This window comes from Hevea brasiliensis, chromosome 6 (genome assembly GCF_030052815.1).
Source record: "Hevea brasiliensis isolate MT/VB/25A 57/8 chromosome 6, ASM3005281v1, whole genome shotgun sequence".
NCBI classification, from domain to species: Eukaryota; Viridiplantae; Streptophyta; class Magnoliopsida; order Malpighiales; family Euphorbiaceae; genus Hevea; species Hevea brasiliensis.
Genome location: NC_079498.1, coordinates 105,130,028 through 105,270,634, shown reverse-complemented (window position 1 = coordinate 105,270,634; position 140,607 = coordinate 105,130,028). Strand labels below are relative to the sequence as shown.

The following is a 140,607-nucleotide window of genomic DNA, read 5'->3' as shown; positions in this document are numbered from 1 at the left end:
TGCGATACAAAGGCCAGACATGAGTCATGTACTAGGTGAATTACAGGAATGCATGGCTATAGCAATGGCTGTCGAAGAATCCCAAACAATGGAAGCCAGGGTTATAAGATCAAGCAATTCACTTCTAATAAGCCATTTGAATATTGATACTGATATGGCTCCTAGTCCAAGGTAATTACTAAAGTATAGATCTCATACGTGTTGGCTTGAAATTTCTAACATTTTCGTTTAGACAAAAATTGTTACATTAATGTATTAAGCTGCACCTATAATTTGTTTCTGAAGCTTTCTTGGAGATGTATAATTGTCATTACAAAATACTATAAAAATACTTTGTTTTCCAAGTACTAGCATGCGATAGGGACATAACTGTATTTGCTCTGCCACCAGGCTGCTCTGCCACCAGGCTGCAAAGTGGGAAGCACCCATTTGTCAAATAAATGTGTTTGTCCGATTATAAGACGCTTTGTTGCACCCCATGCAAAGATGAGCCTCCAACTGAGTCTGAGTTTCAAAACTAATGAATCAAGATGTATTCTCCTTAGCCTTACCCATTATCAAGCTCAGCTCCCCACACTTCCAAACCTCAGCTCCCTGTACCACCAATAAAAAAATCTTAGCCTCCTGTAATTTTGTTTTTCCTTTTAATATTACGAACGAGGTTGATATGCTCGAGTGGTTAAGGAGACAGACTTGAAATCTGTTGGGCCACGCCCGCGCAGGTTCGAACCCTGCTGTCACGTTACATTTTTAATCTTATTGGGTTTTCTTCGTCAAAATCTGTGTTCGGGATTGGGAGCAAAGACACAGCGAGAAAATCCATTTCCTTTCCTCTTCTTTTTTAGTAACCTTTTCCTGCAACTATCCGTCAACTGCCAGAAACCAGTCCACCAACGCCCCGAGAATCCATTGCAGCAACAATGAAATCTGACTCATAGTAGAGATGTTTAAGTAGCCAAGTAAAAGCAATCCATCGCAGGTTCGAACCCTGCTGTCGACGTTACATTTTTAATCTCATTGGGTTTTCTTCGTCAAAATCTGTGTTCGGGATTGGGAGCAAAGACACAGCGAGAAAATCCATTCCCTTTCCTCTTCTTTATTAGTAACCTTTTCCTGCAACTATCCGTCAACTGCCAGAAACCAGTCCACCAACGCCTACAGAATCCATTGCAGCAACAATGAAATCTGACTCATAGTAGAGATGTTTAACTAGCCAAGCAAAAGCATTTTAGACAATTAATTATATTAGTTACAACTTTCAAGTACCTAAGATTTAAATCAAGATTTTTGTTTTTTCCATTTTACAGTGGATGATATGAACATTAATAAGGCGGCCTGAAATTTATTTCTTCATAAAGTCATCTAATAATAAAGAAAGAAACAAGTCCATGTTGTTGAATGCTCATGGCCTAACCTGAGCAGACAAGACATCTAGGCAGTTGCCATCTTTACTGTAGTACAAATACTGTACCAGTACTTGGTATGCTATTTAATGCTAATTAAACATGGAAGACCAGAACCTGCACTGTGTGCATTTGGCCATTATGATTCAACTAAATTGCTTGAAAAATTGGCTTCGTCTATTGGGTTCGGTTCATTGTTTATGCAACAACCCTTTTCTTTTGCATTATTTCCTAATTAATATCATACCATTTTAAATTTTTCTATGCAAGATGGTAGAGCATAAAGGCTCCTGAGTAAAAGTTAAGGGTTGTAACTTGGCCCTGTAGTCGACTCCAGCAAGTTTAAGGAGAGCCAACCTGGCAATTGCCTAAGAGATAGAGAAGGTAAACCAAATTAGATCACCTTCATTTATTATGGTATTGGATGTAGCTAAGATTTTGGATTTTAGGCCATGGACCACTCTATTTATGGATGAGATTATAGACTTTCTAGCTAATGAACCATCGTTACATTCGTACACGCAATTCACAAATATATGAGTATCACCTATTTTACATATATATTATATTATATATAATGTATCTTAGATCCATTATAAATTAGACAAAAATTTCCCCTCACTAACTCTACATAACATATTTTACTATTTCATTTCATCCTTGACTCAAACATGTAAAAGGCTACAATTAATTTCAAATTTTGAGATATATAGGTAGAAATTCTATAAAAATAAACCCCCAAAACATGTCAATCCAACCTAACTTCATGTGTCATGCCTCAAATGAGATGTATAGGAAGAAATTCTACCAATTAATAATAATTTGATATAAATTTTATGTTGCATTATGGAGTATCATTAAATCTAATTGTAAGTGGGTTTACATTATCAATTGATTATTTATATTTGTAATTATATGTGATTTAGAAGTAACAACTAATCTTTCATGGATAGGAAGAATGATTAATTGGGAATTAGTGGTTAAGTTACCGTGGAAAAATATCAAATGATATGGTTTGGCTGTAGTTGACGCCATGACTGAGACAACCACAACCAAATACTAATTAATTCTCATCATTCTCTAACTCTAATATAAGGACTTATCAATTCTATCTTAATTTCCACGGACAATATAAAGATAATCAGGTTGCTTTCATCGACAGTCTTTCTTAACTAAAAATTTAGGCTCCCTTGGCTATTTTATTCATCTTTTCTGATCTACAAAACTAACAAAGAGAAAGGGAAAAGAAAAAACTCTGGGAAAGGAAAAATGTTGTAAACAAATTACATTTGTTTCTTGTTTTAACCTTGTTCATAGTTAATAAAAATTAGCAACCAAAATTTCATAAAAATCAAGTGTATTTAATTTACAATATATGATCTATATCCAATATATTATTCAACCTACAAGTGATCCTAGCTGGCTAATTCATGGAAAATCCATATTAACTATTGCACATGCGCCTCCCACATATAATGCATATTTTATATAGTTTTTTTATGTATATATTATTATTTTCGAACTTTTAATTAATTTTTATTAATATTTTTAGAGTAATTAGTTTTAAATTTATTTTATTTTATTATTTTTATTGTTTTATTGCAAGGATCGAGTTAAGATAGCTTTCTAATGATGAAAAATTAGAGGGAAAAAAAAAAGAAATTTTGAAGATTAGATTGAGTGTTTCAAACAGGGTATTTCACACTTGGCCATGAGAATTAAAGAAATCTCACAATTAGGATATAAAAAAGAAAAATTGTGAAGTAATTTTTGGACATAGCATCTCACAGCCAGGGCGTGAGATTTAGGGCTTTTGGACAGTGCATTTCACGGCCAAGCGCATGGCCTTTAATACCTCAACAAATGGATATGAAAAGCAAGAAAAGAAATAGTTAAGGGTTTTTACTAGAAGAGGATAGAGAATAAAAATTTTTGGGATTTTCAATACTCATTTTCTCTCAAAATTTGGTCAGAGAAGGAAGGCTCAAAAAGGGATATTTGTGAGAGTTTGAAGGAAGACTTTGACATCAACAATAAAGGCCTTTTTATCTTTCTTCTCTTTATTTCTTTTGTTATTAATTTCTTTTATTATCATTTTTAAGAGATAATGGTGAGTTTTAATTTGAGAAATTTTGTTTTTATTCTTGATATAATGAGTGGCTAAATCTTTTAGTTAGGAATTTTAATATAACTTGACTTGATGTTAATCTTTAGATTTTGATTTAATTTTCTCTACTTTGCTATTGGTTGCTATTTTGTGTTTAATGCTTTAGGATATCTTGGTGAAATACTTAATGATTTTTATATTTGTAATTTATGGTTGAAAAACAAGATTATGAACTTGATTTTATAGCAATTATCATAGGTTTTTAATCCTATATTTTATAGCAATTATCATAGATTTTTAATCCTATGATTTTTTTTTAAAAATAATTTTACATTTTAATGCTCTAATTGATAGAATAACTTTCTATGGGGATTATTAAATATTTTTTATTATTAACCCTTGCAATAGTAATTAAATTTGATTATTAAATAAAATTTATTGAGATTAATTATTAGATCAAGTGCAATAAATACCCTCGTCACTTTTCACTTTGTTTTAACCCAAAATTTTTATTACTTTTTTTAATTAATTTTCAATTGTTGTTAGTTTCATTTTTAGCTTAATTTTATCTTATTAACTTTAATTCATTTTGATCATCTAGATATTAATAAAATTAACATAAATTTTAGTAATTAAAATCAATAACTATGATAATAATATTCTACTCATTCTATATTACTTGTGCTATTTCCTATGCTTGCAGACGTATATTAATGCACAACATCTTTTATTATCTCCACCTACCTCACTTTTCTCCTTCATTACTAACCCTTACATGTCAACTGCACTGCACTACCCTTAAGATTGCCGATGAACAGTTTTGACGTTGGGAAACACTCATGAAAATTTTAGGAAAATGGGTGAGTTTAACCCGACATAATGGCATGCACTTGCGTTTAATGTTTGATTTAAGCAAAATTTTGCAAGAAAATGGAAGATCTATAAAGAGAAACAAGGAAGTATCTTAGCATATGTTGGAAGTTGTATGATGTATATGCTATGAATGCTAACAATGGCCACTTGAACAACTCACATTTATGAGCCATTCTCAACTTCCATCTTCCTACTTCAAAGATCCACTACTCCAGCTAGGTCACTTTCAAGTTCCTTTATAAATATTCAAGTCAGAACAAACCCTCTCACCCCCACACCACTGCAGGTACAAAAAAATGGATATCTACTCTAGAGGAGCAGTAGCCATGGTTTTGGCCTTAGCATTTGCATTATTGAATGGTGGGTTTGCACAAGATACTCTTGTTCCTGCTATCATTACATTTGGGGACTCAGCTGTAGATGTTGGGAACAATGACTATCTCCCTACAATTTTCAAGGCCAATTACCCTCCATATGGAAGGGACTTTTTCAATCAAAGGCCTACAGGGAGGTTCTGCAATGGCAAATTAGCCACCGACATAACAGGTAGCTACAGTTCAATAATCAAGGGCTAGAATATCACGCTTCTGCTTTTATAATTTAAACTATATATGCATCAATGCACTAATGATTTCTTTTCTGCAGCTGAAACTCTTGGATTTAAGACTTATCCTCCTGCATATCTTAGCCCAGATGCATCAGGGAAAAACCTTCTTATTGGAGCTAACTTTGCATCAGCTGCATCTGGTTACGATGAAAATGCTGCCACGTTAAATGTGAAGTATATTTATCTTATTTATGTACAAAATTAATTAAATCTTCAAATATAAGGCTTAATTTCTCTAACAATATTCATACATTGTGTTGCAGCATGCAATTCCATTGTCTCAACAGTTGCAGTTCTTCAATGAATACAAGAGTAAGCTAGCCCAGGTTGCAGGAAGTAACCAATCAGAATCAATCATTAAGGGTGCACTCTACTTATTGAGTGCAGGAAGTAGCGACTTCCTCCAGAACTACTATGTCAATCCTTTGATAAACAAAGTCTATACTCCTGATCAGTATGGCTCACTCCTTGTCAGTGCATTTACAAGCTTTGTTAAGGTATCTGCTAATTACCACCATCATTTCAAGATTTTCTGCTAGTTCTGTTCAGAACATGCAAAGTGAAATTTAGTAGCCAAAAAAAGGCTATGAATCTATTTGAGAAAGCTCTGTTTGCAAACAGGACTTGTATGGTTTTGGGGCTAGGAGACTTGGGGTAACTTCACTCCCACCATTGGGTTGCCTCCCTGCAGCTCGCACCTTATTTGGATTTCAAGAGAGTGGGTGTGTCTCCAGGATCAACACTGATGCCCAGCAATTCAACAAGAAGATAAACTCAGCTGTTGCGAGTCTCCAAAAACAACTTCCTGATCTAAGGATTGTCGTCTTCGACATCTTCAAGCCACTCTATGACCTTGTTAAAACCCCTTCAGCTAATGGTAACATATTTAGGAACATTAAGAGAATGCAATTTGAGTTTTGGTTTGGATTATAGTAAGAGTCTTTTCTATTATGTTTGACAGGTTTTGTGGAAGCAAGAAGAGGGTGCTGTGGGACAGGGACAGTAGAGTCAACATCGTTGTTGTGCAATCCAAAGTCTCCAGGAACTTGCCCCAATGCCACCCAGTATGTGTTTTGGGACAGTGTCCATCCATCTCAGGCAGCTAATCAGGTTCTTGCAGATGCGTTGATTGTTCAGGGATTTGCTCTCCTTTGACGCCCATATATAAAATTTTTATGTGTAACATATCCCACTGGAGTGATATTGCATTTCTACTAGTGTCCTAATCAAAAACTGGTATTGAATTTCATGTAGCTGAAGAAACTTATTTCCTATTATGAGGAGTTCAATTGCAAATTTCTCTCAATTTTATTCTTAGTAAGATATCAAAGATGATATCAAAACATCATTTAGCAGAAAGAGTTGGAAAAGATGTGGAAGTTTAGATCATTGATTTTGTCTAGCTATGGAAAAAAAAATTCTATAATATGCGCACTATATTTATTTGGATCCATTATAGATCCAGTTTAAATAAGAATTTTCAGATTAGATCAGTTTTTTTTTTTTTTCTTTTCTTACATGGCTAGGCGAGCTAAAATCAGTTTGGTGTTAAAAAAAATATTACAAATTCACTTTAGAAAATGAAAGAAAAATTCGAGAAATTGATTTTTTTTTATAATTTCGTTTGAGATTATAAATTTCTAGATTTTTGGATATATATCCTTCAAATTCGACATGTTTGATTTGATTTCAATTTTATTATAATAAAATCATCAACTTGTAAATACATCAAAATCGATAACTTCTTTTTTTATAATTTTGTTTTCAAATTAAAATTATATATATATATATATATATATATATATATATATAGTTTGAGAAGATTCCACTTCAATTTTATTATAATAAATCCATAATCTTGACCTTCAAAATTTTTTTGGATAAAAAAAAATGGAATAAAACTGTGTTAAAAGGTCGATAGAAACATAAAAGTCATGGGGGGAGGCATTGTCATAGAAACATAAAATCTCCATGTTCTAATGACAAAACTGATGCTGATCTGTCCTAGTAAAGATTTACAGAGCAACTACAGAACGTTTCTTCAACCAAAAAAATGGAATTATTGCACCAATTGGCAAATAAGCTCATTATAAACCAATATTGCAACAACTTTTAACAGGCACTGCGAAGTAGTTTTGAGAATGTTAGAAACTGGAAATGCCACCGTCACCTATTCTAGCCGATTCTAGTAGCTCAAGCAGCGAGCAGACTTGGGCAAAATTGCACCAATATCTGCACTATTCAAAGCATTGGCCTCCTTCAGCACTTGAGCTGCCCTGTCAACTTGTAATGCATTGGCCTCCAACAGCATTCCAGGCATATTCCCTGCACACTCAGGCTGCATACACGCACAGGGAGAGGATTAGAGGCAGTCGATTATGAAAGATACCACATCTTATGTTTCTAGAAAGAGAACTTCTAGGAGCCACAAACCTGAAGATTCTCAACAAAGGGGTGGAGACAATTCCCAACGTCTTTCTTGGAGTTTTCAGGAGATTTTGCTGCAGCAAAACACCTGGTAGCTTTTGATCCTCTGCAGGTACTTCCTGCACCTCCACCTTTCTTGTTCTGCCTTTTGCTATGGCCAAAATTTTGAATCCCAACATGCCCATAATTCAGATCTCGATCACGAAAATGTGAGATAGCACGTTTCTATAAAGCAAAATTTAACAGAAATCAAGGAAGAAATGAGCAAATAAAACTAGCAGCATAATGCAACACTAGGAAATGAATTGCAGATAAGATTTTGTTCTTTAAACCTCAATATGAAAAAAATAATCACAACTGTTGGCACTATGATGATTCTTCTTCTCAAAAACTAAAATAAAATAAAACAAGACACAGATATTAAAGGCACAGTAATGGAGACAATCTCCTTTTCTTTAAAAAAGCAAGCTAGGACGTACATGCTGTTGGCAGGACTCTACTGAGGGGTTCTGAGTGCTTTGGTGCATTTGTCCCAAAGAAATCTGATATTTTATAAGTACATAAGAATAACAACTGAAATAAACAGAGGTCTATTCATGAAAAGGCAGTTGCATAAAAGAGAATCCTTACATATGAGCAAAACTGTTGCTGGTAATTCTCAGCTCCCAAAGGATACTGGACTCCCATATTTGCACCAAAATTTTGGAATGAGATTGGATTCTGCAGGAAAGGGATTGGTGGATGGAAAGTAGACAAATTGTAATAAACTGGACCAATTGAAGGTGCAATGACATTGCAGTTAGAAGGATATAATGACAGAGATCGGCATGCAGCAAAATACTTCTCCAGTTCCGCGTGGCGATATTTTTTACAGTGAGCTATTGCCACATAGAGAGATTTCCCCTCAAGCATGATTCCTAAGACAATAGTAACATGAGATTAGGTAATCAGGAAACTGATTATGAACATTGAACTGACAAATAGAAGAAGCAGCATGAAAACAGAGGAAGAGTTAGCTTACCATTCATAGTGTTCAGAGCTTTCTTTGCTTCTTCAGGACTTGAAAAACACACAAATCCAAAGCTTCTACTTACCCCATTATCATGCCGCATCACTTTTGTTGAAATTATCTTTCCACAGGTACTGAATATTTCTCGTAATTTGTTATCATCAATGTGTACATCAAGATTCTTCACATACACATTTGATAATTTCAACTTTTCAATATGGTTGTTGAAAATATCCTTATATTCATGTTGTAATATCTTTATTCTCTCAGCTTTCTTTTGGGCTCTTCCCACAAACAAAGTCCTGGAACCTGTTTCACAAATCATTTCATTTGTTATTAACTTAAATAATATGCAATGAATGGGTAAGTGAAACAAAGAGCAACATGTTCAAAAATCTACCTAGTAGAGAACCATTCAAAGCATCGAGAGCTTTCTTAGCACCTTCTGGTGAATCAAAGTTGACAAATCCAAAACCTCTTGATATCCCATCATTATCCTTCATGATGACAACACTAAAAACCTTCCCAAATACAGAAAACATGTTTTGAAGGGTATCCTCTGTCACATCATCAGCCAGATTTTTTACATAGAGATTTGTAAATTTTGATTCTTCATGAAGTGTGGCTGCTATCCTCTCACTTTTCTTGACGAATTTGGATACATACCTAATAAGAACATGTAATATAAAGATAAATCAAAATAAAATAAAACCAGCCATTAAAAATCAACAATTATAACAAGATAGCCATTGAAAATAAACAAATGTGGAAAAGACAATCTGCCAATCCAAAAACGGTAGTAGAATTACCAATGGAAAAGAAAATACTAGCAAAGCACGTGTATAAGCGAGAAGTCTTGTTAGATCCATTTCTTAGAACAAAAACAATTAAGAAATAATTAATTATGGATTGTAAGTTAAATAAATTGATGTAATGGGTGTACGTGTATAAAAGTATCATAATCTCTTCATCCCTGTTGGGTGGCTTAAAATTGCAGGGAATAAACAAAATTGAACTCCTCAGTTGTATAATTTGTTTATGACAAAAACTCCAATTACCACACCAAAACACATGTTTTGCCATATTTGACCACTTTATGCAACTTTGATTTTCTAGAAACTGCAGCAACATAAAAGATCCAGTGCTTTTATATACTGGATTCCCATCAAGAAGGAAAAAAACCAAGCACCATGCAGTTCTGATTAACGAAGAAACATCATGCAATTCTAAACAATTTGCCTATATCTTCTTTTGCTTTTTCCAGTGAACCAGAGGCCCGTTAATGAAAACCCATCATTCAAAGAAGCATAAAACAGCACAGAAGTAACGCCAAAAATAAAATTGAAAAAAAAGAAGACATCTAGCAGTCAAAAGAAATGGTAATTAAGGTAATAAAAGAAATGGAGAGATCAAGTAAATGGGACTCACAGTGTTTTTCCTTCAAGCATGGTATCATGGAGAGCGGTTCGTGCAGCCAAGGCAGAATCCTCTAAATCAAACTGGACAAACCCAAAACCTTTACTTCTGCCATTTTCTTCAACCACCTTGCAAGAAAGTATAGTCCCAAACTTGCAGAACATACTCTCCAAGCGAGCACTATCAATTGAAGAGTCTAGATTTTTCACAAAAAGATTGCCAATGCCACTCTTTCTTGCAAAAGGGTCCCTCTGCGACCACATTAACCTCATGGGTTTTCCCTTCAAGTACGTATGATTTAGTTTATGGAGAGCTTCAGATGCTGATGAAAATGGAAAAAGAAGCAAACTCCCATTAGAACCAATTTTCAACCAGTACAATCCCCCCCTTCCCAAAAATAAATAAATAAATAAAATCCAAGGACTAAACATATAATTCTGAGGGTATATTAATAGAAAAACCAACCGTTCTACCAACAAAGACTAATGCAACTGATCATTTAGCCAGGCCTGAGTTTTTGTTTTTTGAAAATCACAGCAGCATAAGAGTAATTTTCAATTTTCCTAACTTTCACCAGCATTCAAACTTGGTTACTTAACCGCAGTGGAGTGAAAGAAATTTATATGGAAAAATGAATTAGAGTTCACCAAACGAAACAGAAAATACAGACATCATCACATTAATAAGGAAGAGAAGCAAAAGTGCACAACCCTTCATGAACAGGAAGACAACTTATAGTTTGCAATACCATATCAACATGAGCCAAAAATACCAATATAATCATGTCTAATATATGAACCAGGACATCAAAATGTAGACGTTAATACATGCAGAATGGTGAAGTTTCTGTATCTAATTGTGCTTAGAGGTTGACTTTGAGAGCTAAAAGCAATGTCATTGGAGAAAAAAAAGAAAAAAAAATGTAGGGGAAAAGTAAATCATATTCATATGCAGAGACCTACAGGGAGAGAAACATAGAGAGATAAAAGATAGTGCAAAAGATGATGGTACAGTACATAGAGAGAGAGAGAGAGAGAGTCGAGAAACAAATCTCAGAACCAAAATTAAGCATATAATATACGCAACATGCAGAGAGGGAAGAAAACATTACAATAGCCTACCCCATTAAAATTCACACTCACATAGAGAGGAATTTCAGAGTAAAGCAAAGACTGAAAAGAAGATGAAAAGTATCGAAACATCACAACGGGGAAAAAAGAAAAACCCATGAATCAAACAAAAAAGCATGCATTGAAAAATTCTGAGGAAACGATTCAGAAGATGAAACACAGTCTCACAAAAGCACACTTCCCTAATTCCAATCACGAAACCGAGGAAGTGAGAAGAAGCGCAGAAATAGAAATATCAGAGGAAAAGTTTTTAGATAAACAGAGCTATAATCTGTACCCAAAACTACATGAAAGAGAACAAATGCATATGTAGAAATAGAGAGAGATTGTTTCCACAGAAACTGATAGATAAATAGAACTTCAACAGTTCGAAAGTCCAGAAAGAACTAAAGATCACAACAATACATACGTACAATAGAGATATGAAAGAAAAGCTACAAGAAATGGTTTTTTGAAAAAGAAAGAGAGAAAACATAAAAACCACCCAGTAAAAAAAAACCCAAAACCCAAATCTCCATATTTGAAGAAAGAAAAACCAAGATCCCACAAAATTTTCATACATTCATCAACCTAAATGTATACACAAAGAGAGAGTATAAAAGTTCGTAGAAAGAGTAACAGAGAAACAACCAAGAATCCAAGAAATTCCTCTCGTACTGAGAATGTAGCGATAATGGATTATACCTTGGTTGTGAGAGTAGAAGTTGACATAGCCATAACAAAGAGACTTGCCGGTGAAAGCGCAACGGCAGAGCCGAAGGTTGAAAAAGGGACACACGGAGCAAAACGCAGTTTTCAGGTCCATTTCTGTGACTTCAGGGTCCAAATCACCCACGTACAGCGACCTTCTTTGTCTCAGGTTCCCCGGAGACTGCAGTGACGGTGCCGCCACCATTGATTTTCTTGCTTTCAAAGCAAAGAAAGAGAGAGAGAGAGAGAGAGAGAGAGGGAAGGATTTTAGAGAGAGAGAGAGAGAGAAAGAAGGGTGAGAGGGAAGGATTTTTGCTTTCTGAGGGAAGAGAGAGAGAGGAGGGAACTTTTGTTTGTTATAACGGTGCGCTACTGAGCTCTCAGCGTGTTCTTTTGTAGGTGTGAGTGAATATGTACTCGCTCCAAGTAGGAGAAACTCGGGGTACTCGCTATCAGAAAATGCAAAGTGTACCAAGGTGGCCCCACAAGGATTTTCTTTTAGGTGCCGAACGATGGGCTTTCTACCGTACCAGTGCAACGCGGGAAGAAAAAATACTGCAACAGGGTTTGACTTACACAAATTATCAAATCAGGGTGAAAGGTCAATGTTGGAACACCGGGACGCGAGGGAAATCAGCCTCTAGTGTTGGAACGCTAGCCTTGATGGCGTCCACACTCTGGATACTACCCTTAATAGCGTTTAGAACTCATTTACAAAGATTCTTTGTATTAAGTCAGGTCCGACAAAGAGCGAAGAACTGGAACGCCATTCAAAGTGGCGTTTGGAGAATGGCGTTCGGAGGCAGGACGTGAATTAAAGAAGCCTCCAGCGTTCTAACCTGACACGTCCTAGATATTAAATCAAATCAGATGAAATCAAACCAGATAATTATCTGGTTAGATTTATTAAATTTTTTTCCAAGAAATATAGCTAAATACATCAGGTGAACCTGACTGTTCATCTAGGAATTTATTGTGATTCTTATCTGATTTGAGAATTTGAATTTGTAATTTTAAATTGAATCAAATGAAATCGAACCAGATATCATTTCATTTTTTTTTCAATACATATAATTGAATACATGAGGTGATTCAGACCATTTATCCGAGTAATTGTAGCATTTTCTACCGGTCTAGAGAATTTTGAGTTATATTTGTAAATTGAACCAGATTAAATTGGAGTGAACGGAACTCAATTTTATGCATAATAATGGCAATAATTATACTTTTGCAATATAGTAAATATTATAGCCCATTTTTACTTTTGGGCTAGATTTCTCGCAAATCGTGAACCCCACGAGAAAATCGAGAGTACCAGAATGCTCCACTTGTTGAGAGCTTCGCGGCAATATAAATTTCAAAATTTTCCGACATCATTTTTCGGTGGGTGGAGCGCTCTGGTACTCAGGTTCACGGTTTGCGAGAAATCTAGCCCAAAAGTTGAAATGGGCTAAAATATTTACTATATTGCAAAAGTATAATTATTGCCATTATTATGCATAAAATTGAGTTTCGTTCACTCTAATTTAATCTGGTTCGATTTACAAATATAACTCGAAATTCTCTAGACTGGTAGGAAATGCTAAAATTACTCGGATAAATGGCCTGAATCACCTCATGTATTCAATTATATGTGTTGAAAAAAAAAATGAAATGATATCTGGTTCGATTTCATTTGATTCAATTTTAAATTACAAATCCAAATTTTCAAATCAGATAAGAATCACAATAAATTCCTAGATAAACAGTCAGGTTCACCTGATGTATTCAGCTATATTTCTTGGAAAAAAAATTTAATAAATCGAATCGGATAATTATCTGGTTCGATTTCATTCGGTTTGATTTAATATCTAGGACGTGTCAGACGCTTCTTTAATTCAAGTCCTGCCTCCGAACACCACTTTGAATGGCGTCCCGGTTCCTCGCTCTTTGCTGGACCTGACTTAATACAGAGAATCTTTGCAAATGAGTTCTAAACGCTATTAAGGATAGCGTCCAGAGTGTGGACGCCATCAAGGCTAGCGTTCCAACACTGGACGCTGATTTCCCTCGCATCCCGGTGTTCCAACATTGACCATTCACCCTGGTTTGGTAATTTGTGCAAGTCAGACCCTGTTACAGTATTTTTCCTTCCCGCGTTGCACTGGTACGGTAGAAAGCCCCCGAACGATGTCGTTATCCAAGATGGCATTCTCGAGGGAAATTGAAGGGGAAAAAGAATCCAAAAGTTGAAACTCAAGGCCTGTGACTTCAATTTCAGCTACTCTAGCAGCGTCGCTGTGCATGGTGACTACCAAGGAGGTCTCCGAGACATCAGCTTCATGTCGCCATCTTCAGTTGGCTGTTTCCACACCGACAAGTGAGATACGCACTAGTAACTCCTTGGCTCGAGAAAACACAGGCAACTCCTTTGTAATGCCTGTGTGGGTCAATTGACTATCTTCTTACTCCTCTGGTTATCACATGCTTTTCAGCAGCAACAGACTGTTTAGGCAGCTTCAAGTGTCTTCACTATTCGTGGGGTGAAATCCTCAACCAGTAAAACACCGTTGGATTTCGTCGAGTAATATAAAATGGATACATCATAAAGAACATTATGAAACCCTTCACAAGGGTCATTGCAAAGTTCACACTTAACGGTGTAAACTTAGACAGCAAGTAGGGAGAAAAAATGGGCCTTTTTAATACCTATGACCCTAAGCAACTTCAACATGTATTAAGTAGAAATCAGACAGTAGAACCAATTCATATGACAACTTTATGTATCAGTAGATACAATTTTGGTTACTGTTTTATAACTTTCCCATTTCATCTTTTCACAAATTTGGCTGTGTTTGACTTCATGCTTGATGAAAGGAAGAAGACTGTTATCTTTTGGACCCCCAATGGAATTTGTTTCAACTCAAATTTGTGTGCTTTAATGCATGAAGCACCCCTTCAAATGGTAATCCCCAAGAAGGCAAAATGCTCCAACTGACTTCTAGTTATAATCCAAATTGAACAATCAATGTGCAGAAAGTGACATTGAGAGAAAAAATATTGAATTATTATTCATTCAAAAATCTTAATCTCTAGTATAAGATGTGTTATGGCTGATTAAGCTTGTAACTAAAAACATTTTATCATTCATTTACAATGCTTCATTTTGTGCAATTCGTTCCTATGGCATGATGCATTTACACTGACCAGGAGTATACATAAACAGGCAATGAGGTGAGATTATTGTGAAGTTGTGCGTCGAAAAGCCTCAAATGAACCAAGTGATGTTGCTTTTCTATGAAAATTTCTTGTTCTAGAGTCCTTCAGAACTTCGGCCATCTTCAACAATTCAGATTTCTCAATGGAATATGGATCTTGGTCTAGTTGATTTTCTGGTGACAAATCACTAGCAGTTATCCTACCTGACAAAAATTTCCTATGCCCAGAAGAGGATCCAGAGTGACTATTTCTCCTACCAATTTCGATATCCTTTGTTTCATACATATTTGCACTCTTCAGTCTTCGGATATCTGCAGAAGGTCTAGATGAGTGCCAAGATAATTGTGAAGACAGACTTTGTACTCTATTAGATTGCTGATCACTTGCAGTATCAGTTGCTGTTGAAATACTTGAACTGCCAAGTGGAGAATCAGAATCTTCTGTTCGTCCAGTTTTGCATACTGATGAACCATGATTACAATGCTGATTGTCTTTTCCACGAATAAGTCTCCTTAGCTTGTTGAAAATTTTGATTTTGCTCGAGTTGTTGTTTTTCGGTGAAACTGAAGAATCATCAAAGTCCGATGGGTCTAGAGTAGAGGAAGTGTGAGAGGAAGACCACTGGTCAGACTGAAAATCCATGATGTCAATTCCCTTCTCCCCCATCCCTTCAGTATTTGCATATTCAAGTATTAGCTGTTTTGCTTTCACCTCAGACTCTGGACTGAGGGATTTGCTTAGGTCTCTTGCAACTGTTTTTCCATGTGGGGGATGAAAATTGCGCAACCCATATCTCAAGCAAGCATTCATCCATTGGAGATAGACTAATTCTTCAACATCAGTACATCGGCCTGCTTGAAGTTCCTCAACTTGCTTTGCCAAGTCTCCATTTTCCTGTCTTAGTCGGTTGCTATGTTCTCTTAGTTCTGCTGTCTGCAACAAAATAAACCTAGAAAATAAATCCAAGAACAATGGATATAAAGAAATAGAAAGCATTTATCAAGAATGAACAAATTACCCCAGGATCTTCAAGAACAGAATTTACAAGAATTTGAGTGGACTCCAACTGACGAGCCAATTCAGAATTTTCTATATGCAATCTAAAGTTAGACTCCCTTAACTCTTGTGCCTTGGCCTCCAGATCCTTCAGCTTTTGTAACTTTAATTGAATCTCCGAATCAGTTGCAGCAGCCTTGAGTTCCCGCTCTTGCAACCTAGTTACTCTTTTCTGAAGGGTTAAGATCCGTTCCTTGTTCTGCTCAGATTCAGACCTTAGCATCTTCCTCAATAATTTAATTTTTGCTTTTGCAGCATCTAGATCAGCAATGATTTTTGCATGATCAGCCACTTGTGCCTGTAGTCTTTGGTTATCTGCCTGTAAGGACTCAATCTTGAGATTGAAAAGCTTAGCTTCCATATTGTTTATTCTCAAACGGTTCTGCAGCTCTATCATGGCAGTTTCTTGCTCTTTGAGGCCACAAAACTCAAGCAATTGGACCTCAAGGTTCTTCTCCCTTTCTTGGAGCATTCTTACCGTGGCATTCAGATGTCTGATTTCTTGCACATAGTCATCATTTTCCACATTTTTAATTGCTCTTGAAGTTCCCACGTATGACCTAGGTGTTTCTAGGTCCTTCTTCGTAGATATCCCAGTGTTAATGGCAGTGCAGTCAAATTCCTTCACGAGATCATTAAATTCGGGCAAGAGATACCCATCTTTTTCCCCACCATGTCTACAGCCTGGAGAAAGAACCATAGGGTTATCAGCAGCAATCTTGACTATGCGTGTATCTTCCTGCAAGACAGAAAACCAGAAATAGTTTCCCTTTCATTGTAAGTAAAATGCAGAAACAGCAATTCATCCATTTGCTTAGATGGCAAACATTAATAAAAATTACCACCATATGCACAAATTCCTGTATAAATAAATAGCCATCGTCAACAGTATTGGCAAATGAGCAGAAAAGATAATTTAGTCTTTTGAATTCGCATTTTTGCACCAAAACAGGAGAGAATTTGTGGCACGGACAAAGAAAGAAGATATAATCCACAAAACTTGACCAGTCGTTTAGCAGATATGACAAAACAAAATTTAAAACTAAAAGTATTTTAATGTTAAAAAAAATTTCAAATATTAACAAAATTATGAAAAAACTTACATGGCTTTCTGCTGAACCTGGCTCGATGCTGCCTGAGCTGTGCGTTTTCTTCATTGCAGCTCTTCCTTCTCCATCAACTTCACTTAAATGAACTGAAGCATACATAATCATAATAATAATACAATAAAATGGGGACACAAATATGAAATCCCAGACAAAATTTAGACAAGAACAATCAACCAAAGGCATGCGCAAACCTGGAGGGCGTGGGGAGCGAGGAGGCTTGGAGCATGTATGTCTTCTGCATTTTATGCGAGAATACAGAAATCCAGTAAAAGAAAGAGCTAAAGCCACCCTCAATTTCACTAAAACAGGCCTAATATCGTTCTTTTCTTTCACCATCTTGAGAATGAGGACCTCCAATTGTAATGAAATTGTATACACATAGAAAAAAAAAATGTAAATCATAGGTCTTCTTCGTCATCCTCCATCTACAAGGCCAAGAAAAGAAATATTAGCATGCATAGACTAAATTCAGAAACAGACTATATTCAGAAACAGAAAAGAAATATTGAACCTTTGGCCTTTTTCCTAATTAAAATTAACCCTTGCAAACCCCTTTGAGCCTTTTTATTCCTAATTTTTCTTGAAACCCTTATTGCTACCTAGCAATGAACCAAACACTCCAACCCTTTTCATGAGGATAATTGAATATTAGGTACACTTTATACTCTGATATTAAAAAAAAAAAAAAAGAGAAAAAAATACAATAATAGGGAGAAGAAATGCTTGTCATCTTGTAGAAGTACTAGTATATGTGCTTTTCACTATTGTCATTCAAATTGAAAGAAATCCACCCAAAGTAATTAAAGGAAATGAGTTTGGGGGTGGCATTTTTAGGGACAATCATCAAGAGAAAATGCAATATACAAGTTTAAAGTATCAAAGTGTCCCTCCATTTTTATGTGTTCTGTAAAATATGCTAGCACTTGACAATTCTCATTGTGTATTTCTCTCCTCCATATATATATATATATATATATATATATATAAAATAAATAAATAAAAAGAGAGAAAGAAAAAGAAAAAAAATAATAAAATAAGAAGTGTACCTTATGTTTTCAAGATTGAAAATATTCTCATACTTTGAATCCTTTTTCCCCTTTTTCTTCTTAGCCTCATTTTGAACCCCATGGCCCCATTACATCCCTAAAAAGACCTTTGATCTCTTGATAGTACTTGCTACATTAGTGGAGATAGGAGTAGGGAATTTGCCTATGGGATTGAAAAATTATCCATTCATTCATTTAATTCCATCATTCTATATAGAGACACTTTGACTATTGATTGTCCTATAATTCCTTTTGAGCATGACTCTCTCTTTTGATTGGTTGGTTTGAAAATTTTGAATGATAATTGACTTGATGGCTAAGCGGTGAAAGCTTGGATAAGCATTAGATTCTTTGCATTTTGAAGGATGGGTATATGGATTGTTGGTATGGCTAAAGGTGTGTTAAGTTACTTTAATAGGTGATTTACATAGCTCTTTGGATAAGGCACCCCTAAAAATTGCATTATATTTTAAAGTTTGCTTGAGGACAAGCAAAAGTTTGAGTTTGGGGGTATTTGATACATACATTTTGCATAGTCAATTAGGTTTAATTTCATGGCCATTTTATTTGATTATTAGTCACTTTTAGCTAATTTCATTAGTTATTTAGATAGTTTTTCATAATTGCCAATTTTTAGATTAATTTGTAATTTTACTTTGTTTTGTAGGTAAAATGGTGTTTTTGAGGGACTAAAAAGAAATTTTGCCATTGAGGAGTGATTTCTGCAACCAAAGATGTCAAAAAATAGTTTTACACAATTGCCAATTTTTGGATTAATTTGTAATTTTACTTTGTTTTGTAGGTAAAATGGTGTTTTTGAGGGACTAAAAAGAAATTTTGCCATTGAGGAGTGATTTCTACAGCTAAAGATGTCAAAAATAAGTTTTAAAGTTGAAGTATGCATTGGCCAAATTGCGCATAACTTGCCGCATAAGTTATGCAGTTCTGCATAAGGAGAAGAAACTGTCCCAAGCACCTGCCAAAATCTGCATAAGTTGCTGCATAACTTATGCAGATTCGTGCCTCCCTTATGCAACCCCACATAATTGTGCATAACCTATGCAGTCTTGCACCTTGCTCATGCAGTTTCGCACAAGAGAGCCAGGAACCAGTGAAAACTGCATAAGGGACTACATAACTTATGCAGTCCCACAAAGACTTCATTGATGAGCTGGCAGAAGATTCCCTCAGAAAATCACACCTCAAACACACCATTTTAGGGCTCCTTGTAAAAAAAAGTTATAAATAGACCCTTATCCCATTTTAGAAAGGAGTAGAAAAGAGGGGAAGAAAAGGAAAGGAAAGGGGCAGCAGCTGAAGAGTAAAAAACGTCACTCCCACCATTTCCAAACAGATTTGGAGTTTTCTTTCCTTTATTGCACATTTCCTACCTTTCTTGTATCGGGTTTCTTTAGTTTAGTTTATTTTCATGATTTATTTCCTCTTTTACTTAGAATTTCTTGTGTTAAACATGGATTGTGAGTAGTTTTCTTTGATTCTGGAGTAAGGGATGTAATATTTTAGTTATTTTTATGGATTTGAACTGGGTTAGTCCCAATTTAATGAATTTATGAGGTTTAATCTATTTCTTGTGTGCTTATTCACATGCTTAATGAAGGGCCCCATTAAGTTATGTTCTTAATCCTTGGTTGAAGCACCGAAAGGAGAAAACCAAGTGATAGTTAATCAAGAAATTGGACTTAATTAACTTAGATCTAGAAATAGACTAAGGGTTAAGAGAGTTTTAATAGATTGATTAAAGAACCTAATGGGTCTTGGTTAATTTTAACTCCACGAAAGTAGGATTAAGTTAATTAAGGCACTCTTTGTCTCACTCGAAAGAGTTTTCAAAGGATTTTAGAATTAATCTCCTTTAAACCCATAAATTTCATGAATTGGGCTAGCTAGGGAAAATCCCAAAATGACTTAAATATGAACTCTTAACTCCAGAATCGTCTTTTATCAATTATTGCTTGGAATTTTACTTTTGAGAGTTTAGTTTAATCTCATTTTATTAATTTTCATTATTAATATTATCAATTTCTTTATTTTGCGAATTATTAAATTAGTCATTGTTTGAATTTAGTTTTGCATTTTCATACCTTATGCTTCAAATTCCTGAATTTCTTTTATTAATCTGATTAAAATATAATTTTAACATATTTTATTTTACATCAAAAATTCAATTGAAAACACAACTCTCCGTGGGAACGATATCTTTTTCTATACTACTTGAATGACCCGTGCACTTGCGGTTGGGACACATCAAGTTTTTGGCGCCGTTGCCGGGAAGTTGTTTGTTTAAGATTGAATTCTTGATTATTTTAGTTGTTTATAGTTTTATCTTTGTTATCTTTTCATTTTGTGTTTGTTTGTTTTTTAGGTACTCTTAATCTTTTATGAGAAGAGCTAGAAGCACAAGTGACACATCCTTATTATTTAATCCTGAAATTGAGAAGTTTTGTAGAGCCAACAAGAAAGAAACCAGAAGAAGAAAAGAAGCATTGAGAGCAGCTGAAATTGAACAAGAAATGGCTGAAGAAAGAGTTGGAATTGGTGGTGGTAATGCTGGAAATGATCGAAACAATGAAAATGCAGCTCATGGTGAAGAAGTTGTAAATGCTAATGTGCCTAAGGGAAGTATGATGGATCATGCATTTCCTCATTTTGATGACTTAAGAGAGAGTATAGCAAGACCAAGAATTGATGCAAATAGTTATAAGATGGATTTTGGAGTACTACAAATGATTCAGAATTCTCAATTTGGAGGTCATCCTTTAGAAAATCCTCATACTCATCTTAAGAAGCTTGTTATGATCTGTGACATGCAAAAGCAACCAGGAGTGTCTGATGATGCAGCAAGGCTAAAATTGTTTCCATTCTCTTTGAAAGATAGAGCATTGGATTGGCTTGATTCTTTACCTCACAACTCAATTACAAATTGGGAGCAGCTCACTGATGCATTTCTTGCCCAATACTTTCCACCTGGAAAAACTCAAGAGTTGAGGAATCAAATGATTGCTTTTAGACCAAGAGAAGATGAGACTCTTTATGAGTCATGGATGAGATGGAAGGAGTTGGAGAGACAATATCCACATCATGCCATTCCTAAATGGATGATAAACCATAATTTTTACACAAATGTCACTCCTGCTATCAGAGGAATCATTGATGCTCAAACTGGAGGGGAATTCATCATTAAGCATGAAGATGAAGCTTATGAGTTGTTAGAGAAAATAGCAAAGAACAGTCATTTATGGAGTAGTCCAAGAGGGTCAACTCCAACTCAAAAAAGGCAAGTTGCTGGAATGTATGAGCTTGATCCATTCAACATGATCAATGCCAAATTTGATGCACTCACTAATGTCCTTGCTAAGAAAATGGAGGATTTAAGTATGCTAGTCAGTTCATCATCATGCTCTGGAAGTTCTCAACAAGTTACTTATGCAGAAGGAACAATGAGCTGTGGAGTAGATTATCCTTCATATGCTTGGAGGAATCATCCCAATTTTTCATGGGAGAATCAGCAAAATCAAGCTTCAACTCAGATTTTCCACCACAACAACAAGGGCATCAATACCAACAACCTAGGCAACCACCACCTAGTTTTCAGCAAAAGAATGCAAATCCTGCACCTTTACCAAGACAGCAAGAACAAAGTTCTACCACAGAGGCTTTATTACAACAAATTCTTGCTAATCAAACTAAGCATGATGAAGAGATGAGAAAGATGAAAGCAAGGCTGGAACAAATGCAAACACATAATAGAATGCTGGAAAATCAGATTGCACAACAAGCAAGCTCTTCAGGTACCACATCAATGGGAAGACTTCCTAGTCAGATAGAAAATCCAAGGGAGCAATGTCATGCCATCACACTGAGAAGTGGTAAAATAGTGCATACTGAAAAGAGTGAAAAAGTTGAGAAGAGAGAAAATGAGAAAGATGTCGAGGGAGATGAAAAACAAGAGAGTGTAGAAAAAGGTAAAGAGGAGGTTGAAGAGAAAGAAGAGAAATACATACCTCCAGAGCCTTACAAGCCACAGCTTCCCTTTCCACAGAGATTTCAAAAAGCCAAGCTTGATAAGCAATTTGGGAAGTTCTTAGAGGTTTTGAAGAAGCTATATATAAATGTGCCTTTTATCGATGCTCTTTCCCAAATGCTTTCTTATGCTAAGTTTTTGAAAGAAATTCTCTCAAACAAAAGAAGAGTTGAAGATTATGAGATCAGAGCCTTAATCGAGGAATGCAGTGCTATCCTCCAAAGGAAACTTCCTCCAAAGCTCAAGGATCCAGGGAGTTTTTCAATTCCATGCCACATTGGGGAATCATGTTCTGTAAAAGCTTTATGTGATTTAGGGGCTAGTGTAAGCCTTATGCCCCTCTCCATCTATGAGAAGCTTAACATGGGAGATCTTAAGCTAACCCACATTTCTCTTCAGTTGGCAGACAGATCAATTAAGTATCCAGAAGGGATCTTGGAAAATATACCACTAAAGGTTGGAAAATTTTACATCCCAGTTGACTTTGTCATTTTGGACATGGAAGAGGATTCTCATATGCCAATCATTTTGGGAAGGCCTTTCCTGGCTACAGCTGGTGCTTTGATTGACGTGAAAGGTGAAAAGCTTACTCTTAGAGTCAGAGAGGATCAGTTAGTCTTCAATATTGGTAATGACAAGAAGAAGCAACATGAAGATGTAGACTCTTATTTGAGAATTGATATAGTTGATGAGTTAGCAAAAGAGCACTTTAGAAAGAGCTATCCAAAGGCTTCTCTTGAAAGTTGTCTTGTCCATGAAGGGACTATCAATGATGAAAATCAAAAAGAGGTTGTATTTGCACAATATTTGAAGAGTAATCCACTTTGTCATATGGCACCAATCTTTCAACTTGAGCAAGTGGAGAAAAGTGAGGTCAAGCGACCATCTCCCAAAGAAAAAGATGCACCAAAGGTCGTCAAGAAAGAAATGGTTAGATTTTTAGACAAAGCAACAAGGATCTTCTCATGTGATGGAAAGAAAATGAAGTATAGATTCATTGAAGCACCTATTGGCAATAGAGGCAATAAATTCCAATTCCAGCCACCATGAAGCATGAAAAGGGTCAAGCTAAGGACCATATATTAGCGCTCTTGGGAGGCACCCCAAGTTCTTTTATTTTGCTTTTGTTAATTTACTTTCATTTGCATTACTTTTGTTTTTATCTTAAATCTCCCCAAATTCAATTTTTGACATTGTTGAATCTTATCCTTTGTAGATGCATTTTGAAGAACTAGAGGCTATTGCACTGTTGGGAAGTTATTCTTACTTGATATTTTAATTGTCTACTTCCCCAAAACTGACTTGTTTTAGTTGCCTTTGTTGCAGATTCTTTTGGCTTGTGCAAAGAAGTTTTTGTGAGCTAATTCTACAGCATATGCTGTCAACTATTTCTTATTGGCTGAGGTTGGGTGTATTATCTTCATATATCTATGTTTTTAATGTTAATATGATGGTAAGTGGGTCATTTTTGTAGTTTTGAGCTTATTTGGGTTGTGTGATTCAATATGGACATGCTGCATTTTCTTGGCATAACTTGGAGAGTCCATTTTCTTTTGTGGATAAATGCAACTTTGTGCAGATTTTTTATTGAGCTTTAATGTGCTAAATGTTAATTTGCAGAGTTTGAGTTGAAATGGCATAATTCACAAATGCCTCTTATGTAGAACTCACTTCTATAAGCTTGTATGATGCAATTGTGATGGATTTTGTATATATTGATGTGTTTTTGGTGATAATTTCTCATGATTTATGCCTCATAGAATTATATTTCTTCATTCTAGTGTATTTTTCAAACTTGCAAATCATTTTCAATTGTAATATCAATCTTGTTGAATTGTGCATAAGTAACTGCATAGCTTATGCAGCTTTTAGACTACAAATTTTGCCATTTTTCATCTCTGCTAAAACTTGCATAAGCCATTGCATAACTTATGCAATCCTGCATAACCACAATTTTTGCCATCTTTCATCTCTGCTGCAATCTGCATAAGTGTGTGCATAACTTATGCACTCTTGCATGACTTCAAATTCTGCATTTCCAAAATCTACCGAGACTTGCATAAGGGAGTGCATAAGTTATGCACTTCCGCATAACCACAAATTTTGCTTTCCACTTTCTGCCGAAATCTGCATAAGGGAGTGCATAAGTTATGCACTTCCGCATAACCACACTTTCTGGAAATCCAAAATCTGCCGAGACTTGCATAAGGGAGTGCACGGCTTATGCACTTCTGCATGACCATATTTCCTACACTTCCATTATCAGCCGAAACCTGCATAAGTCAGCGCATAAGTTATGCACTTTGCATAACCAATTTTTCACACTCCCATTTTTTGTCGAAATCTGCATAAGGGAGTGCACAACTTATGCACTTTTGCATAACCACATTTTTTGGGACTCCATTATCTGCCGAAACTTGCATAAGGCAGCGCATAAGTCATGCACTTTTGCATAACTGACTTTTCACTCTACAAATTTCAGTCAAAACCTGCACAACTTAGTGCATAACTTATGCAGTTTCGCACCACTCAACTTCCTGTTATTTCATTTTTTGCCGAAACTTGCATGGGGACCTGCATAACTTGTGCAGCCTGCTTATGCACTGTATATATTTACATACCTCTGCTGGTGTTTGCATATTTTTCCTTGATATATCATTATGCTGCAGCTTTTCAATATACTGCACAGGCTGTGAAACTCCTTCTGCAAATATTCTGCATAGCCTGTGCAGTCCCTTATGCAACTCATGCCATACTGCACAGCTTATGCACTCTCCTTATGCACCTGTTCTGTACAGCATTTATTCTGCATAACTTGTGCAACTTTCTTATGCATCACCATCATCTCTTGAATTCACAATTTAGCTGCTAAATCACTGTCCTATGCCAGGTAACCTTTCACATTTGCTTTTCATTTCACTAATACCTGGTTATTCATTTTTAACTTGAATTTCACTATGCACTACCTTAGACATTAAGGACAATGTCCAATTTTGAGTTTGGGGGTATTATATGCATTAATGTTTTAATTTTGATTTTTGCAAAAAGTTTTCACATTTTAATATAGGAAATAGTATAAAAAAAAAAAAACATTTCATTCCATTTCATTAGCATACACATACATTGTAATTAGATTGCATATATTATATTGTACATATATATATACATACATTATCTAGGAATCATACCATATAGATATTACAAATAGATTTGTTTTATTTAGTTAATGCATTGCTCATTTTTTAGGAATCATGCATCATGAAATAAAATCTTTTGCCAAATCCGTTGAGTATTGAAAAGTTGCCTATGAGAGTGATTTGACTTACCTTTAGTTGGGTTTGTGGATTGAAAGTTTCCTAAGAGGTGCAAAGTTTTGAAGTGTTATCCCTTGCCTATATCTTCTTAGCCAAAAAGCCACCCAACTAGTCATTTGGAGATGGAAGTGTTTAGAGGGAGTTATTGGATATAAGGTAGTCAAATGATGTCTCACCAATCCTAGAACAAATTTTCTAAACCTTTCAAGGCGAAATACTAGCTTATACTTGAAAAGAGAAATGATTAGGAATTCTTTGATTTAAACCTTCTCATTTTAAACCTTTGGCCTTTTTCCTAATTAAAATTAACCCTTGCAAACCCCTTTGAGACTTTTTATTCCTAATTTTTCTTGACACCCTTATTGCTACCTAGCCAATGAACCAAACACTCCAACCCTTTTCATGAGGATAATTGAATATTAGGTACACTTTATACTCTGATATTAAAAAAAAAAAAAAAAGAGAGAAAAAAATACAATAAAAGGGAAAAGAAATGCTTGTCATCTTGTAGAAGTACTAGTATATGTGCTTTTCACTATTGTCATTCAAATTGAAAGAAATCCACCCAAAGTAATTAAAGGAAATGAGTTTGGGGGTGGCATTTTTAGGGACAATCATCAAGAGAAAATGCAATATACAAGTTTAAAGTATCAAAGTGTCTCTCCATTTTTATGTGTTCTGTAAAATATGCTAGCACTTGACAATTCTCATTGTGTATTTCTCTCCTCCATATATATATATATATAAAATAAATAAAAAAAAGAGAGAAAGAAAAAGAAAAAAAAATAATAAAATAAGAAGTGTACCTTATGTTTTCAAGATTGAAAATATTCTCATGCTTTGAATCCTTTTTCCCCTTTTTCTTCTTAGCCTCATTTTGAACCCCATGGCCCCATTACATCCCTAAAAAGACCTTTGATCTCTTGATAGTACTTGCTACATTAGTGGAGATAGGAGTAGGGAATTTGCCTATGGGATTGAAAAATTATCCATTCATTCATTTAATTCCATCATTCTATATAGAGACACTTTGACTATTGATTGTCCTAGAATTCCTTTTGAGCATGACTCTCTCTTTTGATTGGTTGGTTTGAAAATTTTGAATGATAATTGACTTGATGGCTAAGCGGTGAAAGCTTGGATAAGCATTAGATTCTTTGCATTTTGAAGGATGGGTATATGGATTGTTGGTATGGCTAAAGGTGTGTTAAGTTACTTTAATAGGTGATTTACATAGCTCTTTGGATAAGGCACCCCTAAAAATTGCATTATATTGACAAGCAAAAGCTTGAGTTTGGGGGTATTTGATACATACATTTTGCATAGTCATTTAGGTTTAATTTCATGGCCATTTTATTTGATTATTAGTCACTTTTAGCTAATTTCATTAGTTATTTAGATAGTTTTTCATAATTGCTAATTTTTGGATTAATTTGTAATTTTACTTTGTTTTGTAGGTAAAATGGTGTTTTTGAGGGACTAAAAAGAAATTTTACCATTGAGGAGTGATTTCTACAGCCAAAGATGTCAAAAAATAGTTTTTCATAATTGCCAATTTTTGGATTAATTTGTAATTTTACTTTGTTTTGTAGGTAAAATGGTGTTTTTGAGGGACTAAAAAGAAATTTTGCCATTGAGAAGTGATTTCTACAGCTAAAGATGTCAAAAACAAGTTTCAAAGTTGAAGTATGCATTGGCCAAATTGCGCATAACTTGCCGCATAAGTTATGCAGTTCTGCATAAGGAGAAGAAACTGTCCCAAGCACCTGCCGAAATCTGCATAAGTTGCTGCATAACTTATGCAGATTCGTGCCTCCCTTATGCAACCCCACAGAATTGTGCATAACCTATGCAGTCTTGCACCTTGCTCATGCAGTTTCGCACAAGAGAGCTGTGAACTGTTGAAAATCGCATAAGGGACTGCATAACTTATGCAGTCCACTTATGCAGTCCCACAAAGACTTCATTGATGAGCTGGCAGAAGATTCCCTCAGAAAATCACACCTCAAACACACCATTTTAGGGCTCCTTGTAAAAAAAAGTTATAAATAGACCCTTATCCCATTTTAGAAAGGAGTAGAAAAGAGGGGAAGAAAAGGAAAGGAAAGGGACAGCAGCTGAAGAGTAAAAAACGTCACTCCCACCATTTCCAAACAGATTTGGAGTTTTCTTTCCTTTATTGCACATTTCCTACCTTTCTTGTATCGGGTTTCTTTAGTTTTAGTTTATTTTCATGATTTATTTCCTCTTTTACTTAGAATTTATTGTGTTAAACATGGATTGTGAGTAGTTTTCTTTGATTCTGGAGTAAGGGATGTAATATTTTAGTTATTTTTATGGATTTGAACTGGGTTAGTCCCAATTTAATGAATTTATGACGTTTAATCTATTTCTTGTGTGCTTATTCACATGCTTAATGAAGGGCCCCATTAAGTTATGTTCTTAATCCTTGGTTGAAGCACCGAAATGAGAAAACCAAGTGATAGTTAATCAAGAAATTAGACTTAATTAACTTAGATCTAGAAATAGACTAAGGGTTAAGAGAGTTTTAATAGATTGATTAAATAACTTAATGGGTCTTGGTTAATTTTAACTCCACGAAAGTAGGATTAAGTTAATTAAGGCACTCTTTGTCTCATTCGAAAGAGTTTTCAAAGGATTCTAGAATTAATCTCCTTTAAACACATAAATTTCATGGATTGGGCTAGCTAGGGAAAATCCCAAAATGACTTAAATATGAACCCTTAACCTAATCGCTTTTTATCAATTATTGCTTGGAATTTTACTTTTGAGAGTTTAGTTTAATCTCATTTTATTAATTTTCATTATTAATATTATCAATTTCTTTATTTTGCGAATTATTAAATTAGTCATTGTTTGAATTTAGTTTTGCATTTTCATACCTTATGCTTCAAATTCCTGAATTTCTTTTTATTAATCTGATTAAAATATATTTTTAACATATTTTATTTTACATCAAAAATTCAATTGAAAACACAACTCTCCGTGGGAACGATATCTTTTTTTATAATATTTAAACGACTCGTGCACTTACGGTTGGAACACATCAGTCTCGAACGCATTGATTTTGAACTGGGAAATGAACCCAACAGTAACGCTTTGATTGCTGCTTGTAGTCTCTGTTAAATATAAAGTGCTTTCTTTTCCGATCCCTGATCAGAATGATAAAGCGCTTTCATTTTCAATATCAATCAATCGATCAATAATATATAATAAAACAAGCACACGCAGACTCAACATATTGGGTTTTGTCTTATGCATGGTTGAATGTGCCGTTCAAAAGTCTAGTTACAGGGAGAAATGGAAGAATTCTGATTCCAAGTTTTCCTTCCTTTTTTTTAGGATAGAGTTCTGATTCCAGGTTGATTGCCCAAAGAAAGCCTCATTCATAAATTGATATTGTATAGCTTTAATTTTTAGATTAGTTTAAATTTAGAAATAATTAATACCCTAATCAGATAATTTTTTTGATTTTCCCACTAATTTCATGGCTGCCTTGCTTTGCCCTTGCGTGGACAATCACATATATGCATAAAGGGATCTTGTAGGATGCTATTTGGCTTATGTGATATCTATATTTGTTTGTGTGTCTTTTATTTTTTTTTAATATAAATATTTCATTATTCTTACATTTAAGAATTATTTTTCAAATAGAAATTAATTTGATAGTGAATGCGAGGGTATTTTTTTTATACACATATTTTATGGGTTTATGCATGATTAAAGAAAAACTCTAGAATTTATTTGAGATTGAAATTAATTTAAAAAAAAAAATTTAAATGATATTAAAAATAATATAATAGAATTATTATGATTAAAAATATGTTAATTCTAAATTAAAATTAAATTTTAAATCCTTTCAATAAGTAATTTTTAAATGAAAACTTTAACATAAAATTAAATGAAACATAAAAGTATATTTGAAAAAGTTATCATATTTAGGAGGACTTATTATGAGGAGGTAGGTGTCCAATTAAAATTATTTCAATTGAGAAATTAATGAATATATTCGGTGTACATGTATTATTTTTTATAAATATAAATGTTATTTTTTATAAATAAAAATATTATTTTATTATATTTAAAAAAATATTATTTTTTAATATTTTTAGTGCATTCGTTTTAATGGGTCAAAATTTCGGGTAGTAGTGGATTACAAATTACCAAATCACACCCATGGACCCCCACACCGAATCGCAACAAAAAATGTCAGCTTTAAATGAATCATAACGATTAAATTAATGGCCACCCACCCAAGTCGTTGCCTTTTTTATTATAAATACATAATATTAAAAGTATAACTATTTTTTTTTTTTTAAATTACACATATTATTGCATGGAAACCCATGAGCAAGTTATAATTTCAAGGCCAGGCCTGATTTACATCAACTCAATATGCAGACCCAATAATAGAAGCCCAAGACTCTTCCCCACTATTACCCTAAGCTAAATCCGATCAAGAAACCGAAGACATTCTCAACGCTGCCTAAATAAAAAAAAAAAAAAAGAACTCATTTAATTTAAGTTCAATTAATTTGTGTTATTCAATGAGCAACAAACAAATAATATGACAATAAAACAATTGATGATTTTTAACCCAATTGCAATGTATGAGTTCACTTGATATTATTATTTGAATTGATATTAAAAATATTTATTAAAAATTTTAAATTTAACATATTTTAATTATAAAAATTTTGAATTACTAAAATAAATTCTTTCTATTTTTTTTTTTTGAGGGGAGGCCAGAAAATTATAAAATTGGATAAAAAATTTCATTCCAAAATAATATAAAAATTAAATATAATTGTTAAAAAATTCAAGTGTATTATTATTATTTTTTTTTATCAAATTTATATTTGAAATACAAGAATTCAATTGAATAATTGATGGTGATGAAGATATCTTACCTTCGCTTGCTTGTCTCTCCCATAAACCCACATTTTTCATGCATCGTTACAATAAATTAAATCATTTATTTCAAAAAAAATCATTTAAATATTTCGTTTAGGCCAGCAAATTCAAGCGTTCAACTGCTCTTTTTACTTAAAAAAAAAAAAAAAAAGGCCCTGCTTTTTTTAATTGCAGGTGTTTGGACTTCGTCCCGACCGATAACGATTATTTTCATTTTGAACTTGGCGGGGTTTCCTCAAAACCCTAAACCCCTGCACCTCCTGCAACACTTTTTTTTTTTTTTTTTTTTCATATTAGGGTTTTACTACATCCCTCTCATGCAAATCCTTGACATGAAAGCCGTAAGGTCATTCTGCACACACAAACACTTTTTCTTCTTAAACCCCACCAGAACCCTCAGGCCTTTCTCCCTGCATCACCGTCAATTCCATCCCACCTCCCATCGTTTCTGCGCCGGAGAGTCCGCTCTTGGTTCCCACTCCTCCATAACCGACTCTGATTCTGGCGAGACAAGGAATGGTAATGGTACTGAGAGTGCCCGTCAAGTTTGGAGTATTTATGGTTCAGTCTCGTCGAGCATAAATAAGGGCGATGAGCAAGAATTCAAGCCTGGATTGTCAAATTTCTCAACGGAATTTGTGGGTACCGATGTAGAGACGACTTATGGGAGCGCAAGAAAGGGAAATTTGAGTGAAGGGGACAGTGTTCATTTGGACTTGGAGAGTTCTGACGAAGAAATAAACAATTTATCGAAGGAAAACATTTATAGCGGTTTGAAGACAGAGAAATTGAGTGATAGAGACAAAATCCGGATGGGGTTAGTGCATTATAGTCATGAAAATGAGGATTTTCTGAACGAAAAGAGGTATGGGGGTTTGAAGAAGACCGATTTGCTCAAGGAAGTGGGAGCTGGGAAGATAGTTGGGAGTAGAAAGAAGGGAAAGAGTAAAATTATTTATGTTTGCGAGAATTGTGGGTATGAAGATGGGCAATGGTGGGGAATCTGTCGAGAATGTCGCCTGGCAGGAACAATGAAGCAGTTTATAGAAAGGGATGTTGGGAGTGCGGGTAAAGTAAGTGGGATGGGGGTTTCTGAAAATGCAGTGCGGTCTTGGCTACCACAGAAAGTTGGTGACGCACAACCGTTGAAGTTGAAAGATGTGAACCAGAAGATGGATCAGTTGAATTGGAGGATTCCTTTGTAAGTGATTGCCTTTTCCATTTAGCTATTCTTTTTTTCTTTTTTGTTGCTTGGAAAGAATACTGGACCCCTTATTTTGTTTTTGTTTTGATATGTAGTCATCTTAACAAGACTTAGAGCTGGTTGTGAGGGAAAACAATCTAAGTTTTGGTTTTCAAGGAAATTTGAGGCCACGTTAACTGAAAGAAATTATTGTATTAGGCTTGGTTGGGTGTAGTTTTCTGCTTTATTTAGGGAAGACCAAGGGAAGGGACTAGTAAATTGGTTGGCGACTTCTTAGTTGAGTTTTCATTTCTTATTGCTTATCTCTATTTCTGATGCCTTCTTTTCTCTTTATTTTGTTATCTAATTTACTGTTGTTTTATCTCTGGAAACCTGGCTTTTTGAATCTGGATACTAAAGATACATAAGGATGGCCCCCTTTTGTTAAAAGAAAAAAAAAAAAGATTTACAAGGATTTCACGGAATGATTTATTTTAAGCAAGGATGTTTGAGATATCTATTATGAACAGAATCAGCCCTCTATCTGATGGCTCTGATGGCGTATTTTTACTGCCCAATAGTTCCCATGGTTGGTTGTTTAGGATTTTATCATTTATGACAATTCTTGCCATGAACTTTCATGCTGTGCATTGGGACATTATTTCCATGCTTATCATTAAAAGTAACTGCAAAGTCCCACGCAAGCATTTATTTTTTGTTTTGCAATGGAGAATTACAGTGACTTTAGGCTTTTGCTAAAAACGTATCTACAACAGCAACTTCTTTGGATTATAATACAGAATTTTATACCATGATCTTATATAAATACATTTCTTAAGAGGGATATAAATATGCATTCTTTATCATGCATATAAATTTTGTGGGATTGTGATTCAGGCCTGGACTCTTTGGAAGTGAAGTTGCTAGGGTACTTGGTGGTGGTCTTGTTCCAGGTTTGGCCAGATTTACTTTTAATTACATTCATTACTGCTTTAAGATATTGCTTTCTTGACTTGGTCTTTTCAGTTTCTGAATCTTTATCAGCTTGAAGTTGGTAGAAGCAATGCAGCATTCTATTGAAATAGAAACTACCATCTTTAAACCTGCAAGCTCATTTTTATCTTGTGTTGTTAGCAATTTGAAAATATTATATTTTTCCTTTTCTTTTTTATGAATTGGAAATTTCCAGCTTTGCAGCAAGCAAAACAGTGCCAAAGTTTGAAAGTGAGGACAATATTGGAGTCTTTGTTTTAATAGACATGCATTTTTTTTTCCTTCTCACCATGGTACTCTGTAGTTTTTAAGGTTTAACATAATACGAGTCATTTCATTAAAGGATCAATATTTGACCTTTGGTGATTCATCTTGTTGAATTGATGTTGTTGTTCTTCTTTTCATGGTAAAACATTTTTACAGTAGTTTCTAAGAAATGCAACGCGCCAGCTGTTACATTTATCAAATCCTTTACTTGTTGGTGGATCTAACAAAATATCCTTCATGTTTTATACTTTAATCATGGTCTTGTGCTGTTATATATATATATATATATATATATATATATATATATATATATATATATATATATATGAAAATTAAATTTATTCAATAGAGAAAGTAGAATGTAGCATAGAACAAAACAACTAGAAACAACAGTAAGAAGGAAAGTTTTTTGATTCTTTGAATTGTTATGAATATAATTACTAGAATATGAAATTACTCTGAAGCCTTCATTTAGTCACCATGAACAAGAAATTAGGAATGAGAATCAGGGCTTCATTCCCATTCATTGGAGTTTTTGGTACACTGGAATGAAAGCACAAGAATGGGAGACCAAGAATAAGAAGACTTCCTTCCCTCTTTTAAATACCTGCACAGGATCCAAGAAGAGAGAGACCAGGAATGGATAAAAGACAATTCTCTTCACCTTTCCCTAATTCCTCATAACTAAATATGCCTAAGCCTTTATTTCCTTGGTTCGTTGGGGTGGATGCAGGGCCTGGGTATTGAATCCATGTTGAATGTTAGGTTTTGGCTACTCATACTATCTTTGACCCTGCTATTTTGTTCAGCTAGTGTTTAATGAAGTCTTTTAAAAGTTGTTTTTTTTTTTTTTCTTTTTAACCCTGTTTTGTAAGAAGTGGATAGCTCCAAGCTTATTTTAGCTGCATGTCCTTTTATTTGAAGGTTCTTTGATTTTGGTTGGTGGTGATCCTGGGGTTGGCAAGAGCACCCTATTATTGCAGGTATAAGTTGTTTGTTATATATTTGTCTAATATGCTTTTACTTTGCACAATTCTTGACTTTATTTCCTTTAATTTGTTCAGGATATTTGCTTCTATCCTTCTGTTTGATCCCTAATTATCTTTTTATCCACCCTTCCATACCTCTCTTTAGTGTTCATCTGATGCCTACTCTTTTGAATTTGAAGATTGCTGCAATAATTGCTGAAGGACAAGACATAGGCAAACAAACTCCAGTTGTGTATGTCTCTGGAGAAGAGGTTAGTGTTTCCTATTTTCTGATTTTCATATGCCAAAAAGAAAAAAGAAGAAGAAATATTCCATCTGGCTTCTTTGTTAATCCAAATAGAGCTTCAAATGCAATTTCAATTTCTCACTATTTTAGTGAGGTTTTTAACCTAATTTCGTTCTTAAAATTTTTTAGCCTTGCTAAAATGAAAGGATGTTTCAAATGAAATTTCAACTTCTCATTATTTTGGTTAGGTTTTTAATCTAATTTCTTTTTTTTTTTTTTTACCTTGGTTTAAAATGAAAAGATGTTTTAAAATTTTAGGGATCAACTCCTCATTTTTTGGGGATTATATAAATGGCTCCAGTTAGTTCATTCTTGTGTTATTTTCAGAACCTACAGTTTAGTTGCCCTCCGATATTTGACTTCATTGCTTTTGAAAAGTATCAACAAGCAACTACATGTTTGTTTTCAACGTGCAAGTGCTATCTCACTTCCCTTTCTTGTGGCAGAGTATTGAGCAAATTGTTAACAGGGCCGACCGCATAAGGATTGGAGTGGAGGAAATATTTTTGTATTCAAGTACTGATATTGAGGTAATTATTTTGTAATTATGCTAAATGGATTTGTTGGTTATCATTTTACCTTTCGCTTGTTATCATTTATTCTTTGTGTTTATGATTTCATATTATTGCAATTTGCAACTCCACTTTGTTTTGAATCATGTTACTGGTTCAGGTATTATGTGCACTCAGTCTGTACTTTTAAGCGTATAATGAATCTATTAGAAGAGTGTTCTATATAAGAAACTCAAAGGTTTATTGTGTGAAGCTTATAGTAATAGCTATAACTTTCTTTCTTTCAGGACATATTAGGGAAAATTCAGCCTCTATTCCCCCGTGCTCTAATTATTGATTCAATTCAAACAGTTTATATACAAGGAGTCACTGGAAGTGCTGGAGGATTGTCTCAGGTTGGAAAATATCCTACCAATATAAAATATCTGACCTCATTATATTGAGCTGGATCATTTAGTCTATGGGCATTCTCTGTGTCAACTCTGATACTGAACCCAAGATATTTCATAATTTTAGCTAAATAGATTTGAATTTTATGGCATGCAAACGCTGCTTCAGCGTTTGCTCTTTTTCTTTGTTGTATGGGAAACATTAAATATATTAATTATAAGAATGTATTTCTACTAGGAAATATGTTACATTTAATCCTATCTGTTAAGTACTCTTAAATTTAAATTCAATCCTCTTTTCAATTGAAGCTATTGACAGACCAGAAAAACTCACCTGATATATTGGCATCTTTCACATGCTTATCTTCTTCAGCTTGTTAACAGAAGAGGTGCAATGCTTATGCCTATTAGAAGGGCATTATCAATAATATTGTGTATAACTTTTCATTAGCAATACCCTCTCTCAAACAATTGCCATCTCATTTCTTGTCTCTTTAAATATCCTTTTCCTTTTATTTTTAGTTCTTCTGAACATATAAGCAGCAAATGTGTGTTTATGCATGCACATGCGCATGCATGTGGGTGATGAGTTCAGGACAGTATCATGAGTGTTGCCATTGTCTGGATCTGTGACAGGTTAAGGAATGCACATCAGCTTTGCTGCGTTTTGCCAAGAAGACAAAAATACCAGTTCTTTTGGTGAGCATTGACTGTCTAAAATGCATTCAACTATTTCTCAATTTTCCTATAATGTCTGTAGAATTTTTAAATTGGAGTTTTACAAAAATGAGTGGGAAAAAATATTAAGTTGTTTATACATATCAACTTCTGTCTTTACCTCTATTGTTTATTTCATGGTACATGGAAATGCTCTGTTATGTTCACGAGTTAAGGATCGCGTCACGGGTCTATGAACTATAAAATCTCCTTCAGAACTTGTAGCTTTACCCTTGTTGCGATTCTTCCCTCTTGTAGAACCTATGATGACAGACTGTGGACTCGTCGGAGGGAGCCCGAACCTCAAGACTCGTTGAAAGTGAGAGAGCCTTAAACCTCACTGAAATTTTAGAGATAATTTTCGATGGTTTTATTCAATAAAATTCTGCCTTTTTATAGCAAGGCTTACACAGCAAAAGGAATCCATAAAAAAAGAAATTCCTAACTAAATAGGAATACAATTATTTAGAAAATATCATAAAGAAACTAATCCCTAAAATTACTCTTCCAGAATCATTGACTCTAAATTAAAAGATAATATTTGATTCCTGAAATCATGCTGTCACATTAAGCTCTTTTGCCACTGATCCTGCTGGTCCCACGTCGATGATAATTCTGCCCAACGAAAGCATCCACAACATTACTCCCCTCCTGAGGAAAGAGCTTGTCCTCAAGCTCAAAAGTAGGATAAGCATTCTGGAACTGATCAAGACTCTCCCAAGTGGCTTCAGAAGGTGGCAAGCCTTTCCATTGAACAAGTAATTCCCAAGTACCCTGATTCAGTCTTGCACAAAGAACTACTGCTGGAATTGGAACAAGCGGAAGACTAGGAACCATTGTAGGAGGAGCTCCCTTGAATGGTTTAAGGAGCGAAATGTGAAAAACATCATGAAGTCGACTAGAGGAAGGAAGCTCTAGTTGATAAGCAACTTCACTAATTCAACGCAGCACTTTATAAGGTCCATAAAACTTGGGAGATAGCTTAGTGTGTTGAGTATTGGTAATTGAGAGACGTCTATAGGGAAGGAGGCGCAGCCATACCCAATCACTTGGCTGAAATTGTAACTCACGATGGCCCTTATCATAGTACTCTTTCATTCGAACTTGTGCTTGTTGGAGACGTAAGCGTATTTCCTCAAGAACTGAATCACGATCAACTAAAGCCTTATCAACAGCATCTACTCGAGAAGAACCTGAATCATAGGATAGCAGCTTGGGTGGTTCCCGTCCTTACACCACCTGAAAGGGAGTGGTTCGTAAAGCTGAATGGAAGGAGTTATTGTAACAGCATTCAGCCCAGGAGAGCCAATCAACCCAGCTTGTTGGTTTGTCACCCACAAAACATCTCAAATACATCTCAATCGTACGATTGACAACCTCTGTTTGACCATCCGATTGAGGATGGTTGGCAGAAGAAAAGTTCAGCTTGATTCCACTTAACCGAAATAATTCTCTCCAAAAGTTACCAGTGAATACCACATCACGATCACTAACAATGGACTCCGGTAACCCATGTAAACGAAAAACATTGGAAAAGAATGCATGTGCGACAATTACAGCAGTGTAAGGATGTGAAAGGGGAATAAAGTGAGCATATTTAGAGAACCGATCAACCACAACAAACAAGACTGACTTGCCTTTCACCTTAGGTAACCCTTCCACAAAATCCATTGAAATATCAAACCATATTTGTGATGGAAGAGCTAGAGGTTGCAACAAACCCGCCGGATGTAAATTTGAAGTCCTTTGTTGCTGACAAACTAAGCAAGACTCAATAAAGTCACGAATATTAGCCTTCATGCCTTTCCACTAAAATTCACTGCGAACTCGATGCAAAGTTTTTGTATCCCTTCATGTGTACTATTATGTACCCCTCCAATGATAGTATGAATCAAAGGGGAAGTAGACTGAAGATAAATACGATGACAATAGAGAATAAGTCCATTGGAGACGGACCAATCCGCTCCTAATTCCCCATCTTCCACTTGACGTCGCAATTGACAAAGAGAATCAGTGTTCTTGATTTCACTCCGAATATCATCCAGCAACAACACCATTGGTTGTGAAATAGCAAACAAATTGCCTATCTCTTCATCTCGGCTAGAGAGAGCATCCGCTGCTTTATTGAGCTGACCCGCCTTGCACTCCACTCGAAAGTCAAAGCTGAACAATTTGCTAAGCCAATGTTGTTGAGGTGAAGTAGTTAGCCGTTGCTCCAGCAAGTATTTCAGGCTATAATGATCTGTTTTGATAAGAAATGCCCTTCCCCACAGATATGGGCGCCAATGTTGCACTGCCTTGGCTAAACCAATGAGTTCTCTTTCATAGGCGGCCGGCTTGTGATGTCTGTCAGCTAATTTTCGACTGAAAAAAGCAAGAGGGTGACCATCTTGTTGAAGAACTGCCCCAATACCTACTCCAGATGCGTCACACTCTACTACGAACTCGGCATCAAAGTTAGGAAGCTGAAGTACAGGTGCTTGTGCTAGTGCTTGTTTTAGTGCAACAAATGATGCGGCTGCTTCTTCACTCCACTGGAAACCACCTTTTCTTAATAAGCTGGTCAAGGTTCTTGCCAAGCGACCGTAATCTCTGATAAACTTTCGATAGTAACCTATCAGTCCCAAAAAACCACGCAGAGCCTTGACCAAATGTGGTTGAGGCTATTCAGTGATAGTTGAAATTTTTGTAGCATCAACCGAAACACCGGCGGCACTGATTACGTGACCAAGATAGGCCACTTGAGTCTCCCCAAAAGAACATTTAGATCTTTTAATAAACAAATGATGAGAATGAAGCAATTGAAACACCATATTTATATGTTGTAGATGTTCATCCCGTGTCCTGCTATAAACTAAGATATCGTCAAAGAAAACAAGAACAAATTTTCGAAGGTAGGTTTAAAATACCTCGTTCATCAATGCTTGAAAAGTTGATGGGGCATTCGTCAGGCCAAAAGGCATGACTAGAAATTCGAAGTGACCATGGTGTGTTCGAAAGGCTGTTTTCTCCACATCCTCCGCAGCCATACGAACTTGGTGGTGACCAGATTTTAAATCCAATTTGGTGAAGTATCGAGCCCTATGGAGTTCATCAAGTAATTCATCGACTATTGGAGTCGGAAACTTATCCTTAATTGTCTTGGCATTAAGCTCACGGTAGTCTACACAGAAGTGCCATTATCCCTCTTTTTTTTTTTTTTAACAAGCAATACTGGAGAGGAAAAAGGAGAATGACTTGGGCGAATGATTCCTTGATGAAGCATTTCCTCACATTGTTTTTCGATCTCTTCCTTCTGTAGGTGCGAGTATCTATAGGGTCTGACCACCACAGGTGCCAAACTAGGAAGCAAGAATATTCGGTGGTCACAAGATCTAATTGGAGGTAGCCCTGTAAGATCATGAAACAAGTCTGTAAACTGCTCCAGTATACCACCCAAGCTAGTTTTTGATTCTCCATTCCCATTCAATAGATGAACTTTAGGATTATGGTCAGGTTGAAGTCCTTGTAGAGTAACTTGTTTATCCCCCAATTCAAAATTCATAGTAAGAGTTGCAAAGTTCCACCATATTGGGCCCAACGTCATACACCTAGTACAACATCAAATCCAGCCAACGGTATTACATATAATTCAAGAGGAAAAGTTTCACCTGATACTTGCAAAGTCTCACTGCAAGTCCCCAAACTTGGTATTTTTTGACCATTTACCACTGCCACCTGCCATCCATGCTGTGAGTTCAGGGGTAGGCCAAGTCGTTGAGCTGCAATTTTCCTGATGAAGTTGTGGGTACTTCCAGAATCAACCAGCACCGTAATTGGGCAGCCCTTGATGTTAGCTAGCCATTGCATAGTTCTGGAATGTTGAAGACCTGTGATAGCATGCAAAGAAATGGCTGGTTCCTCTATGGTTTTGTCCCCTAACTCCTCATTCAACTCCCCATCATCTTCTAGCTCTAGCCAAAATAGTTTCTTACATTGATGGCCAAAGGTATATGGCTCATCGCAATTGTATCATAGCCCTTTCGTCCAGCGATCTGCCATTTCAACTTGCGATAATTTTTTAACAAAGGGTGTAGAAACACTGCCTACGCTAGGGGCTATCACTACTGAACCTGATGTTGCCTTGTTTCCGGATGAAGTAGGTGTTACAACTGAAGTCTTTAGAGTGATCCAAGGAGTACGCCGGACTGTACTAGCCCGTATTAATTGCTGTTTCTTTTCAAAGGCACGAGCAAGACTCATGGCAGTTACCAAATTAGAGGGTTTTTGCATCTCAACATCCACCCGAATGCTTTCTGACAATCCTGCAGTGAAAAGATCCACTTGCTGATCAATTCGAACGGAGTTGGCACTAGCTAGCAAACTCTGAAATTGTTTTTGGTACTCTTCAATCGTCCCTGTCTGCTTCAAATTAACTAGTTCTCCGAGGGAGTTTCCTCAATGGTGGCCCAAATCTCAAGTTGCAAAACTCTTTAAAAGATTCCCAAACCAACCTCGGTTCTTCTTGCTCTAGCCTATAAAACCATAATTGTGCCTCTCTTGTCATATGAAATGCGGCAAGACTAACCTTCTTAGTTTCAGGAGTTTTTTTATTCAGAAAAAATTGGTCGCAACGATGTAACCATCTGAGTGGGTCATCTGAACTGTCAAACATTGGAAAATCCAATTTGGCATATCTCGAAACCGTGCCACCACCCTTTCGAGATTCAGATCTATCATCAGATCCTGAAGAACCATTCGGTCGAGAGTTGCTGCTGCCTATCCCTAATTTCGATCCTTTTCCATGGCTGCCGATAATGTTACTCATGAATTCCCGTAGCTGTCGAGTTAATTCATGGAGTTGTGCCTCTACTTGTGTCACTCTGGCGGCATTCTGCTCTTGTGATTCACGGATAGCTCGTAACTCATTAGAATCCCCCCATGACGTTTGGCTTTGATACAAAGTTGTTATGTTCACAAGTTAAAGATTGTGTCACCGGTCAATGAACTATAAAATCTCCTTCAGAACTTGTAGCTTTACCCTCGTTGCGATTCTTCCCTCTTGTAGAACCTATGATGATAGACTTTGGACTTGTCAGAGGGAGCCCGAACCTCAAGACTCTTTGAAAGTGGGAGAGCCTTAAACCTCACTGAAATTTTAGAGATAATTTTCGGTAGTTTTATTCAATAAAATTCTGCCTTTTTGTAGCAAGGCTTACACAGCAAAAGGAATCCATAAAAGAAGAAATTCCTAAGTAAATAGGAATACAATTATTTAGAAAATATCATAAAGAAACTAATCCCTAAAATTACTCTTCCAGAATCATTGACTCTAAATTAAAAGATAATATTTGATTCCTGGAATCATGCTGTCACATTAAGCTCTTTTGCCACTGATCCTGCTGGTGCCACGTCGATGATAATTCTGCCCAACGAAAGCATCCACAACATGCTCCCTCTTATGATGCATATGTTAGATGAATGTGAATTACTGGATCACTGTTTCAGTAGTTACTTGTTCAAAATCTGCATTTTTATTCTCTTTTGTTCTTTGGAGTTTGGTCTCTTCATAAGCAGAGAAAGTAAGAAAATAATTTTAATGGTTACTCGATGGTCTCTCTCTTTCTCGAGGTTTTAGATAACAGTGATTGTATATTGGTTTTTCGTCCTATAGTCTGGCTGTTAGCCCCTATTACAAGCCATTGCACTATGAATGCGCCATTTTCTGCAAGCTAACTTAAAAAAAAAATAAAAAGAAAAAATGATAGTTCGTAATGTGACTGTTACACTTTGGCCATGACACACTACAAAGGCCATAGAGTGACCAGGGTCATAGGCCACAATTTAAACCCCTGATTAATGTTTATCTCTCTCCAATTTCCCCACAGCAATATCTTCAATGTACTTTCATATCCCAAGAATTGCCCATTTATCAAACCCGAAGTTTTGTTTTGGCTTTTTTTTTTTAATAGTTTTATACATTTCTCTCAAGTATAGAACTAGCAACAATTACATAGTTATTAAAGGCGCGCCTCAGGCTCCAGGCTCCAGTCCTAGCGCCTCTACAGGAGAAAGGCGGGCAACATTCACCAGGCCCTCGCCTCATACGCCTAGGCGTGCGTCTTGTTCGAGGCGCAAGGCTAGAAAGACGCGCCTTTTTTATTTCTACATTCGGCTAGTACTTCCATTGACAAAAAGCACTACCACCCAACTCGAAATTTGTTGATTTAGAAGTTTTCAAAATTAGTATTGTTGGTGATAACTAGTCACCAAAATCTCATCAAACTAACATACTCAGGATTACAAACCTCATATTTTCATTATTAACACTACCACTCATTATCTTTTTCAAAAAAAAAAGTTAATACTCCTTAGTTCTTAAAGGTGAGGGAAATAATGAAGATATTGATTTTGAAGATGAATATTAAGAGGATGAAACTGTAGAAAAAGATGAAGAAGATATAGTTACTTTATAATTTCTTAACTTCAGTTATGAAAGATTAAAAGACTATTAAAGTTTTAATAATTTAGTACTTGAATGCTTATTGGTTATTATTATTTTTAGTTTTATATTATTTGAAGTTTAATGGAATATTCATATTTATTTTACTTTTATTATTTTTTTATTTTGCGCTTCATCTCACTCAGGCGTGAGCCTTGGCCTTGCGCCTAGGCTCTAGGACCCCTTGGCGCCTTAGTGCGCCTTGAGCCTTTCATAACTATGCACAGTTCGGTTCTGGGCCAAGGCTGGGACAAACCTGAAATGGACAGTTGGGTCCCAGTTCCTAGTGATTCCAGTTTGATTGTGGTTGAGGCAATCCAACAGTTAAAATAATTTTTTTGAATTTCTTTTTTTAAGGAATTGGCAGCTTGGACCAGACCTCCAGGGCAAACTGCCAGTTTCAATTCCAGTCTGGTTCAAAGGTGGGGGAGGGTATGGGACTACACCACTACCCTGCACCCGCCCACCCAAAGTGTTTGCGATCTGGTTCGGCCAGTCAAACATGGGCCAAACAAGACTGTGGCCAGCATGACTTGAGTACAGCCTTCGTTTTTGTGGATTCTTTTTGAGTAATCTTTTCCTATTATCCTCAGATTTTTTGGTTGTGTCAGATATTACTGTTCATACTTCTGTTGATCTGTGGGTCTTTTGGTGATTGCTGACTGAGTCTAATGTCTGCTGTTTAACTTGCACAGTAACTAACTCATGCCTTGTGCTTATATAATTTTTTTTTTCACAGATTGGACACGTGACCAAATCTGGAGATATAGCAGGGCCTCGGGTCTTGGAGCACATCGTTGATGTTGTTTTATATTTGGAAGTTGGTACCTTGTTACATTTTGTTTTACTGGATAGTTGGTGAAGCTAGGATTTGGTTACGTTGTAGGTTACATTTTCACCTTTGCACTTAGGCATATAGTCTGCTTTTGGTCCCCTCTTCCATTTAAAGGTGCATATCATGTTAAGATTTACATATGCAAACATAATCAAGTGAGTTTGAACTTGTTTCTGAACTACTTGCACATGAGGGTTTTTTGACATTGATATTTAAACTCCTCCTTTTGGTGGGCCTTCAAACGCAATTTTGCTTTTTTATGCTTAGCATGTGAAACTTACTGATCACAGATGTGTTACACATATCAGGGTGAGAAGCATTCAACTCATCGCTTACTTCGGCCTGTGAAGAATCGCTTTGGATCCACTGATGAGGTGTGCAGTAATGGTGACACTGCAGCTCATATTTATTTGTATTATGGTGAAAATTTGCGTGGATATTATGCAATTTCAGTTTTCCCCTTCATTTTAGAGTTGGTTGATTTGTGTAACTTATGCTGATTACTTATCACGTTACAGTCCTAACTTCTCAAAGAACACCTAATGGTGCCTATTGCTTCTACCCAGTATGCTTTTATTTTACCAATTTAGGTAGCATATGCCTAGGAAACTTTATATTGCGTTTGAATCTTTCTACTCTGAGGTTTCCTTTTTAGTGTTTCTATTCTTAATATGAAAATTGGTACATCTTTGATAAAGCTTTACCATACCAGCCTACTCGAGATACCCTATCTATCTATTGATGGGCATACTTACTTGGTGGAATTTTAGTCCCTCTTGTAGATCTTTCTAGTCCATATTGCTGTTAAGGCGTATTTTTGGTGCTTGCTGTTTATTTTCCAGTGTGGTGCTAAACTTATCGCACCTGGGTCAAGCAGTTACATGAGCTATAACACAGTCTCGTGATGTTTTATAACTGGGGCTATAATTTGCATTAAAAAAATTAAAAAAAAAAAACCTTTTTGAAGAATAATCTCTTCAAAACACCGGAAAGAATGGGTGATGGTAGTTAGTTACTTTAGTTTGCTTGGTCCTTGATGAATTTAATGATTTATGTAAATATTTCATTTAGACGGTGATAATAGAATTGCTTCATGGTTTCAGCTTGGAGTATTTGAAATGTCACAATCAGGTCTGCAAGCTGTTTCAAATCCAAGTGAGATATTCTTAAGTGAGCAGTACTTGGGTTCAGAGATTTTAGTTGGGCTAGCTGTTGCAGTAATAATGGATGGATCTCGAAGTTTCCTTCTTGAAATTCAGGTGCATAGCATATAAAATTTCTTTCTAATTTTTGCAATCTGATTTGGTTATTAAATTTTCTTGTCCACAGTTTTTGCATATTATTATGAGGTAAGCTTGATAATGATTGTAGGGACTAACACGTTTTATGTGGATTAATGATGATGCATAAATCACATTTTTTTTTTTTCTGAATTTTCATGTAGGCTTTATGTGCCACTGGTTCATCAGTTTCAAGGCATGTTAATGGGGTACAAGCTAGCAGAGCTGACATGATTATATCAGTGAGTGATTTAAGGTTTTGGTAAAATTTAGGTGCATGCATGCCATTATTGCGATTTTGTTATCCACACTATATATTCTCACTTTAAATCTAAAACTTCTAGATCATGATGGCAAATTGTATAATTCTGATCATATACATACATATATGCATATGTTAGTTGACTTTTGCCATTCAGAACTGGGGTTACTTCTCTCCATTCCCAAGACCTCATTCCTAGGTTGAGAAATTCTGTGCATGCTTGTTTTAATTGATATTTTTAAGCATATATGTAATATTGTTATTGTTACTACTATGAAATTAGATATTTGCGTACTCCTTATGAAATTAAATATTACAACTGTGTGCATACACACTCTCTTCTTCTCTCTGGATCAAAAATGCATTAATCTTCCAATGTTGTTTCTTCTCTCGTTTGTTTGTAAGCATTTTAGATGCAAACTATTTGCTTAGATGTAGCTTATGAACTGACATTTTTTAATTTCTAATTCATATGTCTTGAATTGCAGGTTCTTAAGAAGCAAGCTGGTTTAATGCTCCAAGAGAACGTAAGTCAATATCTACATTCTACATATCCTTCTACATATCCTTCTCTTTGGAAATATTTTCTGTGTGTTGGTTTTCTATTTGCCTGTTCTAAAAGATACTTGTAAGGCTTGAATTTGGTTTTCCTTTTTCCTGTTTTTAATTTTCATCAAGCTTTAAAGTTTCGAAACAGGGATGACATAAAGATTGGCATCATTGCCTTTTTTCTTAAAGATGGAAATAGAAAATTATGGAAATATACAGAAATGTAGCATTGTACTAGTTGCTGTACAAGGCAATTTGTAGTGTCTTTTTCTTTCATTATCTTCTTCCAGTTTATGGTACTGTCAATGAATTTATGAATATGTGTGAAGGAAGTGAGTAATGTGAAGAAGAAGAGCAGAATCACAGGCAAATTTTCAAGTTTAGACTGAAATATGCATAGTATATAATTTTGTTTAAGAACTTATGATAGAATGCACTTGCACAATTCTACAATATTAACTTTCTGTCTCATTTTTTTTGCGTGGTAGAAAAATGGTTTTAAGTGAAGTATGTTGGAATGGTTGTGATTTTATGTTTTGTTTGCATCAATTTTAGCAATATTGTAGATATTTTAGTTAAAAATCATTGTGATTAACTATTTTTATTCCTTTTTTGCATTAGAGTATCTTTTTAAATGTTGTTAGTGGAGTGACATTGACTGAGACTGCTGGAGATCTTGCAATAGCAGCTGCAATTTGCAGTAGGCAAGTTCTTCTTTTCTTCCTTTTTTGTTTATGATTTTGTATTTTTTTTTTTTTTTTTTTTTTGTAAGACTAGTCATTGGTATATTTTTAAATTGAATATTCACTTTATGTGAGTATTGATAATAATATCGTTTTGTACACATCTGACAATATGATAGACATTTAATATGACGCAATTGTCCCGGTGCAAGCAGCACAAAGACTGTCGCATTTGCACTGTTGCACCTTCCTATCTATGTTCCCTCACATTTATATTTACTGCAATTATCTGCTCCAAAGTTGATGATCCTATCTTCCTTGACATCTCAGTTTCTTGGAGTTCCCTATTCCCAATAACGTTGCATTTATTGGAGAAATTGGCCTTGGTGGTGAGCTACGCACGGTAATTATATAATCTCCATGATTTTTTTGTATACAAAAATCCAAAGCACTGTTAACAATAAGGAATTGCCTTGTAGGACTTAACTCTTTTTTTTTTTGGCTTTGGAAATGCCTATGTATCATTGGATACATTTTCTTTGCTTTCAACCCTCTTGCATGTGAAATTTCATCCCATGGTATATCTGGATTTCCTTTTTCCTCTCATTTCTTATGGATATTAAGTAATTGAAACACACATTTACTGCTTTCAACTTTGGATATTCATTAAAGCTTGAATCTCTATTCAAAACTTGATCTGGTTTGCACCATGTGGGCTGGCTTGCTTGCTTGATCTCAAGTGTTATGGCTCTTAACTCTGAACGGCCTAACACAGAGCAAAGCCCTGGAAGCCTGCCCTTGCTGACCAAAGTTTATGTGACAAGCTTGGAACTGATCATCAAAGTATGGTCCAGCACAGCTTGTTAATTTAATTTGCTGCTAATTCAAATCACAGCTATTCAACCTTGGAATATACTGTACAAACTTTTGCTGTGTTTATAATTGCTTCTACAGGAGTTATTTAAATATTCTGACAACGCACTGTTAGTACTTTCTCATAACCACTGAGGGCAACTTCAGTTCATCTCATTGGACTTTTGCAACCTTTGGACATTCATTTATTCTTTTGATTCACTTTCGTTATTCATTTTACTTATTTTCAGTTTCCCAATGGAAATGTATTAACCCATTTTGATCAACATTTGTTATGATATCGCAGGTACCTAGAATGGAGAAAAGAGTAAATACAGTGGCCAAACTGGGATACAAAATGTGTATTGTTCCCAAATCAGCTGAAAAATATCTATCAACTGTAGGTTTTGAGGGGCTAAAAGTCATCGGCTGTTCTAATCTGAGACAAGTCATTGACACTGTTTTCACGAGACAAAATTGAAGTTGGGAGTATTTTGCAAGATGGACAGGGAACAGGACATTCTAATGCCTTGTATATATGATTTTGTTTATCATCCGTCATCTGAAAAAGCGAATCAAGTATTTGCCCTTTGATGTAGATCTAGTAGCTTTTCCCGTTGCTGGTGTTCCCCTGTGGTATATGATTCAGGGAGACTAGCGTTGCAATTTTCATTTGTAATTTTCTTCAGAAAGGCATGAAAGAGGGCAATCAGGCATGTTAAAATACAAGATCGAGATGGTCTTAGAGATCATACAAGTGTTCGTCTGATGTAATTTATTTGAGTTACTTGCGTACTGATAATAGAAATCTTATATAAATTATGTAAATTTCATTGATAATATATCTTTGAAAAAAATTTGTGTTTGAACTGGTGATAACGGATGAGAGAGGAGTAAGAAGAAGAGTTGCTAGGTTATGTTTTTACAAAAGCAAACAGTTCAAAATTACTTGTTTTGACCACTGATCTAACAACTTTATACGCAGCTGAATGACTTGGAAAAACACGCCTCCAGGGATTAGAATGCTGACTGCTTAGGCTGGTTTACAAATGTTTCTCTGGTACTACAACAAGAAAGAACAAGCCTGAAAACTTACAGCAACTTGCACAAAAACCTTGCGGGAGTTTCTGAAACAGGGTACTAAATAGAACATGACCAAAGCCAGCATCCGAAAAGGATGCTGCAAGAAGTATGTTCTCCACAGCAATGTTACTCAATTTGGCATGTATTGTTTTAAACCCTTTCCTGGGTTGTCAGCGTATCGATGTGATTTTCCCCATTTAGTAATTGGCTCCGTGGTTCTTCATCTACAATGTCTTTATCTTTAATTACTTGTTTAGGATTCACAAAGCTTGGCTGATTTGTTGACGACAGAAGTCTTGCCCACATTCTATCAGTAATTACAACCTTGTTCTGTCTCTCAGTCACCCGCTGCATGATACAATGTAAGGATTAATTCAAGAAAAAAGCTCAAAAGGATCGAGACACAGAAATTGGAACCGATATCATGAGTCAATATGCTAAAATGCAGAATCCTTTTCAAGCTGTGAACTAGTAATGTGGAATTTATCAGCAGGAGACTGAATGTTTTTCTGGAACTAGTTTTGCACCTGAAAGAATCAATGTCAAACAAGGGCCACAGAGGAACTTACATGAAATGGTATGTAAGCATGTCTTCCATTAACAGGGCCAACTGTGAACCCTGTATATCCTGCCATTGCACCATGAATGGCACTGTGAGCTAGTAGAGTGCAGTACACATTGTCAGACGCATTGCTTGGAATAGCACGGATCATGTAAGTGGGATCTGATATGAAAGCAATCCATTAGTGGTCATATTGCTTGTTTCGTAATGGCTATGCATTCAACAGGTATGAAGGAAAAATTCAGTTGACTAACCAATGTATTTGAGAGTTATATTCATCTTTTCCCTGTTTGCAAAGTCATCCTGCAAAAGCAAATTAAATATTTTTAAAAGATGAGAAAGTTGAACAACATGAATAGTTAAATTGTACTGCAGAATTCATACTTTAATTTTCTGGGATATCCACAAACCAACATCTTGGAGTAACTTGTTTCCTGAAGCATCCTGCTGGTCCATAGCACGCATACTTTCACAAAGAAGCTCTTGTCCTGCACCTTCAGCAATTACAATAACCATGTGCCCATGTTCTTTTAGTCTTTTTCTAATGAATTCAAAAAGTCCACCAGGGCCTTCAAGGTAAAAGGGTGATTCTGGAATTAAGCAACAGTCCACATCTCGGCTGGCAAGAGTAGCATACATTGCAATAAATCCTGCATAAGAAATTTATATTAGATTCTGATAGCAAAAGCCAGGTAAATTTTGCATCAGACTTGTCAAAGTGTCAATGGCATTGAGTTCAGAGAAAATAAAAACATATAGCTATACAAGCATCTTTCTGCTCCTAGATTCTAGCCACTAACAGAAAGCATAGCTGTTGAACTGGTACGAACTTGCATTGTAGTATATAGTGATGCAGAACATACCACTGTACCGTCCCATTAACTTGACAACACCTATACCATTCTCAAAGCTCTCAGCCTCAACATGGGCCGCATTAATAGCTCGTTGAGCCTCCTCAACAGCAGTATCAAAACCGAAGGACTTGTCTATAACCTGAACCAAAAAATTACATACGAGAATATTTTCAGTTTGCATGACATTTTGCATCAGAAGCATTGGTTCTATCGAAGAGAATAATACCGGAATGTCATTGTCAATTGTCTTTGGAATTCCAACCACAGCAACTTTGAGGCCACGTCTTCTAATTTCCTGCTTGGAAACATGTAGTACGAATAATTTTTACAAATTCTCAGAAAATAATCTGGAAAAAAAAAAAGAGATCTTTTGACTGCAGACTTGAAAATTACCTCAAAAATCACTGAAGCCCCTCTTTGAGTTCCATCTCCTCCAATTATATAAACCTGAAAAATGCATTCAGTTATCATTCTCATAAACCCACAATTTCTTGCAATGCATTTGAAAATGGAATTATGTCAAAGGACCTGATTGATGCCCCTGTCCTGGATGCTGTCAACTATCTTGGAGGTATCATAGCCTCCTCTAGACGTCCCAAGGATGGTGCCACCACGTTTATGGATATCATTCACAACCTTCGGTGACAGGGAAACTGTATTCCGAGCATAAAAGCCTCTGTATCCTCCCTGTATCCAAAATCTATTATCTTGAATCTAACAGGACAGAGATAAAAGAACAAACTAATAACCAAAACATTTGCTTGCATACCTCTATCCCAAGAACTCTGTTAACACCATACATGTGATACAAGCCACACACTAATTCTCTAATCACTGTGTTTAAACCAGGGCATAGACCACCACATGTTACAATACATGCGTGCACTTCATCTGACTCAAAGTACACCTGAGAATCATGCAATAAATTGTCACTCATCTAAGATTCAAAGAACCAAAATCAAGAAATTAATTAGGCATAAAATTCAAACCTTTTGACGAGGCCCAGCACGTCTAAAGTGAGTTCCTCTTAGACTGTCTTTCTGTACAACAATCTGCATGCATTAAACGGAAAAAACCCACCAAAATCAGAATTAATGGGTTATTAATCACAGCACGAAACTTCTTTAACCCAGAAAAAATTGGGAAAGTCACCTTCTGGGCTACAGTATCATCCGCATTAACGAAATACTGCCTGGTAAAACAGAAACTTCATATTATGAATCAAACATCTTTATCTCCAAATTATCAGTCAAGTTCCAAAATTTAACTTACTTGACAACTGAATAGGAAGGATTGTCTTGTAATGGATTGGGATATGTCTGCATCACGCCATAAAACAAGAATAAGCACCGAAACACATTCTCCAGCCAAAAGAAAAACAAGCTTTTTTTTTTGTTTTTTCCATTTTCAAGAAAAGAGAATATAAGTACAGGGAGATCAGATATGTGATCTGTCAAGTGAGGAACGTCTTCAAGAACGTAGCCATCGTCACCGGTGATGATCTTGGGCTCGTATTTTGTAGAATTTTTCATGGCGTCCTTGGAAGAGCAATCTCTGGTACTAGCGGTGGTAGAATTTGCAGAGAAGGTCAAGAAATAAGGCCTGTGATTGACTGTTGTTGTTGAATGATAAGAGTTTGTAGGATCGAAGCACCGGAACCGCGGAGTTGAGAGTGAAGCTGAGCTTGAAATGGTATCCATTTTCCTTGGAGCGCAAATGAGAGCAGAGAGGGAGGCCTATTTGTAGCCGTTGATTCTACAATTCTTATTATTTTAGACTGCAAAAGATGATAATAATCACCGAAATTATAAGGGAAAAATTCATAAAAGAATACAAAATTGAATTTGGCGGTTTGAGATGGTGCTGGAACTAGAATAGAAGAGGGTGTCCAAAAAAGAAAACAGTAAAAGAAAACAGGGACTCGTTTGAGAGTTTGGCAAACTTACAGATTATATAGAGAATAGACTATGGACTTTTCATTGGCAGCTGCTTAGACCATTCTACCTAAGAATACACCTCAGGCATTGTCAGGAAGGAAAATTGTTTATTCAAAGAAAGTTGGCTCGTAAAAAACAATGATGGATATTCGGATCTTCAAATTCTTACACCCCCGAGGCATAACAAGAGAGATTTTAGTTGCTCGTGAAACATATGTTCTCTTCGTGAAAAAATATGGATTTTATTTTTTTATAAATAAAAAAAATAATATTTATATTCAAAAAGAACACTATTTTTTACTATTTCGATATATTATAAAATATTTTTTTAATTTTTTGAAGTAAAATATTTTATGATTATTAAATCATTAAAATTTCTCTAAGAGCAGTTTTAATCACGTTTATTATAATAATATTTTGCTTAATATTTTTCATTAGAATAATGATCTAGTAATTAAAAATAAATATTTATAATTATAGACATTTTTATGTATAATAATTACTATATCAATTAAAATATAATTTACAATGAGAACGTTATTTTATTATATTAAATTTTTATTATGTAATCATATAATATAATAAAATATACAACATAATTACAATTTCATATAAAGAAGTTAATTACGTAATCATCCACGCGTTTGATTCGCTTTCAAATGTGCCTGCGCGTGAAGCAATGACACTCATTTTAGTCCCACATCCTCCCGGTCGTCGACAGCAACTGAAATAGAACATTAAAAATTATTTGCATTAAAAAAATATTTTTTTTAATATATTAAAATTTAACACTTTTTAATTATGAAAAATACTAAATCAATAAAATAATTTATCAAATTATTTTTTTAATGATATTTAAAATAATATATTTTTTTAATGAAAGAATCCTCCTATCACAAAACTTAATTTTTAAATTTACCAATATAAGTCTTTATTAATAAAAATATAATATTTTATTTTAATATTATAATTGAAACAAATATGTGAAGTGATTCATTAGTGTTTATATATATGTGAATCATATGTTACAAATTAAATAAAATCCCATGAAATTTGAGTGTGAAGAACTCACAAAATTCATTTATAGAAAATTTCCCATTGAAAAAAATAAAAATGAATATATTAATAATCAAGAATCATGCTTGGATTATGATCTCAATTAGTGTATGCTTGTGGCTCATGCTTCATGTTATTCTATGGTGCAATAAGTCAACTAACACCCTCCACAGTATGCACATGTGGTCCTTCATTTTCTAATAATATAAAATTGAAATATTTGGATTAAATTATAGTTTTATAGAAATATAAAAAATTATATTACTCTAAATAAAATCTTACATGTATTTTAGATATTTGAATTTTTAATAATTAATTAATAATTTTTAATAATTTTCAAGAAAGTGGGCTCTTCACCTAGTCATCTACAATGGAAGGCCCGGTTCAAAATTGATTAAGGGGTGGCCCATGGATACAGCCGTTTATTTCCCTAAAGGTACCTAATCTCTCGCATATTTTCGTTTGATGAATTTTAATCATGACTTTTGCTTGGTTGCCAAGAAAACGCTAATAGAAATATGTATAAAAAAAAGGGAGAAAGATGATTGATTAATTATTTGTTACCAATTACTCATATTTAGCAGCTAATTTGTTCTGTTTCGAATGCCTTAAGCCCTAGAATTTCTATTTCTTTCGTTTCTGAGCTAATCAGGTCCTTGGGATGTTTGATATTCTTCATGAAATTATTTTTCACTGTTGAATTTGATTATTCGTGCAAGAATCTTGTTCTATATATGTGAAGAAGCTGTTTGCAACTTGTTCATGTCCATGCATTTACGATTATGTTGCAGAAATGAACATTTTAGTTCTTGAATTTATATATATACTTGTCAAATTTATTTGAGCAAAGAAATTTATTGAAAATGGCATTTGGACTCTTTTTATTTTACAGCATGTAAAATGAAAGAGGAACCACAACTGAACAGGAAGAGTAAAAGGGGTGAAACAATTGAAAGTGCAGATAGGATAGATCGAATCTCAGATTTATCGGAATGTATTATCCATCACATCTACTCATTCCTGCCCACAAAAGATGTGGCTAAAACCACTATTTTTTCCAAGAGCTGGCGATCAAAGTGGGCTTCATATCCTATTTTGGATTTTGATCAATCTTTATTTGGTGAAGAACTTGAAAATAAGTTCATAAAATTTGTGGATGACACCATTAAGAGATTCTGTGATCACAAGTTATATATACAAAAATTCAAGCTCTATATGAGCATCCATGAATTTGAGCATATTTCTTTGGTCAACAAGTGGATAGGTTTAGCCATAAACCAAAGTGTCAGAGAGGTGAAACTGCATATACCAATTCGATGGTACGAGGCATATAGTTTACTTTAAGAAATCTTTGCTTGCAAATCAATAACAGTTCTGAAGTTACGCTGTTGCATGTTGAAAGGACCCTTATTCAAATCTAAAGGTGCTGTTAATTTGCCGTGTCTGCATAAGTTGTCTCTCAAGGAAGTTGTTGTTGATGAACACTGTCAAAGATCTTTTAATGAGCTGTCCCTCAATTGTGCACTTGAGTTTCAAAAACTGCAAGGGCACCTTGAATAATCTTTATGTTCCAGGACTTAAAAATTTCAAGATACTGAAGTTCATAGTGCAGGATAGAGGATTTGAAGAACTCAAGAGAGTTGATATTGAAGCACCAGGTCTTCAAAGGTTAACTATTGGTGGTGATTCAGTTATAATCAATGTTAAGATGAGGCAGGAGATAAAATCTTTAACCTTGAAGGGGGGAAATATGGTTACTGATCAATTAGTCCATAACCTTATGTCTAAATATCCCCTTCTTGAAACTTTGCACTTGGATCATTGCAAAAAGGTAGAAAGGATAAATATTTCAAGTCATCATCTCAAAAGTTTGATAATAACGAATTGTAAGAATCTGGAGCATTGTGAAATAATACTCCAAATTTGCTCTCTTTTGAATATGATGGGAACTTGAGTGCCTTTTGCAGTGGTTTTATCTTTGCCCCATGTCAATGGAAAGTGAAACTTGATTTAGATCTGGATACCTTATTGTTGCATGATTTGGAGGTTTTGGTTCAGGGAAACAGAATTAAACACCTGACACTATCAACCTCTTCCGAAGAGGTAATTGACAACATGCATTGATTCATATATAAAACCTTATCAATTTGTAATTATTTCAAACGATCAAGTTAATGATCTCACCCTTTTCTGTATTTGTTTTGCATATCAAGATTTCATCATATTTTGATAAGGAGGTAAAGCCATTAGCAATCTCTCCATGTTGCGAGGTTGAACACTTGAGTATAGGCACAGACGCATCACAGTCAAGTTACACAGCTATTATAGAAGGCCTGCTTTCCATTTGCCATCCTAAGATTCTGTCTGTAGCATCTAGCATCAAGTCTGCAAACAAATTCATTAAGGTATGTTAATTTTTTCTTGATACTGGCACTATACATCAAGAATCAATGTGCACACAAATATAAAAAGTGCACATATTTGATCATTTTAAAGATTACTAACAACACAAAAGTTCTTTAGCAGTTTGTATGTGAGAATCTAATGGACATCAAGGACCCAAATTGCTGCAGCACCACAGAACATAAATGTTGGAGACACTACTTGAAGGATGTGAAGATTGAGAGAATTGAAAGGGATAAAGAAGATGACCCGCGATGCTTGTCTCTCTTAGAGCGGAGGCCTCTTAAATGGGATACTCTATTAAATGCTCTGCCAAAACTTGGAGGGGGCCTTGTATATTTTGCTTTAAATTGGAGATCACATGCATGCGTAAATCATGAATAAAAAGCTTTCAAGAGGAGAGTGACTATCGTAACTCTATATGATAGTTGAATTTCTAGTAGAACATTGTACAATGCATAGTGTCTCAACTTCAAATGATTACTATGAGTCTTTTCTCTAACCCAATATATCGTATATTCAATTTTAAAATTTCTTTAAATTTTAAAAAATGCAGGCATTTTTCACAATTTAAAATTAAAGAATTTCAGCGTTTGATTAGGGGAAAAAAAAAAGAAGCAAGACTTAAGTTTCATATGGGATTATAGTTACGAAGTCAAATAAATGCTTTTTAGAAAAGCCATTGCTTAAATATTGTTGAATTAGTTATTTGAAACTTTTGTAATTAAAATAAATAGTCCATTAACTTTATTTATTAAAAAATGAAATAAAATGATTTTTAACAAAAAATAAAAATGATTTTAATATATTTTATTATAATAATGTAATTATTATAAAATAATTTTGTAAGAAAATTGTGTAATAAAATAATTATTATAAGATAAGAAATATATATTATGAAATAAAAAAAAATTATAATTATCAAATTATTTAGTCTGTTACGATTTTAATTTAAGTCTTGGCCTTTTAAAAATGCTGACATGGCAAGATCACGGCGTTAAAGCGTACTTGACTAGTATACGCTGCCTGCAGAGAATCTCCTCCCATAATCCTAGGAAACTGGTCTTTTTTCTGCTTCCTTGATGTAGGCACCTTTCTCTCTTTCAAAATCAAACTCAATAAACAGAGAGGGATACCGCAGCCTTAACAACCAATTGCTAGGGTTTCTCCTGTAAATTAAGTTATTATGTATAGAACAGCAGCGTCGCGACTTCGAGCTCTCAAGGTCAGTTCTTCATAACCCTAAATGTAGTAAGATGAAGTTTGTTGGTATGTTTTCGGTCGAGGTGAAGCTGAGGCAAATATTTTTCTGAGTCAGCTTAATTATTAAAAGGCTAAGATTTAAAGTTTGCAGCTTTTTGATTTAAAATATTTTTGTTTTGCTCTAGATTTTATTGTTAAACAAGTAGGTAATGGAGCGTTCTTCGTGTCGCTGCTAGATCTGAATTTATTTTCCATTTGTGGGTTTTAATCGATTTTCTGATATTTGGATATGAACTTTTTATTTTAGTTACTTTAGTTTGGTCGCTTTTTTTTTTATTTTGCATAATTTAGCACATTTAGATATGTCTTTGCTATTTGATTTGGATTCTAAGTTATATTCATGGTTCAGTATATGAATTTGCCTTTATATGCTTGAATATTCTGAGCAAACAAATGGAACCTATAATATTTCTTCCACAGGATTACTGTCTTTGTGTACATTTCTTCTGGTAGATCTTAAATGGGGAAATGGTCAAATATGTGGTGGGCGTAAACATGTTGCTTTTTTTTTGGCCCCTGTAAAGAGGATAGTGCCTTTATGTTAATGTGAAAGTCAGTTCTGTGACTTTTGATTGTCTTTGCTTCCATAAATAAAGTTGAAATATGTTGCAAAATAAGGTGGTTACTGGTGTTGCATTCTCTTCTGATGCATCTTACATGGTTGATCTAACTAAATGGAATCTCTCATTCTTTGTGATTAGAGCCATGTTGGAAATTTGCGGGCCACACATTATGGAACTTCGAGTGTGGTTGCTTCTAGGACATCCTCACCCGGGTTCTTTAGCTGGCTGACTGGGGAACACTCTACTTCTCTTCCTCCTTTAGATTCCCCAATTCATGGTGTTCCCCTTCCACCTCCTCTACCAGATTATATTGAACCAAGCAAGGTTAAGTCAAAGACTCTTGAAAATGGTGTCAGGATTGTCTCAGAAGCATCACCGGTATGCTTTCAATGTTGTAAACTTTCTAGCTTTTTTTTTTCCTAATAATTACTATCCATTATAACTTGTATTGTCATTATCATTGCTTTTTTGCTTAATTTTTCTGATGATGCTTCATTTGGTTGGTTAATTAGAACCCTGCAGCCTCCGTAGGGTTGTATCTTGATTGCGGTTCTATCTATGAGACACCCATGTCATGTGGGGCAACACACTTGCTTGAACGGATGGCATTTAAGAGCACTAGGAACCGGAGCCATTTGCGCATTGTCAGAGAAGTGGAGGCAATTGGGGGCAGTGTTGCTGCTTCAGCCTCTCGGGAGCAAATGGCTTACACTTTTGATGCTCTTAAGACCCATGTTCCTGTAATGGTGGAATTGCTTGTAGACTCTGTGAGAAATCCTGTTTTCTTGGATTGGGAAGTCAGTGAAGAGGTAATTTTAGATCTTGTCATTTTTCTGCTGAAGTAATGATGATGTTTTAATATTCCTGATATGTGAACTTCCATGTGTACTCTTAAGGCTCTTTTTGGTTTTTGTTTAGAATATTTTCTTTTTCTCAAATTCATGCAATGTGTTCCAAGATGCTGCCTTTCTATAGACTATAAGTAATTTCATTTTAATGCTATGTTGTTGAAAGGCAACAATTCAGTGTCGGTGTCTGTTGTTGCCTTGAGCACCCCCATTTGCTCTTTGCTGTCAGGGTTTATAAATTTATTGATTTGTTTATAATCTACCATATGTTTGTACAGCTTAAAAAGATGAAAGATGAACTTGGACAACTATCTAACAATCCACAAGGCTTACTCTTGGAGGCAATTCACTCTGCCGGTTATAGTGGTGCATTGGCGAATCCTCTTTTGGCTCCTGAATCAGCCCTAAATAGATTAGATGGTGCTATTTTGGAGGAATTTGTACATGTAAGAAAAAAAAAGCCCTTTGAGTACGGTGTTCAAGTTACAATTTCTTTAATTTTTGTGTCCAAATTATCATTACTATTGGATCTTTATTCATTTATTAATTTACTGTTATTTTTCTCTCCTCTCTATTTTGCTTTTCCTTTAATTGAATATTTTTTATGTGAAATTTTAGGAGCACTATACAGCTCCTCAAATGGTTCTCGCAGCTTCTGGTGTTGAATTTGAGGAGCTTATATCTGTTGCAGAGCCACTTCTTTCTGACCTCCCACGTGTTCAACGTCCTGAGGAGCCAAAATCTGTGTATGTTGGAGGGGATTATCGCCGCCAAGCTGATTCACCGGTGCATATTTCCTATTGTCCATTGAATACGCTCTTTCTATTCTTAATCATTTATCAATTTATATGGTACTTAATTTTTTTTTTTTTGGTTCCTTCTGAGGGTAGATGACACACGTTGCTCTTGCTTTTGAAGTTCCTGGAGGCTGGCATAATGAGAAGGAAGCTATAGTTTTGACCGTTCTTCAGGTTTTGTATATTGACCTTGACTTCTTCTTTAATTGTTTTGCTTTCTCTTTACAGCCTACTTTTACAGTTTCTTTTGCATTGTATGTGTAAAGCACAGTGAATAACAATTCTAGTAGTGCTGCAGATGCTTATGGGAGGTGGTGGCTCATTCTCTGCAGGGGGGCCTGGAAAAGGGATGCACTCACGGCTATGTAAGTTGCCACCATCTAGCACTTTACTGGTAACTTAAGCTCAATGATTTGTCTTTAATCTGGTTATGCATGGAACTTGTCGTATATTTTCTCCAAAAATGGCTGTAGTTCTTTACTTTCATAAACTACATAGTTTCTGCTATAGAAATTTTTCCTTTTTTTCTTATATTAATTCTATTGAATGGACTTGAAAACAGATCTCCGAGTCTTGAATGAGTATCAACAGCTCCATTCTTTTTCTGCATTCAACAGCATCTTCAATAATACTGGATTGTTTGGCATCTATGCTAGCACTGTAAGACCAGTTGCCCAAATGATATAGTGTGTGATGTATACGTGTGCATACTTTCTTGACTTGTGTTCTTTCTAGCTATGTTATGCTACTATCTCCAGTACTAGCCTTGCTATAGAAAGTTGTTCTGAATGTACCACTTGAGGAAGACCGAGTGTTGTAGGTACTCATGTAAAGTAAAGGTTTAGTAAGACTGAGTGAATGTTTTGCATTTGCACTTGAGTTCAGGAATAAGGTTTACTATTGCCAAGTATAAAGACTCAGTCTTGCTAACTACCTTCATCCCTTAATTCTTTTTTTTTGCGTACAACTTAGTTATTGTGCTTATCATTAATAGGGCTACTGGTCTAACATTTGGTAAAACTTGTATACTATGTTTAAATTTTATCAATTTGGTCATGTTACTGATTTAGTTTTAATTGTATCCAATTTATCTGTGATGTGTGCTCATACCAACATTTTTATTGAGATGAAAGGCTAAAATGGATGTAACCAAATTTTTTGGAAGAAGTAGGCCCCTCCTGAGCCTTGAGAGTCATTAAATGGTTACATTTTGCAAAATTCTCTTCCACTATAAAGCTGCTTAAAATGGTTTTTGAGATTCATATTTTGCAGAACACCATCATTTTAATGGCTTTTAGAGTTAAGGGCTCAATGAAATGTTTGCATGTGCACACCCTAGGCCCATTGGATATAATTAAAACAAGATGAGAAACTTATGAGCCAAATTGATAGAATTAAAAATATAGTATATAATGGAAAAGGTGGGCAAAGTTCAAGACGTATTGGACCATTAGCTCTTATTATTATTATTTGCTGCTGTTGTTTGTTTTGAACTGTTTTGGGTGAAAATCTGTTATTGATCCTTATTATCACTCTTCATAGATTTTAAGCTATGATTTTTACTGTGACAGACATCAGACTTTGTGCAAAAAGCAGTTGACATAGCAGTTGGAGAATTAATTGCAATTGCAGTGCCTGGACAAGGTTCCCCTTCTTATCTCTGCACGTTGTTGTGGTTTGATGACCTACTACTTTTGCAACCCTACAGTCTTGTTAGAGCTCCATTTCTTATCAGTTTCCCTTTTAATTGCTGTGGCAGTTTCCAAGTTACAACTTGAGCGTGCCAAAGAGTCCACAAAATCTGCTGTGCTGATGAATTTGGAATCTCGAGTATGTCTCTTTCTTGTTGGGTTTTACTGATCTTATTGCTTAGTGTATTGTCACATTTGTGCCAATGCATTTCTAACCCGTAGATAATAGTGGAGTATTTTTAAGTTCCTGTGCATCTAGTTCCCATAGTGGATGGAACATTATTGAAGTATATCTGCTTCCCCCATTTTGTTTCGTGGTATCTTTTGTTTTTTGAAGGTTCTTGTAATTGTTTTGTGACTGTATGCTGCAGATGATTGTGACAGAAGATATAGGAAGGCAGTTTTTGACCTATGGAGAAAGGTTTGCTAAAAGAAAGACCTTCACCTCTATTCTGTTTTTAACATTGCATTTTTCCATTGAATAAATGTTCAGAATTTTTTTTCATTACACTGTACTTTTTCAGGGCAAACATTGTGAGAATCTTGATGGATGAGTTTAATATTGTATTATGGTAGTTAATTAATGGTCATTTTAGGAACTCTTGTTATTTATAAGCAAAATGGGAGTGCTTATTTTGCTCAAGATAGCCTTCATTTCTGTTTCCTTGTAAATCTTGCTTCATGAAATAGATGTGAAATATATTTTCTTAACACAACTATCATTCATACTTTCAGGAAGCCTGTCGAACATTTCTTAAAGACTGTGGACGAACTCACTACCAAGGACATTACTAACATTGCACAAAAGATTATCTCTTCGCCTCTAACAATGGCATCTTATGGAGATGGTAACATTTAGTTTGTGGATAACCCTGGTTTTTTGTATCGCTATAATCTGGTTGTAATATATATATTTTTTCTTTTGTTGGCAGTTGTTAACGTCCCCAGCTACGAGTATGTTAGCAGCAAGTTCCATGCATAAATTGACTAGGGAGGGTGCATTGCAGTTTGGGCTTCACCGTGCCGTCATCATTGGTCCTTTGCTCGCATGAAGCGATTTCCTTTTTTGCATACTGTCAAAATAAAAAATAGTTAGGGAAGAAGTTTTCCTATAGATGAAAGAAAATATGAGCCATCCAATTCTTTTGAATATGACTGATCACTTATTTCAAACCTGGAAGGTTCAGGGTTTTCTTTTCTTGTCCATGATTATCATCATAAAAGAATTTTGGAATTTTGCTTGTTCACGTTAATGTTACTCCCAAGGAAAAATTGAAATCCAGCAGTGTGTTCAATTTCAATTTCCTACCAGTTGGCATCAGTCTCTGTTTTTGGAAATTCATTTAGCATTGGAAAATGAAGCCTTATATTGACTGGACTCTCATCCCATTTTGAATTTTTACCAGCAAATTCTTAGCAGCTTGAAGCTTGCATTCCCCGAAGACCAAAGGAAAATGAAAAATGAAAATCAAAACACGGGCTTGATGGGCTTCTGATTTTTTTGCGCGCGTAACTTGGATAAACGACAGCGTTTTAATTGCCACAACTGGCAAGGCTACTAGGCTCGTCGCCGCCCATATTCTATTTCCGTAAACTTTAGCAGTGCTGCTATTGAGAGCTAAGCCGTCAACAAGTTCACTGAACCATTCCACCACCATGAGACACATCCGTCACAATCGTCAGCTTATCTCGAGAACCACCGTTCGCCGCCACTACGCCACCAAATATACGGCCAAAATCACCTCAACATCCTCCACAGGCCGCAGCCTCTCCGCCGAAGTAACTCTACCTCTTCCCTCCGACCCTCGCGGTTACCCACTCCCCCGCCGTCATCTTATCTGTAAAGCTACCAAAATCCTCCTCCAATCCCACCGCAATACCACCAGCCGTTCTCGCCTCTCCTCATCTCGCCTACAAATTGAACCAGATCCTTTCCTTTCTCTCGAGGAATACCTCTCCTCCCTCTCCATCTCACTCACCCCAGCTGAAGCCTCCGAAATTTTAAAATCCCTGAATAGCCCTTCCCTGGCTCTGAAATTCTTCCACTTTTGCCCATCTCTTTCCCCAGATTTCCGCCACGATGCCTTCACTTATAGTCGCCTCATCCTCATAATCTCGAAATCTACTCTCCCCGATAGAATCAATCTTGTTCGTTCTATCGTTTCAGAGATGGAGAAGAATGGGGTACGCGGCACGATATCCACCGTGAATATATTGATCGGGTTTTTTGGGGACAGTGAAGACTTGAAGAAATCTGTTGCGCTTATGGAGAAATGGGGTTTGAGAATGAATGGGTATACTTACAAGTGTTTGGTTCAAGCTTATTTGAGGTCACGTGACAGTGAGAAAGGGTTTAGGGTTTATCTGGAGATGAAGAGGAAAGGGTATAAACTTGATATTTTTGCTTATAATATGCTCTTGGATGCTTTAGCCAAAGATGAAAAGGTTCGGTTCCTTTACTTCTCTTCTTCTGTTTAGTTGTGAATTCGTTTATATGGGTTTTGTGGTTTTTCGCGTTTAATGTGCTTACAATTGATGTAGCAAATGAGTGTGGATGTATTTATACTTGCTATGGTTATATAGAATGTATAAATTACAAACGAAAGAATGCTTTGTGAAATTCTGATTAGTGTGTTCTTGTAAGAATGCTTTGTGAAATTCTGATTAGTGTGTTCTTGTTTGTTTAGAGTAGTTTAGTATTGTGCTTGTTGCAAATTTTGTCTACTTGAATTTCAGTTGTATGCCAGTATGCCACTATAGAATTCAACATTCCTATATTTATTAGCATTGATCTCTTATCCTGTACTTAAATGGCTCTAAGTGTGTGAAAATGTTGTTTTGTTTGATTATTGCAATTGTGGATGCAGAAGGTGTCCCAACTGTGTTTTTATAGATTAAGCTGAAAGCTGAATTCTCTTTGACATCCTGTTCAATGAGCTCATTGCTAGAACTTTTGGATTTGTGTGACTAATCATTATTAGATTAGCAAGCTGGATAGTTTTTTGAACTTGCGGGATTCTTCATAATTTTGATCTTTTTGCACACTTGAATACATAATTATTCATGTTAACAAATTTTTTTGAATGGATTACACCAAGGATCAGCTATAAGCCCTTAACTTATTACATTAGTTTTAGATGAATTAACGAAACATATACAAGAGAGTATTCCTTGGTGCATGATGTTTGCAGATGATATTGTTCTGATAGACGAGACGCGAGAATTAGTCAATAGAAAGCCATAGCTTTGGAGAAGTACTCTAGAGTTGAAGGGCTTTAAGTTAAGTAGAACGAAGACAGAATACATGCATTGCAAGTTCAGTGAAAGCCAAATTGGTGACAGGGAAGGAGTTAGTTTGGATGGAGTGGTACTGTCCCAAAGTAATCACTTTAAATATCTCGGCTCAGTCCTTCAAATAGATGAGGGATGTGAGGAGGATGTTAGTCATAGGATTAAAGCCGAATGGTTGAAGTAGAGACGTGCCACGAGAGTTTTATGTGATCGCTAGATTCCCAATAAGTTGAAAGGAAATTTTAGCATACAGTCATACGACCGGCTATGTTATATAGTAGCGAGTGTTGGGCACTGAAGTATGCGTCTAAGATAAGAGTTGCAGAGATGAGAATGTTAAGGTGGATGAGTGGTCATACTACACTAGATAAAGTCCGTAATGAGAGTATTAGAGAAAATGTAGGAGTGGTGCTAATTGGGGATAAGTTGAGAGAAGGGAGATTGAGGTGGTTTGGTCATGTGAAGCGTAGACATACGGAGGCTCCGGTTAGACAAGTAGAGCACATTAGGTTAGAGGATAGAAAGAAAAAAAGGGTTAGACCTAAATTGACTTGGAGGAGAGTAGTACAACATGACCTAAAAGCATTACACATTTCTGAGGATTTAATCCAAAATCGTTTAGAGTGGAAAAAGTGAATCCATATAGCCGACCCCAAATTTTTGAGATAAAGACTTAGTTGAGTTGAACAAATTTTTTGAATAGAAATATACTCTGCACATACAAAAATAAAAGAAAACTACTTCATGTGTTAAGAAACTATAGCTAACCTGGTATGTGAAATACAGTTGTGAAAGAATAAAGAATATGCTGAAAAATATCCTTTCTGGGAAACAAGAAGAATCTATTTCTCTCAAGGGTGGTAAGGATCAACCAGATTAACTCATTTGTGGAATATGTTTGACTTTGAGCTTATGAAATGATGTGACAGCAAAATAGGATTGACAATGAGATGGACTGGTATGCCTATTCAATTGTTTTTAATAATATTGTAAAATATTAAAAAAAATCTTGTTCTTTTATATTAGTGTTAAAGGATACATTTATATTACATTTTGAATACTTCTGGTGAATATTTAGTGAAAAAATAATAACCTTGAATAATGAGTATCATCTTTGATGATAAACAAGTTTTTACATATATCTATGAGTCAAATTATTTGTATATATAAGTTGGGGTAAAACCAAGGTGGTGTGGGAGGGCCGGAGGGGATTCTTCGTCAAACTCCCAGCAAGGCAGATGATACCAATGGGGTGGGGTATTACTGCCAAAAGATGATGAAGTTACTAGAAGGAAGTTTGAACTTTGAATTAGTTGAGCAACTTTACTGAAGATTCTCCCAGTGGTGTTTAGGTAATTTTTCTTGATGTCCCACAGCCACAAGTGACAAGAATTTTCCTTCTGTGGAGATATAATATTTGTCGGGCTCTATTTGGTCATTACTCATTAGTTGTCGCTCTTGCATCTGACTTATGAAGTCCCACTAGAAGTGTATCAGAATTCCAACAACAGAGACACATAGTTGCTTTCCTGGTTGAACTTGCCACGTGATGCAACAATAATCAAATAATATAAAGGCATAGAATTAACATAGTAGGGATTTTTTATCTGAGGTTGATGAATGCAATTTACTTCTACTGATAACTGTTTCATTGTGCATGTCCTCATCATTGATCCTGATTATCTGATCTGCAGCATATTGACAGGTAGGCCAGGCTTACAAGGTTTTTGAAGACATGAAAAGTAAGTATTGTGAGCCTGATGAGTATACATACACAATCATGATCAGAATGACTGGAAAGATTGGTAAACCTGATGAATCTCTGGTGCTATTTGAGGAAATGTTAAACAAGGGTTGTTCTCCTAACTTAATTGCTTATAACACTATGATCCAAGCATTGGCCAGCAGCCAAATGGTTGACAAGACCATTTTCCTTTTCTCAAAAATGATGGAAAAAGATTGCCAGCCCAATGAATTCACATTTAGTGTCATACTCAATCTCCTAGCTACTGAAGGGCAACTTCATAAGCTAGATACAGTCGTTGAATTATCAAGAAAGTACATGAATAGGTCAATATATGCATATCTTGTGAGGACATTAAGCAAATTGGGGCATTCAAGTGAGGCTCACAGATTGTTTTGCAAAATGTGGAGCTACCATGATAGAGGAGATAGGGATGCTTGCTTGTCAGTGTTAGAGAGTTTGTGTAGTGCTGGTAAAACTACAGAGGCCATCGATATGCTGAGTAAAATTCACGAGAAAGGAATAACTACTGATACAATCATGTATAATACAGTATTCTCTGCCCTGGGCAGGTTAAAGCAAATATCCCATCTTCATGATCTTTATGAAAAGATGAAACAAGATGGCCCTTTGCCAGATCTATTCACCTACAATATTCTGATCTCCAGCTTTGGTAGGGCAGGAAAAGTTCATGAAGCTATAGAAGCATTTGAAGAACTTGAGAACAGTGATTGCAAGCCTGACATTATATCTTACAATTCAATGATTAATTGCCTTGGGAAGAATGGTGATCTTGATGAAGCTCACATGAGGTTCAAGGAAATGCAAGAGAAGGGGTTCAATCCCGATGTTGTGACTTACAGCACGCTCATTGAGTGTTTTGGCAAAACTGGTAAAGTTGAAATGGCTTGCAGGTTGTTTGATGAGATGCTGGCTTCTGGCTGCTGCCCTAACATTGTAACATACAACATCTTACTCGACTGTTTGGAGAGGAGTGGAAGAACTGCTGAAGCTGTGGATTTGTATGCTAAACTGAAACAGCAAGGATTAACACCTGATTCAATCACATACTCTGTGCTTGAACGGTTGCAAAGCGGTTCACATGGAAAAGTCAGACTACGCAGGCAGAATCCAATCACAGGTTGGGTTGTTAGCCCATTGAGGTGATGGTGACTCGTTATGTGTCACTGGCAAAAAGTTGAGCACAAGTTTTGGTCCTTTATTGCTTTGCTACAGAGTAGATGCCTTTTATTAATGACCTATTACATGAAAGCATTGATCCTCGAGAAATATTTACAAAAAATAAGGTGTTGCATTGCTTGCGGTGAGCTGATATTGAAATCTCATTAAAGATCACATCTTTGATTGGGAAGAGGTTTGGGCAATAACATCCAATTATTTGCGAGGTTACATTAGGTCATTATTGTTGTATACTGAGACATGTTGAGAAGCACTGAATCGCTGGATGTTGATTCTGACGGGATATCATGCTAGGCTAGGGGGATTCCTTGAGATGAAATCGTTGGAACTTTTCTTCCATCCAATGTTGTGCGGAGTAGAAGTGATTAGAACTAGGGAAAAGCTCATATTAAAGTAAGCATTAACATTAATTTGACTTTTAATTTAATAATTGATTTTTTTCTGGTAATAATACAAGGCAAGAAGAATTTAATTTTATCATGAATGCTATAAATTTAATTGTGACCGGCAATCATCTGACAAGTGTCTTAAAAAAGTAGTTTACAGATCGAACAAGAGAAGTGAGATTGTAGCAGATGGATACAGAATTCGTGGGAAAATGGGGGATCAATGAAGCGATTTGCTGGGAAGCTGTACTGGCGATCGCATCTTCAAACTGCCAAATCCTAGGTATTACACTCCTTGAGAATTTCAAGGGGAAATTAATAATTAAAAGAGGGATCAAATGCAATTCTTGTGCATGCCCTGCCCTCTATTTTTATTAATTAGCACTTTCTAATTTTATGCGCTTTGTTGTGCTTTCTCTTGTTTTTTAAAAATAAAATTATATCTCTATCTTGTCAGATTTTTCTTCTAATTTTTTATGACAAAAAGCAGTACAGTCCTTTCTAATTATGATGATGACACTGAGTGTAGTCTTATTGTCGCTAAAAAATTATTAAATACTCTCTATCTCAAGAAAATAAATTAATTTTTATTTTTATATAAATTAAAAAACAATTTTTTTTTTAATAAGTGTAACATTTCGTTTATGATTCATTGGATTATATAATCATGACTAATCCTTAAAATGGCCAGAGTTTTCAGTACTTAATTAACCAGTTTATTGAATTTTTATTTTCTGATAATAAAAAAAAAACTGCTTTTTGAAGGTGACAAGTTACAATTACGTCCTATCATTGGTTTATTAGTGGTTTCGTACTACATTAATTAGTTCTAAAATTTTAATATTTTATTTATATATACTCTGTGTTTTAAATATTTTCTTTAATTATTACTTTAATATATATATATATATATATATATATATATATATATAATTGGGTCCCTAGGCATTTTTACTTACAAAAGAGGCCTATAAAGCCGAAAGGTTACATTTCATATACCACGCAGTCCACGATAAGAATGTAAGCATATGATCATCTGGGAATGCTTTATAATTATTGTTTTGAATGAACATAAATCACACAAGGAGAATCTTAGAATTTCTTTATTTTATTATCTTTTTATTGATATGAACTATATAAAATTTGAAGACATCTTTCTATTCTCATAATTTTCTTACTCTATTAATAAATTTTAATAAAATATTTTTCAAATAAATGTTAATAAATTAATAAGATTAAATTTAATAATTTAAGATCTGAACATAGGTTAACACTTAATGTAAGCTCATTTAAATAGGAGGTAATGGGATTGACTGATCTTAAATTATTAATAAGTTGTTGGTCGACTTCTTCAAAAGAAATTTGTGATGATAAATTTATTTTTTAATTATTTAATAGGTCCCAGTTGCTTAATTCAACAATTAAATTAAATTTTGCATCTCAGGTTGATGAATGCAATTTACTTCTGCAGATAACTGTTTCTCACTTTCACTCTGCATGTCATCATCAAAGATCCTAATAATTATCTGATCTGCAGCATTTTGACAGGCGGGCCTGGCTTGCAACGTTTATGAAGACATGAAAAGCAGGTATCGTGAGCCTGATGAGTATGCATACACGTTAATCATGATCGGAATGACTGGAAAGATTGGTAAAATCGATAGCGGCCAGCGGCCAAAAGGTTGACCATTTCCCTTTTCTCAAAAATTATGGAAAAAGACTGCCAGCCCATTGAATTCACATTCATTGTCATATGATCAATCTTCTAGCTACCGAAGGGCAACTTCATAAGCTAGCTAAGGTCATTGAATTATCAAGAAAGTACATGAATAGGTCAATATATACGCATATCTTGTGAGGACAATTAAGCAAATAGGGGCATTCAAGTGAAGCTCACAGATTGTTTTGCAAAATGTGGAGCTACCAGGGATGCATGCTTGTCAGTGTTAGAGAGTCTGTGTAGTGCTGGTAAAACTACAGAAGCCATCGATATGCTGAATAAAATTCAGGAGAAAGCAATAACTACTGATACAATCATGTATAATACAGTATTCTATCTGCCCTTGGCAGGTTAAAGCAAATATTCCATCTTCATGATCTTTACGAAAAGATGAATTAAACAAGATGGCCCGTTGCCAGATCTATTCACCTATAATGGATGTACTTATTGCAAAGATAAAAAGATTCACAAACAATCCAATAGTATTAAAGAATTATAAAATTTTAAATCTAATTTTTAATTAAAATTAATTATTTTGCCCTTCTTTAAAAACATGATTTAGTTAAGCTCTATTCTGTTCATTTCCATGGATTTCTTTAAAAACATGATTTAGTGAAGCCCTATTCCGATGTACAAAAAGGAAAAAAACTCGTAAGCACAAATGCACAACTAGCTTTATCAAGGGTTGAGAGAAAATTGTGGGAAGTGTAAGTGTGTGGAAGCTAATTCAAGTGATATAGGTCAACTCTTTAGATCCTTAATTTGAGATTCAATATGGTGTCATTTATCCACCACTTCTCCCTTCGTTTTCAACTTCAGCCGTTACTTTCTGGAAATGCTTCCTTTCAGTGTTTCTTCAATTACCAATTTTTCTTTTTCTCTTGGTAGCTTTTGCCTGTTTTCTGACCTAATATAACATAAATACCAGTACCCCATGATGGGTATTTTCTTTTTTTAATAAATGGCACTGATTGAAACTCATAATCAATACCTCATAAAATAAAATTTCAAACAAATTCTTAATAAATAACTTTTTTATCTATATATATATATCTTATTATTTTACTCGTTTTCTTTCTGTTCCATAAAGAACAAGAAATAAAAAATAAATTGCAATATTGGAATGTGAATCACAAGTTATCACTCAGCAATTGTTGATATTTTTCTTTTGTTTTCTTTACCCACCTACCAATATTATTGGTATAAGCGTCAAGAGAAAACACCATGACAAAAACTACTATTTACTTTATATAGTCAGTATCTTTCGATCAAGAGAAAACAAACAAGCAAAACGGATGCATATATATAAAAGAAAATTTATAAAATGTATTAATACATAATTTACTCTTCGAATTTAATAATAGTTTATAAAATTGCATATTGTAATAATTTTTTTAGTGAAGCGAATCAAGCTAGTGCCAGTGCGGGTTTGGGAGATTAGTTTCCTGCTTGTGTTTCGGAAAGCGAATTTTGCTGCAGATTGGATGGCTAGTTTCGCGACTTCGTTTCCCCCTGGGAGCTCATTTTCTGGACAAGATGCCTGCTGATCTTCAAGCATGGCTTTTACATGATAGTTATGGGGTTACTCAATCTAGAACTTCTGTTTCTTAGTTTTTGTTTTTGAGCTTTTGCTACTTTATTTCTTTAAAAAAAATAGCAATTTAAGAATTTAGGCGTTAGCTTATTTAAGGGAAATAGAATTTTTTACTATTCATATCAACTTCAATTAGTAGCATAATTAATTTTTTTGATTATATTTACATAAAGACGGATCATCAGAAGAGCAAAAAAAAAAGCAAGTAAAAGCAAATGTCAAAATCAAGTATTATTAAAACAAATGGTATCCAATGGCATCTCTTGATTGATATGCATATTATTGCTTTGAATTTATTAAAAAAAGAAAATTTGCGCACACAAATGTGTATATATATATATATATATATAAAATGATGTGGTCCACCATAACCAAGACATGCATGTAATTTGAGCACAAATCTATGGTCATATAAGAAGAAGGACCCTATTTAAAGGATGAAATATTTGCATTTCATCATCTAAATTATTATTCCTCCAAATTATCATGGCATCGTTGCTACTCCTACTGTTCCTTGCAGCAATTACAGTGACTTCTCAATCCTATGGCTCAGAATTCAGCATCCCTCGCCAAATCCACCTTCTTCGCCCGCAATCCGGGGCGGCCGGCAGCCATGTTCCCGGCGTAACTTGCCTAAGTTGGCGACTTGGTGTGGAAACTAACAATATTATTGGATGGAAAACAGTTCCTGCGGAATGTGAAGGGTATGTAGGGCACTACATGTTAGGCCAACAATACAGGGCGGATTCTAAAGCCATTACCGACGAGGCTTTTCTCTATGCTCAAAGCCTCAAGCCGGACGGAGACGGCAAAGATATATGGGTCTTTGACATTGACGAGACTGCACTTTCAAACTTACCTTACTATGCTGAGCATGGATTTGGGTACGTATTTTATTTATTATTTATTTGATAGCCATGTAATTCATTTTAATTATGCTATTAATTATATAAACCTGCATCTGTGCACTCGTCATCATATTAACAATCTTGTCTTTTCGCAAACTGTTTTTTTTCAAAGGGTAGTTTTGAGCCTAAAACCTTACTGATAAATAGAGACTAAATATAGAGAGAATAAGAAAAATGATTTAATAACCATATATATCTTTATGTCTGAATGATTAATCCTTCTGGTTAATCTACTATTTAGATATATGATTTAATGATGATGATGAGACGATTTCAGGGCTGACCCGTACAACGCCACATTGTTCAACAAATGGGTTCTGGAAGGCAAAGCTCCAGCGTTGCCAGAGTCTCTGAATCTTTACAGGAAACTACAATCTCTTGGAATCAAAATAGTCTTCATAACAGGAAGAACTGAAGACCAGAGAACTGTCACAACCAACAATCTGAAGAAGGCGGGTTACCGTTCATGGCTGAAGCTTGTACTCAAGTAATTAAATATCTACTTTAATCAACTTCTACAAAAATTAATTCAGGATCATATACACATATATGATTTAATTTGATTCTGTAATTCAGGGCATCGTCTTATTCAGGAAAAACAGCAGCTTTCTACAAATCAAGTGAAAGGGCAAAGCTTGTGAGCAGTGGATACAGAATCGTTGGAAACATAGGTGATCAATGGAGTGATCTCTTGGGGACTAATACAGGAAATCGAACATTCAAGTTACCCGATCCAATGTACTACATTAGTTAATTATTAATTTTAGTTTATGCAGTTGGATATCATTCCCCCACCAACCTATTTCCAACAAATTTTCAATGTTACTTGTACTCAAAAATTGACTCAATTTTGGGTGTTAAATTCGACTTTGATATAATTTCCAATAAGAATTGTTGAGTTCCCGTTTTAATAAAATTTTGAACCGCATGGGCAGACTTAATTTTATAATATTATTAAATATATTCACTAAGTTTTATTTAATTATTATATATTATTTTTATTATATTTAATAAATATATTTACAAAGAAATTTATTTAATTAATTTTGTATGGATTATACATACTTTCATTCTAAAAGAGCAAGAATAATATGAGAAAAGCATTAATTGTAAGGGAAGTGAGAGTGAGGGGTCAATATTCAACAATGAATCCAAGATGTTCCTGAGACCAGCCGTGATAAAAAAAAAATTAAGGAATGACTACGCAGTGAGCATCAACACATTATTTAGTGTCACTTGGTAAGACATATCATTCACTTAACAGGTTAATTTAAATTTTTATTTTTCTTATAAAAAAAATTCATACATTCTTTGTTTTTCTTTTATTTGCTAGGCATTCATATTTTTATAATTATATTGTACTTTTTAAAAAAATTGTTAAAGTTCCATTTATTTTAAAGAAAATAAATTATATATGAAAAATATTTTTATAAAAATTATTTTTTATTTTTATAAAATTATTTTTTATGAAAATATTTTTTATTGTTTAGTTATAATATTAATTTAATGATATGTGTTTATATCATGCGTGTGTAAGTTAGATCGGTTGCTTTGAAAAGAGGAGAAAAACGTATGTACTCCTCCTTTTCTAGGCAACCAAATGAGTGAGAAATGGAAGGAGTAAGAAGTATAAATGTTTTCACATTTTAATAAAATTATTAAAGTATAAAAAAATAATTTCTTTTCCGTAAAAAGAAATTAATTTTTTTAATAGGGAAATATTTTTTATTAACCCATTTATTGAGTGCCTCAAATATTATAAAATACTAAAAAATTTGTACAAAATAAATAGAGTCAAAGACTTTTTTTAATAAATTATTTATAAAAAAATTTAATTGAATTCTCACACAATTTATAATTAATTATTATTTCTTTAAAAATAATTAAATTAAATATAATTATTTTTTAATATAAAAATTAATAAAAAAATAAATTAAAAAAAAATTTATTAAATTTTAATTTTCAAACAAATGATGATGGCCATAAAAAGCAAAAATATTATTGAAAAATAAAAACTAAAAAAATTGAGACATTAGCAAACAACACAGATTTTGATAAAGTTCAAAAAAACGAAAAAAAAAACAAAAGCAATGAAAAGAATTGTCGTTGACAAAACTGAAATAAATTCATTGGACCTTTATGCTTTTAGACTTTTAAAAGATATTCTAAATAAATTGGACCCCTCCGATTACTAGAGGAGAAGTGGACTTGCTACTGAACACAGTCCATTTTCTCATTGATTCTAAATTGGGCCAAAACCTTACAGTTGGGCTAATGAATACAAATTCTATATTAAGATGAAAATGGAGAAATTCACTTCTACTTAGATTACTAGAAGCATGCAAAACTCCCAATATAGTCTAAAATTTATCCCCATAAGTTTGGAAGTAAGTTTTTAGAGATAAGATATAAATTTTTGAAATAATGAATTTATTTGAAAGAATATTTTTTTAGCAAAAATAATATTTTTGAATGTTTCAAACTCTTTAAAAATCTTACTTTTTTATATATTGCATAGATATCTCAGTCTAATAGATTATGATTAATTTATTCATATTATATGGTATAGTTACTCTATATATTTGAAAATTATTTCTAAATAATGATTTGAGGTTTACCATAGCTTTTTAAACCACCAAATTGATGGTTTGTCATGATTTAGAATTTTTATTTTCTCATTGTATTCTTACATAATATATAAAATTCTAATTATATTGCTTCAATGTTATATATTTAGATGGCATATTTAGTGATTAATTAAGAAAAATAAAATGTGTCTTTAATTATTATTATTAGTGTAATATTATTTATAAATTAATATTTTATTTAAATAAATATTTTTAAATTATTTATTTGTTTAAAACATTAATAAAGGGTATTTTAATAATTTTTATATTTATTTTACCATATTATACCATTAACTAAATCAGAACAGATTATTAAACTATTCTGTACTATACTATATTTCTAAACATATTAACAATAAAAATCATACCATACAATACAATATGATATAATATCATATATTAATAAATCATGCTACACTCAATCCAAACAGAAAGTAAGGAGTGAAGTGCCTCTAATAAGTATCGTCTCCATCCACAAGAATCAAACTAAATTGGAAAAGTTTTGATATCTTACATTTTTATTACCTTATATGCCTTGCTTTAAAAAATATTCATACATTCCATTTATTTGGACATTCATATTTTTTTTTGTCTGATTATATATTTAAAAATTAGAATTAACTATAATATGAAATTTATTTTTTTACTATTTCTAATAAAGTTAAGTAATCTTAGTATAATTTATATAATATTTAATTTATATACCCATGTTTAAGACACTTTCTTTTCCTTTTTATTTAATTTCGATTTATTATATTATATCCCCTTTTACTTTTATGTGTAAATTTATACAAGTAATAAATGACTCAATACAAGAATTATATTCTTCATAATTGAGACATTAAAGGAGTCATGACTTATATTTTAATTGTTGGTAATGTTAAATAGCATTTCATCAGGAGTAATTATAATTTTTTTTATTATTTTTATATTTTTTATTTAACTTACGCGTAAGTAAAAAAAAATCCCTTTTATTAAAAAAATTATATAAAAATCCCTTTTATTAAAAAAATTATATTTATAACATTCACTAAAATATGAACTCGGGATTTCATAGTTTAGAGTATCTTCATTATTCTTTTGTTTGATAAATTATATAAAACTCTATTTTTAAATTGTAAGAAATGTAAAGATATTGAGTTTATATTTTTTTTATATAATTATTTTTAAATTATTTATTTTCATAGTAAAAATAATATAATTATTTTTTATTGTATCATTTATTAATTATTATTTAAAATATTAAACTTTTATTGAATAAAAAACGTAATATATTAAATCTATCTATCTAAAGTATGCAACTTTTCTCTGAATGTTACCAAGTGAATAGATTTTCTATTATTGTTGCCACGTGTCACTTACTATATTGAAATTATCATGTTTTATAATTATAGTAGTTATTATTGTTTATGCTAAATAATTAATATTTTTTTATTTAATTCTCTTTTTATTTTTCTTTTAATTTTTTTTATTATTGTCACTGTTATCTCAATTTTCATAATTAAATGATTATTTTTTTAACAATTGAATGTAAAATCTCAAAGTCTTCATAATCAAATTTATTATTTAAAAATTTATTGTATTATTTTTTAGTTTATAAAAATAACAATAATGTTTTTTTTTTAATATTCATACATCTCATAATATGCATATATTTTTATCATGCATTTTTTTAATCATATTTTATTGAACTAATTTTGAAGGGATTATTAATTTAATTTAAAATGAGATAATTAAATGCAATTGAAATTAAAATTTTAGGATTTATTAATTATTATGATCGGTAAAAATATATCTTAAAATTAATAAAATAATTAATATTATATTTACAAAAAATAAAATACATATATATCTATTTTATATATAAATCAGGCTAAGCTTTCATTAAGAGCTGCCATATGATGCTTCTTAAAAAGAGCTTTATGAATTTTATTTTTTTTTCTTTAAATATTATTATATTAATGTTTTCTACAAATTATTATGATGGCAGTTTTATATTTCTTTAAATATTTTTATTTTTTCATTTTTATGAGTAATGATATATTTTAATTATATATGTTAACTAATTTCTTTTTTCACATACTATAAAAAGTGGTAAAAAACGTAATTTTATGGAAAAATTTAAATTAAATATTTAAATATTAAAAATAAATTATTTAAATGAGAGAATTATTCATGCTATAAATTTTAATTATCAAATTATATAAAAAATATTAAAAATAATTTTAATAAAAAGTGAAATATTAAAATTTAAATTAAATATTAAAAATAAATTTTTATCAAACTTTTGTACAAGCATTTAGCTAGTTATCAATATTTCAGCTCCATAATTAATGAAAAATAACTGATTTTATGTGGTTTTTGACAAAAAAACATTAAGAAGGACCACCTTTCACTATTGAGCTCAGTGTCATGGTGGTAGGCATTTGGTGTTGATACATCCAACCTGATTTGACTATCCCTTATGTTACATATGTGAGTTAATGGATTCAAGATTTCCACAATCTTTATATATTGAAATCTATCACCAGTTTAGCGATAAACTTATTTTTATAAGATTTGGTATAATAAATTAATTTATTGAACTAAAAAAAAATAACCAACCACAACCATGAGCTTTTTTTTTTTTAATTTAAAAAAAAAAAAAAAAAAAAAAACCTTCTTTTTTTTCAAGGCATGACACAATGAAGGACAACCTCCACATAGTATCACAAAATAAAAAAAACAAAACTATATATTATATATTATCTAGGATATTTATTTATTTAACCAATTAATAAATTTGGATTTTTATTTTTTTTTTTTTTTCTTTGAAGTCGACTTTAAATGATTTAGTCGATTGTGGTATATTTTATATGAGAATAAAATTAATAATTATTAAATTAAATATCTATATTAAAATTTATATAAAATTACATAACTCGTATTTAAATATAAATATTTAATATAATATACCCACCTATTTCTTAAAACCTTGTCTATTCAATTGAGTAAAATTTCTACTGATTTATGGTTGTGCATGGCCCAAGGCACCCAAGTAAATAGAACACAAACCTAAGGTCTTACTGACAAGAAAGGTCCTAGCAAATATCCCATAGCTGCGAAGTACTTTCTTCTCTACCCACTAATATGTACGTACCAACCATGGCTTTTTTTCGACTCTTTCTTTGTTATTGCAGCAGCTTTAGCAATTTGCCACTGCTCTGAACACAGAGTTCCCAACCAAATTCACCTTCTTATGCCCCGTTCCGGCGCGGCCGGCCGCCACTTTTCCGGTCTAAATTGCTTAAGTTGGAGGCTGGGTATAGAAACTAATAACATTGTAGGATGGATATCAGTCCCAGAGGACTGCAGGTTGGGCACTACATGTTATTCCAGCAGTACAGGGACGACTTCGAAGCTGTTATCCAGGAGGCTTATCTTTCTACGACGAGCCTCAATCTGACAGGAGAAGGTAAGGATGTATGAGTTTTTGACATTGACGAGGCCGTGCTGTGTAATTTACCTTACTATGCTGCTATCAATTTTGGGTACGTAAATAATTAATACTTTCTTTAATGTCTGTCTAGTGATTTTGCTTCGCTATATATTTAGATTCTTGATGATGATGTTGGTGTGGATTTGTTGCATCATGAAGGAGCCCTACAATTCCACAGCGTTCAACGAGTGGGTTCTGGAAGCCGCAGCTCCAGCCTTGCCGTCTCTGAAGCTTTACGAGGATCTGCTGTCTCTTGGGTTTAACATTGTGTTTATAAAGGGAAGAAAAGAAACCAAAGAAATGCCACAATCACCAATCCCAAGAACGTTGGATTTGATACCTGGGAGAAGCTTATTCTCAAGTAAGATTTGAACTCGAAGATCTCATAATCTTTGAGACAATTTTAGTGAATCAAAGTTCATTATTATACATTTAAGAATGATAATTAATGAGATTTATTGGGTGCAGGAATTCAAGTTATTCACGAACCACAGCAGTTTACTGCAAATCAAGTGTAAGGGCAGAGCTGGAGAATAGAGGGTACAGAATCCTTGCAAGCATTGGTGATCAATGGAGCGATATCTTGGGGACTAATACAGGCAAACGCACCTTCAAATTACCCGACCCAATGCATTTCGTCAGCTAGAATTTCATATGAACTTGCCGCTGTCTCTACCACAAGCTGTGGCTATCAATTAATATAATAAAAATGCAATCTATGCGATTAATAAATATATGTTTCTACTTCCAAATTATTTCCCCAACTATTTACCAAGTATTATAACAAGGCAATCAAATTTTAATCGTAACACTAAAATGTCAAATTGACTTGAATCCTTTGATATTTCAATTCAGTTATGAGAGGAAAATGGTAAGAAATTGAGGAAGGATATTGAAAAATCATAAAATAAAAATTCAAGCCAAGTCCATTTGACTGAAAAGAGGACACCCAATAGGTCTCTCTTATGCAAGCTCTTTTATGGTAATCAAAAGTTGTTCCTTCTTTAGGAACCGTATGATTCTTGTTTTTCATTTATATGATCTAATCTATATATGGTGATGATAATTTTTTTTTTCCGATTATGTTAATAATAAGATTTACTCAATTAAGGCCATGTTTAGTGTGGTATAATTAAAGCTATAATGTAATCATGATTATATTATATATCATATTTAATTACGTTATTTAGTGATAAAAAAAATTTGACTTAATGAAATAACAATTATATAAATTATACTTAAAATGATATAATAATTTATCGTATACAAAAATGATATAATTATAATTGCTTATTTTGATTTTTTTTAATTTATTATTAATACTATTACCACCACCATTATTCAGCTATAATTGATACCACTACCACTACTTTTATTTTGTCACTACCACTACCACTACCACAACCACTACCATCTTGTTATCATCATCGTTATCACCATTACTTGATCACAATTATCACCATTTAGTTATTGTCACATCTATTATCACTTAGCTATTATCATCACCATTATCTCACCTTGCTACTATCACCATCATCTAATTACCGTTGTTGCCATTACAATGACCCTTTAGCAACCACTACTACTTGACTACTAATTATTGTAACCATTACTACTTATTATTAACATTATAAATAAATTAAATATTTAAATAAAAATTATCATTATATTACACTATTTATATTTTTATTTTGTAATCAAATAAATAAATGTAATGATAATTACATTATATAATTAATTATATTGCATTACGTTATATTCTACCAATATAAGTGTATACAAATCATTAATTTGTATAAATATCATATTTATAGAAAACATTATTATTATAAAAAAGAAACGACTTTCTTCCTCGATAATTCATTCAAAATTTGATAATAAATGAAAATAATGTTTCTAATAGTTGCTCCATTATTATTCATAGGTCCATTTTGCAAAGGTCGATAAGAATTAGACCTAGATGATGGGCAAAGCTTTTTCAGCTTGAAAATCACAAGAAACTTAGCGCAATTTCTAATACCCATGGGAAGCTTTCTTACTTTATGGTGCGAAGCTTCTTTCATCTCATCATTTTTCTTAGACCGTTTTGATTTGGTCTTAGAAGACTAAAATAATTTAATAAGAGCTTTCTTATTTGTAAGAACATGAAATTGTCACTCGAGCTCACTCTTATTTATTTTTTTTTAATCAATTTAATAAATTATATATTTTTAAAATTTTTAAGATATTACAGTATGTGGTTAGCATGAATATATTATTATTATTAGTACAAATATTTGAAATTGATTAAATTTTTATTAGAGAATGTGAAATTATTAGAGATATGTAAAGAAAGAACTATATTTTTCTTTATTTGTGATAACTTGTAAATTTACAATTACGGGTAATTAATGAGAACTTTAGGTTTACTCAAATTGAAATTGAGAGAATTTTGAGTTTTAACAAAAATATTAAAATTGAGTGATTTAAAGTTGGGTGATTGTGAATAAAAAAAAAAAAAAGAACATATCAATCTAAAATTTTGTAATAGATACTCTTTACAAAAAAATTAAAATTAAATGACTTTTATACCATTTTGCAAGGTTTATCACATTAACTATATCAACTAAGGTCTTATATCTTTTAGACCTACTTTGGGAATCAAACAATTTCTTGAGAAAGATAACACTCAGTAATTTGGAACCCTTTTAATTTTAATTTTTTTTTTAAACTCTGGACTAGGTCTTTGAATGATTTGGTCCATTGAGATGTATTTATTAAAACCTATCTATTCAATTCAGAAAAATCTCTATTGATTTCTGTTTATGCATGGCCCAAGGCACACAAGTTATAGAACACAAACCTATGGTCTTGTTGACACGGAAGTTCCTATTCAAGGCATTAGCAAATATCCCATAGCTGCAAGCATTCTAGCACCTGCTAACAAATAACCATGCACCAAACATGGCTTTTTTTCGACTACTCATACAGCAGCTTTAGCAACTTGCCACGGCTCTGAATACAACGTCTCCAACCAAATTCACCTTCTCATGCCTCGTTTCGGTGCTGCCGGACTCCATATTCCCTGTCTAAATTGCGCAAGCTGGAGGCTGTTTCTAGAAGTTAATAACATTTTGGGATGGACAATAGTCCCAAGACTACTTTGGGCACTATATTTTAGGCCAGCAGTACAGAGACGACTTTGATGTTGTTATCCATGAGGCTTATCTTTATGCGACGAGAGTCAATCTAACAGGAGACGGTAAGGATATATGGGTTTTTGACATAGACGAGACTGTGCTCTCTAATGTATCTTTCTATGCTGCAGTCAATTTGGGGTACGTAAAAATTGAATACTTTCTTTAATGTCTCTCTAATAATTTGCATGGCTATTTAGATTCTTGATGATGGTGGGTGGGTTTGTTGCATCTGGGAGAAGTCCAACAATGAGACAGCATTCAACAAATGGGTTCTGCAAGCCAAATCTCCAGCCTTGAATTCGAGTCTGAAGCTTTACGAGATCCGCTGTCTCTTGGGTTTAAGATCGTGTTTTTAACTGGAAGAGATGGAGACCAAAGAAATGCCACAATCACCAATCTCAAGAATGTTGGATTTCATTCCTGGGAGAAGCTTATTCTTCGGTAAGATTGAAACTTGAAGACCTCATTAGTTTTCTGACAATTTTAGTGAATCAAATGTTATACATTTAAGGATGATAATTAAAAAGAAAAGATTAAAAAAAAAAATCCAACCTATATCTCCATATTATGTTCTTGAGATTTATTGGGTTCGGGAAGTCAAGTTATAATTCAGGAACCCCCAGCACTTTACTCCAAATCAAGTCAAAAGGCAGAACTGGTGAATTGTGGGGGTAAAGAATCCTTGCATGCATTGGTGATCAGTGGAGCGATATCTCAGGGACTAATACAGGCAACCGCACCTTCAAATCACCAGATCCAATGTACTTCCTCAGCTAAAATTTCATATGAACTTGCTGTTGTCTCTGCTACAACCTGTGGCTATCAATTAATAAAATAAAATGCAATCTATGCAATTAATAAATGTTTCCACTTTTTAAAGACTTCCCCAACTATTTACCAAAGATTATTAATGAATATATATGTGCATTGAATATATTGAATAATTTCTCACCAAATTTTATGATAATTAGTACAATTGACTGCAAAGAGGATAATTGGAGGCTCAATAGGCCTCTTTGTAGAATATGATATTATTTAAACAGCTATGGACTGAGTTTCTACAAGCTTTGGTCCGATCCCATTTTAGTCCGACAATGAAAGCTCTCTTATACAAGCTTGACTAAGAAAACCCGCAAATACTTCTTCACAGTTGGGCGAGCAGTGCTTATGGCAGAGAAGAGAGCGAAAGAAAGCAAAGAAAATCTCTACAAGTGAAACTATTTGTTTTAGATTAGCATGCAACCAGAAAAGAAACTGAAACTCTAGCTTCCCAGTTTCCTTTTAATCTAATGTCAAGGAATTTTAAAGAAAATAGAAATTTTCTTTACTGGCTGTGCGTTTGTCTATGTTTTGTAGATGTCTTGGCGAGGTAAAGGTCGAGGTCGAGGGCTAGGGGGATTTGGAGGAGGAGGGTTCGGCTATATAAAGCAACAGCCTTTTGTGGAGTTTCTGTGAGTCAATTCTTGTATTGCTTTGGGAAAAAAAAAAAAAAGAAAAAAAATATATTATTCTTGACTAGTTCTTTTATTGCATATACTCTTTAAAAGATCACTGCTTCAGCGCTGAATTTTGTTCTTATCATTATAACTGGCAATCTAAATTTAGATTTGATTTTAGTATTTTAGTTAGTTTGTTTGAGTTATTATTTTGATAAAGTATTTTTTGGGTTGATTTGGAATTTGTCCACTTTTGAACTTTGAATATATTTATTCGTGTTTAGTGTTAAATTCGATTAGGAGGTTCTAGACAAACTGGAGTGGAATTATTAGGGTTCAAGTTTTGCTGTAATATTTTTATAGCAAGTACACAAATCTAAAGCACATACACTAGTCATACAATCACACACAGTATAAAAAAGAGAAGAAAAATAATACAGGATAACGTGGTTCTATAGTAAGATCTACGTCCACAGGTAAAATAACAGAAAAAGTTTCACTAAGATATAATCATTCAGAACTCTCAAACCTTAACCTCATTGTATTTCTCGAATATCTTACAACTCCATAAAAAGTAGAATATTATAATATTTATACTGATATACTACAAATCTCACTTTTTATCCTAATCGGGTCGCAGCATGAAACTTTCACGTTGGATCATAATTCGGATTCATGAAAATATATTCAAAATTCAAGACACATAAAAATAACAAACATAAATACATTATTGGGGGAAATTCAGGTTGTTCTTAAAGTTTGTGGTGGTTGATGTATTGTTGTTGAATGGAAATAAAATGTACGATATCCTTCTTGAATAATTTATACTTTTTATATTATCTACTTTGAGCACATCATTTTTGTCCTTATGTTTCCATAGTTGCCATTAAGATAATTGATCTAGAACATGGTGGTATTGATGCAAAAATGTTGTTTTTGTTCATTTTGATGAAGAGGTTTTGTGTGCAAAGTATAATTCTGTAACATGAGATTGCGGACTCTTATTTTGAGTTGTTTTCTATGTGAAAATTTCCCTGTGCAAATTTTTGGAAAGTGAATTACCGGATCACAAAGCTGTGAAGGAGAAAAGGGCCTTAGTCGTTGGGAATGCAAAGTTACAAAATTTTTGGAAGAGCTCTGCTTATTATCTTGAAGGGACTGTTTCAAAAAGTGGGTTTGGAACTTTCGAGTTTTATTCTTCATGTTTTATTTCCCAAATAAATAGATTAATGAAAAAAAGGAGATAAAATTTCCTACTTCACTTGAGGATATGGCTTTTAATAAGTTGAAATTCATGATACAATTATGGCTTCATTGACAGGTGATTATTCTCTATCCTTGATGTTATTTTCAATCATCATATGTGAATGAAATAGATATATAAATGTGAGAAAAGAAGATGGAGTTTAATGTTCCAGCACTTGAACACATCATGTGGATTGCCAGAATATATATTAGTTCCTCTAGATTGGTTGTGATATTTTCTGCCTCAGAATAGTCCACTACAATTTAGTATATGTTTGGTGCTTCAAATGAGTGGTATTACGAAATTAAAACTAGAGGATGGTTACAGGCTTTGGAGTTCCATTTGTTCTCTACATCTTTGGCTTTGTACATCCACTCTCTTGTTACCCATTTTCTGCAGCATTCAATTGCAATGTGCTCACCTTTGCTATTCCTGGGGACAAAAAGGAAATGTCATTTGAGACAGCTGCATTGAGAAATTTGTTTCCAAACCCAGTCATGGCTAAATGTTTGTAGAGAACTGAAGAAAATCCTTTTAGTAATACTAGCTTCCATGCCATAAATTTAAATCTTAACTGCTGTCGTGTTTCTTAGTTCTTACAAGATAGTTGTTGCAAATCCCAGCAGTGAGTCAGTGAAATTACCTGTTTTTCATGCTGCCTCTTGATTACTCTTGTTAGATTGAATTGCCAATGGTGTATTCAGATTTATAAATTTTTGCCAGTTCATTTTTGTCTTTTCCATCTTGCTGTATGAGTTTGTTCTGCTTCTCTTAACATTGTCGCAAGATATATAGATGGCTCTCATATTATTTTTTTTCCTTATTTGCCTTTTCACTGACCATAACATCAGAGAGCCAGAGCATGGACATAGAAAGGTTTTCTGATTGGGGAAAGTCAAAGACCACATCAAAACGTGATGAACTAAACAATTTTCTATTCCTCGCATCTATGCATTTTCCTGAAGAACTTGTTCAAGGTTTTCTTAGTATATCTTTTGCTTCTGTGTTCTCTCTCTCTCTCAATCTCTTTTTTTAATACTTTAGTTTTAAATGGTTTTCTTGGATACTGTTCTGATGGTGCAATAATGGCTCAGGTGCAAAGAAAGAGCAGCCAAATCCCAAAAAAGTTCAATGGAACCCAGATTTAGGTCTGAATAGATGGCATGGCATGTTCTTAATTTCCATAGATTTAGTTGTTTCTGAATGTTGTCATTTTGATAATGCCTTTTTAAAAAATTCAAGGTCTATCTTGACATTGTCCTTTTGGATTTATTTTTGTCCATATAAGCATCATAATAAATGACATGAACAAGTTTCTGTGCTTTATTGATGTTGATTAATTCTATGCTACGCGTATTCATATTTTTATTCCAATTGCTTGCCTGTGCTTTTACTTAGTTTGAATAGCTGGTTTGAAATTTGCAACGTCTTTAATGATCATATGTGATATGTTCTATAAAGTGCCCATGCTCTGTTTCTTTGCAACTGTCTTGCAACATGAAGTTTTTCAATATTAATTAAATCTATTTGGATTGTGTATTGTAGACCAGAAAAAGTTCGATCTGTTTGAGAAGCTTGAACATAAGTATAAGATAAAAAGTTTGTAGATTTATAAATCTTAGTAAAAACTTATTATAGCATCTTATGGACCCTAATGTTGATTCTTTTTTTCTTTTGGCATTGGACTTCAAAGTCTGGGGCCTTTTATTATGTCTGCCTTGTGAACTTAGTTCCAACAGATTCTTTGTGTGGTTATCTGATATCTCCAGGGACAAGAGGAAAAAGGTGAAAAGGAAAAGAAAGAAGATGAAGATGAAGAAGTAGATAAAGCTGAGGAAGATTTCAGTGATGATGACTGTAATCAGGTATAACACTCAAAAAACGTAGGATGCTATGATCAATGGCGGAGGCAGAAATTAGATTCTATAGTTGAATGTATTATTTCGTTCCTCTCCATGGATAATTATTTATTTGATTATTTTATCATTTAAATGCAAAATTGTCCAATGAGTATGTTCTAATAAATTATATTCTGTCCTTGAACAAAAAAAAGTTAGATGATGATTGGAGGCTGTTTTCTTTTATGTGCGACATTTTATACCTCTATGTGTTCCTAAGTTATGTTCATGAGAAATTGAATTTTAAAACTTATTTATATTGCGGCAAGTTTTAACCAACTCCTTTTTAATCTTGCAGAACATTGATTTTGATGATGATGATGATGATTATAGCAAAGATGATGGCGCCGATGGTATGAACCTTCAATTGATCTGCTGTCTTGAAATTTTTTCAAACTTGAGTACAGTTTTGCCTGTTTTGGAATAAGTGAACTTTTGGATCTCTTCAGCAGATGCTTATATTTTTCTCATCTTGCAGACGAACCTGTATAATAGGTGGCCTTCAAAGAATGTTTCCCTGGCATTCAGCTGACAGTATGGTGCGAGTACTATGAATATGGAAATGATTTTCAGTGGTAGATATCAATTCTCAACTAGCTATTATTCATGGTGGTAACACTACATGTGCAAGGGCCTTTTTATCTTTTAACAGTTACCTAATGTAAGTCTCATCATTTTCCTTTTTCATGGTAGAAAATACTTAGCAACAAGAATGCAGTTGCATATTCTGTCATGGTCGAGCAAATTTGGAAATGGTAATATGCATAAGAATTCTTCACTATAGCCCAGTAACAGAAATTGAAAGCTTCAAATAAAATTGAGCTTTATATGAAAGTAGTAATCAGTCTTGAAGAGAGAGAATTCATATGAAAAAAATAGGCAATCAACAAGTTCCTATAATACTTCAATATGCAGGTTACTGGCAACAAATTGAAACGGAATTATGACTATAGCACATACAGGTTACACAAGCATGAAAGGGCTTACTAGCCTAAAAATTATTGCATCAGGATTCTAAGAAGTGGGTTGCCTTGATACGGTCAATAAAAGCCGAAGCTTTATCATTTATGCGAGGATCAGCAGGCCATGGACTGTCATCTTCATCGCTAGGCCGCACCTTCCCAGACCGCATACCATGGCTAGAACCATCTTCTTCTCTGCAAGGTTTCCGCGGCTTGAATAACTTAAGAACAGGGAAAGCCTTCTTCTGCTTCTTGTTGTCACCCATGATTGTTTAAATTGCTGCTTCTCCCCTAGTTTTGGTGTTTGCACAACCCTAACTGAGAAGGAACTTGAAGTGCTGTTTCTTGGGTATGAAATGTTAAGCAAGATTTATTATATTTATAATAGCAGGAGGTGCAATGGGTTTGGTTTTGGTTGGAGAATCTGGAAACTAGAAGGAAACTGGACTGCTACTTCCCTGCTTGACCCTTTGTTGTGTCTCCTTTCGCTTTCACTCTTCTTTGGAAATTCTCGTCATTTTTGGTCGGTTGGCTATTGCATGCTCAATCTTTAGGGTATTTCCTTTCTTTTTCTTCTTCAACGAATAATGATTCACACGTTTTCGAGTTTCTTTTTATTTAATTTTATGCTGTTTATTCGTTAATTTTCTCGTTCCATTTCTGTACTTTAGAAATACCATTTTATATTTCATAGTCTTAAAAAATTTAGTTTTGATTAATAGAAATTTTAATTTAAATTAAATAGCAGAATAATAATATTTAATTAATATGCTTTTAAAATATAAAAATTAAATAATTAATTTCGTTAAAATAAAATTAAAAAAAATAATTTTTCGAAAGATTTCCTGCCATATGTGTCCACGGTTCTTGTGAGAGCATTCTCACGCAAAAAGCACCTGGTGAAAACGCAAGGAGAACGTGAACAGCAATCAATCAATCACGTGAAAACACACGGCCAAGATCCGATCACAATCAGACACTACCATCATCAATCATATCTGTACGGGACCTACATAACAAGTAGGCGCACTCTCTTCATTTTGAAATATATATGTATATAATAAAAATATTTAAATTTAACACGTCACATTTTCTTATATAATATTATAATATAATATTTTATAAGTTCAAAAAAAATTTATTTAATAATTATTTTATTAATAATATAATTAATTATTATTATTATTACAAAATAATTTATAATATATTAATATATATTAATTAAATATATTTATAGATTTAATTATTTTTATATGAAAATTTAAAATTATTAATAGAATGCACATGCACGGACAATTCCCTGGTCACTATATATGCCGCTCTTCTTTGAACCTGAAGATTTCAAGGCACGCAAGGTAAAAGAAAAGCTAAAGCTCATCGAAAGAAAAAAAACCAAAGTAAAGGAACTTAACAGTTAGGATTTGTCGATCGAAAATGTCGTGGCAAACGTACGTTGATGAGCACCTTATGTGCGACATCGACGGCCACCATCTCACGGCCGCCGCTATCATCGGCCACGATGGCAGCGTGTGGGCCCAGAGCTCCAGCTTCCCTCAGGTATCTTCTCTCTTTCTACGATTCTATTTTGTCCTGATCTGTTTGTGTGGATTTTTGGTTTTTGTTTGTTAATTGCTTTAATTTTTCTAGATTTGGATTGGATCTGGTTGTTACTATATACAAACACAATAATCTTCATTGTACTAATCATGTTCCTTTTAGACGATCTTTGTTTACAATTTAACCTTTTGGATGATATGTTTTTTCTGTGATTTCAATGTGTTTCCGTTTCGCCATTCTTTTTGTTTTTTTTTTTTCCCCCTTAGCACATTTCTAGTTATATGTCATGGTTTTCTCCATCTCTCCGTTTGTTGGTTTTTCCAGTTTAAGCCAGAAGAGGTTGCTGCTATCATGAAAGATTTTGATGAACCTGGATCCCTTGCCCCAACTGGCTTGCACCTTGGTGGCACAAAGTACATGGTGATCCAGGGAGAGCCTGGAGCTGTGATTCGTGGAAAGAAGGTGTTCATTTGTTTTGATAATTGGATTTCTTATATTATTCTCGTTGTTATATTGATCTATATTTACTATAAATCGTGTGGCAATTGCTTAAAAGTTAAGGTTTTTATAGTATGCTACAACTTAGTGCATAGCACGGCATCGCATCTTCTTTATGAAGATGCTTAAAATCGCATGATACTGTTGTCAAATGCGGTATAAGAGGGGCAATGCAGTTGTCAGCAGAGATATTTAAGATTTATCAAAGTTTACATAATTTGTAGAAATATGCAGTGAACGCAAGTAAGTTCTATGCATGCATCTTTATTATGATTAATGGGCCAACTTAAACATCTTTTGACTTTCAAATTTCTAGAGTGACAAATTCCTGTAGGTCCGTTATTGATGCAATCAAGAACTTTACTGTACAATCTGGCAATTTGTTATGGATCTTAAAATCCCAATTGTTCTTTAGCAAGTGATGATAATTGATAAGGCTTCAAGAATTTTATACTAAGTACCACCTTAAGGAGTCCTTAATTACCTTTTTTTATTATTTGAACTGGAGTCCTTAATTACTTTGGTCATGTCGTTGTTCCCTTTTATTAGAGGATTACACAGGAGAGCTAAAACACATGGATGACAGGTTGCTTTTGCTTTTATAAAGTTTAGTTCACAAAGTGTCCCCGGCTATTAGGTGTCCTTAATTTAATATAGGATCCGTCATACTCCTCTGCTTTGATGCAGAACATAATAATGCAATATTCCTCGACATTTGCCTTTTGAAGATCAACTGTTTTACAGTCTGTGCGACATATCAAGACAATGAACATTTCTAGTTCCATCTAATTAGGCAGAAGGTAGTAGGCATTGAAGATTTTGTTATATTTTCTTCATATGTTTAACAATCATTTTACAGGGTTCTGGTGGCATCACTGTGAAGAAAACGAGCCAAGCTCTCATTATTGGCATTTATGATGAACCACTGACTCCAGGACAGTGCAACATGATTGTAGAGAGGCTGGGTGATTACCTCCTTGATCAAGGCCTGTAGGCTCTTAATGCTTCATCTTAGTTTCATGGTTGACAAATGCTGATTTCTGGTTTGGGCTTGCAGCTGGCCATGAACTGGCATTAATGATTTTGCTGGGAAATAACGTTGTCAGATCATAAACAGTGATTTTGCCCCCCTTTTGTTGTTGATTGTAGGTCCATTGCCTGTTTCTTTTCAATTCCCGCAATGCGTTCTTAAGTAATGTGTATTCATGCTTCCCTCTATTATGCTTGAATTAAGTTTGCATATCTAAAGTTTGAATATTTTGGATTTATTTTATACTACATAATACTATCTTTTTATTTTTTACACCGAGTACTTTGATATTTATACATTTGTGGTTTTCATGGATTGCATTTACTTCTTTAAGCGTTTATCTGCAAAAACAAGGCTCGGTGGTGAGAAAATGCGTGTTCTGAGTAACAGTATAAGGGAATAGTGGTTCTTGCTATTCTTGGCTGCATCATGACAGTACAATAAGTTTCCATTTGCATTGATCTCTACCTTTTTCTGTTAGCGCAACGCATACTTGTTTGAACTTGGAAAAGTAAAATAGTTTCTATTGTTTTATACACGTGGACCTTTTTCTTTACAATATGAAGTTTTTTTTTTTTTTTTTTTTTTGATAAATAATCAAGAACAAGAGCAAAGGATGGAAGTGGGATTAATCCATTTAACATTGCAGCAAAGGCAAAATTGCGTTGTTAATGCAGGTTTGTAGAGGTTTTTGACAATGCCTTTCTTAGAGGAAGGATATATTTAGATAACAAATTCACAATTTCGGTGTTTTTGTACCAGTTGATTCTAAGCAAACTGAAATATAAAGTTATGGTCGCATACATTGAGATTGTATGATAACAAAAAATGGTAATATATTATCAATTTTCATATTTATTAATTAAAATATCATATTATTGCATGTGATTAGATTTTTTTTAATTTTTAAATTTGACCGTCTTAAAAATTATTTTACTATTATTAAATTAAAATTTATCGTTATAATGATTGTTTTATTTATTATAAAAGCAATTACTGAAAAATGCAGATCATCCCTGTGTTAAATTATTTTTAAAATAATGGATTAATTAATTAATTTTTATTTTATTATAAATAATAAATATAACCATCATTCTTTTCATTCAAATAATTATACTTTTTGTAATATTATTATAGTATAAATTTATAAATTATAGATATTAAGTCTTTTAAATTTGTAATAATAAATATTAAATTAATATCTAAAGTATTGTATGAACACAATTATAAGAACCATTCATCAATTTCAAGGAAATCATATTAATATAATTTCAAATTATATACTATATATAAATAAATCTTTTTTGCTCGCCAATCCAGGAGCAGAATTTGGGCCGAACTCTCTAAATTATTTTGAGCTTGTTATCGGCCCAATAAAAGCTTAAAAAGAGGTTGGAGCATTGGAAAGGGCATTTAAGTCATTAGACATAAGCCGCATAGCCACGAAAACCCTAGTCCACTAGCAGCAGCAGTCTGCTATATAAGACTCGCAAAACTCCCTTTCCTCTGCAGCTGAGCTCATCGTCTTGGTCTGATGATTTTAATTTCTGAAATTTTCTTTCTCTCTGTGTTTTCGTCTTTTGTATCTATTAATTGATTGGAGCAGGGATTGTGTGTATCGGCGTTGTGCTCCAAAAATGCACTCTGAATCCGAAAGAGTTCCCTGCAATATAACATCTGGGGAAGATGGGCAGTTGTGTTTCATTCTTCATCATTGAAAATATTCAACAATCATCTTCCCCACATTTTCCTCTTTGATATCCATCAATTTTCTTAATTATTATTTTGTCATACTATCATCTGCAAGAAGATGATATTGTCAATAGTAATACCATTTAAATTTTAAGCTTAATATGCTTTTGTGTTTAATTTATATCTGTCCATCTGAATGATAACAAATCCACGACCGCCATCGCCATCCAAATCCCCATCTTTTGTTGCGTCTCTTTCTTTCCATCACCGCCATTATCACCAATGAACTTGGAACTCAACCTAATTTCCCCTTACTTCTTCGCTGCAGCTTCTCTTTCCTAGTGTGATGAAAGAGTTTACCGTTGGATTAAAAATATAGACGCTACCTTGGTCTCGCTTCCATTGTTGTATTTTTTATCAGAAAATATATTTGATTAAATGAAACAAGTGCATAAGGCCTGGCATATAAAATTTCAATTCAAGCTCAAACCTTAAAAGGTATGAAAGCCTAGAAATTAATTGGATATGACCCGATTTTATCATAATCCTTATTTCCTCTTCATTAACAATTAACTACTACTACCTACCACCACCAAAGGAGATCTACAAAGAATTCAACCAAATATGGTAAAAGGAAAACAACATTAGAAGGAATGTTTAAATACCTATACATTTTATAATTCTCTCATTCTTTTGAGCTCAGAGAAAAATGGAAGAGATTTGCAGTAAATCTAAGAAATAGCAAAAACTAGGATCAGTGACGGATGGGGAATAGGCTTGGCAAATATAGGCCTTTATACTCACCTTGTCGAAAAGTCAAACTCGATATCACACGGATTGCCAATCGACGATTTGCTCTTCAAAGCTTCACAATGAACCATAGGGCAATAATCCTAAGAGGGTATTAAAACTCTAACAACGGAGACAGAAGAAAAAAGAAAAAACACTATTAAAATAGCTTTAATTAAAAGAAAATTAGGGGAGGTTCGACGGCTAATTGGCTGAACCTCCCCCAAGGACTAAATCAAAATTGGTACTTTTTTTGTTAGAGAGAGAGAGAAACAGTTTGAGAGCAATCTTTTTTTTCTCTAATGATAAATCTATCTGGCCAGTTTCCATTGTTGGATTACACCATTATCCATGAAGCATTATGAGGAAAATCATAAGGATCGAAAGCTAGGTTACGTTATCTACAATTCAAAATCACGCTAATGAAGTAAAAATTTAAATGGAATCAGAGAAAGGTCTAAGAGGTAGGACTGGCCACAGTTAAGGAATTGTCAGTTACGGTTCTTGAACCGTCAGTTCAGGTTCAATAAAATTATGAATCTAAATCAAACCGCTACGGGACAGTTTGAAAGACAGTTCCTGAATCGCTGATTTCGGTTTGAATCTCGATTTAAAATGGTTTGAAGGGCGATTCAAAAAAGGACGATTCAAGACAATTTGGACAATTTGGACAATTTGGAGGACGGTTTGGGAGCTATTTAGGGGCGGTTTAAGAGCGACTTAGATGAAAAAATTAGAGGAAAATTTTATTGATTGAAATTTTAAGTTATATTTGTAAAAATATTTTAATTTTTGTTAGAAATCTTTCAATCAAAATAAAATAAGAAAAAAAAAATAAAAATAACTTATTTTTAAGAAAAATTTAATAAGGAAAGACTTGAACTTATTAAAAAATTAGAGATGAAATTAATTTTTTATAAAGAAATTTAAAAAAATATATAAACTTAATTTTGCCTATGTATTCCTTTAGGATTTAGAAGAATCAAAATTTTAGTTATATTGCTTGCCCTTTTTTAAAAAAATTTTATGATAATTGATAATTAAAAAAGTATAAAAGAGAAAAAAAAATAAAAGAGAGAATATTGGAAATTTTATTGAGGATATAAAATAATAACAAAATAATTGAGATAGTATTGAAAATTTCAGTGAGCATATAAAATAATAAAGTAGTGGAATTGTGAGAGTACTGAGAATTAAAAGGAGTGTAAAAAAATAATTATTTATAAAATTTGAGAGAAATTGAAAGAGTATTAAGAATTAAAGAGAGTATAGAGAATAATTGTGTAAAGAATTAATGATATATATAAATGAATTAGGAATGATGTGAGGTATTGATTAAATTCTTTTGTATTTAAATCGTTGGTTTGGTCCGATTCAGAACTGTCAGTTTAATCCAATTCGTAACCTCCGATTTACGGTTCCTGAAAAATATGAATTTGAATCAAACCGTAAAAGAGCGGTCTCGATCTGGTTCAAAGCCTCGGTTTTGATCGGTTTTAGTCTGATTTTGACCAAATTGATTTTGGTTTGGTTACAATTCAAAACCAAACCATGGCCATCCCTACTAAGAGGAAATTCAAGTGGATTTTTCTTTGGGCTTTGTTGGGAAGAGACTATTTGAGTGGGTTTTCATTTGATTTTTGTTTAATGTGATAAAAAATTATAGAAATTCAATAAAAAAATAAAAATTTGGATTAACTTATATGAACCGATCTATCTAATCTATTGATCATAACATGGATAAGATTGTAACCTAAAATGAAGCACCATCTCACCACTTTGTCGGGCTGGGTTGGGTGTTTAATGGTAGGTGACCTGCACTCTCTTCCGTCCAGTTCCTTATCCTTTCACCACTTTCCCCTATGGTGCCCTCTTTGTCTTCTACTTCCTCACTTTATACATAGATGAGTTTGATCTTCGTGTTTAGGTTGATTTTAGTATTACTGAATTAAAGTTAATTAATTTTAAATTTAAATTTAAATTAATTAAAAATAATTTCATTTATTTAAAAAAAAATATGATTTCATTAATGATAAGCTCTTATCTAGTTAGGTTAGCATTAATATCATTTAAATTGATATTAATATTAGAAACTATGATGTTCTTGGTAATGGGTGTTTCATAATTTTTTTAGATTTGATCCTATCAAATGAATAATGTATATTTAATTATAGAATTATGTCAAGTTAGATTCTATAATAATATTAATAAAATAAAATAAAATAGTATATAAATTTTATAGTATTATATAAACAGGCTAGTGGTGCCCATGGTATTATGGCAATAGCATTCCTTTTCCTTTGTTCTCCTAAAGGCACCCCTTGATTTAGCAACAAATTTTATATTTATAAATACAAAAGCAAATTTCTTAAATTTTTGTCTCTTCTTACTTTTTTACTTTTCAGATTATGCACCCTTTAAAAAAAATTAACCATTGATTTTTATAGATAATATACTTAAACCATGTGGTATTTTTTTTTTTCACTAGATTGATTAGATGATTAATTATGCCTTTCAATTGAAGCCAACTATGATTCACTTTTAAAAGTTTATTTCTAATCAATATCATTGAAACACTATGATTTCAAAGTATCTAAATAGTAATTTTAAATATGGTAACTTTTTTTTATTTTTTTAATAAAAGAGGGTTAGAACTCTAAATTAATATATATATATATATATATATATATATATATATATATATATATATATATATACTAAGAAGAGCTATTATATTAATTTCATAAAGACTTGTAAAGATTATCATAGAGTCAGATTTGAGTTATCATTCTCTTAAACTTTTACTCCAAAAAATATATGTATATATTGAATTGGTATATCTTTTTTTTTTCTCTAAAGTCTATTTAATAAAACATTAAATTTGTGTTATGTGGTTGGATTTTTCTTTTTTAGGTAAAAATTGGCAATGAAATATATATATATATATATATATATATATATATATATATATATATATATATATATATATATATATATATATATATAAGTAAGAACAAGAATAGTCTTCAAAATGAGTATTAAAAGAGCTATCAACCAAAATATGTTGGAAAAAAACCCATCAATACTTAGCAGGATAATCTTCTTCAAATCACTGTGTTCTTCTAAATCTAGAAGATCAACAACTTAATTTATTTATTATTATTAGCATCCAGGTTGAAGAATTTGACAATAAGAGGGGAAGGCATGCCTTATTAAATAAGCAGGGCATTAGACAGTGACTCAATCTGTCCATGAAGCTTATCCTTTCCTTGTAGGAGACAAGGTCAAGTAATTCAAGCCAGATTAGCAGATAACATCGAATCTCAAGATAAGGCAAAGAGAAATTATATGTCAAGATGAGTTGTGAAAATGACCTTAATTACGATTTCACTTAGCTCCAAGTTCATGGATTCTCTATGCAACCCAGTCCATGTGTCACTATTTTTCTTCATTAAAAGCACCCAATTATCCTCCTTTTTTATTTAATCAATTTTTCCACCAATCAAAAATTTATTTTCCCCGGTGAAAATCTTATTATATGCCTTAAAATCATGGAAACTCCATGTCCCAGCTGTGATAGATTCTTTTTCCTTAAAAGTCACCAAGTTAATTAATCCTTGTAGTCTTCAATCTTCATACATGTATAGAATTTTGTATATATAAGTTCTCATTCAAGAATGTTTCAAGTTTCATTGTGGTTGTGAGACATAGTTTGGGTGGTTTTCTTTGTTGGGTCTATTCCATATTTATGCACTCTCTTCTTCTTATCCTTCAAAACAAGAACTCTCATGTCCATGGGTGAAGGTGAAGAGCAACTGCTTCAAGCTCCAGTTTTAGCCTCTCTGACACAACAGGATAAACATAATGTAAAGCATGAAGATCAATGGATGATCATGGAAGGCGATGATGTTGATGATGATGATATTTATAACGCATCTTCACTTGATAATTCAAGTGATTCTGATGGATCCTCTTCTTCAACATCAGATGTGGTAGATGATGCATCGTCACCAATCTCAACCTTACTCTCTTCTTCAAATTCTAACAATGGTCCTTTGTTTGAATTCTCTGAGCTCATGGCTCATCTACCCATCAAGTAAGTATATTATACCAATGATCTTCATGTTATTAAAACTTTGTTTTAAGCTGCTTCTTGAATATTATTTTTAGGTTTTGTGTGAGGAGAAAAGATAATAATTAATTATTAATCCTGCCCTCATCTATATGCAGGAGAGGATTATCCAAATATTATCAAGGCAAGTCTCAATCTTTCACATCTCTATCAAGGGTAATGAGCATTGAAGACCTTCCAAAGAAGGAAACTCCTTATTATAGAAGGAAAATGAAGGCATCTAAGAGCTGTGGGAATAGATTGGATGCCCACAAACTATACACACATCCAAAGGCCATTATATCAAAGAAGGTCTCCAGAGTTTCTTTGTCTTCTTTATCTTTTCCAGGCAGAAGAGGCAGTTTTCTAAATAGCGGCACGCCTCCTCCAGCTCCGGTACAAAAGAAGTTTTAATGAATATTCATAAGTTGCTTGACTCGATGTAGATACAATCCATGAAAAAAAAAATTTTATTGTAGATTAAAAAGGAATTAATATTGAGATCTAGCCTATCATTTTGTAGACAATGCTTCGATGGGTTTTTGTTTTTTTTCTTTGTTTTTAATTAAAAAAAAATCATAGCTTTCCTTGAGTTGAGGCACTCCAATCTACAAGAAAATTTTTATGTGCTCTTCAACAAGACGAAATTTTTAGGTAATAAACAAGTAGTGGGATTGAGCGCTGAGCAGGAAGAAAAGGATATCCATGAACATGAAAAGGATATCCACGTTCTTGTTTTATGTACTCTATTTTTTTGTACAATTAGATTAGGACTTGAATTTGAAACCTCATAGCCATTTAACTCGATTTTATTTATACATCAATCAGTAATAAAATAACTTGGTGTAGGAGGGGGGAGCGTGAGGCGAAATATCATCCATTAGAATCATATAAAATGCAACAGGTAATGCCCAGGAAAGATGGTGGAGTCACAATAATCTCACTTAAATACCACCTTTTTAGACAGCATTTTCTAGACATGCACTTCAGACAATCCTAATAGGATCAAACCACTGGTAAGTACCGTCTTTCCATAACACTACTACGGTATTAAGGATTTATGCCACGCAGGCATAGATAGATAGGAGTCGCCACCCAGGTAATAACAGGGACATATTCAGTGTTTCTTTCGAGGGTCATGGATGGCAACTTACTCCCTACAGAGTTTCCATAACCGTCATTACCATAGCCCAATGTTTAGGTTCGAAATAGTAGATACGTAAGAAGAAGGTGTTAGGCACCCCTTACGCCTAGTCTAACCTCGTTAATTCGAGTAGCAGTCATCTACTAATGTTTCTAAAAGTCTTGTTTATTATTCATTTATTAAACTCCATCCTAAAAAATGCAATTCTAATCCTACACACGCAAGTAATTCACAAAATGGTTGTTGTTTACAAACAATTTTCATACACAAGTAATTCCTATCTATATGGTTATTAATTATTTAAATGATATTTACCAGATGACTAAAATTAATTTATTATTGAGAATTTAATTTACAAACAAATTCAATTTCAAATAACCCTACATTTCTATTTAACATAATTAATTAATCTTCACTAAGTTACCCTAAGAATAATTGAACTAAGTTAATTATGTACATGCGTAATTTATTCTAATATCACATAAGGCCCAAATAATGACAACCTAATAAAGATTTCTAGTATGCAAATTTATTTTATAATTAGCAAGTATTAAATTAAATTTATTTTACATGCCAATGTTAGTTTAATTTACAAATAAGATTAATTTTAATTTACGAAGTATTTATTTAAATTAATTACATGCAAACGTCAGTTAAATTAAAAATAAAGTTAATTTTAATTTACCAAATAAAAATCCTATTATTACTACAATTTCATGCCAATGGTTATTCTAGAAATTTAGGATTACTTACTTGTTAGTAATTGCAGTTGCCATTGGGGCAAGCTACCCTTAAAAAAGGGTATTCTCTTCTAGTATGGCAATGATATCCCTAGCTTACTCCCGTTTAGCTCCATGTAAGCTCCACGCAAATGCCCTCTTTGGTACTTACCTTAGAGCTACTTACCAATTTTGTTTGTAATAAAAAATAAAGAAAATAAAAGAAATAAAGAAAATAAGAAAATATTAATAACAATTTACATTGGATTCTAACTCTAGTCTCCTAAAGGGTTAAGATTCCTAATTAGTTACAACTACCTAAGGGTCCACATCTTCTAACATATTCCAAACACTTCATAATACTTCTTGAATTAAAAAAGCACAGAAAAATAGATCAAATATCAATTGGAAACCAAGAAAATACAAGAACATGCATAAACATATAATTTTTAAATTCTGGCAGATTGATAGTAGTAAGAAATTTGATTTTTAAAAAATAGTTAGACAAGCCTAAAAATTATGAAAAAATTACAGAAGATAGCCAAATGGTCTACACAAATTGTAACTTTTTCCAGTAACAAAATCGCACTACTTTTTTGTAAAATTCATAACTCACCAACCATAACAGATATGAATGCGAAACTAATTGGAAGATTCACAAGATTCCAAACTTAATTTTAGACACTAGATTTACACAAAAATATTAAGAAACAAGGGAGATATGGGCTCCACAAGTCGGGTATCCTACAAATCGGATTTTACAGGAACCCTAACTTCAAACAGCCATAACTTACAAAAATATTAAAGCTTTTTTAGTGATTCTTGAGCCTAAAATTAATAGAATTTCATGTAGAATATGAATATAATTTTTACAAATTTTTTACAGATTCGGAAAATAACGAAAAATAATAAAAATAAGAGAGGGGAAGGGGAAGGCACCAATAGGAAGTGAGTAAGAGGTGTGGCAGGGTTTGAAGTCCTAGTGTGATAAGGTTCAGATAACTTAAACAACCGACCAATATGAAGAGAGTGAGTGGGATATGGGTGAGGTGTTCCAACCAATAGTAAGAGAGATAAAAGGGATGGCACCAATAGAGTGAGGAAGAGAGTGGGGCTAAAAGGGGAGAGAGAGTTTGTATAAAAGAGGGATAGAGAAAAAAATATTTGCTTATTTTAATTTTTAAAAAATAAATTAAATATGTCCTATTTAAAATTCATAACTAGACTTTCTTATACCTTAAACTCAATTAGGTCCATTTAAGAACTACCCATATTAAATTTAAACAAAACAAAATTTTATTTAAATTAAATTAATTTCCCAAAAAAACATATATTTTTTTTTAAAATCATGCTACGAAATTAATAATTCTGTTTCATGCCTCCAATTACATCTTACAATTATATAATTTTTTCATCATCACATACTCATAATAAATCACAAAATAAGGGTCTACACTTGATTATCATCAGTAATAAATCTATTAGCAAATGGAATCCACCTTCATTCATTACAAGATAATGATAGGAAACCCTAATTATTGGTGGGGAAAGCATTACAAAGAAAATAGACAATATTCTTGTGAGAGGAAGTGGGCTGCAAAATGAAACAACAGAGAAAAGCTGTTTCATATGAAGCAGGCTCAGTAGAAATAATCAGGGAGATGCAATTGGACGATTGCGAATCCTGCTTGATCGTCTCAGAGGAGTTGTTACCAGTACTTTATTGACTTCTCCATCTCCTCCCTCCTGCTTCAACACAAGCAAGAAACGTAAAAATATTAATGAACTTCTATTATCCAAGCATAAAATGCACGTGTTATGAAACAGGTGAATGATAGACAAGGAAAGTTCTTGTCACTTACCTCTTTCTTCACAATTTTCTTCTCATCAGTGTATGAAGGCAAATTAATTTTTGAGATCTGTGATAAAGCTGGCTGCACACGAACAGGAAGTGAATTAGCCTTGCTGCCTATACCTTTCTCCATGGACACGGAATAACTGCTCACTTCACTCTCTATCATTCTGCTTTTCACGCCACAGCTCCTGAGAGAGCTGCTCATCTCTCCCACCACAAGCTCACCAAGCAACTCAATTGTTGGCGCTCGGCTTTCATATGTTTGTTTGGAATCTTCTTCCAGTGAATTAATCAGAGACATGGAGTTGGCAAATGAAACAGGATGTTCAATGTGCTTATCCATGTCTTCTTCATTAGCAAGCAGTGAGCAGCATTTCTCTGCTATCACAGAGTCCAAACAAGGCTCAACAACTGGATGAGAGTCCTTGCTTGCATTTCTGTTCTTTCTAAAGTGAAGAACCAATACCAGAAATGCTACAATCGAAGAAAAGACAGAAAACCCAATGACAGCTTTCAGAATTGATTCAGTTTCCAAGTGTTTGATAAGCCCCTCATTTGGAGTAAGAACTTCATGGACATCATAATCATCAGTGATATTCCCAATTCCACCCATTTCCCTATCAAAGATTTCTTCTTTAATTGGCTCATGCACCATCTCATTTTCCTTCTCAAGAGTATTAGGAACACTTGATTCATTTGTTAGGGGCATTTGAATCACTTCAACAGCTTCCGGTCCCTGCAACTCAGAATTTGCAGCCACCTCATTAGAAACCTCTCCTATTCTTGCCATTTCAAGATCACTAGCATCTGCACTTTCTCCTGCTTGTACCTTGAAAACCTCGTCTACTATTCCCTTCTCTCCAAGATCGCTGGCATCTGCACTTTCTTCCCCTTCTCTAAACTCATCTACTACTCCTTCCTCTTCATCTTCAACCATCTCTAGAACTTTGACTTCTCCATTTCTTATCTCCATCACTTCATTCAACCCATCACTGTGTTCAGTTTCTCCGATCTTTACATCTTCAATCATCTCTTCTTCCTCAATTCCATCTATATCAATAAAACTCATTTGTGTTCCTTCTCTGTCAACCAATAAGTACTTTCCACTCTCAAGACTCATCACAAATTCATGTATATGACCTTGTATCATATGATACCCATCCTTAAGACCCATAACTGCTTGTACAACAGGTGGAGGTGTGGGAGAGTTCATAGAGGAAATATATAAAGTAGAAAACACCAAAACAGTCAACAAGACCAAAATTTTTAGTATTCCTCTAAAACCCCAACCTCCTTCCTCACATACCTCCTCAAATTCATCTTCACTTTCATCCATCAATTCACTTTCTTGCTTCACATTAGCGTCATTAAAACCAGTAGCCAAAGAACCACAAGAACTAGCCAAGTTAGCTTCACTATTAATGCCCTTCTCTGTCTTCAACGAACCATTTCCAACAATGGTTAACCCATCATCATTGCCTTCTTTCGCCTGATTTTCTCTTCTAAGAAATAATTCCTGGCGCCTGTTAGGCTTATAGCGGAGAAATTTAGGCCTTGGAGAGAGATAATTAGTTAAGGGGTCATAAGGCCCTGATGACAAATCATCAACAAGAACATTTTGCTCATTATCATCAAATTCAGTACTAGAAGTGGCTTTTGAATCAAGACTTGCGGGCGTTTTTTGGAGAGAGTTATCCAGAGACTCATTCCTTTCGGCTAAGATTTTCTTTCTTGGAGGATTGGCTTTTGAAGCTGCAGAAATTGTTGGTGACATATAGTGCTTTGTTGTTGGTTTCTTTGAGTTTTGCACATTTACTCCCATTTCTTCATAGCTTTCCTCATTCTCATCTGCACCTATACATTACAAAGCAACTTTCTTGGTACAAAATACTATTTCCATTTCTCATTTGGTTGCTTGACATATCAAATAAAATAAAAGAAAGAAAATACTTTAGCCAGATTCTTACTATTTTCTTCTTTAATTTTTCAATATTCCTTGCTCCAAAACCAAACAGAAAAACAGAAGGAAAAGAGACTTACCTTTGGAGATTGAAGGGTGCTTAATTGCAGTCGATGATGACGGACCGTTCTTATCAACAACATCCATTCTCATAGCTCTGAATGAAACAAGGATTTTTTTTTTTTTTTTCTATCTTCTAGTTGATCTTTTGGAGGGAGAGAGTAGTTTGGATAGAATGATCAGAGAAAGTGAATTGATCAAATGACCGTTGGGAGGCGAATCGCGTTGAAAACTATACTATTTATTTAAAATTTTGAATTCCCGTTTTCTTTTGACCGTTGGAGGGTGTCAGTTTGTAACGGGTAATTTTTAGAGCTTATCGTTCATGAGGCCTGGCCCATTTAATATAGTTTAAAACAATAGGTCTCGAACCCATCTTTGGTATAGTGTAGAAAAATAAATGGCCCATGCAGGTCTCGAACCTGCGACCTTCGCGTTATTAGCACGACGCTCTAACCAACTGAGCTAATAGGCCAATATGTTCTTTTTATTCCACATATAAATTATAACTTTAAAAGGTTGGTGGCAAGTGACTATAATAATTCTCAAGCACTAATTAGCGCTTAGCACATGAGGAAATCCAGAGTAATTAAACAAATAAACCATAATTTAGACCACCCCTAATGTTGTTGCTCCAAGAATTTCAATAATGTCCATCCTTCCCGAAATCTCAAAGCCCAAAGCCAAAGTCCAAGATGGTCAAAGAGGGACTTTTCAACTTGTTCTTAGTTTTAAATTTTCCATCCAATTGCATTTAATCATGGCATCGAAATAACGACATTAATGGATGGAAATTCATGTTTATTATTATTATTAAATTTTCTTTGAAATGTTTTAAGAGTATATTAATTAGAATTATTTTTAAAATATTTTATGACAAAATTAAATGTTAATTGATAAAGAAGGAAAGATTAATTTAAAAAAAAAAAAGGAGACTGCAATCTTTATCAACCAAAAATTCATATTATGTTTAAATCTAATTTTTTTAAAAAAAATCATATAATTTAATATTTTTCATTTTAATGATTCAATTTTATTAAAAAAATAAATTTTTTATATTTAGGCCTAAAATTAATTAAATTAATTTTTTATAAAATTAATTTTATTATTTAATTAATTAAAGATATGAGATAAATTAATAAAAAGTAGATAAATATCAGAGATGATGAGAAATTTAAAGGAATTATAAGCAGTGGGCAGATAAACTTCCATATTCTTTCATGTAGATAGATGGTAACATAAAAGGTTCCAACTTTTCAATCCAACCACGCAATCAGACCGAAATTATTTTTTTAAAGGAAAAAATTATTTTATTAATGGATTTAATTGCAATATAACAATGCTAAATTATAAAATATTAATTTAATAAAAATTATCTTTTAAGTAATAATATGCTAGATGACAGAATATTTTTTTGAAATTACCTGTTATGTAAATACAAAATTTGACTAAAATAATGCTTTAAAGTTAGTCCTAATCTCATTTGCACACTCCCTTTTTCAAAATTAGATGTTTCAAATTACGAATCATTAGCAGACTAACCCTAGATTTGGATAAACTAATCTAGGATTGTAACTACGATTAGTATGACGAAAGCAAAGGCGTTTGAATCAAACACATAACAGCTCCATAAAGAAGAGATTCCTAAAAACAAAAAGACTGCATAAAGAAATTGAAATTTCAGTGTTTGAATCAGAAGAGACACAATTGTGTAATCACTTTGCTTAATCTTTTGTTAGTTATTATTTCTTTTCAAACATTGGGGAGATGCTTCCTAGCATTTTCCTTATCACTGAAGGGCATATTTGGCATATGAAAAATTTACAATTTGAATCTTATCTAGTTATATGAGATATGCTGTACTAATTAATTAGTTCTTTTAAAATAATTACTATTTTTACTTTTATGAAAACATTTTTAATGAGGAGATTGTATGTATTTTTAATTAAAATATTTGATATTTGAGTATGATTGTGATAAAAATAAATATATATATATATATATATATATAGAGAGAGATGTGATTTATAAAAATTTATTATGAATTTGCACATAAAAAATAGAAAATAAATGAGTCAGAGATTATTATGGATATTCAAACAGAAAATTCTCGTACGCTTAAATTAAAAATAATATAATAAAATATGTAAGATTAATTAGGAGAAAATTGTATCTCTGCAATTGAGAGAATTAAATTAAAGTAAAATTCAAAATATCGGATAAGATAACATATTTATCTTTAAAAGATAAAGTTAAGATATTTAAAGATAAAGTTAATTAAGATACTTGTCATTAGATTGACCAAAAATATACATTGGAATATTTTTAGGGTGATATTTTATCATATAGTAATTTTTTTTATATTATGTTATAATTAATTTTCAATTAATGTATTTTAAAAATAAATAAAATATTAAATTTTGATTTATGATAATTTTTGTCCATTTATTTATTTTTATCAATTTTAATAATTAATTATATAATTAAAAAAATAATAAGAGAATAAAGTGTTAAAAATAATAAAAAAGAAATAAACATATTCACAATGATAAAAGTCAAAGTGAAAAATAGTTTATTTTAAGCGTTATTAATATATTTTTATTATTTATTAACAATAAAATTATAAAAAGAATGGATAAATGAAAATATATATGGAATTAAAATATATAAATAATTTCTTATGTTTTAAAATAAAAAAAATTTAAACATTAATTATAATATAACATAACGAAAAAAACATAACACATCCATAAAATTATAATACACTAAAACAATAAAATGAGTACAAATACAACATTCCATCCATCGCGAATAACATGGGACTCGCTTGTGATTAGAAGTACAGGAAGAGGGCAATGTTGGGATCATAAATTATTGTCTGAGGAGGCAAAACATAGAGTGGAGGCCTTATCTCCCGCAGAACGAAGAAATCGGCACATGGATGATTCAGGGCATATAACATAAAATAATAATTATATTAAAAAAATGGCCCAATTATCTAAAGTGCCCCTCCTATCATAATCATATGACCTTTTAGCCATCTAAGAGGAAAACTATGTGCTGGTAAAGTATGGCAATGATGATAAAACCATCTACCCATCCATCCATCAAACATATCAAAATCATTTTATTTAGTTGTATTGAAATCTAACACTCACTTAACCTGATTTTCTGATTTCCCTTTAAAAAAAAATCAACAATTAAAGTAAATGAACATACAACAAGATGTGGGGGGTCCATAGTTGTCATCATTGTACATACTGCTCCATCAACTTCTAGACTTTTAGCACAAACTAAGGTCACCTATGAAATTTCTTGGATTTCCTTTCTCATGATCATGGCATTACGCATTCTTTTTTGTTTTTTAATTTCTGTTGTCCTATTCTCTTTGTAGAAAGAGCTATCACAAGGGTATTATGATATCTATAAGATGAAACATAGGAGAATCAAGAGATATGATTAAACTATACCCTATGATTTTAAATTTTGAAAAGTAAATCCCAAGTCCCAACAATAAAGGCTGCCTTGATTGCCATGAAGCAGCTTCATGGAAGTTTCATAGCAGGCAAGCGTATGAATTTGAATTTCTTTTTTTTTTTTTAAAAAAAATCCATATCTGACTATTTTCTTAGATACATTAAAATACTTTTCAAGTCCATATTTTTTTATTCTTTGTAGGGGAAATGCGAATTTACAATTCTTGATTTCAAATCCAAGCTCAGAGTTGAACATAACAAGAAAAGCAGCTCCCACTTCATTTGATAAGGCAAAGGTCAACATGAACTGTTGAAAAGAATTTACACAAACCACTCTTTGATCTATCCTAATGGTTGTCAACATTAGTTGAAGAGAAAAGCCTAAAAGAACTTGTGTTGCTTCAATTTTTACATTTTGAATTGATTTCTGGATAGGATGTCTTTGTTTAAGAAACCTGTTAAAAATCTAGACCTTCATCAACTTGATAACATGATCTCTGCATTCTAACACTGCTTATGCTATTTCTTGCTACCATTATTTCATTGAGTGAAAGCCTCTTCTTTTGCCCTGGCTCTGGCCGTTGCTTTGGAGCACTGTGAGACCTCAATTTGGCCCTGAAGGATTGTGTGTTTGCCATATAATTAGGGAAGTTTGAATAAGGCCTAAAGTAACTGTCTCCACAAACGATCTTGGCTGGTGTAGCAGGGGCATTTGACCGGATAGAGTTTGAAAACCTTGGAGTGATATGGGCTGTGGAGAACCTACATTCTTCACCAGTGAGGTACCAATCAAAATCTTGGCGATTTTTGTAATTGGGTATGGTGATTCGAGCTGGAATCGAACATGAAAGAGGTGATGAGATTGCCTAGTAAGGGAATTCTTCATCACATTCTGATAATGCAGCAGTGATTCTACGAGATCTTGATCTTGGTTTGTATGTGTTAATTTTAACTATTTTTAGGCTTTCATCAAATGCATTCATTTCGTAAGATGCATACAACCCTTCGCTGTGGATTCACTTCTTGCACCATCAAATCTTTCCTGAAAATGGAAAAAAACACGAGTGAACCCATTTTTTCAATGAAAAGATTGGACTTCATACAAGTTTGCAAAACAGGATCTTACGATTGATTTCCGTGGTCGATTTTTAGGTTGAAATATGTTCTCCTTTTTTACAGAACGACGAGCACGTTGGGATCTAACCGAAGTTTGAGCTCTCATAAGAGCATGCATACTGTGAAGAGTAGCAGCAAACCGCTTTCGGACCAGATAGCCTCTAACAAGCGCCTGTATCTTAACTAGTCCTTTCAATGCTCGAAGAGCTTTTCGAGCCTGAGATGGTTAACCAACACTGACCTCATTAGGAGTAATAACGAGTCAATTCACAAAACATAAACAGAAAGCAGAACACAAGCAAGTGAAACCAATTTAACCAGAAAAAGACAACTCTAGTTGAAGTAGGATTTAGCACTCACTGTTCAATTGAAGCATTATAATTAAAACAGAAAGCAGAGGGACCAAGGGAAAAACAGGAAAAAAGAGTTTCAAAATTCATGGCCAACAAGTCAAAAGAAAGTTGAAAACATAAGTATAGTTACCTTGACCCTAAAGCACATAATTACTGTTTCATTACCTTTTCAATCTACTTCCCCTAGCGAACACAGGGAAGTAAAGAAAATAGAAAGTACTTACATAAAATAAACTAAAAGCAAAGGCACATTACCATGTCAACTGGAAAGTTAAAAAAATATATAGAGTCTACTAATTTATTAGCATTTGAATCTGTGTTTCTAGCTTTTGAGAAGAGATGTAGAGTAAGATTTAAGAAATGTACTGTTTCATTCATTACCCTTGGTGTGTGTTTCCTGCTTTTATAGCAGAGATGAAAGCAAGGATCAAGAAAAACTTTTGTACCATTTCCAGTGCAATGTAAAATACTGCAATATGACATGTCTAGAAACATTTCGTTACTGGGAAAGAAAAACACACAAATCTAATCAAGAAGAGCAGAAACAACAATAATGTAAAAATACCCAGATGAGAATATCAACTTTTTGAACTTGATCTGAACCCACCCATGCAAAGAAAATTAAAATCAATTTTAATAATTTATATTTCACTTATGACTTACCAAAAAGCCTCTGAAAACAGTTTGAACTTTGATTGCAGCCCACCTCTCCCTCCCACCACCAAACAATGTCCCTCTGCCATTGCTGGTCAGCCTCACTGCCGCCACCGCTGCCTGTGCTACAGCCGCTACGGCGTCGACCGCTGCAGCCGTGGCAGCTGCCACCATTATTGCGTGTTTGTTCTGCTCTCTTTCTGTCTCAGCAAGGTAGCATCTGAGCCAGGCAACATCTTTTACCTGAAGGTTCTCAGGAATCTGAGGGATCAAACTGTTATCCCTTCCTGAATTGCCAAAACTCCATCTTTTTTTCTCTCTCTTTTCGCTTGAAATTGAACTTGAAGTGTCACCAACATTGTCTCTTTCTTTCTCTTTATCTTTCTTCATCCCCAAGAAGCCCTTTAGCCACCTTGCAGCTTTACCCATCTTGTCTAGATTTCTGTCTCGCTCACTACAACTTCAATAATCTCACAAAGACAACCAATGCATTAAAGTCCAGAAAAAGAAAACCAATGCATTAAAGTCCAGAATGGCAAAAATTTTAAAATGAAAAGGAACAAAAAAAACAAAAACTAGAGAGAGGCAACGTGTTAAAGCTGAGTAAAGAATATGGTTCTTAAATGGCGAAACAAGAGAGGGAAATAGAATGTGAAGCACTGAAACAAAGAACACAACTGGAGATGGTGGCTAATGAGAGATTGCGTATTTTACTCTTATTTTGACGTGAGAGAACTAGGCAGGGAATAAAAGAGCATCGAAGGAATAGCAGAGAGAGAGAGAACAAAATGTATGTTTCAAAAACTGAAAACAAGAACCCAAATGTGGGTTTATATAGAGGAAAGCAGTACAAAATCTTCAGAATCTTTATAGGTTGCAAGCAGAGAAGTGAAAGGAGCAACGTGGGAGCAGCACCAATACCTTAAAAAAAATGGATAAAGATTAGGTTTTTTTTTCCATTCTTTTGAAAGGAAAATCTGACACAGCCTCGTGAAGAACTGTATTACAAGACAAAAAGATGTCACAGAAAGACACAGAGATTCAGACTAAAGAAAAATTAAACTAGAAATTAAAATATCAAAGGAAAAAGTGAAAACCAAGCAAAAAAAAATCAAAAAAATTATAAAACTTACCCAACTTCTCCAATTTGAAAAAACAAAAAGCGCCGGATTTTAACTTACCTATAAAGAAAATAGCTCCACTGCCATTTTCCCTCTTAAAAATGTTCTCACTTTCTTTGACCAGAAAATGTTATCTCCTTCTCTCTCTCTCTCTCTCTCTAACTTTTTGGGGCAAAAGTACAGTGAATATACCCCCATTACCCACTGATCATCCTGTAAGGCTCTTCACTTTTAAAACCCATTTCAGTATTTTTTCCTCTATCTCTCTTCACTTCAAATTTCTAAGCCAAATTGAATGGTACCCACTTTTTCTTTCGCTATCTTCTCTGCAAAGTATGATGAGTAGGCATTACACTAACCCTCTGCTTTTTATAGCTTCTTTTTGTCCCAGAGAATAAGCCAAACAGAAAAGCTGAGACTTCTCTTTCTCTGTTGGGTTAGAGAAGATCTTCTTCTATGATTTGTGGCTCAGCCTCTCTGCCATTGTTTATGCAGAGAAAATCTTTCAGTTTGGTGATTCAAATCAAAAAGGGTCCTTTTGCAAATGGGATTTGAAATTATGAGTTTGACTATAGCAGAATTCGAATCTTTTTGGGTAAATAAATAGAAAAAATGATGACCATAAAGATGAGAGAGAAACAAGAGAGCAGCCATTAATTTTCCTGATTCTTGGGATAGTAAAGTTCGTTGCCTATAAGATTAGCATGCATAGCAACGGTAGCTGGATTTTGGGCTCTTCAGTTCAGTGTTGACAGTTGGGTATTTGAAATTTTGATTGTGTATTTGAAAGTTTTTCAGTAGTGTTTTTTAAAATTTGAATTATCACGATTAAAGAAAATCCAACTTCAAAATTAAAATTTCGAGAAGGGTTTTCAATTCTGCAATGTTCAACATAAAATTCAGAAGTTTTTGCAATAACACATGCTAATTATTGAAAGAAGGGAAAAAAACATTAAAATTGTAATAATTCTAAAGCTAGACTGACAACAACTTGTGAAAATGAAAACTATTAAATGTGCTGCAAAAATGGAAATATAGAGATTGGCAGTTGTGAGTAGGATCCGTGTGAGCAAAGGAAGAACTCCAAATGGAATATTTTGCAAGATGATAGCAAATGTAGAGCTAAAGTAGGAGAGACTTTGCTCCATTCCTACTCACATGACATCATTTTCCGTTACAGCTAATTGCAAACCCAATAATCAATGCTGCCTTTTGCCTTCTGGACATCCTCGCATTCCTTTCCACCTCCTATGAATGGAAATGGGTATGCCATGGAAGAAAAGGCACATCTACTATGATTCATTTTTTATATCATTTAAAATAATGTATTTATTGATCAGTACGTAGAAATTCAACTTAAAGTGTCTAATTAAAATCATTAGGGTAACATTCTTTCAATAGGATGATAAAAAAAAATTATAAAATTATTAATTTTTCCTAAAATTTTACAAGACTCTAAAGTTTAGGCTTCATTTGGTTCAAAATAACTTACTTTTTGGAAAGTTTAATTTTTGGGAAATATTATATTTTCAAGGAAGTTATTTTTTAGGAAGTATAAATTGAATGCGTTTGATTAGTATATTAATTTTTGAAAAGTTAAAATATATTAATAAAACGTGACAATGAAAATTATATAAATATCCTTACTTTAAATATTAAATTCCCATTAAATATTTAATTCAATAGAATATATTCCATGATGCTCAAAAATTTAACTGACAGAATAATAAATAAAATGTAATAAATTTTTTTTATCAAAAAAATAATAAAAGTTCTTGGATTTAATTTAATTATTTTTTAATGCATATAGAAAAAAATATATCATTTTATTATTTTTTATAAATGCAAACACATTTCAATGAAGAAAAACCAGAGAAGAATAAAGTTGAAATAAATAATTTTATATCCAATAACTTCAAATTCCCCGTGTTAAGCTCAAAAATTACTCACTCTGGGATAGGATATTAGCTCTGGAAAGTTAAAAAAATAATGTAATCAAACCAGCAATTTTACACTTGTTGAGATTTAAAATTTCTTAGCAAAGTTACCCCAGCCAAACAAATCTTTAGTGTCCTGTTAAGATCCGATAAATTTCAATAATTGTCTCTAAACTTATATAGTTATAATAATACAATCCTTTAACTTTAAAATATAACATAAAACTCCCTAAACTTTTAAGTTTTGTACAATAAAATCTCTCTAACTTTCAATTACTGATTTTTCAATTAGAAATTGATGTTAATAGCTCCCACATGACACTTAGTTAATATTTTTCTCTCCCCTTTTATACAAAGTGTAAAATTATTCTGTTTATAGAGAGAAAAATGATTCAATTTACACATGGCTTAAGAGAGAGAAGAGAAATACTAACTAACCTCCATACTGAAACTGTCAAAGTCAGCGTCTAACTGAAAAACTAATAATTTGAGGTTAGAGAGATTTTACTGTATAAAATTTGAAAGTTGTTAATGTTTTATGTTATATTTTTAAATTGGAAGACTGTAATGTTACAACTAGATAAGTTTAATGACAGTTATCAAAATTTATCCTATTAAAATCTAATATACAGTAATAAAAAATATTTGTTATTTAAAAAAAAACTAGAAATATATTCTTAAAAAATTTTAAAATCTTAGCAAAGTCTAGTGCGGTATTTAACTTTAATTGATATCCTAAATTCAATATATGACCATGTCAACTATTACAATATTATTAATTTTTGTTTATTAATATTAATTATGTTTCATTATTATAATTAGAGAAAAATAACCCACAAAGAAGGCTTGGCTATTTTGATGCTATGAAAGGAGCTGGATTAGGCCCTGAGTTAGGCGGGAACACTCAGGGCCTGAGTAGCACAGGACCCATCCATAATAGAGTCTCGAGATAGATTAGGCTGAACTATGTCCACTTGTCCTTCATTCCAGCCATTGCCCACGACCCACCAATTCTCTACCTGCTCTAACCAATAATTAATTAATTATTTGGGACCAACACCTAATTACCATTTGTCTAATTTACCTTCTTTAATTATTCCTAATAATGGAATCTCTATGAGAAGAGTAATAATAATAAAAGGAAAGGCAGAAACTTCTTGCTGGTGGGCAAATCAGTAATAATAAGAGTTCGGAATTGGAGAGGGTCTTTCCTTCTAAAGTGTGGGGCAGAGAAGGTTTTTTCCCGAGAATTTTTTTTTAATTTTAATTTATTATTATATAATATAAATATTTATATTTAAACATATAAAAAATAGGCACGGAGACGGCTCTCGAGTGAACTTTCAATCTTCTTAACTGATGAAGACGGCAAAGTATCAACTAATTGTGGCAGTCCCCGGCAGCAGCCACGTGCTCACGAGTCCTGCTGGTGAAGTCACGTGTTGCTGGATCCTATGGTAAAGAATCGGAATCCGAATAAAATTGGAATAAAGGGCAATTATAATATGATAAAGAATTAATAAAAAGAAAAAATATATTAGAATAAAAGAAATATTTTCCTATTTTTCCAAAAACAGAGAAAGTTGAATTTGGAAATATGTTAGATTGCTTAGTTGGTTAAAATGATGAGGCTAATTAGGAAGTTATGCAACAAAGATGATACCATGGAATTTTCTGGAACAAGGTTGACATCATCAATGATTTGTAGTAGCTTCCCAATCGTATGGCTTCTAATTATAAATTCTCTTCATAATTATTTTATTTTAATTTTTTAATATTTTTAATCAGAGTACTTTTAATTTAATTTTCTTTAATCAAAATTAAATTTTCTCCAAAATTTAATTTTTTAGATAACTCATATCAAAAAACGTACACACATAAAATATAATAAAATTTATTATACATATTTACATTTTTAAGTAATTATTAACTAAAAAATAATTATATACACACTTATATATTATATACACATGCTCTAAAATTTTTTTATATTACTTAAAGTCTATTTAATATCACTTATAAATATAATTGATTGTTATAACTGATTGTTAATGATTAATAATAAATTATTTATATTAAAATATTTTTTATTAATAAATATATAATAACATTATGTTAAAAAAAAAAAAAACAGACAGTTTAAAGTCAAAACACAGAGATTAACCCAGACTGTGGATAACGCGGTTTCACGTTAGAAGTTAAACACGCGACGCGAGGTAAATAAAAACCCTGATAAGCCACGTGTCACAGGCGGAATAGGTCAACAAAAGAGGGAAAAAAAGAAAAAATAAATAAATAAACGAGCCAAAGCATGGTACTGTTCCTTATTGGTGACGTTACCTAAAATATTCCACCGATACAACTCAACAGAACCGATCTTTTATTTTTCATCTTTTCGCTTTTTTAATATATATATATATATATATATATATATATATATATATATATATCTATCTATATAAATAAAATCATCAAAGCACAGCTCCAAAAAGCACCGATACCGATTCGGCTGTCCCCGATTAATATCCGCCAAAAAATCAACTCCTCGCTGTTTCTCTCTCTAGAAACCCTCTCTCTGAACTCACCAACCAATCAGGCCCTTCTTTCTGTCTCTCTCTCTCTCTTAGTTGTGGTTTGACGATTTGATTTTCTTTGCGCGTTTTCTTCCCCTTTTTTTGCTAGGGTTCGCAATTTTTTATTTTGTCGATTTTCTTCGTGCTTAACTTTTTTTTTTTCTTTTCCTTGTCGTAATTTGTTGCAATTTGGAGTTTCGGATTTGGGATTTTTCGTTGGGTTCTAGGTTTTGAAGTTTGATTTCAACTATTCCTTGATCAAATTTTGTCTCTTTGGGGTGATTTAGGGTTTTTTTTTTCTTTCTTTTTTGGTCGCCGAGATGGTGAGTTCGGAGGGATTGAATTCATCACAGCCACCGAAGCAGTACGGCGTAACGAAACCGATATCTATGTTGGGGCCAACGGATGCTGATATGCAAAGAAGCCGCGAATTGGAGAAGGTTTTTACTTTTTTCTTTGTTTCTCTTTCTTTATGTTTTGGGAATTGGCAAGCTTTTGTTTCTGAAATTCTGATTTCTTGTTGCGTGTGCTTGTTATGGAAGTTCTTGAGTGATGATGGCCTTTATGAGAGCAAAGAGGAAGCCGCAAAGAGGGAGGAGGTTCTGGGTCGGATTGGGCAGGTAAATATGGCTGTTTCTTTTTAATTGCATTTTTTTTTTGTTTTCCTGTGCATCGGGTGGTTTTCGACAATATATTCTGACTATTTAAGTTATCCTTTTGGTTTTTGAAATTATCCATTGATTACTGGAGTGTAAATTATGTTAGATGTTGTAGGATGTTCATCTAAGCACTTTGGTTGGCATCGAAGCAAAATTAGTAATGAATCTTAGGTAGCTTTTGGGGGGATTTGAAATGCGCAGAATGTAAATGAGATTGAGAATGTTGAGATTTTTTTTGGATGAATTTCGCAGATAAAATATTGTTAGGATGAATTTGATTCAAGGCTTCAAGCACAACATCTAAGATGTGGTTGAATTCTCCACTTTTGCAAGTATAACCTCTATTTATAAATTTGAACTAAAAGTTCAAATTTGAAATCCATTGTGTTGTGAGGTGTCTAAATTGATTGTCATAACAGATCAACATCTTTGTTATTCAACATCGCAAAAGCCTAGTAGCCTGTAATACTTGAGAAGGACTGTGATCAAGGAGTTCTTACGACAAAGCTTTCAAGGACATTAATAAGTCTCCTTTTTGTATAGTTTACATCTTCACATGTTATGGTTATGACTCAGTGATGTAAAATTGTCAAAACTGTGCAGAATCACGTGTCATGTTTGTTGTAGAAAGGCCCTTTTTTTTACAAATAATCTCCTGAAATGGCCTTTTTTACATGATATTAACTATTGATGCTTGGTAAAGTGTGGAGAAACTATAATTGCCTAACAGTCATAAAATTTCAAATATGCTTTTGTCATTAGCAAAAGATTAGTGGCACAGGATTATTCTGATTCATTTTTCTCTTTTCGACTTTGGAATAAGATGAAATTTAGTCAGTTTGCTATTGATTTGGCATCCTTAACAAATTATGTTTTCCTCTCATTGAAGTGACAGGTTTCAAAATGTTTCTGCTATTTAGTTTTTATTTTTTTTTATAAGTTCGCAATGTACGTTTGCATACCTTGCCAAGTTTTAGTAATTTATTTATTTGTTATGTCAGATTGTAAAAGATTGGGTGAAGCAGCTTACTCGCTTGAGAGGGTACACAGATCAAATGGTGGAGGATGCCAATGCTGTCATTTTCACTTTTGGCTCTTATCGGCTTGGGGTATTATTTGGACTTTTGTTTGCTGTCTAGTAGGACTTCTCTTTTTATGTTGTGGATAGATACTTTCACTGTTTGTCTACATCTTTTCATTGGATTAGGAAATGTTATTGATAATCTTATCCATGCTAATTACTAGTTTTTTGGGCACTTGGCTGGCTGGCAATTTTTTTCCCTTGCAATTTGCTTTTCTGTTGTCAATGAGATCCTGCTTAGAGTTTAAGAGTTGGCAGGTACACGGTCCTGGAGCTGACATTGACACATTATGTGTTGGACCGTCTTATATCAATAGAGAGGTAAATAGCAAGATCTAGCTAAATTTGCTAATTTATTTACACATTTTTGGATAATTTATGTGATTCTTGTACTGCTTTTGTCAGGAAGACTTCTTCTTTGTATTGCACAACATGTTGTCTGAAATGGAAGAAGTTACAGAGCTGCAACCAGTTCCAGATGCTCATGTACCTGTGATGAAATTCAAGTTTGATGGAATATCGATTGATCTTCTTTATGCTAGTATTTCTCTTTTGGTGGTACCGGATGTAAGTCTTGATTTCCTTCTGTGAACGATGAATTCTGAACTTGTGCTATTTTTTTATGGGGATTTTTTCTTTAAGCTTTTTTGATGAATTCATGATCACAAGTTTTTCATGCTCCATTTTTTTTTTTTTAAATATTGAATGTACTACTTGGTTGCACGTTTTGTATATTGTTCTGCTCATTATCTAAAACTAAAAAAATTTTGTTGTTGCCTCCTTATGGCCTGATAATTATTTGCTCAAGAATGATCTTCAGGTTTGTAAACCTATTGGTGAGTGCCCTTGTTAATGCATTTCTTTGAATGCTGTTTTAACTGTTATATGAGTAGTGGTAAATAAATTATTCTTTGTCACTTTTCTTTTGGGTGGTAGTGGACTATTTTCATGAATTTCTTTTTTTTTTTTTTAATTTGGTCTATCAATTAGAAGGATTTCTTCCCCTTTTAATTTACCTGTGGACAGGACTTGGACATCTCGGATGTTTCTGTTCTATATGATGTTGATGAGCCTACTGTTCGAAGTCTCAATGGCTGCAGGGTTGCTGATCAAATTCTTAAGCTTGTTCCCAATGTTGAGGTGAAGTGCTTTGTTGGATAGCTAAGTTGTTTGATTGCTTTACTGGGTTCCTTTGAATACATTCCAAGATGGTGGTGTATGCTTGGTTTTATAAGTCTTTCCTAATTCTAAATTCTTTTTAAACTGTAGCATTTTCGCACAACACTCCGGTGTTTGAAGTTGTGGGCTAAAAGACGTGGTGTTTATTCCAACGTGCGTGATTCCTTCTCTTTTACACTGATGTGTTCTTGGTTTCTCTATTTTGTTTTTCATTTTTCTTCCTTTCCCTTGAATTGTTTGTTTTCTTGATTTGTTATTGGTTTCCTCATGTTTCACCATTTTCAGGTGACTGGGTTTCTCGGTGGTGTGAACTGGGCCATTCTTGTTGCTCGAGTGTGCCAACTTTATCCTAAAGCAATTCCTAGTATGCTTGTTTCTAGATTTTTTAGGGTCTATACACAGTGGCGCTGGCCAAACCCTGTTATGCTGTGCCCAATTGAAGAGGATGAACTTGGATTTTCCGTTTGGGATCCCCGTAAAAATCCTCGTGACCGAACTCATCATATGCCAATAATAACCCCCGCCTATCCATGCATGAATTCGAGCTACAATGTATCAACAAGTACACTACGTGTCATGATGGAGCAGTTCCAGCATGGTAACAAGATCTGCGAGGTAACAACGATGGAGGAGTTGTGTAGTCTGTTATATATATGGTCCGATGCTTATCTGTTGTTTTCTACACTTTATTTCAGGAGATAGAGCTGAATAAATCCCAATGGAGTACTCTGTTTGAGCCACACTTGTTCTTTGAAAGCTACAAAAACTATCTGCAGGTTGACATAGTCGCAGCTGATGTTGATGACTTGCGTTCTTGGAAAGGCTGGGTGGAATCCCGGTTGAGGCAGTTGACTCTTATGGTAATATTTTCCCCATTTATACTTCCTATTATTTAAAGAAGAATGTTCTGAACTTGATATTATATATGATTGTTGATTTATTTTGAAGGGAAATGCCCATTAATATGTTTTTCTATTTCATTCCCATTAATGTTCTAATTACAGATTGAGCGAGACACGTATGGGAAGTTGCAGTGTCATCCATACCCTCATGAGTATGTGGATAACTCCAAACCATGTGCCCATTGTGCTTTTTTTATGGGCTTGCAGAGGAAACAAGGGGAGATAATTCAGGAAGGGCAGCAGTTTGATATCCGAGGGACAGTAGATGAATTTAGGCATTCCATAAACATGTATATGTTTTGGAAACCTGGAATGGAAATTTATGTCTCTCATGTTCGTAGGAAGCAGATCCCTTCTTATGTTTTTCCAGATGGTTATAGACGTCCTCGACATCCTAGGGTCTCGTCACAGCAACCGTCTGATAAACCATCCTATGAAGATGGTGGTGCTTCCCGCGTTGGCTCTGGGGAGAGAGGCCTTAAAAGGAAAAGAGATCCTGATGAAGCGAACGTGAAAAATGATATGCCAGATAAACGGTGTTCTATTAGTCCTCAGAGGCGGGATTCAATTTCTCCTGAAATTATCAGTCACAAGTTTGGTGGTACATCTGCATGCTTGGCATTCTCTGAAGGGAATGAAATGTGTGAAGTTGATAAAAAGATGTTTTGCCCTGATGATGTTGAAGGGGGATGTACATCAAATTCCAGTGTAATCACCTCCCTTTCAAGTGACATTGGTTCATGTGAGGATATTGGAAATGAATCAGTAGCAGGTAGCAGCAAGGGGAACAATGGAAGTGCTGATGGGAGTGTCGAAGGAAGTAATAACGTGGTATCTTCTCAAAGTGATTCTGGTGATGCAGATTCTTTGTGTCATTTGGAAAATGTGTGTCGAGATGGCAGTGGAGTATTTCAAGATGGATTGCGGGAAGAGTTTGAGGTTTTTGATATAAGTTTCATATCTTCTACTTTGCATTACTTTTTTTCTGTTTCTTGTCAACTTTTCTTTTTTTTCCTTTTTGCCTGTTGGGTGGCCAAATGGGCCTGGTTAAGAATTAATTTTCAAAATTTGAAGTGATATGTCGTGTTTTTATTGTAATCAGTAAGTTCTGACTGGTCACCTAATATTTTATTTTATGGTTCCTTGCTTTTTTCTGTGTGAAGCCAAATGCTGCGGTTGTGGATGGAGTTGATGCGGAAGCTGTGCAGAAACCAGTGTTAAGGCATGTGTTTTGTAATTCTAAGTGGGGTTGCTTGTATTCCTTGTACAATGTTTTTCTTTATGCTGCTCTTTTTTTTTTGTTTTTTTGGTTTTTTTTGATAGCAGGTTAAGCTTGACATCAACAGCGTGAGATATCAGAAGTTGGATAAAAACTAAAGTTCTTTCTGTCCATGTTGCCGTCCATTAGACGGAAGGCCAGCAGTTTGGGGTAAGTGTTACATTACTTGCTGGCTTTCTTTTCTTGCGTTTTTTCAGGCATGCTTGTTAGTATAATGCGGAACAGAGATCAAATGGAGGCACAATTGGAAGAGCTCTGCTGTGTGTGGCTTTGTCATGTTCAATGCACAATGTTGCATTTGTGAAGTACATTCTGTTCCCATGCTTGGACACAAAAAAACAAAAACAAAAAAAAAAGAAAAGAAAAAGAAAGGAAAAAAATTCTGTTCCCATGAGCAGCAAGTGTGGCAGGTGCTTCAAAGTATTTAGATTGGATGAGGATAGGGGGATCGGTGTGTAAAATTGGTTTAGTGTTCTTCTAGTTGAGAGGTGTTGATATATATATACATAGCACTGATGTTAACGAGAGGTTATGGCATTTGGTTTAATATGCCTTGTCTTTATGATACCTTTTGCACCTTTGCCTACCGTGTAATATAAGAATTTGTCAAGCCTGCCTCTCTCTCTCTCTCTCTCTCTCTCTCATGCTTGCGTGTGCATACACAAATGCAGATATTTGTGGTTTTTTTGAATTTCATCTGGAAAGTGTGAAAATTTTATATTTTGATTCTGGGTTGGAACTAATTTAGTATACAATATATTGCAATTTGCAACCTCCATGATGAGAAATGTTCATTTAAGCAGGTTAAAATATGAAATAAATATTAATCCTTAAAATTATATTTAAATAAGGTTGGAACAGGAGGAAGGCAAAGTCCCTTTGGATGCTAAGAGGCTCTTCTATTGTAGAAAATAGAGTGGCTTTGCACATGATTCGCCTGCTTTTCCTAACTATGTGCCGTAAATTTGATATGACGTGCTTTTATGTGGTTTGTTCATTTGTCGCACTCAATCTTAGGCTCTGGCGCTCAGGGCAATTCTTGAAGTCTCATCTGATTTCAGTCAACTTGATGTCTTCTATCTGCAGCCCAACTCTCTTATTATCTGTTAGGTGCGCATGGATCATGTATTGTGATCAAGATTAGTCTTGAGCAATCTGTTCTTTGTTAAAGGCTCAATAATTTACCAAATATTCATCTTAAAAAAAAAAATCCATTTTTGAATGTTAAAATAAGAAAAATGTTGGGGAGGAAATTAAGTAAGCTGCACGCTCTGTTTTCTCTTTAACACGGCCAAACAACACATAGGAAGAGGATCAAGGAACCATATTTTTGGATCACACTTCCCAAAGGATGTTGTAAAAACAACTTAAAAACGCTAACCAAGATTCAAACTATTCACTATTTCACTTCCACCAAATCTTTGCATAACTCTTTTTCATAATAACAAACTCTCCTTTCTGTCTCACGCTATCAAAATCTCCATATACAAATCTAATTATAACAAACAACCTTCTTTCTTCAAAGATCTCTGGGTGTGGGGTTCTGGGTTTCATTTCAATTTTTTTTTTTCCACAATGGAGAAGAAGGTGGTCTTGGCTGTGGTGTGTGCCGCCGCTGTGGCTGGGACTGTTACGGCAGCGATCGGCGTCAATCGAAAAATGGGGAAGGATGGTAGATGGGCCAGAGCAATTGAAATAGTCAAAGAGATGGAGGAGAAATGTGCCACCCCTATTGGAAAGCTGAAGCAGGTTGCTGATGCCATGGTTGTGGAGATGCATGCTGGTCTTGCCTCTGAAGGTGGAAGCAAGCTTAAGATGCTCATCAGCTATGTCGATAATTTGCCTACCGGGTATTCTAGTTCCTTCTTGTACATACGCATAGTATGCAATTATTTATGTTTATATGTATATGTTTGTGCTAATATTGTGTTCTTGAGATCACTTAATTTTCTATATTTATGCGTTTGTCCTATGGCTGAGATTGAGATTTTTTTTTTCCCATTATGTTCATTTTATTTATTTATTTTTATTTTTGATCCATGTTTACTCGAATTGCTATTGGAACTCATATGAAAAGAAGCTATTTAACGAGATACTAGCATAGGAGGTCCAATTTGACCTGAATCTTGAATATGTGTTTAATTACACTCGAGTACTTGTAATATAGATACAAGTACACTTCAATTGACTGAAATATGCGGCTGCATGTTACGTCAACGTATTCGGATGGACTTATATATGGCTCACATAAATGTTACTAAATCATTGCTTTTGTGCGTATATTTTGTCCTTTTTAGTAAGGTGCATAATGTTTCTTTTTTTGATCAAATCATGCTGTTTCATTTTCTTTTCTTATGGATCCCTACTAAGACTATTTTTTTATACAACTTGGAATGATTTTTAAATACTTTGATGTCCAAAAGAGTATCCTATATGACAGTTGCTTTGGCCAATATAATATACACCTATATGATGATTTGGACAAGCATAAGTATGAATGAAGTTTTATTCTTTCTGACATTGTTTAAGTAGTCAAATTATATTATTCGAGTCTATCCCTTTTTGTTTTTATTAGTGCAGTGATGAGAATGGATTGTTTTATGCATTGGATCTTGGGGGAACAAACTTCCGTGTATTGCGGATGCAACTTGGGCAGGAGGATGGTCGTATTGTTAATCAAGAATTTGCAGAGGTGCCTATTCCTCCTAATTTGATGACTGGGACTTCTGATGTAAGTTTTCACTCTCCAAATGATTTCTATTACCATCTGAAGCTGGTTTTATGGATAAGGTTTCTCAACTCTCAAATACAATTGTAATTTCAGGCACTGTTCGACTATATTGCAGCAGAACTTGCAAAATTTGTATCTCAAGAAGGTGAAGAGTTTCAACTTCCTCCTGGTAAAAAGAGGGAATTGGGTTTCACATTCTCATTCCCTGTTACGCAAACATCCATTGCTTCTGGGACTCTTGTTAGGTGGACAAAAGGCTTCTCAATAGATGATGCAGTTAGTCTGAATTTCTTGAGCTCTGTTCTATATTTTTCCCATATCAAATGTCTTCTTGGTTCTGTATGAAGTGAATATCATTGTTTTGATAAATTGGATACCATTTTATGGTGACTCTTAGAATCTAAACATACACTTGTTTCTAGGCTATTTATGGAACTAATAATGTGAGTGAAGACATGACTCATCTTGATTTCTGGAAACTAGGTCGGCCAAGATGTCGTAGCGGAATTAACCAAAGCTATGGAAAGGCAGGGTGTTCATATGCACGTGTCAGCTCTGGTAACTGAAAGTTCTGGATTTCTTATGGAAACTAACTTCATGTCAGTGCACGAAAAAAAAAAAAAAAAAAAAAAAGAAATCTTACTCTTGTCCTGCTATTGGATATTTGTGCTTAATATGTCAGTTCTTCAGAATCTTGTTATTATCATTGCCATAAATTTGTCTTCCAATTTAGATTTAAAGAATGTTGGTGTTACCAGGTCAATGATACAGTTGGAACCCTAGCTGGAGGCAAATACTTCCACAAGGATGTTATTGCTGCCGTGATTTTAGGTACTGGGACAAATGCTGCTTATGTGGAACGTGCACATGCAATACCAAAATGGCATGGTGCCCTACCTGAATCTGGCGAGATGGTAAGCAAGTTTTAGCATTTATTTTCCTGTTTAATTCTGTTACTAAATTTTTGAAGCCACTGGCAATGTTGGAATGTAGGTTATCAATATGGAGTGGGGTAACTTTAGGTCGTCACATCTTCCACTAACTGAGTATGACCTTGAGTTGGATGTTGAAAGTTTAAATCCTGGTGAACAGGTAACTTACGATATATTTTTTTTCCCACTAAGCTTTGCTTCTCTAATTATCATCACTTTGTGTTGTTAATTTTTTAAATGATTTTCACAGATCTTTGAGAAGATAATTTCTGGCATGTACTTGGGAGAAATTGTACGCAGAGTTCTACTAAAGATGGCTGAAGAAGCTGCTTTTTTCAGTGAAACTGTTCCTGCAAAACTTAAAGTTCCTTTTATATTGAGGTAACTTCAATGGACTATTTTGGGATTCGAAAATATGTAGACAAAGGCAATGATATTGAATTTTCATGCTGAATAAAATAAAAGGTTAGCAGCCATATATCTAATGTTTGAATGGACTAGTCTACTCATGCATGTTAAGAAATTTTATTTCCAAGATGTGAACTATCCTTGGAATATCTAAAGTTTAAAAGGACTAGTCTACTGATCTCTGAGAACATCGGAAGTTTAGAAGTGGACTTTCTGTTTCTATTGTTGATTTTTGGAGCCATTGTCTAATATTGGAGTTGGTTGGTTACTGAATCCTGCATATGATTATGTCAATTTGAGTTTATTGCATCTTTTCAAATAAATTTATTTAGTGTTTTATGTTTGTTGTTGGACTAATCATGCATATGCAAACTACATTGCATTGGAAAAGATTTACTTGTCTTTGCACACACATGATTTATATTCTCCAACTCCAAACTAATGAAACATTTTTTTTACTACTGATATTAAGTAATTTGAAAGGATGGAGAAATTTTGTTATAAATAATATGCCTCTCAGCATCTAAGAATTGAGAGACCATGGGGTTCTTTTTGTATTGCTAATAGTAAAAGAGCCTCTTACCTGGAGAGTGATTGCTAATACTTACAAGCAACTTGTTGCTTGTAGTGAGGCTACGTTTATTTTTTCTTTTGAGTGCCTAGGAGGATACTATTTTTGCAAGTCTTATCCATTCTCTTTAACTGGCCTTTCTTTTATTCCCCACCCCAACCCCCTCCCTTCGCTTTTTGAATGTGCTTACAATTTTGATTCTTGAAAGTTTTCACTGGTTATATTTTTTTATATATTTTTTTTCTTGTGTATCTCCTGCTTTATATGGGATCCATTTCTTTCATTATCTACCAAAAGTTGATATAAATATTTACTGAAATGCGAGGATACTAAGGAAATCACAGAGATATAGATGTGTTTACAATTTTTTTTTTCAGTACAGTATCTGTGGCTTATCTAGACTTTGACAAATGACAAGTTACTGCTGGTTATTTTGCCATGCTACTTTGTATCTGTCTGATGCTAGTTAATTTGTACTCAGTTGTCAAATAGAGAATCAAAATCTTCATTTTATGAATCAAGAATCAAATCAAATCGTAAGATTCAATAAAAATTCTCAAAATTAATTAAAAATGACATATGTTCTAAAAAATTAGTAAAAAAAAAAGTATATCACAATGATATATTTTGATAAATATAGAATTGTCATTTTACTAATGAGAATGATGCTTTATAATAGAACAATATGTTCTTATTATGTTATGTAGTTTTAAGTTATAAATTATGAATTCTTGAATTGTAGACAATAACTATCGTTGTGCATGCGTTGATACTTTCATTTACATTTGAACAAATAATTCACCCGATTCATTATCCAATTGTAAGATTCAGGTACATTTGAGATTCACTCTATAGATTTGAATCACTAGAATGGAAAATTGAATCGTAAGATTCTAACAAGAGTGATGTACTAATTTGAATGGAAAACATTATAAATTTAGCTGAGGAAACCTTGTTGTTGGAAGTCTTTCCTTTAGTTATAAATTTACTGTACATCATTTGTTAACTGTTTATAAGTTATAATTATTTTTATATATATGAATTTTATTGTGGTTGTCAAAATGCTGAGCATTACATGTGTATTTGTCATAGTCTTAAATGCATTACTGTAATGAAAAGGGTTTTGTTTAGAATTTAGTTATGTTGTGACTTTTGGATGGCAGAACACCGGATATGTCAGCAATGCATCATGATACATCCTCTGATCTTAAAGTGGTGGGAAATAAATTGAAGGATATTTTAGAGGTACTTATTTCATCCTGCAACCTAGTCTGGATGTTTCAATAAATTTCAAATATGCATTGCTTTTTCTTTTTCTAATCTAACTTCCTATGTGTTTTGCATTGGCTATTTCATGGTCCCATGGACCTTCTTGGCCTGACCTGCAAAGATGTTGGGCTTGGGATCTGATTTGGCCTGGTTGAGTTGAGGCCTACCTCTGGGATTGGCATTTATGTTCATAGAAGGACTGGTCTGCCCAATAATAACATATTAATAGTTTTTAATTTGTTTTTTTTTTTTTTTGGGTTATATGAACTGGGATTGGGCAAATGTATGGGCTTGAATAATCAGGCTAAGGTCCTAGCCGACTCATCTTTTAAACAGGCCTAGTTTTGCATTATCTTTTATTAAAGCTCATACCATTGTATAGCTTCGTATTGAATCTAGTTAAAATTCTGTTATGGGATCTCCATATTGTACACAACAAATCTTACTTATAGTCCCTTGTGGTCATGTGCAAGGAAGATTTAATTTCTTACTCCAATGGCTACCTCACATGTGAGGAGATTCTCAACAAATAAACCTTCACATTAAAAAAAAATAGTGTTGTACATTTACACACACAATCAAATGGCATAATCAAATTTTCCCCCATGATAAATCACTCTGGGATGTTAAAATTTGTATCATCTTCCAAACTGACGTAGATTCTCTATGTGTAACCTTTTTTTTTTTTTTCTTGTCTACTCAATTTCAGATATCCAACTCGTCACTGAAAACAAGAAAAGTTGTTGTTGAGCTCTGCAACATTGTTGCCACCCGTGGAGCACGACTGGCAGCAGCAGGAATTTTGGGGATCCTAAAGAAAATGGGGAAGGATAAAGTCAAAGTGGGGGATAAACAGAGGACAATGATAGCCTTGGATGGTGGATTGTATGAGCACTATAGTGAATATAGCAAGTGCATGGAGAATACTCTTAATGAATTGCTTGGAGAAGAAGTGTCAAAAAGCATTGAGATTGTGCACTCTAATGATGGATCTGGAATTGGAGCTGCTCTACTTGCTGCCTCGCATTCACAGTATCGTTGAGACATAAGACATCCTGATAACCATGGGAAAGATTTCTGCTTTTGTTTTTTGTGGGGCTTCATTGCAACCTCTTGCTCATGTTTTTTATTGATCTTCTTCTTCAACATTGATTTAGAAGAATGGTACCCTGAATATTTAAGTCACACCTTCAAGAGGTGGATTCAATATATATTGAAGCAGGACCCGGAAGTGGCCAATACTTTTCTGCTTCAGCCTGCAATTCCAACAGATTTGTTTCTGCTGGTGGTAATAATAAATTTAATTCTTTAAATGCTGTTTTTGGATGATATTTATGATTCTGGGTTGCTTTGAACTCGTAATCATAATTTGCCTAGTGGGTTTAAAAATCAAAGTTACATGAACAGAATCACACTATTAAGATGAGGAGATAACGTGTATAGCATTTTCTTGAAGTGAGAGATGTATCATTACAAGTCCCAAAATTTCATACATTGATAGGAGACTTGGTCATTGACAGTGACACCAGTTTGCCACACAAATATGCATTAGGCAACCTTGAAATTATGCCCATTAAACCGTATAAGATATGTAATTGGATGTTGTTATTTGTAGAACTAAAAAAGATGTTGAGATGTAAATACAATTCAGTAGTCATTTGAAAAGAAATCATTTGTAGTATTTTAAGAAATTTACCTTAATTTATGAAGTTATATCATAATTTTTTTTAATATTAATTATAAATATTGTATGACTATTTTATTCATTAAATTACTCTTTTTTATTAAAAAAATAAAGTAGGGGTCAGAAAACATAGTTTCTTCATGCATATAATGCAATGTTAATACAAAGAAATTAGAGAATTGACATATTGATTGTGTTTTGACCAAAACCCCCACTCTCCAATAGAATATATATATATATATATAATTGGTGAGTGGAGTGGAGGGTGCCCAAATGTTGTCTTCTGCCTTCATTTTCTTTTATATTTTGCTTAGTCCAAAATGAAATCAATTGCATATTGAATTTTGTCTGAAGGACGTCCCTGCCACCCCCACTTGCCCTATTCGGACATCTCTGTTTAAAGGGGTCTTCTACTAGCTTCAAATTGTATATCATCTTTATCCCCATTTTATCTCTTAACTTTTTGGATTAGAAGGTGATTAAAGAGTATTTTCCAAATTTGATAACTAAATTAATCTTCACTCTAAAATAAATATATTGACACAATATTTTCAATACTTAATTCATTTTAAGTCTTAAATGCTTAAATAGTAGTTGATATGTTTATTAACAAAATAACTTATAAGTACATTTATTATTAAAATAATTAAAAAATATATTAAATGAGATTTTTAATAAAATTTTAAAAATTAAATAAGAATAATATAATAAAATATATTGTTAAATTAACTTATAATCATTAAAATAAAAATTATAGTATCTTTTAATTTTTTTTAAATAGATAAAATCAAGAACTTTTATAGATAAATTTATTTTTAAAGTTTATAAAGCAATACTAAGACAAACAGCCTCTAAGAAAACTTAATCTTTATAGTAGAAGTTAAAAAAATGGAGCCCTCATGGCATGAATTACGTTAAAAAGTTAGAAAGTCCTTAATAGATATGTGGGTTGGATCGGCTTCTATGTTTTGAAAACATAGAGAAGTGTACTTCAAAATTAATACTCCTATAATTCAATTTGATAAATTCCTACTTTGTCACAATTGGTGGTCAAGCTTTTCTGTTGCACAGTTTCAAAGAAAGATTGCAACCATCATTTGTACTTTTGATAGACACACAGGATCCATGGTTGTGGATAAGTGTGAGGGACCATTCTCCCTTCGTTGCCTTGTGGGTTTCATTGACTTTATGCCAAATTTTAATACTTTAATTTTCTTCACAAATTTCCAATATAAAATTAACTTAATAATAATCAATTTTTTAATGAGTGTAAATGTGTAGCTATTAAGTTTCATTTAATGCACTTAATATCAAAAACTATAATTACAATGATAAATTGTATAAAAAATTATATTAAATGGGTGTAAATTATATTAGTAGATTATAAATTATAATTTTTTATATTAATAGGACGGATCAAATAAATTTTAATATATACATATTTATTAAAAAAATAAAATAATAATAAATTGTCATTCTTCTCTGAATGTTTGTCCATTAATTTTAGAATCCTTTAATCTAAGATTGATGTGTAATATTGTTAATCATTAGACCAATTAATAACTTAAGAGTGGAGCATATCCATATAAGCATATATAAGAAATCGCTTTGAAATTTAAATTCCAATATTAAGTTTTGATTGGATGATTACTTAAATTTAATATTTTCTCCGTCTCATAAAAATAAATTTATTTTTTTAAGTCTTTTTTTTTAATATACCATTTATTCATATTACTCAATTAAAAATTAAATTATTCATCATGTTAAATTATTATTGAAACTAATTTACTTTTACAATATATATTAAATAGGGATATATTAATAAATTAATAAATTAATTATTATTTAAAAAAAAGTGACCTCTAATTGAAGAAAAATAAAAACAAAGTAAACCTATATTTATGGGATGGATCGAAAATATTTTTTCTTCTTATGTCAATGGTAGTGAGATTTCCCATAAAATATTTATTATAATAGAAAATAATAATAAAGAATTAAAGTTGGAATAAAGATTCTTATTTATATTCGGTCTGTTATAGATTAAACACATAAATATTACGATGAATTCATATAATAAGTGAATTTTATTATATATCTTGTATTTTAAATTTATGATTAATTAAGCAAAAAGATTCGATTTCTAATAATCCATCATATGGCACATACCCTTAACGCTCCTCTCTCCACGTCCTTAAAACAAAGAGCTCGTAGGGAAGGCCGAAGGGCCAACAAAAACAGTGAAGATGGATAAATGAATGTATACACACGAACAACTTCTCACTTATCACCATGATCCTTGAGCCATCTCTTTCTTCTTCATACCTCTGCCATCCAAATTGGTGGTGGCACCGCCTCCAAGTTTGGCAGAACTTACAGTGGATTGTGATATCGATCTATTAAGTGATCTTTCTCTACTTTTGGCCTATGCTTAAAGGTGTATATAAATGGCACGCAGGGTGAAGCCAGGCAAAGCAAACGAGAAAAAAATAGATGAAAGAAAGTACAAGTGCTTAATTATTCTTGTGAGTATTAATATTAATTCTTTTGTTTTCCTCCTTAGGGATCTTGATCTTTTGATGGGTTTATGTCCATGAATGAAGCTTGATGCTGTTTTTGAGTTTTTGTATTTGGGTTTTAGGTTCCCTCTGCAATATCCTCTTCATAAAGATTAATGGTTCCAAAATAGTCTTCTCTCTCTCTCTCTCTCTCTCTTACTCTCTTCTGGCAGCGCTTGTGGATTCAATGAGAATATGAGATTATCACATCACAGGGCATAGTATGAGATGTTATAATAATCAACAAGACACTAATCCAAATTGCTATGCTTCTAACCTTGTCAAATGTTGGCGTCATTACATTAATTATAAAAGATTTAAAGCCACTGCTATCTCCAACGAAATTACATTTGTAGAATAATATCTTCAGTCGTTACCCAAATTGAATTAATTCAGTCGTTAAGGATGTGATCTCTTTTTTTCTGAATGTATCAATGTGTGCTTAAAATCACTTGAAAATATGATTTATTCTTAATACACATAAATTAACCGGAGATTATGCTGCAACTTGCTAATAGATAGTCAGTTTAGGATCGATCTAGTTTAAGTGAGTATTTGGATTAACTTTTTCATTCAGCTGATAAACATTCAAATAGATTAATCGACATGTTTGGTAAATCTATCCAAACTATTGTTAATAGTTGATGGACCATTTATTAGATATAATTTGTAAATATTTTATTTTTAAAGCTGTTTCTCAATAATTAGTAGCTGACTTTTTTTTTATTTAGACTTATTATCTCTTTAAAATTTATTAACTAAAAAAATTATGTCTTTAAATGATTTTTTAATATTATATATAATCTTGTTATTCATTTTATTTATTAACAGTAACAACTAAATATAATTTTACTAAACAGTTATTATATATAACTATAATCAGTTATTAGTTACCGATTATCAGTCATTAGTTATCAAATATATTTAACAATTAAACTAATATAGATTCTAAATTAAAATTGAAATCGATTAAAATTGAATTGATCAAAATTAAAATTAAATTAGACAAAAACTGATCGGTTTAGTTTCAAATCAAATCAATTTTTTATTTTAAAATGATTTAAAAAAAAAAAAGAAAATTTAACCATTGATTTTATAAAAATAGGAGTTAAAAACAAGACAAAACTGAAGGATTCGGTTCTGATCTCCGTTCAGACTCTAAACCACTGATTGAGGCTCAAACTCAAAATCAACCACCTCTTCAAGCAGGCTTCACCACAGGTGATACAACCGATCTATGTCGGGCTGGCCAAACTAAATACATCACCCGACCTTTTTCATGGGGTTGGTTTTGGAATTCAACACATATATATAATTATACGTATATAATTAAATAAATTATAAGAACCCTTTTATGTTAAGATAGTATTTGATATAAATAAATTTTATAAAATTTTATAAAAATGTTATTTATAAATTTAAAATTTTTAATAATCAGTTTTATAAAATTTATTAAAATTAATATTATTAACATTTTTATTTTTTATTTGTAATTTTAATATTTTAATTATTGTATTTCAACTTTGTTAAAATATTTTTTATTAATAACATAAAATATAAAATATTTATTTATATCCAAAAACTTAAAATTAATTATAAATTTTTCTATTAACAATAATAATTATTTTATTATTTTATCTATATTTTTAAAATTATTTAATTATCTTAAAAAATAATTATTTTATTATTTCAATAATAAAATAAATGATATAATATAAAAGATTAATAATTATATATTTATTTAAATAATATAATATATTAATTTAATAATTATATATTTAATTTAATAATAAAATAAATAATATAATGTAATAAATTTATAATTTTATATTTATTTAAATAATAAAATAAATTATATAATATATACCCTTATTAGTCATTTCACATATTAACAGCAACAGCTAAATATAATTTTACCAAACACTTAATATAAAACAGCTATCATCAGCTATCGCTATCACCTATCATTTAACATAGCCTATCAATGCTATCGATTGTATTCAATGATTAATCCAAACAGGGCCTAAATACATCACCCGACCTTTTTCATGGGGTTGGTTTTGGAATTCAACACATATATATAATTATACGTATATAATTAAATAAATTATAAGAACCCTTTTATGTTAAGATAGTATTTGATATAAATAAATTTTATAAAATTTTATAAAAATGTTATTTATAAATTTAAAATTTTTAATAATCAGTTTTATAAAATTTATTATAACTAAATCATATTTCATCGAAATTGATAAAATTTATAAATAAATTTTAAATTTAAAATTATATATATTTTAAGTAAAAATTTTATTTTTTTATTATATTTTATTTTATTTTATTTCAAACACAATATTAAATAAAATAAATTTCATATTTAATATAAAATATATTAAATTAAAAAATTCATTTATAAAAAAATTTTATCATAGAATTCATTTATAAATAAAATGAATTTTACTATAGAATTAAACAAAAAAAAGTCTAAGTAAAATTTTTTTTATTGATCAGAAAATTAAACAAATTTATTACCTTTTAAGATATTAAAAACTAATATCATAGCCTCTTATTTTTTAACTTTTTAGAGATTAAAAAATTATTTAGTTAATTTAATATTTTAAGGATTAAAAAAGTTCAAAATAAAATTTTAGAAAATGAAATATAAGATATTTTAAAATTAAATTATGCCTCGATAGCGATTATTATCTGTGTGGATTTCAAAGATTCAGTATCGTGAGATCTTTCTGTTGGTGTCTTTATTCAATGGTATTTGAGTGATTTTAAGAATAATAAAATTTAGAGTATAAATTAATTTTAATCAGAATTAAATAAATTAAAAATAAATAAATAAATAATTGTATCAGTCACATTCATTTAATATCTGTTTAAAAATGTAAAAAGAGAAATTAATTAAATATGAAAGAAGATGCATTTGTACGATGTGATTGATTCCCTTGAAACATTTAAGACTAGCTTTTGCCTTCCAAGTTAGGTAGCTATCAGTGTGAGTTTATAGACATGTGCTAAAATTACACTTCGTTAGTAATTATCTCAATATGAGTATTGGTATAATAACTCTTATATCATCATGTGTGTGTTTCTCTCTATCATAAAAAATCAAAAGGCTTTGAGCCATTCTTGTGGTGATCGGTGTGGTCTGATTGAGGTCCCATGTGTGATGTGTTCAGGACAAAGCCTTCGGGCTCCCACATCGGTTGTAGAATTGTGCATGTATGGGTTTATAAGCATGTGCTAAGGTTACACCCAGTCAATAATTATCTGGGTGTGAGTGTTAGTACAGTAACTCCTATACTTCTGTGTGTGTTTCTCTGTCAAAAAAAAAAAAAAAAAGTTAGGTAGCTCTAAATGAAAATGACCCCACAAAACTCCCCAAGCATCTTTGTACCCCCATTTCATCATCTTTTTTCTTTCTTTCAAAAAAAAATACATTTTATCAAATAAAAAATAATTTGATTGAATTTTTTTCACCTTTAAATGTAAATAAAAAGTGAAAAACTCTTGAAGTCAAGTCTTACCATCTAATTATTATAACATAATTAATTTTTATAATAGAGAAGATGAATAAGCCTTTGTCGTACCTTGAACATGATATAAACTCAAAATCTAAAGGAAACCGTACAATACAAGATCTATGGTGGAAAATCAAGGGGATCCAATTAATTTATGGGGGACCTAAGAAAAGGAATAGTGCTGTGAGAGACCTACGAGCATATCACTAATCGAGGGTCTAGCCTTTTGAACAAAAAAGGGTATATTGTACACTTTCTCACCGCCCAAAGCCAAAAGGACCCTTCAAATATTGTACTTGTTCCAATTGCACGGCTAAAGAATAAAGTGTAGGAGCTTTACAGCCCATTATTCTTGCAATTTTGTAGGAGTTTGACACATCAACATACCATTGATCATTTGTCACTTAATTGTGTTTATGGGCTCAAGGCAAGGCACAGAACATAGATTATTTTTCAGCCCAAAACAGCCTTAATGGGTAATTAATTAAACAGACTTGTACATTAAGCTCAAAACACAGTTATTATGCTTTGCTCAACATTGCATTAAGGCAAAATGAGCAAGTTAAACAAGGGGTTACTGGAAAAAATACACATAGGCATAGACATACACTGTGAGTTGAAAAGTTTGCATACGATATTACAAGGGACAAAATATCAACTAAGAAGATAAAATTCAAGGCTTCTCTTTTCAAGCTTTAAAAGAGAATCTTCACAGCAAAATTCTTCCTTCTCATTTCATCAGTACTTTCCTTGCCTTGCTTGCTGCTTCCAACTGAAAACAATACAACTTTCAGATTAACACAGAGGAGTGGGGCTTAAGTAAATACTAAATTAATGAATCGAAGGTTCTTCGTAACATTATTAATCACTCACGGCTCAGCGCAGAAACCTCAGAGCTCTTCAATACACGAAGCCTCTTCACCATTGACACAAACATGCTACAATTTAACAAAGCATATTATAACATATAGTTAGAATAAGATACCACAATATAGATCAAATTCCTAAGCATAATTACAGCAACAAGAAGCCGAAAGAAAAGTTTAACACTCAGGTTTTAGGTTTTTAACGAGAACAGGAAACAAAAAGTACAGTTTCTTTATGATAAAAAGGCATGCCATTGCATTGAGTTGTGGGATTGCATGGATAAATTATAGACAACATTGATGATTTGCTACAAACAAGTGGATTAGGAATCTAATACGGTTATTACAGTCGCACAAAACTACATAAAAGCATACAAGGTGTGTTGTTATAAGCTCAATCACCAAGTGCTAGGAGTATAATATGGGATTGAATAATCAAAAATTTTGCATCAGATCCACAGTGATAAAGATGCTTACTGCCATGGCACATCCCCAACAAGCATCCTGTCTCCTTCATTATCCTCATAAACAAGGGTATATTCCCCACTTCCATCCAATACGCCCATAAACGCTTTCTCTTCCTCTTGCTCACTCATGATTCCACCAGCAGAGGAATCTCTTTGAGCTAAACATAAAACACAAAAAAACAAACAAAATGAGAACCTTATGCGCACTAAATTAAGATCAACATGAGCACGAGCTTACATCTGATAAGCAATAGTAAATAATCAAATAAAGTGAAACCTAAACAACAGGACTCAGGAGTACACTAATCAAATAAATTGGACGACCAACGTGGCAGCTAGACAGGTATAAAATTCTTTTGGTATCACTAGATTGGGAATATGTCACCTTATGTAGATTACAAATTGACAGTGTTATGTTGATTTATTGAATTAATCAAATTAGCTAGATGACAGAACTATTTCAATGGCATGCCAATACTATTGCTAAATAAAGAGAACACCATTATTGGTCAGTAACTCAATTATATGCAGTAACAATAAACAGGTCCCAAAAATTAATTCACCATATAGGTCAAATTGTTATAGAAAAGATGAGCAAAAACCTGTTAGGAGGCCTCTGAAGAGTTCATCAACAACAGTGGACAGTTTCTCATAGCTGTCATAGGCTGTAAGATCTACTTTCCTTCCAATGGGAACACCATCCATATTGATCTTTACAAACATCCCTTTTTTGCAAGTTTCAACTGGTTTTTCACTAGCAACCTTCTTGTTTGGGCTTTCATTTTGTGAGTCAGTAACAGGTTTTGACGAGCTGCTGCTTGCAAGATTCTTCCTGGATGAACGAATTGGAGGCCAACCCACAACTGAACCAGGAGCAGTTCTGCTTTTAAAAACGCCATTAAAGAGTAAATCAGACAAGAAAATACAGAGCTAAGTGATAGTTAAAATTATTAATCTTAGATGGGAAACAAAGGACAGTCTAAATAAACAAAACAAATAGAAAAGAACAAAGCATGTGGAGATATACATAGCACGGAAATAGCAGCTACAAAAGTCCCACGAGTAGTTCCATGTCTTAAGAATTAGAAAGACGAAAGTAGAAATAGTTCATAACTCATATTTCAAGAAATCAAGAACTATCATACAAATTACCCTACAATAAATAGGCTGAAGAAGATAAGATCTAAATCACTAGGGAAAGCAGACATGGAAAGAAAGGATTACTAGAATAGCAAAAGTTACAAAGAAAAGGAAAGGTAAGGATTTTTGCTGTTGATGGCCAAACTAAGCTAAGAAATATCAAGAATCAGTTGTAAAAAACCAGGTAGCAAAATTTTGAATGATGCGGTGGTTAAGGAGCGTCCAAAAGCACTAAATTGAAAATAACAAGTACCACTAAAGCAGAAATCACATTACAAGCATAAAAACAAGAAACAAACAAATATATGATGATGGAGTGAATATCCTCTGTCAAAAAGTTAAAAAAAATAAAAATTAAAAAAAAAAGAGACATAGAAAAGAGAGAGAGGAGGAAAAGAGGTAAAAAGCTGGAGTACCTTTTCTGAGAGCTGCTGGGCACAACAGCTGTATTTGCAGGAGCTGGCGGTGAAAACGCCTTCTTTTCTGCGCTCTGCTGCAAGTCTACAACCACTTTAGTGCAACAGGGCTGTGAGGATTCCTTTGCCATTACAGGCAGGCTCTGTCGTGTTGTTACTGTTTTTGATGGAAACTGGAGAAATGGAGTAGCCTTCGCTTGTTGTGATAGTTGTTGATTGAACCATACAGAACCAGGCTGTAGGTTTTCAGGTGAAGAAAATTTGCGGGTATGTTGGTTTCCATTGGAGAAGTACCCAAGAGAGAGAAGAGATTCATCTCTTTCTCTATCATCTGCGTTTTTAGCGTTCTCGCGAAGAGACCATTCTTCACCAGGTGGACCAAGCCTTAGTTCAAGCTTCTTCTCCTCTGAGGATCTTTCATCAGCTCTTTTAACTAGCCATTCCCTTTCTCTTGGAATCAAATCCAGTAACTGAGGACATGCCTCAGTAATCTTTGAACAACCCTCCATTCAGCAGATAAATATCACTTGTTTAACTTTAAACACCAGAAAGAAGCAAGAATACAGGAAAATCCCACTGGAGTGTGAAGAGCAAGCAAAAGTCAGAGACTTTTAACCTATTTATCAGCAAACTTGACTTAAAAACCATATCATGAGAAAAGTAAACAAATGAAACAGAAAGAAACTAGTTCGATACCTTCTGCTAATAGTCCTTTAACCAGCACTCAAGAACTTGAAGACCAGCATCCTCAAATGATTAAAAGGAACTCTTCGGACCTCTAAAAAAATTTAAAAACCAGACAGGAAATAGCGATACAACTGCCAACACAAGAGCCAGCTTTTACAGCTTCAAGCCTTAAAAATCCTTAAACCCAACACACTCAGAACAGAAAATAATGACAACAACCCCACCCAAGAGAAAGAAAACCACAAAGTTGAGTGTTTTAACAACTCAAAGGCCAAAGGCAAAGAAAAGAGACATATATAATAGCGACTTTTGTATGTTTTCTTAGCACGCTTAGTGCGTTCTATTGCTTTTGGCATAAGAGGTGACAAGAGAGATGTGATTTGGGTATAGAATGAAATTAAGATGCAGATTTTTAAAAAATAATAATAACCAGAGAGATAATATGAGAGAGAATGAGAGATTCCTTTATATCTCCCACGCTCAGGAACCTAAAAACAGGAAACGGGGAATATAGAGCGAACCGCACGCAACCCAGGAGAGAGCCCTCTAAAAACGTTAGGTTATTCAGCTGAGGAAGCAAAGAGTGCTCTTGCTGACCTCCCTAAAGATTCTCTCTCTCTCTCTCTCTCTCTCTCTCTGTCTCTCAACACCACCACTGACTTCGCAAATGTATCGTAGCCTTATTAGCACACTACCCCGGGGAACACCCCCCTTTATTACAGCCTATGGTACGTAGGAAGAGAAAAACAAAGTCTAGTGAGAGAGAGAGAGCTATTAACGCCCACTTTGGATTTGATTAAGCTTTATTTTGAATTATAGTCAAATAACCTTTATTAGTACACAAACCAACCAACCAGAAGGAAAGAGTTTACCAAAAATCCATTATTCAAGCCATTAAAGCCACTTGTTAAGTTGATTTAGTTATACCCTTCACTGTATATAGCAGAAAAATCAATCCTTTGCTTTGATAATTAAAAAGCAAACTATTAATTACTTAAGGAGAGGTTTGATTAAGATGTAATTTTGATTAGAGAAAGATAAAAAGAGAGAGACTTTAGGCTCAAATTAAGACATAAGAGGCAGAGGGGTTGCTTTTAGGAGGTCAAGAAAATGATATGTGTGGGGATAGTATTTTGTTTTCTTGTTATTTTAATCCCACACGCAGAGAAAGAGAAAAGAAAATAAAAAAGAAAATTAGAGGGAGAGGATTTGCATGATCCATATTTGCAGGGCTAGTGCAGTAAAAACATGCAGATCCCATGATCTTGTCTGCACTTTCTCTCTCTCTCTTCCGTCCACAGTCACGTTATCTCTGCAAATGGGTATTGGAGAATCAATGTTAAGAGGGTGTTTTTCCATCAATTGATGTATGATACAATGACTTTAGGCCATTGGATTGTTAAATTTTCTTGAGATGCGATCAAGATGTGCAGAACCTGACACAATTCTTGAACATAACTCTGATCCTATCAGTAGAAAAGGAGACAATCTTTTGTTGGGTTGTTGTGTGTAGGAGTATTATGGCTCTGTACATACGTATAGAATGGCATATGCTCATCAGCTGGTTTCACGAATTCTGTACATACACAAGTGGCTAACTAACCCAATCAAACTTTCTCTGTATGACCATAATGCCCTTGCGTGTTATGCTTAAATTCTTGTTAATTTATTTTTGCATTTAATTCAATTATTTCTCCTTTTGTTTTATTGAAAAAAATATAGAATTATATTTTTAATCTCCTTATGTGTATTCTATCCTTTATTTATTTTATCAAAAAAATTATTTTTTTTTCAAAGATAGAAGGATATCATTCCATGGCCTTAAGAGGCAAAGTATGCATTACAAAATGGTATTAAAAAGCAAGATTACATCTAAAAGATAAATAATGAATTGTTGAGCTAGACAATGGGCTGCTGTGTTAGCTCCTCTTCTGATAAACACAAAGAAGCAATCCTAGAAATCTTTAGAGAGATGAGAGATATCAAATATCACAGCTTGAATGAAAAGAGGATTCGAAGCACCCTTGAGAGAATTCATAACTGTCACCAAGTCACCTTCGATAAGCACTATAGAAATGTCCATTTTCTGTGCAAGAAGGACGGCCTCTCAACAGGCAAAGTTCTCAAGGATAAGGGGGTCAACTTGATTATACCACAGTTTACAAGACCAATCAAGGAAATTACCACTGAAATCACGAGCTATAACAACAGTAGCTCCAACCCTCCTGTGAATGTCAATGGCAGCATCAAAGTTCAATTTAAAAAACATGGGAGGAGGGGATTGCCAAGGAAATGAATTTGAGATAACCGTTGCTTGCTGATGCTAGGGAGCTTGAGCTATCAGAAATTCTTCAAGGTGAGATTGGGCGAAATGTAACGCTTCCTAGAAGCTGAGGAGATGGTGTTGAAAAATAGCTTCGCATATACTTTTCCAAATATGCCAAAGTGTAAATGCAGTAGTTTGAATGAGTTCCATACCATTCTCGCAATGAATTAGAGGGTCACAAACCTCCAACCAACAATCATTCATAGAATTATGAGCAAGTAAGGCTGATCAGAGTCTCAAAGGGGAATGTAACCAAACAGCAGCAGAGTGAGGGCAACAGTAAAAGAGATGTTTCAAGGTTTAGCTATTGCTGCAAAAGATGCAGTCTAGAGTAAGATTGGAAAAACAACTGTTTAATAATGTATTGACAGGAATTCTTTCTTTAAGCAAACCCCAAAGAAGGAACAAAATTTTTCCCAAAAGATTAAGATTCAAAAAATGTTTCCAGAAAGCAACATTGTTGCTTAGAGAATTTGGCCCTGGACCAGCAGCTAAGGAATGAGAATCTGCATTATTAAGCTGTTAGGCAATTCTATAGCCTGATTTAACTGTGAAAATTCCTCTCCTGTCAAGATGCCACACAGGTTTATCCTCACATCAAAGGAGTCCTACTGGAATAGCCATAATGAGTGCAACATCCTCTTTATAGAAATTTTCCTTAAGCCTCCTAACATTCCAAGAGTTGGTAACTGTATCTATGAGTTGTGATATCCAAACAATGGAGGAATTATGGTTAATTTTTAAAACGGACTGGGTGAGGAAAAATATTAGGAATCCATTTATCTTCCTTACACATGATGGACAAACCATTCCCAAGATGCCATCTGAGACCTTGTTGAAGGACCTTCTGACCCCAAAGGATACTTTGCCACCCCCACGATGGCCTGCTACCCAAGCGAGCTTGCATAAAAGAGGTTGAAGGAAAATATTTCCCTTTCAATAACTGAGATAGAAGTGATGTAGGATTAGAAAGAATTCCCCAGCCTTGCTTCGCTAGTAGAACCATATTAAAGCTCTCGAAAGCCCAACCCACCATTCTCCTTGGAAGAGCAAAATTCTTTCCATGAAACCCAATGCATCCTTCTTTCTCCTTGTTGCTGGTCCCACAAAAAAATTAGTAACAATTCGATTAATTTGTCTGTAAAGCCCTGAAGAAATTTTGAAACAGGATATAGCATATACTGGATTGCAGATGTAACTACTTTAACGAGCACTTCCCTACCGATAAAAAAATTATTAAGTATGCATATATTATCTCTTATAATTATATGAAATTTATTATAAAAGGGTTTACTTTTCTATAAAAGAGAATATTAATATTTATTTTTTAATAAATTTTAAATTATTATATATTTTTTAGACTAACTATTATTTTCCACTTGTAAAATTTTGATTAAATAATCTAAAAATAGTTGGAATTTATAAAAATGATTGTGACTGATCAAATATATGTAAGTAGTATTTTGTCCATCATATGTATATGTGTATGTGTATGTGTATGTGTATGTGTATGTGCATGTGTGTGGCGAAAAGCATATTTTCTCACAAGGAATATGATCATTTTGGCCCACGAGCTACTTATAACAATGTGATTGAAAATGATGTATTTATGAATGGGTGATGGTCATAAAGAAAAATTTTATTACACACGCTATTGAAAAAAAAAAAAAAGTTATCACGTGTAGAAAAAGTAAATAAGCAGAGTCTTAGTTCCCTCAAAACTAATGCATAAGTCTTATTAATTAATTAACTAATCAAAGAAAAGGCAATTTCTTTTTTATGTGATTTATTTTCTATTAATATATATTTTCAATTAGTTCATGTTAGAATTTATGAAATTTCATGTTCTAATTTAAAAGGGATGATACAAAAAGTCGATATAAATTTTATATGTTCCTCATTTAGTGTAGTATTTATATTGAATGAATAATAAAAATTTAACCCTTTAAGTTATTTTCCTTCTCTTCCTTTCATTTTTTTTTCTTTCTTTTACTTCTAATTCTTCAATTTTTAAGAATTAATTAAAGAAAGAGATGTAAATGTTTAAGACTTTTAGATAAGTAACATAATTAATTTAAAATAATTTCTCATTGTTTCCCGTTCATATATTGCTTTTTAAATAAATATTAATGCCCTTGAATAAATTTTTTTAAATTAAATATATTTTATGGGGGTTAAATTTAATTCTATAATAATAATAATAATAATAATAATAATAATAAATTTGTAAAATTTTTAAACCAAAAATATTTTTCTTAGTATGTTACATGGATAAATATTTAAAATATAGAGTGTCAAGGATAAGGATTAGAAATATATGAATTATTTGATTAATAAAATTAATATAAATAATATAAAAAACGCTTCTTTCATGTTTCTTAAAAATAATTTTACATTTTAATATATTTATGTAAAAAAACACATTTTTTTTATTCGTCCATAATCTTAATGGGGTTTTCCTTAAAAAAATCTTAATGGGTTTAGAGTTTTAATAATTTTTAAATAAAAATTATTTTTTAGGATGATATACAAATAAATGTTTAAAATATTGATTTAATATGGATAATGCTCATCTTTATATATTGATTTTCCTTTAAAAAATATTTATATTTATAATAGAAAATAAAAAAAGAACATTAACTTGAAGATATACAAATATTACGTAATAAAAAAGTTAAAAGTGAGAAAATTAAAACATTATGCTTATATTAATATGTTTAAAAAAAAATTATACAACGAAGATGGGCAGCGTCGTCATTTCATTATCCACCTGTCACTCTTGTTCCCTCAACACACAACTCGCCGAGTTATTAGGTCTGGTGAGTCATAAGAAAGAGAACCAGCCAATACAAGGTTAGTTAACCAAACCATATTGTTAACCTCAGATAAAGTAACCACAGGTGAGCTCTGGTTTCTGGTTGGATACTGGAGAACGAAACCTAGCCTAGCATTCGCGGCTGGCTATTGGTTTCCTTTGCTGTCTAGCTGCTGCGCATCTTAGGTTTTGTTACACACGTGCCATCCCTAGAGTCCGACCTATTTTGTGGGGGCCATTAATCTTTTATTCTCTCTCCCTCGCGCTGGTGGCGCGTGCTGAGGAGCGCTAACGGGACAAAATTTCCTTAAATATAAACGATTGAGGTCGTTAATTAGGGTAAATACTGTACCAAAGCATTGAATGCTCCCACATTATTAAAGCCTTGGCATATGGGCATCGCAATTTAAAGGTACGTTTTAATGTCCCTACATTATCTTGAACAGAGATCCTAATCTTGGGATAAAAACATAAAGTTGATCGAAAAGTGAATGGTGGTGATAGGGTGGAGAGCATAAAGGACGAAACAGGTCGTGAAATAAACGTCATGTCAATAGCAGAGCTTTTTAGCGGGAGAGAAGGACTGAAGGAGAATGTGCACTGCTTATCATGACGCTTTCTTTGTCCAGAGAGTTATAGTAGGGGAGAGTTTATTGCAACTCAGATGTGGTGCACTAAAGGTGCCTCTCTTGTCATTTTGATGGGATAATCCTGACCGTTTGATTTATCATTATTTGATTTTTGCTCAATACTTTTCTTAATTGGTTGGTTGAGAGTGAGAAGAAATTGCATGTGTGCCTTCCTACAAGAGGTTGAGGCTGCAGCTGCTTAACCCCTTGTGTACTCTATACCCACCAAAAAGGGGAGGGTGGGGAGACTATTTTTTCCACGTTTCTAAACATCATAGAACCACCCCATTAAAATACATATCTAAAATCAACACAATAACATAACATTGATGCATATCCTTAACTTTGGCTGGCTAGCTCTGTGGTGGGTGGGGTGGGGTGGCAAATTGGCATACCCCACCATCCCACCACACACTCCTGTAAAATTTATCATCACTAGCTAATTATGCATTTTCTCTTTTAATGTTCAAATC

General features: G+C 33.3%; 15 protein-coding genes, 1 long non-coding RNA gene, 4 other non-coding genes and 2 pseudogenes across 24 annotated transcripts in view; 14 read left to right on the top strand and 8 right to left on the bottom strand.

Annotated features, from left to right (window-relative positions):
* Positions 1–344, top strand: part of LOC131180710 (putative leucine-rich repeat receptor-like protein kinase At2g19210) — an 8,261-nt gene extending 7,917 nt beyond the window's left edge. The window contains exon 13 of the mRNA XM_058148079.1: positions 1–344. This exon is cut by the window's left edge and continues 255 nt beyond it. Within this exon, the coding sequence (XP_058004062.1) occupies positions 1–175 (175 nt within the window). The 3' untranslated portion in view covers positions 176–344.
* A 317-nt stretch (positions 345–661) lies between these two features.
* TRNAS-UGA (transfer RNA serine (anticodon UGA)) lies at positions 662–747 on the top strand. Its single transcript has one exon. It is a non-coding gene; the product is annotated as a tRNA-Ser (tRNA).
* A 3,782-nt stretch (positions 748–4,529) lies between these two features.
* Positions 4,530–6,296, top strand: LOC131180899 (GDSL esterase/lipase APG-like). Its single transcript, XM_058149035.1, has 5 exons — positions 4,530–4,929; positions 5,029–5,159; positions 5,254–5,487; positions 5,612–5,867; positions 5,952–6,296. Exons 1-5 carry the CDS (start codon positions 4,680–4,682, stop codon positions 6,143–6,145), a joined length of 1,065 nt encoding a protein of 354 aa, XP_058005018.1. The 5' UTR covers positions 4,530–4,679; the 3' UTR covers positions 6,146–6,296.
* A 614-nt stretch (positions 6,297–6,910) lies between these two features.
* Positions 6,911–13,947, bottom strand: LOC110645718 (polyadenylate-binding protein 6). Its single transcript, XM_058148078.1, has 9 exons — positions 13,774–13,947; positions 11,657–11,891; positions 9,855–10,164; positions 8,827–9,092; positions 8,439–8,735; positions 8,048–8,334; positions 7,897–7,959; positions 7,424–7,642; positions 6,911–7,328 (listed from the first exon to the last, which is right to left on the bottom strand). Exons 1-9 carry the CDS (start codon positions 13,945–13,947, stop codon positions 7,176–7,178), a joined length of 2,004 nt encoding a protein of 667 aa, XP_058004061.1. The 3' UTR covers positions 6,911–7,175.
* A 785-nt stretch (positions 13,948–14,732) lies between these two features.
* LOC110645734 (protein CHUP1, chloroplastic-like) lies at positions 14,733–17,472 on the bottom strand. Its single transcript, XM_058149034.1, has 4 exons — positions 17,217–17,472; positions 17,020–17,111; positions 15,879–16,655; positions 14,733–15,793 (listed from the first exon to the last, which is right to left on the bottom strand). Exons 1-4 carry the CDS (start codon positions 17,425–17,427, stop codon positions 14,882–14,884), a joined length of 1,992 nt encoding a protein of 663 aa, XP_058005017.1. The 5' UTR covers positions 17,428–17,472; the 3' UTR covers positions 14,733–14,881.
* Positions 17,473–21,069: 3,597 nt separating this feature from the next.
* Positions 21,070–21,177, bottom strand: LOC131181263 (small nucleolar RNA R71). The gene has a single exon (XR_009149889.1). It is a non-coding gene; the product is annotated as a small nucleolar RNA R71 (small nucleolar RNA).
* Positions 21,178–30,516: 9,339 nt separating this feature from the next.
* On the top strand, positions 30,517–47,480 carry LOC131168721 (uncharacterized). Its single transcript, XM_058149031.1, has 15 exons — positions 30,517–31,563; positions 32,443–32,498; positions 33,730–33,788; positions 33,974–34,045; positions 34,527–34,610; positions 34,880–34,987; positions 35,618–35,680; positions 42,919–42,999; positions 43,323–43,388; positions 44,118–44,273; positions 44,459–44,536; positions 45,045–45,083; positions 45,727–45,809; positions 46,119–46,191; positions 46,948–47,480. The coding sequence occupies exons 1-15, from the start codon at positions 30,680–30,682 to the stop codon at positions 47,119–47,121; spliced, it is 2,076 nt and encodes a 691-aa protein (XP_058005014.1). The 5' UTR covers positions 30,517–30,679; the 3' UTR covers positions 47,122–47,480.
* Positions 47,481–47,566: 86 nt separating this feature from the next.
* LOC110645731 (ATP-dependent 6-phosphofructokinase 6) lies at positions 47,567–51,050 on the bottom strand. The gene is made up of 13 exons (XM_058149032.1): positions 50,570–51,050; positions 50,412–50,458; positions 50,292–50,331; positions 50,129–50,191; positions 49,909–50,046; positions 49,668–49,826; positions 49,533–49,586; positions 49,366–49,434; positions 49,149–49,278; positions 48,670–48,935; positions 48,540–48,588; positions 48,293–48,447; positions 47,567–48,071 (listed from the first exon to the last, which is right to left on the bottom strand). The coding sequence occupies exons 1-13, from the start codon at positions 50,837–50,839 to the stop codon at positions 47,874–47,876; spliced, it is 1,638 nt and encodes a 545-aa protein (XP_058005015.1). The 5' UTR covers positions 50,840–51,050; the 3' UTR covers positions 47,567–47,873.
* A 4,541-nt stretch (positions 51,051–55,591) lies between these two features.
* Positions 55,592–60,998, top strand: LOC110645733 (mitochondrial-processing peptidase subunit alpha). The gene is made up of 13 exons (XM_021798977.2): positions 55,592–55,760; positions 56,500–56,739; positions 56,874–57,170; positions 57,488–57,655; positions 57,828–57,995; positions 58,100–58,180; positions 58,305–58,371; positions 58,569–58,666; positions 59,578–59,650; positions 59,766–59,836; positions 60,069–60,118; positions 60,433–60,545; positions 60,630–60,998. The coding sequence occupies exons 1-13, from the start codon at positions 55,722–55,724 to the stop codon at positions 60,677–60,679; spliced, it is 1,515 nt and encodes a 504-aa protein (XP_021654669.1). The 5' UTR covers positions 55,592–55,721; the 3' UTR covers positions 60,680–60,998.
* A 194-nt stretch (positions 60,999–61,192) lies between these two features.
* LOC110645732 (pentatricopeptide repeat-containing protein At1g51965, mitochondrial) lies at positions 61,193–66,362 on the top strand. The gene is made up of 2 exons (XM_021798976.2): positions 61,193–62,142; positions 64,694–66,362. The coding sequence occupies exons 1-2, from the start codon at positions 61,354–61,356 to the stop codon at positions 65,897–65,899; spliced, it is 1,995 nt and encodes a 664-aa protein (XP_021654668.1). The 5' UTR covers positions 61,193–61,353; the 3' UTR covers positions 65,900–66,362.
* Positions 66,363–70,069: 3,707 nt separating this feature from the next.
* On the top strand, positions 70,070–71,388 carry LOC110645742 (stem 28 kDa glycoprotein). The gene is made up of 3 exons (XM_021798985.2): positions 70,070–70,516; positions 70,818–71,027; positions 71,117–71,388. Exons 1-3 carry the CDS (start codon positions 70,119–70,121, stop codon positions 71,292–71,294), a joined length of 786 nt encoding a protein of 261 aa, XP_021654677.1. The 5' UTR covers positions 70,070–70,118; the 3' UTR covers positions 71,295–71,388.
* Positions 71,389–76,494: 5,106 nt separating this feature from the next.
* On the top strand, positions 76,495–77,328 carry LOC110645717 (stem 31 kDa glycoprotein-like; annotated as a pseudogene).
* Positions 77,329–80,881: 3,553 nt separating this feature from the next.
* On the top strand, positions 80,882–85,979 carry LOC110645729 (uncharacterized). The gene is made up of 3 exons (XR_002493039.2): positions 80,882–81,275; positions 83,358–84,371; positions 84,883–85,979. It is a non-coding gene; the product is annotated as an uncharacterized LOC110645729 (long non-coding RNA).
* Positions 85,980–86,689: 710 nt separating this feature from the next.
* LOC110645724 (profilin-3-like) lies at positions 86,690–88,724 on the top strand. The gene is made up of 3 exons (XM_021798967.2): positions 86,690–86,923; positions 87,248–87,385; positions 88,281–88,724. Exons 1-3 carry the CDS (start codon positions 86,801–86,803, stop codon positions 88,413–88,415), a joined length of 396 nt encoding a protein of 131 aa, XP_021654659.1. The 5' UTR covers positions 86,690–86,800; the 3' UTR covers positions 88,416–88,724.
* A 1,326-nt stretch (positions 88,725–90,050) lies between these two features.
* LOC131181284 (small nucleolar RNA snoR135) lies at positions 90,051–90,199 on the top strand. Its single transcript, XR_009149910.1, has one exon. It is a non-coding gene; the product is annotated as a small nucleolar RNA snoR135 (small nucleolar RNA).
* A 4,246-nt stretch (positions 90,200–94,445) lies between these two features.
* Positions 94,446–95,728, top strand: LOC110645720 (protein OXIDATIVE STRESS 3). The gene is made up of 2 exons (XM_021798956.2): positions 94,446–95,028; positions 95,163–95,728. The coding sequence occupies exons 1-2, from the start codon at positions 94,721–94,723 to the stop codon at positions 95,455–95,457; spliced, it is 603 nt and encodes a 200-aa protein (XP_021654648.2). The 5' UTR covers positions 94,446–94,720; the 3' UTR covers positions 95,458–95,728.
* Positions 95,729–98,366: 2,638 nt separating this feature from the next.
* On the bottom strand, positions 98,367–101,054 carry LOC110645721 (uncharacterized). Of its 2 annotated transcripts, none has more exons than XM_058149030.1 (3): positions 100,802–101,054; positions 98,769–100,609; positions 98,367–98,652 (listed from the first exon to the last, which is right to left on the bottom strand). In XM_058149030.1, exons 1-3 carry the CDS (start codon positions 100,872–100,874, stop codon positions 98,560–98,562), a joined length of 2,007 nt encoding a protein of 668 aa, XP_058005013.1. In that variant the 5' UTR covers positions 100,875–101,054; the 3' UTR covers positions 98,367–98,559. The 2 variants fall into 2 exon arrangements, with proteins under 2 accessions (XP_058005013.1, XP_058005012.1); XM_058149029.1 differs by having other exon boundaries at positions 98,769–100,615; positions 100,802–101,046.
* Positions 101,055–101,182: 128 nt separating this feature from the next.
* On the bottom strand, positions 101,183–101,256 carry TRNAI-AAU (transfer RNA isoleucine (anticodon AAU)). The gene has a single exon. It is a non-coding gene; the product is annotated as a tRNA-Ile (tRNA).
* Positions 101,257–104,512: 3,256 nt separating this feature from the next.
* On the bottom strand, positions 104,513–108,482 carry LOC110645725 (protein IQ-domain 26-like; annotated as a pseudogene).
* A 3,427-nt stretch (positions 108,483–111,909) lies between these two features.
* Positions 111,910–117,721, top strand: LOC110645726 (nuclear poly(A) polymerase 4). Of its 3 annotated transcripts, none has more exons than XM_021798969.2 (12): positions 111,910–112,451; positions 112,554–112,631; positions 113,672–113,779; positions 114,010–114,072; positions 114,157–114,318; positions 114,778–114,891; positions 115,021–115,083; positions 115,216–115,545; positions 115,626–115,790; positions 115,935–116,771; positions 116,996–117,054; positions 117,156–117,721. In XM_021798969.2, exons 1-12 carry the CDS (start codon positions 112,332–112,334, stop codon positions 117,181–117,183), a joined length of 2,127 nt encoding a protein of 708 aa, XP_021654661.1. In that variant the 5' UTR covers positions 111,910–112,331; the 3' UTR covers positions 117,184–117,721. The 3 variants fall into 3 exon arrangements, with proteins under 3 accessions (XP_021654661.1, XP_058005010.1, XP_058005011.1); XM_058149028.1 differs by having other exon boundaries at positions 111,911–112,451; positions 117,159–117,721; XM_058149027.1 differs by lacking the exon at positions 117,156–117,721 and having other exon boundaries at positions 115,935–117,054.
* Positions 117,722–118,060: 339 nt separating this feature from the next.
* Positions 118,061–124,335, top strand: LOC110645727 (hexokinase-2). Its single transcript, XM_021798970.2, has 9 exons — positions 118,061–118,961; positions 119,692–119,842; positions 119,936–120,118; positions 120,326–120,400; positions 120,601–120,756; positions 120,836–120,934; positions 121,025–121,155; positions 122,917–122,998; positions 123,732–124,335. The coding sequence occupies exons 1-9, from the start codon at positions 118,687–118,689 to the stop codon at positions 124,062–124,064; spliced, it is 1,485 nt and encodes a 494-aa protein (XP_021654662.2). The 5' UTR covers positions 118,061–118,686; the 3' UTR covers positions 124,065–124,335.
* A 6,926-nt stretch (positions 124,336–131,261) lies between these two features.
* On the bottom strand, positions 131,262–135,152 carry LOC110645740 (auxin-responsive protein IAA26). Of its 2 annotated transcripts, none has more exons than XM_058149026.1 (6): positions 134,374–135,152; positions 133,678–134,293; positions 132,724–133,001; positions 132,132–132,279; positions 131,662–131,726; positions 131,262–131,560 (listed from the first exon to the last, which is right to left on the bottom strand). In XM_058149026.1, exons 2-6 carry the CDS (start codon positions 134,184–134,186, stop codon positions 131,484–131,486), a joined length of 1,077 nt encoding a protein of 358 aa, XP_058005009.1. In that variant the 5' UTR covers positions 134,187–134,293; positions 134,374–135,152; the 3' UTR covers positions 131,262–131,483. The 2 variants fall into 2 exon arrangements, with proteins under 2 accessions (XP_058005009.1, XP_058005008.1); XM_058149025.1 differs by having other exon boundaries at positions 133,678–134,253; positions 134,374–135,146.
* Between the last annotated feature and the right edge of the window lie 5,455 nt (positions 135,153–140,607).

Bases quoted from the DNA above. Each gene is read 5' to 3' on its own strand.
- LOC131180899 (XM_058149035.1), top strand. From the start codon at position 4,680: ATGGATATCTACTCTAGAGGAGCAGTAGCCATGGTTTTGGCCTTAGCA. The intron at 5,488-5,611 runs GTATCTGCTAAT...GTTTGCAAACAG, and splicing joins CATTTACAAGCTTTGTTAAG to GACTTGTATGGTTTTGGGGC. The intron at 5,868-5,951 runs GTAACATATTTA...TATGTTTGACAG, and splicing joins TAAAACCCCTTCAGCTAATG to GTTTTGTGGAAGCAAGAAGA.
- LOC110645718 (XM_058148078.1), bottom strand. From the start codon at position 13,947: ATGCACAGCGACGCTGCTAGAGTAGCTGAAATTGAAGTCACAGGCCTT. The intron at 8,335-8,438 runs GTAAGCTAACTC...CTATTGTCTTAG, and splicing joins AGCTCTGAACACTATGAATG to GAATCATGCTTGAGGGGAAA. The intron at 7,643-7,896 runs GTACGTCCTAGC...TTTGCTTTATAG, and splicing joins TAGAGTCCTGCCAACAGCAT to AAACGTGCTATCTCACATTT.
- LOC110645734 (XM_058149034.1), bottom strand. From the start codon at position 17,427: ATGATTTACATTTTTTTTTTCTATGTGTATACAATTTCATTACAATTG. The intron at 17,112-17,216 runs GTTTGCGCATGC...TGTATGCTTCAG, and splicing joins TCGCTCCCCACGCCCTCCAG to TTCATTTAAGTGAAGTTGAT. The intron at 15,794-15,878 runs GTAATTTGTTCA...ATTTTGTTGCAG, and splicing joins CTGTTCTTGAAGATCCTGGG to ACAGCAGAACTAAGAGAACA.
- LOC131168721 (XM_058149031.1), top strand. From the start codon at position 30,680: ATGCAAATCCTTGACATGAAAGCCGTAAGGTCATTCTGCACACACAAA. The intron at 33,789-33,973 runs GTATAAGTTGTT...TTGAATTTGAAG, and splicing joins AGAGCACCCTATTATTGCAG to ATTGCTGCAATAATTGCTGA. The intron at 34,611-34,879 runs GTAATTATTTTG...TCTTTCTTTCAG, and splicing joins ATTCAAGTACTGATATTGAG to GACATATTAGGGAAAATTCA.
- LOC110645731 (XM_058149032.1), bottom strand. From the start codon at position 50,839: ATGGATACCATTTCAAGCTCAGCTTCACTCTCAACTCCGCGGTTCCGG. The intron at 50,332-50,411 runs GTAAGTTAAATT...CTGTTTTACCAG, and splicing joins CCTTCCTATTCAGTTGTCAA to GCAGTATTTCGTTAATGCGG. The intron at 49,279-49,365 runs GTATTATTCTCT...TTTTTGGTTCAG, and splicing joins CAATTGACAATGACATTCCG to GTTATAGACAAGTCCTTCGG.
- LOC110645733 (XM_021798977.2), top strand. From the start codon at position 55,722: ATGTATAGAACAGCAGCGTCGCGACTTCGAGCTCTCAAG. The intron at 55,761-56,499 runs GTCAGTTCTTCA...CTTTGTGATTAG, and splicing joins CGCGACTTCGAGCTCTCAAG to AGCCATGTTGGAAATTTGCG. The intron at 58,667-59,577 runs GTAAGACCAGTT...TTACTGTGACAG, and splicing joins TTGGCATCTATGCTAGCACT to ACATCAGACTTTGTGCAAAA.
- LOC110645732 (XM_021798976.2), top strand. From the start codon at position 61,354: ATGAGACACATCCGTCACAATCGTCAGCTTATCTCGAGAACCACCGTT. The intron at 62,143-64,693 runs GTTCGGTTCCTT...GCATATTGACAG, and splicing joins CTTTAGCCAAAGATGAAAAG to GTAGGCCAGGCTTACAAGGT.
- LOC110645742 (XM_021798985.2), top strand. From the start codon at position 70,119: ATGGCATCGTTGCTACTCCTACTGTTCCTTGCAGCAATTACAGTGACT. The intron at 70,517-70,817 runs GTACGTATTTTA...AGACGATTTCAG, and splicing joins TATGCTGAGCATGGATTTGG to GGCTGACCCGTACAACGCCA. The intron at 71,028-71,116 runs GTAATTAAATAT...TCTGTAATTCAG, and splicing joins TGGCTGAAGCTTGTACTCAA to GGCATCGTCTTATTCAGGAA.
- LOC110645724 (XM_021798967.2), top strand. From the start codon at position 86,801: ATGTCGTGGCAAACGTACGTTGATGAGCACCTTATGTGCGACATCGAC. The intron at 86,924-87,247 runs GTATCTTCTCTC...TGGTTTTTCCAG, and splicing joins AGAGCTCCAGCTTCCCTCAG to TTTAAGCCAGAAGAGGTTGC. The intron at 87,386-88,280 runs GTGTTCATTTGT...ATCATTTTACAG, and splicing joins CTGTGATTCGTGGAAAGAAG to GGTTCTGGTGGCATCACTGT.
- LOC110645720 (XM_021798956.2), top strand. From the start codon at position 94,721: ATGTCCATGGGTGAAGGTGAAGAGCAACTGCTTCAAGCTCCAGTTTTA. The intron at 95,029-95,162 runs GTAAGTATATTA...ATCTATATGCAG, and splicing joins ATGGCTCATCTACCCATCAA to GAGAGGATTATCCAAATATT.
- LOC110645721 (XM_058149029.1), bottom strand. From the start codon at position 100,874: ATGAGAATGGATGTTGTTGATAAGAACGGTCCGTCATCATCGACTGCA. The intron at 100,616-100,801 runs GTAAGTCTCTTT...TGTAATGTATAG, and splicing joins GCACCCTTCAATCTCCAAAG to GTGCAGATGAGAATGAGGAA. The intron at 98,653-98,768 runs GTAAGTGACAAG...GTGTTGAAGCAG, and splicing joins AGAAAATTGTGAAGAAAGAG to GAGGGAGGAGATGGAGAAGT.
- LOC110645726 (XM_058149027.1), top strand. From the start codon at position 112,332: ATGGTGAGTTCGGAGGGATTGAATTCATCACAGCCACCGAAGCAGTAC. The intron at 112,632-113,671 runs GTAAATATGGCT...TTGTTATGTCAG, and splicing joins TTCTGGGTCGGATTGGGCAG to ATTGTAAAAGATTGGGTGAA. The intron at 115,546-115,625 runs GTAACAACGATG...ACTTTATTTCAG, and splicing joins ATGGTAACAAGATCTGCGAG to GAGATAGAGCTGAATAAATC.
- LOC110645727 (XM_021798970.2), top strand. From the start codon at position 118,687: ATGGAGAAGAAGGTGGTCTTGGCTGTGGTGTGTGCCGCCGCTGTGGCT. The intron at 118,962-119,691 runs GTATTCTAGTTC...TTATTAGTGCAG, and splicing joins GTCGATAATTTGCCTACCGG to TGATGAGAATGGATTGTTTT. The intron at 120,757-120,835 runs GTAAGCAAGTTT...GTTGGAATGTAG, and splicing joins TACCTGAATCTGGCGAGATG to GTTATCAATATGGAGTGGGG.
- LOC110645740 (XM_058149026.1), bottom strand. From the start codon at position 134,186: ATGGAGGGTTGTTCAAAGATTACTGAGGCATGTCCTCAGTTACTGGAT. The intron at 133,002-133,677 runs GTACTCCAGCTT...TTTTAAAAGCAG, and splicing joins CCCAGCAGCTCTCAGAAAAG to AACTGCTCCTGGTTCAGTTG. The intron at 131,727-132,131 runs GTAAGCATCTTT...GTTAAATTGTAG, and splicing joins GTTGGGGATGTGCCATGGCA to CATGTTTGTGTCAATGGTGA.